This window comes from Oryza brachyantha, chromosome 5 (genome assembly GCF_000231095.2).
Source record: "Oryza brachyantha chromosome 5, ObraRS2, whole genome shotgun sequence".
Taxonomy (NCBI): Eukaryota; Viridiplantae; Streptophyta; class Magnoliopsida; order Poales; family Poaceae; genus Oryza; species Oryza brachyantha.
Window position 1 is genome coordinate 18,930,949 of NC_023167.2, and position 138,312 is coordinate 19,069,260.

The following is a 138,312-nucleotide window of genomic DNA, read 5'->3' on the forward strand; positions in this document are numbered from 1 at the left end:
TGATACCAAGTCGGTAACAACTGATACTCGGTTAGCACCAATTGATACTAGGGTGGTATCAATTGATACCAAGATGACTATTCCATACCTAAGAAGCCTTACGCTAGCTGTTATCATATTTGAGTATTGACCGCATCAGTTGTCATCGTCAATCATCGGTACCAATCAATATCTAATAGGTATCAGGTTTAATATTATTACATGTGTGACATGTATAAAATGTGTAGCTGCAGCGAGGAGACACATGCCTTTGTATACATCAGACCATTTGTTATGCCATGTTTAACAATGAAGTAAACACTATCCAGTGCTATGAATAAAATTAAACGTTGTGTTTCAGAGTTAAAGTCGATCACTCCGTATTTGAATTTGAATACATGTAGATATGTATATTAGATTATAGAAGAAACATAGAATCGTGTAAATTAGTTAAGAATAAATTGAGAAACATATTAATTAGTTGGCAATAAATAGATAATCAAGTTAATTAGTTAAAGTAGATATATGTACCCCTACTGTCTAATACGATACGTAGACGGAAATCGGAACCGATTAGAGGATACCATACGAGCGGATGGGAATGAGATCTCCTTATACAATATTTCTGTTTGTTTTATCCATAGCAAGGCGTGAACATTCAACTAGTAAATGGTATAAATTGGAAAATAATTTAAACTAATTTATTTTTAACAATAAATATTAAAATGTGCATGAATAAAAAAGACGGAAAACTGCAGGTTTTTTGGGCTGAACCTAGTCACCTGATTGCTGATGAGCTTTGGGTTCGTTTCATAACGCGGTGACGCGGCACTCGGGAAAACTTTGGCGGGCTAGAACGGATGCAGCCACAAGCTGGGCCGGAACGGCATTACCACGTAAGGCCCGAACGAGTCTATATTGGGCCGGGCCGTCAGTTCGGCGTTGATCCGGTCAAGGCCTGGGCCCACATGAAGATTGCTCGATATATATAGACATCGAGACCTGTGTGACTTTGTGTGGGTCATCACGTGTACCCGTGTTGTTTTATGCCCCGCATTAATTACAAACGTGATTGATGATTGTAATCTTCTCATTAATGTGGACAGGGATTCCTCCCGGTCTTGAAACGGCAGTACGGCACACCCTCTTTGCAATAGAGTCAATGCAGTATTTGTAGGCTTTCGTAAAGATTACAGCCAGTAGTAAATGAATTTACACATATGACCATAAAGTATATTGACAAATAGTGTATTTTAGGCAGTTAACATCTTATTGACACAGTTCATCGCAAATATATTACATAACAAATTAACATGCTACTCGTGTATCACACTATATGAGAAAGTATTTTATTCGTTAGCATGCTGACAGGAGTGGAGCTATAACAAAATATAGAATGGTGTCTCTCACTTACTTTTTAGTGGTTTGAACTGAGTTTATACTGCTATGGGCACCTGAGATTGGATTGAGAGAGATGCATATGTGGTAAACATATATCAACTATAACTAAAAGATTTTCTAGACCGGGTGCCTGGGAACCCCCGGAATACTACAACTATAGAAGAGACAAATGCTTTTAGTCGATTTCGAATACTAGCAGAGATGGAGCTTTATAAAATTTTGCAAGCCTAATATAAATAATTAAGTTGTAGATATGTTGTCTCATATAGCGACGCTAACAGTATTTAGATATGGGAGAGAACCAACAGTCTTAGAGGGGCCTCATCTCTGGGGGTTCTATATCTTTGTCTCTCATTTTAGGCTTGTCCTTGGGTTTTTTGAGTCAAGTTGTATGGGCCGATTGAATGCTATGCTAACATTAAGTCCATTCGAAAATGACATTACTATCTCATTGGGCGTAATAGGACAACAATGTTGTACATCTTTTCTGGTCTATTATTGTTAAAGATAAATATATGATCCAAATTACAGTATGTGATGTATCTGGATTGTATTATTAGTTTCCTAATAAGACTCTAGTCTTTTTTTTCCTTTAACACTCATAGAGTTTCCTAATAAGACTACTATTATTTCCTATTAGGACTCTAGTTTTTCTCTTTATATATCTCTTATAAGCTGCACGCGAAGGGTGCGATGGCCCGTTGTTATTCTCCTACGTTGTAATCATCACATCATAGTGGGTATTGTTGGCTGGCCCGTGATTTTTTCTGCAAGAGTTTCCGTGTTAAATCCATGTCTCCGATGTGCCTATGTTTTCCTAACAAATATGATCGCTCCTCCTCTTGAAGTGGCCACACCAATGATCCGTCGTCACCTAGTAGTTGAAAGAGTATATCAATGTCTAGAGGGGGGTGAATAGGCGATTTAAAAAATTAAGCCTAAAAAGCAGAAGCTGAGACTTTCGAAAGTTCCGGTCAGTGGCTTCAGAACTTCCGGCCTTCGGAAGTTCCGTTGATCTTCGGAACTTCCGATAGCACCAGATCTAGAACGAGAAAGGAGTAGATCTAGCCAACCAAAACTTAAATAAGCAAACCACCTCCAAGCTTTGCACAAACAGCAACTAGAGTATACGCGGCAACCAAAAGCAAAGCTTAAATAACAAGTTAGAGAGATTTCACCACAAGTGTAGACGGAGACTTTTTACCAAAGTTCCAATCCTTGAGGGGATTGTACTCTCCGTTGAGGAGCTCAAACTTGAGCCGGGTTCCACAACCCTTTCCTCGGGGTTGCACTCGTGCACTTCCCCTCACTCGAGGTATCTCTTACCTTTTGGAGGTGAGATCCAACCTTCACAAACCTTTTCCCGGCGCACCACAAGAGATTCGGTGTCTCGAGGAACGACGCCTAGCCGTCTAGGTGTCCTCAACCACCAAGAGTAACAAGGTAGCAAAAAGATCTTAGAATGAATCTAGTGCTCACGAAATTTCTCACAAAGTCAACGGCAATCACTCAAACCAACCAACTCTCTTACACACAAAATCCAAATCACTTAGATCCGTGGAGAGGCGGAAGTGAGAAAACAAGGCTCAAAGTGAATCTCGAGAAAAGCAAGCGAAGGGCATAGAGATGAACAAATGAAGCAGCAACCCTAGCTTGAGTGGTTGGGGGTATTTATACCCCCCTCTCAATTTCTGCCCATTGGAGGCAAAAGATTTCTTCTTCAGAACTTCCGAAGGTCTCCTTCGGAACTTTCGGTCAGTTCAAAATAGCAGCCCCCAGCACTTAGAAAATTCAAAGTCAACTGCGAAAAGTCAAGTCAATGGAAGTTCCGGTCAAGACCTTCGGAACTTCCGTGAATCTTACAGAACCGATTCTGACTCATTCGGAACTACCTTCGGAACTTCCGTGAATCTTACAAAACCGATTCTGGCCCCTTCGGAACTTCCGAAGGTCTCCTTCGGAATTTCCGTGAATCTTACAGAACCGATTCTAGCTCATTTGGAACTTTCGAAGGTCTCCTTCGGAACTTCCGTGAATCTTACAGAACCGATTCTGGCCCCTTCGGAACTTCCGAAGGAGACCTTCGGAAGTTCTGAAGAAGGAATCTTTTGCTAGAATCGGAAGTTCTGAAGAAGGAGACCTTCGGAAGTTCCGAAGGGGCTAGAATCGGTTTTGTAAGATTCATGGAAGTTCCGAAAGAGACATTCGGAAGTTCCGAATGAGCCAGAATCGGTTCTGATAGATTCACGGAAGTTCCGAAGGTCTTGACCGAAACTTCCGTTAAACATACAAAACCGATTCTGGCTCCTTTGGAACTTCCGAAGGTCTCCTTCGGAATTTCTGTGAATCTTAGAGAACTGATTTTGGCCCCTTCGGAACTTCCGTTAAACATATAGAACTGATTCTGACCCCTTCGGAAGTTTCGACAGTACCTTCGGAACTTCCGTAATTTCCAGCACAACTTCAAAAAGATAGCAAAAGATGTACTTCAAAAATATTTTCGAGCACCGGATTCATTCCTAGATTTCATTTGCACACCCCTCTTTATAGTACGGCATTCCTAGTTGACTCAAATTTAAAGTAAATACACGCGCCAACACGAATATACCGACTTTACTTCTCTTTTCACGTGGGCGGCACAACAACAACTTTTTCATGAGAACTATTTATACCTTCACATTCTCACACACGTCATTAGTCCTCATCATTTGATTGTCATTAATCACCAAAACAAATTAGGGGCCTAGATGCATTTTCAGTAGTTGTTTGGATCCAAGGATTTTTTTTTGTCCCCTGTCACATCGGATGTTTGGACATTAATTGAGAGTATTAAATATAAACTGACAACAAAACTAATCGCATAAATAAATGCTATTTCATTAGATAAATTTTTTAAGCCTAATTAATCCACGATTAGCAAATGTTTACTGTAGCATCACATTCGCTAATCATGGACTAATTAGGTTCAATAGATTCGTCACGCGAAATAGTCTCGAATATGAGGTGGGTTTTATTAATAGTATATATTTAATACTTCTAATTAGTGTCCAAATATTCGATGTGACAGGGACTTAAAAAAATCCCTGAGGATCCAAACACCCCCTAGTATATAGGACAAATCTACATGCCAAAACTAAGTCAAAGATTACGTGGAAACCATGTCTCCTCGATGTTCATACAACAAGGGTGAAGCCATTGCCAGCCTTGCCAAGCCAATTTAGCGTCGTCAATAAGTTAGTACCACCTCATCTCTGAACTGTGAGTCAACTTCACTCTTCCACCCACTCGTGACATATCTTCTTATTCCCAATACATAATTGTATTTGAAAAAAAAACAAAATGTTACCTTGTGTTTTCTTCAAATATTATCTAAGTAACTTCTTTATTGGATATTTGTTATTTCTGCTTTGGGGTCGAACATTGTAGTAGTAAGGAAAAACACTGTTTTGTTTAACCCATTACCTAAAATACAAGTAATCAAGTCATGGGATGGGCCACTTGGGAAATTCTGACATAGACTTGAAACGACATGTCTACGGATGAGTGAGGATCGACACATGAGTAATCCATGGCCGACTCTAGTCTAGTTTACTTGTTTTCACTAGAGTCAACCAAGGATTACCCCACGGGCCAACCAACCCCCATCATTAATTACACGCCAAGTTTGCAATAGGACCAATCTAGTTGATTTACAGGGTTTTGTAAATATTAAAATGAGTTTTAATGAAATTACACATATGATCATAAACATACCTGCAAATATATTACTACGTATTTTAGATAGCTAACCTCTTACGTGACAATTTATCGTTGCATATTATCGTTGCATATTTTTTAATAACAAATTAACATACTACTTATATATCACCCTATAGGAGAAAGCATTTATTCGTTAGCATGCTGTCATGAAACACCCCATGCTTCTATTCAATTGTAAAGACTGGTGGCTAAATAGGAGTTTGAAAATGTTATGGCAAGGCTAACAAAACCATTAAGTTATAGACATTTCGTCTCGCCCAACGATGATATACTATTTAGACATTGAGTTAGACCCATGAGTCTTTTACCTAATACATTGTTACTTAGCTTAATTATCTAATAGTTAGATGTACTATGCATAAAATTAATTTGTGTTGGACGGGGTATGACCTCCGACAACCCCTCTCATCTTCACCTTTAGTTTTGGGTTTATCTCAGAGGTCCGAGTCGAGTTTTATGGGTTGATTCAATACCAGACCAACATAAGCATTTTCGAAAATGACAAAACTTCATGATTAAGGCGTAAAAAACTACACCATTGTGCATTTCTATTGTCCGTTGTGACTGCTTCTTCCTTTGAAATAATGACATCACTTTGTTACATGACATAACCAAAGCTATGTGCCAAAATGGAGTCAAAGACCACATAGAAAGCACATATCCTCGACGACTGCAAGAGGACAGTGCCATCTCGTACTACGAGGATAGTGCTATCGCTGGCCTCGAGAAGCCAATTTAGCGTCATCAATAAGTTGGTCACATCACGTCTCTTATCAACGAGTCAACTACATTCACTTCAATTGTCTTACGTAATATCTTATTCTTTTCTAATAAATCCATATATTTGAGAAATCCAAATTCACCCTCTGGCTTCTTTAATATTATATAGGTAATCAAGTTAAAAATAAGATCAATTAAGTTGAGATCATGCAACTGTTTTGTATGATATATCATTCAATGTTTGCTTAGAACCCACATGACACTAGATCTTATCTGAATTATTTAAGGGTATATAGACGGACTGACTCGAGTTTCTTAGTAGCATTGCAGACTGACCTATGGCCCCATGTGCTCATGGACTCACATGTTAGCCTGCAATACCGAAGGGGCAAACCATTTTGTCCGAACTTTCTTTTATCTAGAGTTTTATACTTTATTTTTTATTATTTAGCTTTTTTACAATGTTACGTGTGCTACATATTATATTTTTTGTAGAATTTTATTGTACTTTTATTTAGTTTATTTATAATGTTATGCATATTGGACGTTGACGTCCAACACTTCGTTTCGTTATAGTAATAAATATATAGAATTATCTAAGGATAAATATATAAACGAAGGGTCAAATAGCATCTTCAACATCCAGGTGACCTATTAAAGCAATTTTCAATTTGTATATAAGTTACTGCTAAACACGGAATGATGAAAAAATAAAAAAGAGTAAAGCCCCATATTTATTCCTCCTCCACAATCCATCGATCCATCCATCAACCCCAGCTATATAAAGCTCGGCGAAACGGGGAGCGAGGGGAGGAAGGGTTTTGGAATTAGGCCGCCGTTGCGTGGGAGAGCGCAAAGTGGGAGCAGCCGAAACCGAAGCTAGCCGCCGCCGCGCCGCCGCCGCAGAGGCGCCCGGTCGCTCCCCGGGTTTCCAGGGGCTTCCCCGCGCGCGGAGGGTGGGGGAGGAGGAGGAGGAGGAGGAGGAGGAGGCGGGGGGATCTACGGCGGCGAGGATGACTGGCGGCGGCGCGGGTGGAGGGAAGGGGGCGGCGGCCGCGGGCCCCGTCCCGGCAGCGTCGAGGAAGCTGGTGCAGAGCCTGAAGGAGATCGTGAACCGCCCGGAGGCGGAGATCTACGCGGCGCTGCGGGACTGCGGCATGGACCCCGACGAGGCGGTCAGCCGCCTACTCTCCCAAGGTCGGGTCCCCCGTTTCCGCTCTCTTCGTCCCCGCCCCCACCCCCCTCGCCCGCGATTTCGCGCTTATCTCGCGGTCTCCGCACGGGTTCTTCCCTGGATGCGTCGGCGCCTGCAGCTCTCGTCGTCGTTAGGGTTCTAGAAGATTCTTACCGCCGCGTGCCCCTTTTCCGATTGGGATGATTCGTTACCTGGTCTCTGTCATGGCTGCGCTGTGAGCGTGCGGGCCACGGATGCGATGCTCCTATTAGTTTTTTTTTCTTCCGGAGCCTCCTGTCGATTTGACCATGATTTATCCGTTTATGACTTTAGCTTTGATAGATTTGGCCATCTGGTTGTCCTTTGGGCTCCTGCGAAACTTCTTCTCGTTGTACATTTATAGGGTTTCTGTTTAGGTTTCGTGCTAAATGTTAAAGCGTTTCCTATTCTGAACTAGCGGTTAGGTCGATGCTGCTGGTTATATCTAGGAACCCAGTCTCCTTTTGTTTCTTATCTTTTGGTTTTAGGAAATAGTTGAGATTATTGGGAGGAAAACAGATGAACTCCTGAAATTTGAAAGAGTGATTATCTATATCTTTCGCAGGAGTATGTAGGATGGAAGGAGTGGAACGAGTTCATGACTTGAGATTTGCCTTTTGGGCCAATTTACTGACCTTTCTAGTAAATATACAGCACGCTAAAGTTAGCTGCTGGACTGGGAAAGATGATTGTGGTAAATTTAGCTTGGCATATTGGCAGTAGCTGGGAAAGAGTGAAATCGTTAGATTGGGAGTGGAGGTGGACCCTCTGGCTTGGCATATTGGCTAAAAGCAGAAACGTTTAGTATTGCTGTTGCTTCCAAAATGGTTATTTACATTATACTTGTGAAATCAGGATGCGCTGTTTCTGCAGGGTTGTTGCTGAGTTTCTGTTCATACAGTATGTTAGGGGTTTTAGTGTATTCGCTTGGGCTCTTGTTGCTCTCTTCTGTGTTCTAATTTTTGCATTTTTTTAAAAAAATGTGTGCATCACGGATTGTTCTATTGAAACATTTTCATCATTAGATTTTAGGATGTGCTAACCTTACCAATGGACATGGGGCAAGTGTAACTCTATCATATGTATCTGATGAAACAGACTACTGTATGATATTTACTGATTTTACTGGTCCTATCAATGGGAGTAGGCAACTCAGGCCCACCTTTAGTTTGTTTATATGGTAGTGTTAGAACTTTATAACCTTTGGCTTCTGTATCTCTGTAGTAGCAAGTTTCTGAGATTTCAGTGATTTGTGATATTAGTCTTGGCCTCTACTATTTTATCCTTCAAACTGCATTCATTTTCTGTGATCTGGGAAGTTGAATAAAGATTAACTGCCATAGCTCAAAACAGTTGGCAGCTTATCTATTCCACATATGACTTCTCCACACTATTTTTCTTAGTTTGACTTATACAACTTTGTATGGATGGAATTGTATATTTGTGTTATAGCTTTTCTTAACAGAAGTCACTCTCCTTGACTCTTGCTGCTAAGTTTATGAGTGTACGGATGATAGTGGATAGGCCAGGAGTGGGTATTGTCAGCTGAATACCTCATTTGTGAAAATCATAATGCAGTTTCTGGAAACAGCATAGAGGTGTCATTTATCTTATTTGCTTGTTCAGAGTTTATATGCTGCACCATGACTACATATTAAATATCTTATTTGCTGTCATGCTAGTCAGGTGGTTGGGGGGGGGGGGGGGTGTGACTAACGCCTAAACTGATTCAGCGGCACCTTGGCGGCCATTTGATACAGAGTAATATGGATGGGAAGATGACGGAGAAGAGATGATAAGAGAGGGTAAGACATGGAAAGTGAGGAAGAAGAGAGTGAGAGGGGCACTAGGGAAACTGGAAGAGAGGAAGAGGAAGAACCAAGAGAGAGGAGAAAGGCAGCAGGCCAATCTTCCTGTCCACATTTGCTGCCCCCCCCCCCCACCGCCATGTCGTCTGTTGCTGTGTCACAGAGAGGGGGAGAAAGGCAGGAGTGAGCAAACAAAACCCTCTCTAATTATGGGTTTTTTATGGGCCAAGAGGGCATATACTACCATTAAATCAGAGCTGTCGGATTTCACTTTCTTTCGGAATCCTAATCTTTCCCATCGTATCGTTGTCTCCTCGATAGTCGACACTTCCGCACCCTTCCCCTCCTTCCTTGCCTCTTCCTCGTGATCTCCTTCTCTCCCACGAACTACTTACCTGCGCTCGATGCTCGCCTGCCTAACTTGTCGATTAGGGGCAAGTCGTGGTGGCTGCTCTCGTCCTGGTGCCAAATTGCTGCCGAGTCAGTGCCTAGAGCCGGGTTTTGGAGCACTGTTTGCTGTACACACTTGCACGTATTCTACATATGTTTGAGGCAAATTTGTGGTTGTTCTGTATGCAATACAAACACTCTTTTCTGAATTTCATCTCATATTATTATGCCAATTTTATCTTCGTCCCACATTCTTTTGTTATGTCTTTGTTGATAGTACCATCTGTTTTTTTTGTCGGTTTAAACTGTCTATATGTGGCAAGCAACCCAATGTAAACCGCTTATGTTTATTTTAGTTTGCTCTGCCAGTTATGTTAAAATTGATATTTTGTGTACCATTTTTTTCAGATACTTTTCAAGAGGTAAAGAGCAAGCGTGATAAGAAAAAAGAGGTGTGCCCTAATTGCATTATTCGCTTTATTTCATAACCAGCACTCAGCTTTGATTAGGTTGCCCAATACAATTCATTATCATCGCTACCCATGAAGAAGACATTTTGTTCATGTAACGATTTGCTTTTTGTCTGATTGATTCCTTGCGTATAAATTCAGCATATTGAACTAATCTTTTGGAGTTTTGGTTGTCATTTGAAAATCTCTAGCATTGATGAACTTACACCTATAGTTGTTGGCACTTACATAGGTCAAAGAGATTCCTGAGCCAAGATCTCGAGCGACAAGTAATGCTGCCAGTCGAGGTGTAAGAGGCGGTACAGATCGAGGTGGAAGGAACAGTTCTTTCCATTCGAGCTCCATTGGTAATAGGAAACAACACCGTTGTCTTCAATATACATTGGTTGTACTTCCTTGTGACCTTTTTTTGGTTCATTTTAATATTCAGACAATGTGGCTTCAAGGTCAATCTCGGGGCCTGGTATGACATCAATCAATCCCACTCAGAAGCAGACAGTTCCAAGGTAAAGAGAGCATATCCCTTTTGCTGCATAGTTTAAGAAAAGGATTTTATGCAAGCCTGTATCTTTTGAAGGCATAACATTTTTCTACCTGTCTTTTTCTCGGGAACCTTTGCCTTTTCGTAATATGCTCATTTTGCATTATTGTTGATTCTGCTGCTATATGTAGAATTCCATGCAAACTGAATGTTTTTTTTTTACAAAACAATTCTCTTGTTAGATGAATGTAACTCAGTAGTCCATATGTTTGTATAATTCTTCTGAGACCCTATCATTTGAATGCTGTTTTAGACTCAAATGAACAATATGGTATCTGGATGAATTTGGATGATGCATCACACATGACAGTTAATGCACAATAGAAATTTGATCTGATACAATGATGATTCATAATGTTTTTTTCACTCTTTGGGGGTATCTGTGCTCCTTTTTACATGTAGTTCCTCTGTAAACAAAAGTGTGGTTGCGGATGGACCATCAGTACCGCCACAATCGTCATCTGGGTTTCAGCACGGCTGGTCTGGGACACCAGGTCAGTTGTCAATGGCCGATATTGTGAAAATGGGCAGGCCTCAGGCAAAACAGTCTTCTAGCAAGCCTGCTGTTTCCGCAGACAAAGGATATGCTGGACAATACCCTTCTTTGCCCACTACCGTGAACCAGAACTTGAAACAATCTGCTACCACAGTTTTACCAACAGATCCTGACCAGGGGTTACATTCTGCTCAAGATTCTATTCATGTCAAGGATCACAATCTCTCAGCAGCTGTCAACAAGCAGACCTATGATAATGATTGGCTGCTTGTTGACAGACCTAAGGACGAGCCACAATCAGGAAATCAATCAGCCCTACCTGAGACATCAGGCGACCAGTCATTATATGAGTCATCACTACAGTCATCTACGCTGGTTGCTGGTGTGATTAACCCTCATGAAAATTCTCATTTTGATGAGAACAAACCAGCTGCAATCGCATCGGTAAATGCTTCCGAGAGACACTTGGAACATCATGGAGGCAATTCTGAATATAATGATGAGCTGCTTCAGGACTCGAGTACCTATCTACCGCAGAAGAATTCTCTTACAGAAGATGAAGGTGAGTGTAGATCTGAGTTTACAAACTATGTTTAGCTGTATTTCTTACCAATTACCATTTTGAAATCCAATGATATTTATTTGTAGTGTCCATATGATCTTTGGTGTTATAACTTGTTGCATTTGCTAGCATTGGAAAGGCAGCGTATCATTTATTAGTAAATACTTTTTGCTTATGTTGGCGTGAAATACAAATTACATCATGTAATTTTACATTACCAATTTCTAAGTTAATATGACAGGTTCATTTATCCCTGGTCATGTTGAATGCATCTCTGTTTCAATAGTTAGGCAGGTAGTCATGGCAACTGGCAAAGTAACCAATTTCACTGGACAAATTAGATCTATGTTAGTTGCTGCACCTTTTTAGCAGTAGACATTCCCCTACTGTCCAAGTAATATCTTCAGAGTTCAGGCGCCATGCTGTTAGATTTCTTTACGAATAGACAGTCATCTTGCACTAAGTTTTGTAACGCATGCTTGTCAGCAATGCATTACTATGTCATAGTTTTGTGTCCAGACATGCAGTTTATTGTGATTATGTTTTTACATCCTATGTTCCTTTTTGGTTGCTTTCTTTTCCTGGATGCTGTTGCATTCTGGCTTTGGCATGAGGGCATGACCTGCATGTGAATGCTAATTTCTCTTTACTGTTCTTGCAGTTGAGGATTCCAATGCTGATGTAGATTTAGCCACAGAAAACTTCCAGGGTCTAATCCTACATAACGAAGAGTTGGTTGCAACAAAATTAGCTGAAGATAACCCTGCAGTTATAATTCCTGATCACCTGCAAGTTACTGGCTCAGATTGTGTGACTTTGAGCTTTGGCAGTTTTGAATCTGGAGCGTTTTCTGGGCTTCTCCCTGTTCCATCAAGGATCCCTGATGATAACAATGTATTGCCTGTTCTAGAGGAATCTGTACCTATAGATCAAATTGATTCAAGGTTAATTTCATTCCTGCTGTCTTTATCCACGGCACATATTGCTTGTGACATGACTGGAATGACTTTTTTTTTTAATCTTGCAGAGATCAAGATTATTATGATAGTGGCACAGTTACTTCACCAGGAAATGAGAACCATGATGATTCTATTATAGGAAGTAACATGGAGAACCTTGATGTACCTTCTGTTTCACAGCCTGATGTCTTGAGACAAGAAGTGCTTGATCATGCTGGTCTTCAATATAACCTACCGTCTGATTCAAGTGCTGCATATGCAAATACTACACAGCCAAGCACAATGGATTCCTCACAAGGAAACGCTGCACACACCCTTTCCCACCTTTCAAATTTGCTGGTAATTGGCCACTTCTTCCTAAAATCTTCATTTTCATCTGTCAATATGTTTCTGAAAGAGAAATTGTTTCAAATTTGTTTTAGTTTTTTCCTTGAGAATCTTAAGGAGATTCAAGTATTTTGCTGGTTCGTTAGCTGGTAATCATTTAACTCTTCTTGGACTAGTATGATGTAATTTGTGATAGTTTATTAACAGTTTTTAAGTGGTTTTAGCCAAGCTAAGCTTGCTACAATAAGATATTTAGCAGTTTAACCTTGATATTAGACCCATTCTTTTTCTCATAATAACTCTTATCTCAAGATATCAACCGCAGATGTAAACCATTGCTTCATTCTGGAATTGTCTAGAACATTTGAATTGGCTATTTTTGGCTTCATTAGCTGGTCTTTCTATTCTTCTGCCTTCTGCTTGCATGTTTATTCAAATCAGCTAATTGTGCTCCTACGTAATTCTTACTGAACTTGTTTGTCCCCCAGCAAGCAAATTCATTACACAACAGCCTATTGGGGTCAAACATTGCACCTCTTCGGGACTTGGACTTCACTCTATCACCTTTGCTAGCAGCACAATCTATGGCTACAAAATATAACTCAGCTGCACCAACTACTACTGGACCAGCAATCTCCATGCAAGAGGTAATTTAATTACGCAAGCTCACTTTTTCATGGTGTTTTTTTCCCAGATTCATATTCAAAGAAGTATAACTTTAGGAAGAGAGAGGCCCCACATCCTTTATTTATTTTAAAGATGAATTACAAGGGCGTATGGTGCTGGAAGTTTTTGCCTATGCAGTTATCATTCAGCCACAAGTATATTCTCTAATTTTCTTAACATAAATATATGTTTCAGGCTCTGAAGCCTGGAGTTTTCTCGAACACTCAATCTACACAGAATCTTCCAAGTACTAGTGTACCAACAGGGCCTCCTCTTCCTCAGCAATTAGTCCATCCTTACTCTCAGCCAACTGTACCACTGGCGCCTTTTGCGAATATGATTGGGTATCCGTATTTAGCACAGAACTACCCTGCTGCTTACCTACCATCAGCTGCCTTCCAGCAAGCATACTCTAGTAATGGACCTTTCCACCAGTCTCCTGCTGCTGCTGTACCAGGAGGTGCCATGAAGTACAATATGAATGTGCTGCCGCAGCAATACAAGAACAACCTATCGGCTACAAGCTTACAACAGCAGCCTTCTTCAGTGATCTCTGGTTATGGAGGCTTTGGAAGCTCTAGTAATCTTCAAGGAAATTTCAATCTTAATCAGAATGCTGCCTCTGCATCAACAAATCTTGGGTTCGATGAAGCATTGAGCACACCATACAAAGATCCCAATCAATATATGGCCCTCCAGCAGGTAACAACCGCAAGCAATCCTTGTTTTCCTTCAGAAACTTGATATGCGATATATGTGATAATTCATGAATTACTTGTGATATTCCCTTCAGGGCGACAATTCTGCAATGTGGCTTCATGGTGCTGGTTCAAGAGCTACGTCAGCGGTTCCACCGAGCCACTTCTATGGCTTCCAGGGACAGAGCCAGCAGGGTGGCTTTCGTCAGGCGCAGCAACCGCAGCAGCACTCCCAATTCGGTGGCCATGGGTACCCAGCTTTCTACCACTCTCAAAGCGGTCTGACGCAGGAGCACCACCAGAACCCGGCCGAGGGAGGAGGCCTGAACGGTTTCCAGAGTGCCCAATCACAGCCGTCTCACCAGGGCTGGCAGCAGCACACCGGCTACTGAGTGCTGTAGTACCCTTGTTATAAGTGGGGGTTGCTAGCCGAGCATGGCGTGCGTGTATCCTGACCAGCTGCAGAGTCAAGCAGCTCGGAGTAGCTGAGCCTGTGCCTCGAGCGCTGATGATGGAGGGTCCACGCCATTCAACAACAGTTTCGAGAGTGTTTTTAACATGTTGCGTGTGTTCGTCAGACAGATGATTTATGCTTTGTTTTGATAGCTGAGTTATATGTGCCCAAGTGCAGTCTCTTCTTGTAACTCTCTTCTTGAGACCTAACAGGTGCCGTTCTGATTTCTAAGATCTAGCCGTCTTCTCGACCTTCTCGATGCTACTTTTCCTTTTTCTTTTTTCTTCTGAATTTCTGATGTCACAATTGAGTTGCTGTTACTGCAACGCATTCGGTACTGCTTCCGGTGGCTGCTGCTCGTCGGCCGTGTTGGCGATCACGAAGTGCAGAGCGCCGTTGGGCTCTCGCCGGAATGCCCACACGGCGACGTCGTCCATCACACGTATGCCGCGGTCGGCGAGTCTGGTGTTCTCTCTTTGCCGAATCACGGTGTGTCCATTCGAGCCCCTCTTGATCATATCCATGGCGACGGGGGCGGAACGGCTGACGACGACGTGCACGACGAGCCCCGGGGGTCCTTCTTGCCCGTCTTCCTCGGCTTCTTGCCTCCGTCGGGCTCCACCGGCTTCTGCTCTGGCGTCTCCTTCTGGCACTTCTCTTCAACTAGGTTCCCGGCCTTGCGCTCCTCGTCGGAGAGGAGCGGGCAGAGGTGGCGTATGACGGCGGCGCGCGGGAGGAGGAAGCGGCTCTGCTGCGTGTCGAGATCGGAAGCCTCCACTCACTTCCTGCAGATGAAGTGGAGCGGCAGGTCGTCGCGTAGGCCTAGCGCAGGGAGCAGCTCGCCGCGTATCCACGCCGGTGGCGGCTGGGGCGGGGCATCATCATCTCCCACTCCCCTGCGCGACGCAGCGTGCGCCGCCGCCCGTAGCGGGACGGCGTCGATGGGCTCCTGCGCCGCGCCGCGTCAATTCCTGACCTGCCCGTGCTCGCTTCACTCCTTTCCGCGCCGCCGGAGGGACGTGTTCTGCTTCCACAGCATTATTCGTCACGCTCGAGGCATCTGCAACGGCGCTGCGGCACGAGTTCGTCGTCGCCGGGGCTGACGGACGCCGGCGAGAGCGAGAAGAAACCGGGGTACCACTTCTTCCCTGAACCTTCTTGGCATCCTTTCGCACTCTTGTCCGCCTCATTTCCTTTTTCCCTATTCGAAAATCTGTCGCCGACTGCATTGGCTGTGCCGCTGTTAACAAGCGTCGGTAAGTTAATTTGCTAGTAGGTCTGTTTAATCTCTCTCCGTTAAATTACTTCCACGGTTCCACGGTTACAGCAATTTTATGCGGCCGCGGGAAATCAAGAAAATATAAATGAAATCGCTATCATCTTGTCGCGGTGAATTTTGACCGTGGCTACCAAAAGTAAAAACCCAAGAAGCAAATGCATTTGGTCGGAAGTTTATTTCCCCTCCTATATAATATCTCGACCACAAAATAAAAATCAGACATAAATGACTATCGATTATTAAAACCAACTCATTTTACCTTTCCGAATAGTTTTGACGGTGTTTTTTCTATCTCACGTGATACTTGCGTGATATGACAATAGATGATTTTGTTTAATGTAGCCCATAAAACCATAGGGTTTACATGTAAGTCATAGGGTTAATTAGATCCATACCATTATAAATTTATATATTTTAAAAAATATCATTACAATTCAACTAATTGTAAAAATGCCATTACAATTTTATGACTATTTAAAACACGCAATGCGTACTTTTTCAATGCACTTTTTAATTTTTTGGACTATATTGCCCTCCATACTGTTCACCGTACACTTCAGGATAATATTGTAAGTGCAAAGTGTAATTTGGTCAAAAAATTTCTAAATGCACTAAAAGGGTACGCAGTGACATTTTTAAATAGTTATGAAATTGTAATGATATCTTTCTAATTAGTCGAATAGTAATGATATATTTTAAAATAGACAGAATTATAATGACATAGATCTAATTAACCCTAAGTCATATGGACATGAAAAAACAAATAACCATAGAGGTCGCATGTTAATCATCTCCCATCCCTCTCCACCTCTCCCTATGTAGGTGATCGAGCTCATCAAGAGTTGCTGTCGTCTTGCCTCTTATTTCCCCAGCGAGCTTGTTGTTGTTGTCTCGCTAGGAGTTACGATGCTAAACACGCTCCCATCGTGGATCCTTCCCCATCTTCTTTTATAGAGTCTTGCGGCAAGCTCCTTGTTGAGGTGCTACCTTTCCTATAATGGATGTAGCACCCATGCGGAGCAGCGGATAGGTGATGAGAAACACAACTTTGTTTGATCTAAGAGAGGTAGGGTTGGGATAGGGTTTCATCGAACTTTTTTGCTGTCTATGGCTCTATTGTTAGGCCTTGGGCCTCACTGAGCCCCACCACTTAAGCTTGAGCTTCACCCTTAGTCATCGACAATGATGACCCTCTAACGCCGCTAAAGCAATAAGTGAAGGTGAGGAGAAAAGGGAGATAGAGGGTGAGATGATGTGTGTTTTTTTTATTTATCAACATGTGAGTATCGTATTTTTTTGAGGTAAAATTTTCATGTAAGCAAGTAGGTCAAGTCCATGGATCACTAACACCCTATATACAAAAGTCAAATCAACATACTATCGTAGGTATCATGTTGGATAAAACTATGATTTTAAACCATTAGCGGAGACAGTTGGGTAGACGGGGGAGACGATGCACATGCACCCAGTTTTATGGTTGATAGAGTTAATTTAAATCAGAGACTCATCTATATATAAGGGAAGCAAAATGGAATTCTTTCTAATGAGCTGCGCAGCACCCCCAAATCATCTGGCCCAATCTGTTGCTGGCCCATGAAGACGCAGACGCAGACATCCATGATAATCTTCGTTTCATTCAATCTGCCTCTGCCTTCACGAGGAATCGACGATCTGGTATAACTTTCAACTCGTACCGTACCTAGATCCGGCTTGATAATTGGGATGGATTTTTCTCTTCATTTCCTGCTTTGTAAACATCAAAACATTTCTTGCCACGTGACATTTCTTGCCACATGCTGATCGTGTTAGCCTTTTGGAACCACCACGAACGGATCCACCTAAAACTTAAGTTGCACGAAATCACCAACCACTTTGATCTTAAGAAATTAACCAAGATGATATGAAGGTCAAAACCAACTAGCGTAACAGAGCCCGGTGGATTTGGGATAAACACCGTCTCGCACGTGGAACATAAGATCTATGGAACAAACATACAAATAAATTTAGTCTCGTGGCGTGGAAAGATGGCTTGGTGGATCTTTAAGAGTTGTTTAAAATTGATTTTAAAACTGAATTTTGAGAATTAAATTAGAAAGCACATCTCCAACAGTTTATGATTTTATTCCCAATATTTATACATGTCTAAAATCAGTTCTCTCGTATCCTAGGTTTGAGACATATATATGTGTTTCCAAATTCCAATACACATTATTTAGTTTTGAGTTTATTTTGGAGAGAGTAACTTTTATGCCTAATTTTTTAAGATAGACCTAATACATAATTTTGGAAAGTAGGATTAGTATTTTCTTGGAGATGTTTTAACAACTCAAAATGATGGAGATGAACGAACTAGGAGTCTAGGAGTGTAACTAGGATAAATAGTACTAGCAAGCTTATATGTTCTTTTATAAATAGTTGAGAGTGATTTCCAAGCTTTGATCATTCTCTCTCTCTCTTTTTTCACAAATACTATGAGAGATACCACATCTAAAGTATATGACGTGTTAAATATAAACACAAAGCACTTACTCAATGTATTATAATTATTTCAGACAAATAGTGGTTAAAGTTATAACAGTGAAAGTCAATAGCGACATGTAGTCCACTGCCACGAGCTCTTTTGAAGTACATATCTAGGTCTTAAAACTTGTTAAAATATATTACCTCCGTTTTATATTGTAAGTCTTTTTAGCCTTGCCTAAATTCATTCATTGATGAATGTATATACTTTATATATGTGTCTAGATTCATTAACATCTATATGAATCTAGGTAATGCTAGAAAGATTTACATTGTGAAACGGAAGGAGTATCTTCTACGTTCCTGTACTCTCAAAATACATATGTAGATCCTACCACTTCCTAAAGTGTGTTATCATAGTCCCAAACTGACACGAACCTTCTAAAATCTCATGTATCATTGACATGCCATGTCAAATAGGCACTGAGATGGAATCATCGGTAACTCTACGTCAATTGACAACTGAGGGCTACTTACAAAATTTAATCATTTTTTTTCATTTTTCCTTCTTTTGTTTATTTTTCAATCTCCTCTCATTTTCCCTTTCTCCTTTATTTCCCCCCTTTTCTATTCTTTTACTCAACATAAAAAAGAAGTTCGAGATGGCATACTCCGTCAGCGCCATGTATGATTCTTGAGGGCTTGAGATGTCATATTAACAGGTTTTAGAACTTAGATGTGTATTTTAAGCATACGAGAACCTAGATGATACAAATGAATAAGTTTATAGATCCCAAACACTTTACACTTAATAATAAAACAGTGGGAGTAAATCATATTTCCTTCCCCACTTGAAGATGCCCCGAATTTTGCATTATCACCAGGACATTGGCGAAGAGCGCAGAGACAGAAATCGTTTAAGACGAAACTACACGTGTTCATTGTTCAGAATATCTCATTATTCAGTGCAAGGAACATCACTATCAGTTCTGTAAACTAAGATCTCATTCTTTTTCCCGTTTGTAACGCTAATTAAAGCCAGCCATTTAGCACTACCAGAAAGCTCCTCTTATCTTTGCCAAAAGTAATTAACCTGCAGTCACCTTCATCCACATTGCTGTTCCACTTTCGCTTCCCATCGGATGCATTGACAAAAAGAAGAAAAAAAATGCAATGGTGTGGAAAGAGTTTCTCACAGATGATAAGTTTCTCGACGACAAAAGATAGATAAACCAATGCCCAAGTAACAGTAACAGCCAGTAGCTTGTGTGCTTGACAATTGATAATTTGACATAATGCATAGGCTCTGTATGTGCCTGCAATAATCCTATAATTTGACATAATGCAGGTGCTCATCAGAGAAAACTTTTACCTTTCCAAACTTTACAAAGGGTTCATTGTTTGGCTGTCGTATAGAAAAACCAAACGACGTATTTATAACTAAAAAATAATTTATAAATAAAATTTATATATATATATGTTCTTAGCGATATAAAAACAATAACTAAAAGATAAACTCTAATGAAAAGTTATTAAAATAAACTTTAAATTTAAAGCTAAAAATTTAAATTTTGATTTATAGGTATAAAAAGACGAGAGCGCAAGAAAACACAGCGACAGCATGCAAGAGAGCACGTCCTTAAAGCAACTGTGAAGTTGACATTGTGCAATGGATTTATCTCTCTGATCCAGTCCTTCAAAACTGATGATTAACTTGGCAGTTTTGTCTTAGGATAATAAGCCGTGCATAGTTTTTGTATGCATATGGGACAAGTTCAGAGCAGCTAGAAGTGATTTTTTTTAGCAGCTACAAGTTGACTTCCTAATCACACTTTAATCACTCGTAACATTGTTAAGCTGGTGGCGTGCGTTGTTGCACAGTTTAACAAATCAATTTGCAGGGATCACTTCTAGGCTAGAACTATATATTCAGAGACAGCGAACCTAAAACTGCTATGATTAGTGGCGATTAATCTATCACAATTAGTGGATGGGATGCTTGCTTAGTTTGCTCTTCATTTGTCCCTGGGTTCACACCGCGACGGCCCATCAGATACGTGTGAGGACGACGACCTGGCGTTTTTGGCGTGCACGCGACGGGGTGCGCGTAGCGAGCGAGACCGAGGGGAAAGGCCTGGGTGGATCGCCCGCGCCGAGCCGCAACGCATCGCTTCGCGCACACGCAACCCCTACCCCCATCCTTTTCGTCGGCGGAGGGGGCTGTCGTCAGCTAAGTCCGTCGCTGCCTTCCCGGGCCCAGCCATGACGTGGGGCCCACATGTCAGCTATAGCAGTGAGCATTGGGCAAGTGTCATTTTGTGAATTAACATGTGTCAAGTGAGGAGATTCCACGAGGTGTCCATGCAAGCTAATATATGTACGTGTAGGTGTCACGCATCCAAATTCGTAGGAAAATGTTCACTTGCAAGTTCTTGCATGAGAGTAGCTTTCAAAGCTACTGGTTGTCTGGTTCTGATAAATTCAGTTTTTATGTTGGAGTGGCCTGTCTTTAAATCTTGCAACAAACAGACTTGGGTGGTGGTGCTTGAGATGACTTAGACTAAATGATTATCTAAATCTTTCATAGTTGTTTGCATGTATTAAACAACTGAATTAACTATTTAAAATTTTAATGTTAGAGATTTGATGTATCTTGTACTTTGGTGCTAATGTATCCCCAGTAATACAGCACACCCTATCGAGCACAGTTGTTGGATATCCTAATTATTTAAAAAACACATGATATATAGAGGTAGGGGATTGTTCTCGGATAAGAAAAGTTTGCTAGTCGAAACAATTCAACATAGCTAAAGAAGGAGGGATACCTCACAATATAAATACAAGAGCCTCTCGGGAGAGGGGATCAATTAAAAATACTTACACAAGCCACACTATATCAAGATGGAACAACTTTCTCAATAATCACTCACTTTAATCCTATCGACTTTGCCAACATTTAGTAGTAATGTAGGCTAGAATAGCAGTTAGCTTAGGTAGTCTCGTGGTACTCATCGACTGTATATAAAGCCAACACCAAGTTCGACGAATTGAAGCAATGTTATCAACCACTCACCAGTGAGCCTGAACATGTGTAAAAATTCCTATCTCCTTGTCAATACAAAATCTTGCATATCTTGGTACTGGCTAAATCCTGCGTTCAACGGCAAACATAAAAATCTTACCTGAAAATATTATACTACGAGCATTATTTTTTTTCATGAAATGGACAAGTTTGTGAAGTATACATGCAAAAATCCAAAAACCAAAATTGAAAACGAACAGGCCTTAATCATCAACGCAGCATGTTGTTTCTCAAAGGAAAAAAAAAGATTCTCTCTGTCTTTGTGCATGTTCTTCAGAAAAAATTTTTTGGTAGCTACTTTTGTCTAGACAGCTGAATTTTTTTTGAGTCGGCAATGTTTTGGGGTCAACGAATCAAAGCCTGAGGATCTAAAATGACGTTTTCCTCGTTATGTAGTGAGATAATCCAAACCATCTAACGCAAAGCACGTGGAAACACTCCAACTAACAGTCTATCCAACAAGTCGTACAAAAACCTCATAGTTTTATTAGGTCCATCAATTTTATTTGCGATGTACCGATAATGTCACTGTTTAATGTTTATAGATGTTTTGTTAATTTTAATTTTAAGATATATCGGCCCTTCCTAAAAAAATACTTGTAGAAAATATATGTGTACGTTCAAACAAGAGATGAGGGTCGATCTGTGTTATGGGCCATGGGTTTAAACTGCAAGATAATACTCCATCCATTCTATAATATATTATAGACTATGTTAGGTTTATACTATGACAAACCATTTTAATCTTGACAAAACTTATAGAAATTTGGAATAATATTTAGAACACCAAATTAGTTTTATTAAGTATACAATTATATATTTTTTATAAATTTACATAAACTTAAATATATTTGATTTAAAACAAATAAAAAATATTTTATATAATATGAAAACCAATGGAGTACTTCATTGTTTGATAGTATCCATAAATTTTATGGATAAGCATCCCATCCATCATGGCATCATGCAATGTGCCTGTATCAAATAAACAATTGATTGAGACGAATAAAAAAGAAGTTTATGAACAAGTGGATAATACCACAACCCTTCCCAAGCACCCAACTACACGCTTTGCCTGTGTTCGGCGGTGGTATGGATAGGTTAATTTATTCTGACATGAAAAACATTCTTGTATATGATAATTAGTTAATTATTAATTATTAAAAATATAAAATAAATTAATAAGATTTTTAAAACAACTTTCTCATAGAAAATTTTTATAAAAAAAAACACTATTTAGTAGTTTGAGAAATATATGCACGTAAAACGAGAAAGAATAAGTTAGGTAAGTAAGCGAGGACGGCGAACACGGCGTTAAACAAATATACTACACCGTATACATAATTGAGCATAATTTCCCTAAGACTGAATGTACCTGCAAAATGTATTAATGAAAGCGCATTACTTCAAAGCAAAGAAACCATCAGATTCCTATCCAGGTACAGAAAATACGCACAAAAATTAAATACAGAGCCACGTACGTACGTATACCCACCACCCCCACCAGTTTGGGCCACTTCGCCGTGTGCGCCTAGCATTTCCCCACCCTGCGCACCCCGATCCAACGGCCGCGCATCCGCAGCAGGAGGATCGGACGGCTGGAAGCCCGGGTGGGCCCCACCGCAGCTCGCTTTTATATGCACCACCGCCCGTAGTGCTCGTCACGTCGGTTGCTGCTGCTGCTCTCCTCTCTCGTCGCCTCCCGTTTTCCGGTGAGCTCTCGTGGACTCCGCTTGACTGGATTGGGTGGGTAGGTGTTGGGGGGGGGGGGGGGGGATTTTGTGGTGTTCGTGTGGGTTGTGCTGTGGATCTGCTCGTTTCTGTGTGTTTGAGGGTAATCTGGGGTTTTTTTGGAAGTGTTTTTGTTGTTTTTGAGCCGTTTTCGTCTGGTGAAACACCCTGGATTCGATTGTTTTGGGGTCGTTTTCATCGGATTTTGCCCAGTGTGGGATTCTGATCGGTGTTTTTCTGTTTATGTTTTGGTGTTGATTTTATCGGTTAGTGCATCGAGGTTTTCTGCAACTGCTTCTCCCAATTTTTGTAGTTTTTTTTTTCGATTTTTCCCTAACCCAGCCTCTTGAGTGCGTGAGATTACTAATCAATGTTTGTAAGTTTTTTTTTTGATCCCGTATCCTCAGTCGCGTGTTCTAGTGGTTTTGCCACTATATTTTTCCGATCTAACTGCTAGCGAAAAATTTCTCATCGCGTTGTATTTGTTTTTGGTTTTTCTCGCGATTTGCAGCAGATCGCAACCATGGGAACCCGCGGCGTGGCCTTGGTGCTCCTCGGAGCCGTGCTGCTCCAAGCCCTCCTCCCCGCGTCGGCGGCGGAGGGGTTGGTGCGGATTGCGCTGAAGAAGCGGCCGATCGACGAGAACAGCCGCGTCGCCGCGCAACTCTCCGGCGAGGAGGGGGCGCGCCGGCTGGGCCTCCGCGGTGCCAACTCCCTTGGCGGCGGTGGGAGTGAGGGCGACATCGTGGCGCTGAAGAACTACATGAACGCGCAGTACTTTGGTGAGATTGGAATCGGCACTCCGCCGCAGAAGTTCACCGTCATCTTCGACACTGGCAGCTCCAACCTCTGGGTGCCATCATCCAAGTGCTACTTCTCGGTACGTCCCTGTTTGATGCACTGGTCAAGGGAATTTCTCTTATAGTCTGGTTTCGATTGCGACTTGTGCTAAGGGTGGATTTTTCTTGGTGTCGATTGATGCAGATTGCGTGCTTCTTCCACTCTCGCTACAAGTCGGGACAGTCAAGCACTTACCAAAAGAACGGTCCGTGTCTACTACTTGAATGCACTGAAAACTTGCCTCTTTTTGTTATTTACTCTTCAGCCGGTGACATATCTCATATGTCATGTTCAAATTTAACCTTTTATAGCACAATTATATTTTAATTGAAATGATGCTAGATGATACATTTATTTGGATTTTGGTGAGAGCAAAAAAATGTCTTTTCTAAAAAGAAAAATCGGATTTAATTTAAAGGACGCGAAATGGTAGATGGTAGGATTTTGGTGCCAATCCAGTTTGTGAGCTCGAAGTTAAGAGGCCTTACCTAAGTTATTAAAAAATACTCCCAAAAAGAGAGATGCATATATGCATTAAAAACTTACTCTTCTGCTTGGCGGTTAACAATTTAGTCCTTCAAAATTTCATTCATTTATGATGATAGTGAAAATCATTTTGCATCACAGAGTAACAGTATTTATGATGAAAGGAAAATAATTCTGCAGTGGTCGCCAACATCAAACAAAATTTGTGGTTCACTGTAACCGTACATACTTATAAAAAGGATCTGATGTTGATGTCGTGCCCACGTGCTGTAGCTTGATATTAATACGGTGTACATTCAGGGTTGAGGAATATTTTTGACAGTTTACAATCGCTGTCTCTGTTGAGCGCACTATTAAGATGTACTGAACCTAGAAATCTAACTAGAAGGACACCTGAAAATTTGTTATATTAATTCTAGCCCTTGAAACTTTAGTGAAATGCCATTAAAACATTACCAACCTTAACTTTCCGTCATATGAAGTTAACATTTTTTTCATGGGAAGTGGTATGATCATGTATTCTTCTAGTATACTGTTCATTGATTTTCTTTTGATTTGATTTGATTGACTAATGTCTGTAAATTTTGCTACCCGTAAGGAAATTGTTTGTTTGACAGTGCTGTTTTCTGTTGTTTCTTCCTTTCAGGAAAACCAGCTGCCATTCAGTATGGCACTGGTTCAATTGCTGGTTTTTTCAGCGAGGACAGTGTTACCGTAGGCGATCTAGTTGTGAAAGATCAGGTGTGTTATATATCTTGGTTAACTTGCTGTTTGTCTTTGATCATATTATACCAGATATTCTAATATTGTTGCTTCACTGCTTTAGGAATTCATTGAAGCTACAAAGGAGCCAGGTCTTACTTTCATGGTTGCCAAATTCGATGGTATTCTTGGCCTTGGATTTCAGGAAATATCTGTTGGAGATGCAGTACCTGTGTGGTAAGACAACCTGGCTTAAGAGGCCTTGATTGTTTATTTCTCAGTGGTTCACACTGAACAGTAGAAGCTATTTTTCTGTATGTATGATATATCTGTAGTGGCGTGGCATCCTAGATATTGACCTTCTAAATAACACAATAAGCTACCTTCATTCTACTAAAGCTACATGCATCAAAATATTTGGCTGATTTGTTTCATATTTATGTTTTATGTTTTGTCACTAACTAGTTGGACATTTTGCCGCATTTATCATGATAATTAGATTTGGATTTTACTTATTAGATATCAGTATCTCATAAGAATATAAGATATCTACTTATTGAATACACTGCCTCATAAAATACGGATGTATAAATCACAGGTATAAGATGGTAGAGCAAGGTCTCGTCAGTGACCCTGTTTTCTCTTTCTGGTTCAACCGACATTCTGATGAAGGAGAGGGTGGTGAAATTGTGTTTGGAGGAATGGATCCTAGCCACTACAAGAGCAATCATACATATGTTCCAGTCACTCAGAAGGGATATTGGCAGGTTGGTCCTGTTTCTGCCTTATGTCTGTACTGTTTTGGATATTTGATGTAAAGTGTGCATTGACTTTGTGCAGTTTGAGATGGGTGATGTGTTGATTGGAGGAAAGACCACAGGTACTGACTCTCTTATTTGTTTTCCAGGTCTAATCTGTTTAAGTTAATATTAACCTTATTCATTGTCTCACCGTTGCTTTTATCAGGATTTTGTGCTAGCGGCTGTTCAGCTATAGCAGATTCTGGAACTTCATTGCTTGCTGGCCCCACAGTACGTTATATGGGCTTTTGTTTATATTTACGTAATTAATGATGGGCTACTTTTTCCAAAACAGTATATTGAATCTAGGAAATGCGAGATATCAGTTTTATTTACTTCCAAGCAATTGTTTTGATGAGCCTTGCTAAACCCAACACATACTTGTACGTTTTCTTATGAGCTGCAAAATTTGCACACCGAGCACCTATTAGGGTGCTTATTAATTGTGGTAATATAGTACTACAGTATATCTATGTGCAAGAATCTATGCTTGTGCCCTTTTTTTATTGATGTACAAAGCGAAAACAGTAACATTTTTCTCTTCTTGGATCACCTTTGGAAGCTTTTGGTCATGTTAGGAGTCCTTTGCCCTATCATGTCTTGTTTTGTGTATATATGTAGTGTTGTTAATGTAGCATGTACAATATGAGTGATTCCTGATAAACTATGCCACTGCTCAATCCATTGCTTTGTACATACTAAACAAGTAGAATATATATAAATAGGGGACACCAATTTGGTCTAATGTGTGCCTGCTTTCCATGCTCATCCTTACAATGTTCATATTTTCCTATTTGTTATTAATTTCCAAATTTTCAATGAGTGGTTGTAGTTCACAAGTTAATACAATCATTACAGGCCATAATCACTGAAATCAATGAGAAGATCGGTGCTACTGGGGTAGTCAGCCAAGAGTGCAAGACAGTTGTTTCTCAATATGGACAACAGATTCTAGATCTGTTGCTTGCAGAGGTTTGTAGATCACCTAAAAATTCTATTCTCTCCTTCGTATAATGGTTATTGTTGGTGCTTAGAAATTGAAGTTACTTGTTGTATTATGTTGCAGACACAACCAGCAAAAATCTGCTCCCAGGTTGGTCTGTGTACTTTTGATGGTACACATGGTGTTAGGTGAGGACTGCAAATCCTCTTTTAATTGTCAGAGCATGTATAATATGATATTTTTATTTTCACTGGGCTAACAGTTGTGATGTCCAGTGCTATTAATTGTGACTACTCTGATTTGAGGTATCTCTGTGGGCATTCTTTACATATTTTTTCCTTTTCCATGTGATATATGAACACAGTGCTGAAATTAAGAGTGTAGTGGATGATGAAGCTGGGAAATCAAATGGTCTCCACAGCGACGCCATGTGCAATGCCTGTGAGATGGCTGTTGTATGGATGCAGAACCAACTTGCACAAAACAAGACTCAGGATCGCATCCTGAATTACATTAACCAGGTGAGCTTAGTAACTTCTGCTACAAGGCCATTGTACTTGTAAGGGTGGTACTTTTGTGTTGCATAACTGTATCAATTTTGCAGCTCTGCGACAAGCTCCCAAGTCCCATGGGAGAATCATCTGTGGACTGTGGCAGCCTTGCATCCATGCCTGAAATTGCCTTCACCATTGGAGGCAAACAGTTTGCACTCAAACCAGAACAGGTGCGATGATTTCTTTATGTTTCCTCTTCTTTTCCTCCCTTCTGCCATCTAGATTACCTGACAATTTTAGCAACCCTCCAATCTGCACATCAAACTAGAGGACATGCTTTCCATCCCATCTAGTTTGTTTAGATATTATTTGCAACTCGCAATAGCTTAAGCATGCAACTATTATGTTGTTTTGGTTGCGCAGTATATTCTTAAGGTTGGTGAAGGACCTGCTGCCCAGTGCATCAGTGGATTCACAGCCATGGACATCCCTCCTCCTCGTGGTCCTCTCTGGTAAGCCACGCACTCCCAAACCCTTTGAATTAGCACTGAAAGAATCTCTGGTTTTCGCCCCTCTTGATCTTTGAGTTTCTGAATGACTGACTGCACACAACAATTGCAGGATCCTGGGTGATGTTTTCATGGGTGCCTACCATACCGTGTTTGACTACGGCAAGATGAGGGTTGGCTTCGCGAAGTCGGCCTAAAGGCGCCGTTACTTGCCTAATGACGAGGTGGACGCATACGCCGAGAGAAGACCTTAGCCTTTTTAACTTTGCATATTTTATCCGGCGATGTGTATATATATATATGCATGAACATGTTACGTTGTCCCAGGCCTGAGATGGCGCCCGTCGGTTTTAACTTGGCAAGAATGTCTCGGACCAGTACAGTGTTCGAATTCTCGGTACTGATCATGGATAGTTGTTAACATAATTCTCGTACTGATCAAGAATAGCTGTCGACTTGTGATAATATGTGCACTGTGTGTTGTGACTGAACTGCATGATGGTAATGTGCTAGTAAGTCTATGCATGTTCAATCTGATCCTATATTCCTATGGACTATGGTTTCAACTTGTGATGCCATCCCAGGATTTTTTTTTTCTTTTAACAAGAGAGGATGAGGCACTCCTCCCATTTCCATTGATCAGCAATGGCAGCCATAGTAGGTCTCCACACCATTCACATATTACAGAACACCTCTAGCAGCTTTCTTCATGGCTGCAAAACTTGAGACTTCGAAACATCTCGTTTTACTGTTCATCATCTTGTGACGTAACTGACGGCACAGATCCTCCTCTCTCATGGCAAACAGATGGGCTTCTTTAGGATTTTCAAAGGAAGTAGTTCAATTCCTCTATTTTTCCTCTGAAAATCCTTTGAACCGAATAGGATTTTTAAAGGAAATAGTTCAATTTCTCTATTTTCCCTTTGAAAATCCTTCGAACCGAATGGGATTTTCAAAGAAAATAGTTCAATCCCTCTATTTTCCCTTTAAAAATCCTTCGATCCGAATAGACCCTTAATTGAAAACTTTAATATGGATGCCAAGTAATGTTTTCATTTACAAAAAAACTTTGATATGGAAAGCCACTACATTCAAGTTCTCCATAATCTGATACTATAAGAGCGAGTTTAATACTATAGCCCATTGCTAGCTCCAATTAATCTATAGTCAATAGTCAGTTCATACAATATTTATCTATAAAACATTAATACATGATCCTACATGTCATACACACACCGCGTCTTGGAGCACGTGATATAGCTAACTATAAATTAGTAGTCTATTGTCTTCTCTCTCATCTCTTATCTCTTTAAAATATGTTTATAGCTGACTTATAGTTACTATTGTACCTGCTCTGATCCGATAGGCACCTTCATAGGTGTTTTTTTGGATTATTGGTTGGCTAAAAACCCACTACCCTTTGATATTTCCGTAATTACACACCTTGTCACCGCTTACTCCCAAAATAGTTTAAGGCATTCGAGAATCTAGTCATACAAACATAGTAATTTAGTCTATCCAATAATCTAATAAACAAACATATTAGAGTTTATTCTCCTTTAGCTTATTGTAATTCAGTTTATAGTAATCTAGCTTAATAATACAACTTACAGTAATCCTAAGCGAAAACAAACAGCACCTTAATTAATACACCGTTTGGCGTATTTTCCGCAACTGGGCAACCAGCGAACCTAAGGCCCTTAGGCGACTGAGCAGACGACTGACAAACCAAGCTGGTCATCGCTAACCGAAAATAGGCGACGAGGGCTATTTTCCTCCCGTTTTTCGGATCACGACTCGCTCGCGAACGCGAGTCGCAGCAGCGAGTTGACCATTTCGATCGACGACATGCCGGATCGACCATGCATAGAATTCTCTCTCCTCGCCGGAGAGAGAGTCCGGATCGCGTCTGGACTTTGGACTTGCTTGGACGCATGCCTGCCTCCCACGAGCTAGCGCTAGCTCCGTCCACCCATCCATGGCGGGGGCTCGCTGTCCCACCACCACCGTCTCTGGTCAACGGTCACCCAGCAGCTAGCAGTGCGCCCGGACGGAACGATGGACTCGATCGCTCAGATCGATCGGGGAAGACGTCGCGTCTCCACGTACCGCACGCCACGTGTACCCTCCGCGCCTCCTTATATACGCCCATCGACTCGGCCGGGGTGCCCTGGTCGTCTTCCTCCCTCCGTTCCTCTTCGTCGTCCGGTCGCTGATCCGCACGTACGTCGCCGGCGCGCGGTTGGGGTAGATGTTATGTGACCGAGTCCGGGAGGAGAATTTCAATGGAGTCGGTCTACTTGGGCGTGAAGAGGAAGAACGTCGTCGTGGGCGGCGGCGTCGACGGCCGCCGGGAGCTGCCGCCGTTGGTGCCTCCGTCGGCGGTGGCGGCGGCGGGGCTGGGGTATGGCGGGATGACGAAGGAGGGGGCGTATCAAGAGCGGAGGGCGGTGGTGGCCGGCGAGATGGACTTCTTCAAGACGGCCGAGAAGCGAGGGGAGAGGAAAGAGCCGCCGCCGCTGGCGCCGGCGGCAGGACACGCCGGGGCTTCGCCGGACGATCTCAACCTCAACCAGGACGACCTCACAATCAATGTATCTATCCATATTTCATATCAGTTTGATGCGTGATGGTTTGATCGATTAATTTCCATTGATGTGGTTGTGATCGATGTTTCTTCGTGTCGCAGATGGGATTGCATATTGGGCGGAGGAGGAACAGCGGCAGCGAGGAATCCACCGTCGACGACGGCGCATACTCCGACGAGGATTACCGGGAAGCCAAAGCTACGGTGAGGAACACTTGCAAATCAATTGAGATCTCTCTTTACAACATGGACGGTTAGTTTGATGTTTTCTCATAGTGTACACAGAGCCCTAAAGGTATTTTTTTTCAAAATAAATGTTAAATAAGAGTCGTTTTCGTTAATTGGTTCTTCTGTTTTTAATCGATGACGTGGTTGACTTTTTTAAAAATGATATTTAATTATTTATCATATTTATATATACTTTTATTGAATATTGTATTTTGTATGGTTTTTTTGTCTGGATTTGCTTTAATAATTTATGTATCTTGACCTTTTTTCCATACTATAAGAATTGCCTTAGCTTTTCCTTCACTGTACCCAATTAAAGCTCCTTGCTCACTATATTTTGTAGAAGAAACAACATGTACCATTGGATTCAACCTTAAGAGCATTTGTAACGGGCTTATCTAAATTTTATTATCCATATTTGAATGATAATCGAAAATAGATTCTCTATTCATGTCATATATCACTCCAACAGAACATTCATATTGCATAACCACACCCTCTCATGTTGATATTGCTCTCTCATCTTGTGATTAAATGTTGGGATATGGATAGATGAGAGAAAATATCCATACTTAAAGTTTCTAATAATGCTCTATTTTGGATAATGAGATATATGACTGCTTGAACCTTTTTTCTCCTCACATTATTTATTTTTAGGATAAATGATATGATAGATGATTTCTTGGTTTGCTCTAGTTGCCTATTCTTCTCAAATAGTAGGAAAGTTTTTCTGTTTTTCTGGGCCGCCCAAAGACTTAGAGCTAGAGTTTTCGCTTTTGGCTTTCCTTTCCTTTTATCTACGATTTTCTCATTTACACATGGAACTGTACTCTCCTAGCTATGTCTCACTCGAGTGAATAACTTTCGAGAGCATTCCATCACTTTTTCAACGACTTTCACTTCCTACACAATCAATGATACATATAAGTAAAACATGCTTAAAACACTTAATATAAATTAAATAATAATAAAAAATAATATGAATAGTCAAACATATACTTAAAAAAATTAATGGTATCGATTATAAAAAATTTGTGGTGAATAACTTATTTGTTTTTACCTAGAATTATAAAATCTAGATTATTAAGTCATATCCCCGTAAGCTAAATTATTATAATTTAGAGTAGAATAATCAATAATTTGTTCATTTTCTTGGATATATCACTGGAGGACTGGATTATTGAGTTTGAAGGCTTGAGTCTACAAGAGCAAGTTTAATAGTATAGGCAACTGTTGGCTCTAAATTATTTAGAGCTAACTTAATAGCTAATTCATACAATAGTCATATACTACATAATTAGTATCCGGTCCCACCTGTCATACACATATGTTTTGGAATACGTGCTGTAACTGAATGCAAATCTATAGTCCGCTACTCTTCTCTCTTCTCTCTTATCTCCTTAAAATATGATTATAGCCAGCTTATAGTCTACTATTTTACCTGCTCCTAAGAAACCGAAGGAAGCATCTGACCATAGTTTCCTTCTCATCGTATCAGCTTGCAATTACCAAATCTGAGCTTGGACGAGTCAGCGACGAGAATAAGCAGCTCAAGAACATGCTGAACAACATGAATACAAAGTACAACTCCCTCAAAATGCAGTTCGCATTAATGCAACAAAGGATTAACCAAAAATCCAGCCTCGTCCCTCCAATCCACCACGAGGTAATTAAGCACTAAGTGATTGCACGCGGCAACAATTGTTTTATTATTTAGATTCTTTTTATTCCGCAAAATATAACCTCTCAAAACTTATTCTTAGATCCAAACTTTTTAGCCGTGCTAAACAATAATTTAGCCAAATAACATTGTCAAGTTATGGACACTGTCACGGTATAATCAGTGGACGTGACATAGCATCTGTCGTACTACCTTCGTCTCATAATAACTTTATTTTTTAGTATTTTAATACGATGTTTTGATTCTTCGTCTTATTTAAAATTTTTACGATTAATATTTTTATTGTTATTATATGATAAAACATGAATAGTACTTTATGCGTGAATAATTTTTTTTAAGTTTTTTATAAATTTTTTAAATAAAATAAATGGTCAAACATTAGACACGGGAAAATAAAAAATGAAGTTATTATGGGACAGAAGTAGTACCAGTTTGGCCAAATCAATATTCAGATTTAAAATAATTTTTTAAGATGACAAGTTTTTAAAAATAAGAAGCAAAAATGTTCAAAATAGCTAAAAAGAACTCCATCGATGTGACTAATGGCAGCAGCTTGTTGATCCGGAGAAGGAGCAAGAGGGGAGCCAACAGCAGCAGCAGCAAATACCAAGGCAGTTCATCAGCCTCGGCTCCGCGGTGCTACAAGGCGACGTCGAGGCGCCCCACTCGGTCGGCGCCGGCAACCCCGACGCGGCGGTGCCGCCGGCGATGATGCCGTTGCCGCATTTCGACCACCACCACCACCACCCCATCCACGGGAGGGAGAGGGGTGGCAGCCCGGTGGAGGCCGACCACCACCACCGTCACCATCAGCAGGAGCAGCAGCCGCAGCAGTTGCCGCCGCAGAGCTGGCTTCCCGCCGACAGGGCGCCCAAATTCCTCCCCGGCAAGGGCCCTGAGCCCGTCGCGGAGGCCGCCACCATGCGCAAGGCACGCGTCTCCGTCCGAGCTCGCTCCGAGGCTCCCATGGTAAGTGCTCGATGCCTCGATCACGTTACGTTCAGCTAGCTCTAGGTTCTTCTGCGTGCATGGCTGTTTGTGGTGAGATGTCGAGATGATCGCTTGCAGATCAGCGATGGATGCCAGTGGAGGAAGTACGGACAGAAGATGGCCAAGGGGAACCCTTGCCCCCGCGCGTATTACCGGTGCACCATGGCCGCCGGCTGCCCGGTGCGCAAGCAGGTGCGTGCAGGATCGCCGGAGCACGAGCCCATTTTGCTGTGTCGTCGGCGGCAATGGCGTGTTGCTGATGTGGACGCATGCTGTCATGGGCGCAGGTTCAGAGATGCGCCGAGGACAGGACGGTGCTGATTACGACGTACGAGGGGCACCACAACCACCCGCTGCCGCCGGCGGCGATGGCGATGGCGTCGACCACGGCGGCGGCGGCGTCCATGCTGCTGTCCGGCACCATGCCGAGCGCGGACGGCAGCCTCATGGCGGGGTCCAACTTCCTGGCGCGCGCCGTGCTGCCGTGCTCGTCGACCGTCGCGACCATCTCGGCGTCGGCGCCGTTCCCGACCGTCACGCTCGACCTCACGCAGCAGGCCTCGCCGTCGTCGTCCACGCAGCCGCCGCGCCCGGAGCCCGCGCAGCTCCAGGCGGCGCTCGCGGAGGCCGCGCGGCCGGTGGCGCTGCCCCAGCTGTTCGGGCAGAAGCTCTACGACCAGTCCAAGCTCTCCGCCGTGCAGGCGGTGGCCGGAACCAAGGGGTCCGACGGCGGTGCGCTTGCCGACACCGTGAACGCCGCGACGGCCGCGATCGCGTCGGACCCCAACTTCACCGCGGTGCTCGCCGCGGCGCTAACGTCGTACATAGGCAGTAGCAGCGGCAGCGGCGGTGGCGGCGCCGGCGGGAGCAGCGGCACGGTGCAGCTGCCGTCGAGCGGCGGCGGCGATAGCTGTAGTAGAGACGACAAGGTAGGAGAGCAAAACAGCTAAACTTTTTTGGCTAGCTGCAGTTTTTGTTTGCTTGCTTCAAGTTTCGTTTGGTTTGCTCGTAGTTTAGTTTGATCAATTTTGTTTTGAGTTTTAGATTAGTTTGATCAATTTTGTTTTGAGTTTTAGATTAGTTTGATTCGGTTTTGAATTGTGCAGCCACACCAAGGCTGGGCTGAGAAATTTTGGTCTGTTCAATTGTTTTTTGGTGAATTTTAATTATGGAATCAATTTGGAGTAACAGTTTTGTTTTGAGAGCAAGTACCATAGCATGAGTTAGTAGGCTCCAAAATATGCCATGTCATCAAAATCCTACATGGAGGGGAGATAATTGGGAAGAGAGAGAAAAAAGACTCTTTATATGGCGTCGGGCACTAGCGCCCACTCCAACGTAGATTGCATGGAAATAGAAAATAACAATAAAGAAAATAAATTGTGTGGGTCCCATAGCATGTTCATAGATTAGATGCGGCTTCTCTTCTCTATCGATGCTTGGACCAAGGATAATTTATAGTTTGTTTGTAGCCAGCATAATGTATGAGCTGACTTTAATTTTACCGTTGTTGCTGACATGGAGAAGTTTTGAAACTGGTAGTTAGCTCTACTATTGATCTTGCTCGGACCATTCGCTTGCAATTTACAAGATATGATACACTTCTGAGTAGTGAGTACCAAGAACAAATAGATGTTGGTTGTTCAGGCCTTTTTTTAGAAAATTTACAAACATATCATTATAATTTTGTAAAGTTAAAGATATGTCATTGTATCTTAATGACATATGAGACTGTATGAGTCAATGACATGTGGATCATGATGACATATCTTTAATTTTATAAAGTTATAATGATATCCTTACAATTTAAAAAAAGGTTTTAGCTCATCGAGAGGTGGACATTCAGTCAAACCGAACAATTCGACATTGACCTTTGATATTCGAGTAAATTCGGGTCATCATGCACTCAAGGGTGCTCAGTTCTAGGAAAAAGAAAGAAAGACGGGGCACTTCAGCCTCATCATGACCAAAAATCATAACTAAAAGAATCACAAAAACTTCCAACCAATTTAGAGATGAAAAAGTCGCAAAGAAAAATCATCTGGCACAACTGCCGATCGAAGTGAAGGATGCCAACTGTCTGTATCTAGAGAAGATGACGGTTCTTAGGTCAGTTGGATAATAAATAGGATGTTATATAGATATTTTTGATGATGTGATAACTTATTAATAAAGACTGAGATAAAATGAGTTTTAAGCAAGTTCAATAGTATAGCCAACTACTAGCTCAAATTTATCTATAGTTAATCTAATAGCCAATTCATACAACAATTACCTATAAAGCATTAATACATGGTCTCACATATCATACACACACTGCGTCTTAAAGCCCGTGCTGCAGCTGACTACAAATTAGTAACTCACTACTCTTCTCTCTCATCTTTTATCTCTTTAAAATATGTTTATAGCCAGTTTATAGCCAGTTTATAGCCAGGCTATAAGCTGACTATATGCTTACGTGGAGGAGAGAGTGAATGGGAGAGAGTGTAAGCAGGCTGTTAGCTTGTAGCCAGCTTGGGCACAGGAACCAAGAAACTCTGTGAGAGTGACATGTGGGTCCTGCATTAATGATGAAGAGCTAACTAGTACATGGGTGGCTAAGAGAAGGCTATAAGACGCTTGTTGGCTATATTATTAGCCTTGCTCTTATGGAGATAAAACCTTATATACACAGTTAACTAGACAGCTTATGTCTTGCATGTAACCTAGAAAACAACAATACATAAAACTACGCATTGAGAAATGGATGTTTTATCCTAGTTTCAAACTTTTTAAGATGACATGTCACTCTACATAATTATGTCCATAAAACTTATATTGAGGATGCTCTTAGGCACCGACTAGATCTGGAGGCGTGACCACGCCACTGGCTTGAGCGGGGGAGGCATGGCTACTAGCCGCCATCACATCCAGAGAAGGTGGTGGTTTCTGGACGATGACTAGATCTAGAGAAGATACGCCACGGGTAAGCTGGAGTGGAGGAGGAGGTGTGACAACCCCGTGCGACCATAGGCTGCACCTAGAGAAGAAGACATTAGGAGGTGTGTTAACTAGAGAGGAGTAGTGAAGGATGAGGTGATGACGTTGGTGAATAGGTGGTTGGATATGTGAGGGTGAGAAGAGGAGAGTGAGAGATAGGTCTAGGTCTATTTTACCAGGCCAATTGGGCTTGCCTATTATAGGCTTAAAGCGAATTGACCAAACAAAATTTTATTATATTAATAAGTATAGCATATGAAATGTTCTTTCAGCCCCCGTCGAACAAACCGTTCGTATCAATTTGACTTTGAGAAATTCGTTGGCCGCACGCATTGCGAGGCGTGGAGTCAAATTTCGTGGTTTCGTTGTCCCGCACAGAGCATAATCACGTTTTGACATTTTAGTGGTCGCCGTTGAATCGGCAGAAGAACAATTGCTGATCTCGTCACGCTGCGACTTGTTCGGCTTGCAAACTCGTGCCATCACGAACGAACTGACCGTCCTGTAGAAAATTAAACAAGAACTGCTCAAGAACCAGGAATACTTAGGTGTGAGCAATGTTAGTCATCAGTTGAAGAAATTTTGCTAGTCAGTTGGCCCCGTTCATTTTGGGAAAATTAACCATTTGGCACTCTTATAAATGCAATTAATCCTATGTGTCTATGATATATGGGACCGATATGACATGTGAGTCTGGGAGTGGCAAAATATTAAGACCACTCATAAGAGTAGCAAATAGTTAAATGCCCCGTTCATTTTAGACGGCAGATGATGGTGAAGGATAGATTATTCAGACTTATGCAAAATATTGAAAATGGATTAAAAGTATTTTTTTAAAAAAATATAGAAAGATATATGAAAAACTGTGTTGTTTAAAATTTCGGGAACTGTGCCCTCGGTAATACAGCAGACTGGAGAAGCAGGGCAACTACAACCAGGCTTCCGAAACCGTGTATCGAGCTGTTATTGCCACCCGCCGGTAGGCGTGGTAATTGCGAAATCCGTGAAAACCACGACAAATTTATGTTCAAACAATTTGAATTTAAACTCCACATTTTTCATGGTTTTCTCGACAAAATCATGCTATTTCGGACGATTATCGTGCAGTTTTGGTAGAAAATTGTGGCCAGTTGAGTCCGAGGAAAGATAAAATAATCCTAAAATATTTAAAAAGATTATCAAAAATAGGAAATAACTACTATGGTACATGAAGGGCATATTAGTTGGTAAATAAAAAAGTTCGGCATGACCTTTGTTAAAAGTTTAACAGTCAAATAATTATAAATGATAATTCATAATTGAGCAATCAATATACAACAAAGTAAATATTTATAATTTATGCATGTACCATAATACAATACAAATAGTAGAAATATTATAGTGGCTAGTATATGCTATCAATTACTTCGAATTAACCTATTGATAATATTGCAAAATGATACATTCAACTTATTAGACATTAGATATTTGAACCAATCAATTTTCCCTTCAAAGAATTGCTTTGAAATGTCTATAATATATTTCTAGTACCAATATATAGATTCCACAAGAAATATTACACACAAATAAATTGACAAACTTCACATTTTATGATTTATAGTATTTCCCCCTCAAACATACTTTTATTTTCCTCATATTTAGTCAGCTTTGGCTTCCAATTTGATCATAGCAAACTTATTTTTCGTAAAATTTCATCACCAAACAGGTTTTACAAATCCATAGATACAACCACAAATTTTATGATTTTTTCACAATTATTTTTCAAATTTTTTGAATTAGATTAAAATTTGTATGAACCAAACTGCTGGTAACCACTATCGTGCCTCAGCGGTTCGGCGGTTACTGGCAGTTTTGGGAACCCTGTCCCCTGAGCACAAGAGGTTTGATCAAAGAATCATACCTACAAGCAGTGCTAGTTTGCCATATGAACTACTAACTGTTGGCTTTCAAACATCGAATGATACAGACTACAGCTATGCATTCTATTAGAATAAACCAGCTCCATGATACATCAAATGTACACCTATAATAGAGCGGCACACAAAATTTTGTGAGAGGACCTCAGTAACAGATGAACTAATTTGACCTTCACTCAACACCTCATTCATGCAATAAAATGAAACTAAGAGAAAAAAGGTAAACTATTCCTAGTTGTAACAGCCAGTAACAACAATCTCACAGTCATAGTGCTCGGATCTCCCCTCCATAACCATAGCGCTTCAAAAGAAGTTCATCCTGCCGCCAATTTTCCTTCACCTTGACCAATATCTGCCCAAGATATAAATATATTTGACATTAAGAATTGCTCAGAACAGAGCCACAAGGGAGATCAGAACTTCACAGCTACCAAACTACCAAACAAAGGAGGCACAGTTATCACCTCAAGATAAACCTTCTTTTGTAGGAAGTCCTCGATATCAAGCCTTGATGCTGTTGCCAACATCTTTATCGCTTTCCCATCCTGGAGTTACCAAACAAGTTACCGAAACATCTCACTTAAAACAATGAAACTATGATGAGTTTAAAAACCTCCTTCATTCTCCACAAAGATGCATCCCACGTTATGGCATTCTCCTTTGCAATACTCAACTTTAACTTAAAAAAGATGAACTTAAACTGATGCTACAACCACAATAATCCTGAAGTATTCAAGCACACACAGGTACTGTTTTGCTATTTTTTACCTTCCCAAGTATAATGCTTCTTTGTGATTCCTTCTCGACGAGTATCTCAACTTGGATAAAATCCTTGGCGGTAGGCCTGCTTTTGTAACTTACAACATTAACCTGTCATAAACAAAGTTGCCCATCAGACTGACAAGCTAGCAGAAGATGCCACACAAAACTGATAGGAGCAAGCACCCAAAGATACCTGACATGCATATGGAATTTCCTGCCGGTATTGAAGAAAAATCTTTTCCCTCACTATTTCCCCCACAAAAAATCTCTCAGGGTGTTCACTAGCTATGTCCTGAAACAAAAATAACATGAGCAAATATATCTGATATCTTGTATTATCAATATTTATTAGCCACAGCTAAACGTCAAAGCATACATGAGGGATATCAAGAGTAGCAGTAGATCATCTGAGGAACAAACATAACTGCACATGGCAAAGGCATGTATTGTAGTCACAATATGGTTTTCTGGTTTACATGAATAAAGATAAAATGGTCTCCGATACTAAGAAACTCTTGCAGAAATAGAATAGAACTCGTCATCATATGCACTGATACCTTCGGGTAGTAAGCAGGCCCAAGAGGGAGCTTTGACAATATCCACTCCTTGATATCATCCACTCCATGCCCAAATTTAGCACTTATAGGTATAACATCATCAGCATTAGTGAATTTCTGATACCACTGTGAAAAGAGTAGTCAGTAAATCAGGCCATGGAACTAGCGGAAAACACAAAAATCATTTCCCAGTTTTTGTATTAGAATTTACCTCAAGTCTCTTTGCAATTTCTCCTGTCTTTATGCGATCTTTCTTGTTTAGTACCAACAGTACTGGAAGTTCAGTATCCTTTTTTCCCACGCCTTCTTCCAGCATTTCATCAATCTATAAGTGCAAAGGTTAAAACACTCTGTAGATTGACAGAATCAAAGTAAATCATATTTTGCCTTCTTTTTCCATGTTGATAATACCTTTTCAGGCATTTTGCAAGCATCAACAACAACAAGAACACAATCTGCACTGCCAACAGCACTCCTAACATTCTTCATCATCATTGTGTCTAGCTTATGCATTTCCTTTTTAATAACACCAGGAGTGTCATAAAGTATTATCTGCAAACTAAATGATAACTCAGATTAGCAGAATAGCAGTGAGAAATTAACATTCCCCCATATCTTAGTCTAGAAGCCCAAAAGGAATATTAATTTGCATTGGATTGACTTCTATAAAAGCTTTAGAAACTAAAAGGTGATACCTGGTATTCTGGTTCAGAACATATACCAAGAATGCGGTGCCGTGTAGTCTGCGGTTTGTCGGTCACAATCGAAAGTTTCTGACCAACAATTTGGTTAATCAGGGTGCTCTTACCAACATTTGGTTTTCCCAATACAGCAACATAACCTGTGGCAACATGGCATGGCAATATTACAACAACATGACAATTATTCAGCCGCGTGATAGTTTCATTTGCAGATTATTATAAATAAAAAAACCATTCTTTCTGAAGAATGTTAAAAATATTTTGTAAAGAGGCATAGTACATTGCACAGAAGTCAGAAGCCTCACCGCTGCGGTGGTTGGCACAATGAGAGGTGCCTAGCTCCTCCGACTCGTACTCGTCGAGCAGACACAAGCTCCGGTCCGGCTTCTCGATGAGCTCCAGACGCGGCCTCGCCGTCACCGCTGCCGCTTCTTCTTCTTCTTCTTCCTCCTCCTCCTCCTCCACTGCTGAGTACGCCATACTCCCACCGGATACAACCCCAACCCTGCACTTAAGCGTCGAGGCGCGGGTGCAGATCTCTCGGGACGCACACGGAGGAAACGAACGCGGTGGCGGTGGAGCAGCTCTACGGGAGAGACAAGGCGGCGGCGCGGCGAGCCGGAGCGCGAGGCCTAGCTCCATGCCTCTGGTGGAAGCAGCTCGGGAGTGGCAGTGCGGCTTGCAGCCGGAGGGGATAAGAGTGAGACGACGACGACGAGGTCATCACGAGACGTCCTCTTCTCTTGGGCCGGCCCGAACCGAGAAGGCCCGGCCCAATAAAACCCACAGCCCGCGACAAAACGACCAAACCGCGCGAGCGAAGGCGAAGCCCCCAAAACCCTAGCTCCCTCCCTCGCTTCGCCCACAGCTGCGGGGGGCTCGTCGGAGGCGGCGGCGGCGGCCGCGAGCAATGGGGAAGACGAAGGGGAAGCAGCGGCAGGATAAGTTCTACCACCTCGCCAAGGAGCAGGGGTACCGGAGCCGCGCGGCCTTCAAGCTGCTCCAGCTCGACGCGCGGTTCCGCTTCCTCCCGACGGCGCGCGCCGTGCTCGACCTGTGCGCCGCTCCCGGGGGATGGGTCCAGGTGGCCGTCAACCACGCGCCCGTGGGGGCCTTCGTCGTCGGCGTCGACCTCGTGCCCATCCGCCCCATCCGCGGCGCGCACTCCCTCACGGAGGACATCACCACCACCAAGTGCCGCGCTGCCGTGCGGAGGCTCATGGACTCCAACGGCGTCGCCGCCTTCGACGTCGTGCTCCACGACGGGTCCCCCAACGTCGGCGGCGCGTGGGCGCAGGAAGCCACCGCGCAGTCGGCTCTCGTCATCGACGCCGTACGCCTCGCCACAATGTTCCTCGCCCCCAAGGGTGCCTTCATCACTAAGGTAATGATATATCCGCAAAACGCTCCTTTTAGGCGTAGCTGTTGCATTGTCGATTAGTGTGCTAGCTTACATTAGTAGAGTTGGGTATGATGTATTTATTTCTCACTGATTTTAAGACATAATACGTTCTATATATATGCGATAAAAGATGTTCTACAGGTTGTTCTGTGTGATAGGCTACTGCAGTTATTATTAGTTCCTGCATTTTATGCAAGCCCTGTAATGAACTGTTCCTTTTCGTCTGCAGGTTTTCAGGTCGCAGGATTACAATGCTATTATGTACTGTCTTAAACAGGTGCGAATTACCAACTTGTTTAATTACATTATTCTATTTCCGATTGTAGATTTGTAGTTTCTTGATGTATGAAATATATCCACATGCAGTTATTTGAGAAGGTCGAGGTCACTAAACCTACGGCTAGTCGTTCTACATCTGCTGAAATTTATATTATCTGTCTGAGATATAAAGCTCCTGCAAAGATTCAACCAGAGCTTCTGGATATAAAGCACTTGTTTAGTGTGGATCCAGATCCTAAAAAGGTTTGTTCAAACATTTATCCTACTTATATTTCTGGTTTCTCATCTTGTCTTGTGTTATCGTCCATGTGATGTTTCCAAGTTTGTGGCTTCTGCAGGTTCGGGATCCTCTCAAACCAGATAGACAGAAGAGGAACCGTGATGGGTATGCCATCCATATTACATCATCTCTTGAACTTTCTGACTGGCTTTGATTCTTTATGTTTTTCTGTCTTGACATGCACTTCAAGAATTCTTTTTTCTCGAATACGCAAGAGAACTGTGTATTATTGCATTACAGAGAACAAGTCAAATATTTACAACACATCCACACACCCAAACACACCGAACTAAAAGGAAACAAAAGCACCAGAAACAGATTTTGGCCTGATTTCCAATCTTCAGCCGTGAAAGCATTACTCTTGACCCTAACTACCAAAATCATATTTTTCTAAGGATTTGTGGCCTTAAATTTCCTCTTGTATGGATGCTCTATAGTTTGGTAGCAATATGGCATTTTGAATTTGTACATCCTACAATTTATGCAGGTATGAAGAAGGAAATACAACCCTGCGAAAAGTTGGTCTGGCTTCAGATTTTATATGGTCTGAGGCCCAAACGCCCCTAGAATTTCTTGGTTCTGTTAATGCAATTTCATTTGATGACCCAGCATCTCTTCCTATCAAGAACCATGAGCTTACTACAGATGAGGTGGTGAACTAATGCCTTTCCTCTGTATGCTCACTGATATATTGTCTTCTATCTTGATTAGTCATAATGATGACTGCCTGCTGTTTTCTGCGTGACAGATAAAAGCTCTTTGTGAGGATTTGTATGTACTGGACAAAAATAGCTTCAAGCATATCTTGAAGTAAGTCCCTTAGCACGTGAGGAGGATATGGTTGCTGTTGTATTTTATTGTGCAGCTCAATCGTATGATTTTAATGATTATATAAGTTGGGATATCCAGAGCTTAGTCTTGCCAATCTCATGAGATTTTATGCATGATTCCGATAGATGGCGGATACGCATAAGGAAAGCACTCTCATCGTCTCAAGTCACTCAAAAGTCTGATGATATTCCAGTGGAAGGCAATGTCAAGGATGACGACCAACTTCTACAGGAAATGGAAGAATTGACGAGTGTCATTGATAGAAAGAAGAAGAGAGAAAAGAAGCGTCAATCAAAGCGCCGTGCAAAGGTATGTCCATCTCGAGATATAAATTTAGCCATGTCCACAATCCACATGGGTTGTTAATTTGAGTATGTGCTAATACACCGGTCTGTTCTTTCCAGGATAAAGCACGCAAAGCAACAGGAATGCAAATAGATGCTACAGGAGACAATTACGGTGATCCTGATTTGTTTTCTATAAGTGCCATCAAGGTGTCATGCCGTTTCTGTAGTCATCCTGTCTCAATGTTCATCTGCATCTGGTTTTTGTGATATTGGAACAATACGCAACATTCATGTTCCTTTTTAGAGTTTTTTCTCTTTTACCAAGCCCTCCATGTGATAAATTTAGTATGCCTTTATTATTATTCAAAAACCGATGATTTTTATTTTTTATGTCATGCTTTCTCAAAGTTACTTCCCAGTATGGGTTATTTTATGCTTGTCTTATTGCCAGTAGCTTGTGCTTGCCTGCCTGGCATATTAGTGATAATGCTTACTTTTATGCTCTGCACCTTTCTTCTGTAGGGTGGAAAAGAACTTCAAGCTATTGAATCGGCTGAGCTTAATGTAGAAGATGACCTTGGAGATAGTGAGAATGAGGGTATTCAAACTCGTGAATCCTCTGATGAGGAAATGGATTCTGACAAAGAACAGGAGAGGTAAAATTTTGAAATAACAACCAGTAGAGCATACAATAAACTGGCCATAAGTTTGAAAAGGTTTTGTAATTTTACTGCAATCCCCAAATGTGTAACATACTTATCTTCCCGACCAGGTATGATGCCCAACTTGAGGAAATGCTTGATGAAGCTTACGAGCGTTATGTAACCAGAAAGGGCGGTGAAGTAAAACAAGAACGTAAGCGTGCAAAGCGAGTAAATCCTGATGCTGATGCGGAATTATTAGAGGTAATCTATGACATGTCACATGGATCTTGTATTAGAATAATGATTCTCTCTCTCTCTCACACACACACACACAACAAAGTATGCAAAGCGTGTGTATGTCTACCCTCTTGCATTTGATGTAGTTAATTATATGCCAATTGACACCCTGTCGTATATAACCAAACCGCATTGGTGGTAATAGATATTATTGTTATGGTCTGAACTTAACAGGGAGGGGAAGATGACGGTGATGATGTTGACATGGATCAAGGTTCTGATGAAGAACAAGCCAAAGAGACTAATCCCCTTCTATTATCCCTAGATGCAGAGAAGCCAACAAAAGAGCAGATAATGGAGCAGTGGTTCAGTCAGGATGTATTCACAGAAGCAGGAACAGGCGTGGCCGAGCAGAGTGATAGTGAAGATGAAAGAGAGCAGTTAACAAGGATTGCAAAAAAGAAGGTGGTTGCCGAAAAGAAGGAAAAGTCTGCTAAAGGAAAGCGCTTGCAACAGGATGATTTTGAGATTGTGCCAGCAGAACCAGTCCGAGCTGAAGATGACTCGTCTTCATCTTCTGATGAGTCAGATGATCCTGACGAGGACCTTGATGATAACACCAAAGCTGAAGTATTAGCCTATGCAAAGAAGATGTTGAGGAAGAAGCAGAGAGAGCAGATACTTGATGATGCTTACAACAAGCACATGTTTGACGACGAAGGTTTACCAAAATGGTTTGCTGAGGATGAGAAGAGGCATAACCAGCCTATGAAGCCTGTAACACGTGAGGAGGTAGCTGCCATGAAGGCTCAGTTCAAGGAGATTGATGCCCGGCCAGCCAAGAAGGTTGCGGAGGCTAAGGCTCGCAAGAAGCGTGTTGCGATGAAGAAGCTGGAAAAGGCGCGCCAAAAGGCAGATGCCATCGCAGATCAAAACGACATAAACGAGCAGTCGAAGAGGAAGATGATCGACCGGATCTACAAGAAGGCAATTCCGAAGAAACCCGAGAAGGAGTACGTTGTCGCGAAGAAGGGTGTTCAGGTGAGGGGTGGCAAAGGGAAGGTACTGGTGGATAAGCGGATGAAGAAGGACAAGAGGGCCAGCAAAGTGAAGGGTGGCAAAGGCAAGGGAGCCAAAGGCAAGGGGAAGAAGGGTGGTGGCCAGAGAGGAGCCACGCGAGGGAAAGCTGCGAGGAAATCACAAAACTGAGTAGCAATAGAGCATTTCTGATGGCCTGTCCCAGTCTGCTCAGCTCAGTAGCTCTACTGCTCAATTTTGTTTACTTACAACATACGCCGAAACGAATTGATATGTACGGAAATTTTTGCAACATGAGTTATCTTGTATTGATGGATTATATATTTTGTGTCGAAAGTTTTGTGATCCTTTCAACTTCACTGATAATCTGTTACACCCAAGTGTACCAGAGCAACCTGTGCATGCACTGCACTGCATCAGCGTCACTGCAGGGTTGGGGAATCAACAAATGCCGGGACGCGTTTCCTTTTCAAGGGAAAAGAAAGAGAGTCGCGAGCGCTTTGCCTTTGAATCCCAGTCCCGGGGCACGGCGATGCAGATTCCCATTCCTCTCCAAGTTGGCGCCGATCGATCAGAGCAGGCGAGGATCGAATCCGAATCCCAAGCTTTGCGCTGCAAAGATTTGGGATCCGGTCGGCGCAGCGACGGCCACTGAGCTGAATCCCAGGCTACTTGAGGATCAAGTGGCTGGCAGGAGTGACGGCTCACAGCTCACAGAATAATACTCCGATTAAAAAAAAGTGTTGTTATAGTTAAATCTTGCTCCACGATTTAAATAGTTTTAATATCATTTATGATACTATTTTTTATTTTTAATATCATTTAAAACGGATGAATTTCTACTACTCCATTTGTTTCAAAATAAATAACTTAGTTTGAGATAAATTAGAACTTAAGTAAAATGACATCCATGCCAATATTAATTACTTCATTGGTGATGGAAAGACATGCTAATATTACCTTGAACGGGTGTAATAATTGTGCATGTCCCCATTTACTATGGTTTCTTTCCTTTTAGTTTTTAAAGTAGTCGTTTATTTTGGAGCAAAGTTTTAGCCAAAAGTACTCGGTGATGATGATGCCTCAGGTGTTTGTTTAATTTGGGGCTAAAAGCATTGGCCAGTTACTGAAGATATCGTAATGCTGATTTAATACTTTGATAAGGAAGAAGTTGACCGTATATTTCAGGCTGGTGCATCTTCTGAAGTTTCAACGTCGGGCAAGGATCAAGAACCAAAACATCTCTATAGATCAAAAGCAGCTAGTACAGGATAATTTATTCTACACCAATATGCCATCTTTTATCTCCCTTTTCATATGAAGGCGGCACTGTAGTCAATCCAGAATCTGCAATTCTGTTTGATGCTAATAAACAAATACAGGCAGAATTCCCAGTTGAATTCTCTCTTTTTTTCCTTGGAAGATAGGTCAGTTGAATTACTTCAACCTTGAAGTTGATGCATGAGAGTGATAAGCACGGTTGGACCAACATAAGAGAGGCAAACAAGAACTCAAGACTGCAAATCCAAAATCTGCAGAAATTCTTCCAGAATGCATGAAAGAAGCTTGCACAGCATGTCGTCTCACTCACTAGCCGGCGCCCAGCACCTCCCAGAAAGCATTTGCTCGGATGGTTCAAAATATCAGAGGGAATCCTGCATCTTTTCGATGGCTTTATGCAGATATGATTCCCAGGGAGAGATCTCCGATGGCCCCGGTCCATGCTGCAGGAATCAAAGATGCTGCTTGCACTTGCTGCTCCAAATGGTCATTTGCATCCGATGGACCAGGATCCTACACGACAGTTCATCAGGAGAAATGGCAGAGGTTTAGACAAGTCAATCAGAGCCAAATCAGATCTTCATTACAGGAAAAAAAAAATACACCAATACGATGCGAATTCCATGACCCTACGAGCAACGGCAAGCCAGGAACAAGATGGCATGTCGTCAAATTACTTTCCAGGGTCATTGGAGATGGAAAAGATACACGCATTGATATATATTCCTACGGTCCCCAGGGGTATTTTCCGCTTCACTGGCTGCTTATCTTCCTTTGGAATATGTTCTTTGGATAGCAGTACAGTGGATGACTGGCCGGGATCCCGCGAAACGCGTCGATTGTAAAGAATGGATGTTCTTAGCCCACATCCTAACTATATTCTCCACGAATTATATGTCCAAATAATGCATCTAGAGCAATTTCCTCTTCTAATATACAAGAGCTTCTTATGAACCACAGATTATAAACATGGCATCATTTTGAGAGAGCTTTGTGAAGTGAATTCATAGACTACCAGCCAGCCTATCATATCAGATCGCTGGTATTTGAGATCCTTAAACAAAAAAAAAGAATAAAAAAAGAACAGTGAACAGGGGTTGGTTTGCGCACCTTTGCAGTTCTGACCTCTGAAGAAGCAGCACACCTTCGGCGCACCTTGCAGGGCATAGGCAAAGCCTATTGGTTGATGCTCACACGTTACGAGCTCTCTGCTCTGCAGCCTGCATCGATCAACCTGCACTGCACCGTGTCAGGCTGATGGCTGACACATCAGCCTTCACAGAGATGCTTCATTCGTGATGTCAGCAGCACCCATGGATTCCATGCTACCACGCCAGCATTTTGTATGAAATGACATAACCATGATTTAGGGGGTAGGGTTTGTCACTGAACGTAATGTTCAGAATCATATGAGGACAAGATGGCATGCATATTTTACACGGACCATAGAACAGATGCAGCACTGTAGTCCCCCATCTTCCAAGGCCATGGCAACAGCCTACAGGTGGTAGTGGCAACTACTAGGTCCAGGGGTGGTGCTCAGGAAGCCTTGGTTTGGCACATATTCTTCCAATCTTTCATGCATGCATGGGGCATGCCTGTAGCCCAGATCAAGCCAACTTCAGCTGCACAAAAGGTTAGGCTAAATTGTTTGCAGAAAGCTGTCACTGTGCACAAAACAAAAGTTAAATACTGGAATTAGGCTAAGCTAGCTAGGTAGGCATGTGTGCTTAATGCTGCCTGCTACTTAGAGGGGAGACAAGCAAGATATACAAGATCACTGAACGCTTCACAGGTTTCTACTTGGAGAGCAAGGCCAGCTACTTGCTTAGCAGGAAGGAATTCATGGCAAGGACGCATGTATCCAGAGCACTGTGTGTGGTCTCAGCAGCATGATAAATCAGATACGCGATAAATCTTGATGGATCCATAGATTCGTTGCCAGTTTACCTTGATGTTACAGTCCATTAGATTTTCTCGTTTTCATCTTTCTGACGCCGTTTTTGGTTCACCTTTGCTTCAGTGCTCCAGTTCGAGCTCGCATAGGACAAAACTGGAGAATGGAAGCTTGATCAGAAAACAAGCCATACATAGGAATTTATATCTCACTTTATCACTGGTAGATTCACCTTTACCTTCCATGAATATAAACATGCGGGCGCGTGCTCAGCACAAGGTATTGCTTTGTCTTCTTCTCAGAAAGTGTAAGCGCATTAGGCATTCACTATGCTAATGCTTGGGAGATAATTTGACAAAATGGCACATCCAAGCTATGTTGCTGTCGAAAGAGTCACTCCATGCGATGAGTGTATGCTGCAAAGTGATGTACAGTTGTTAGCTCTGGCTCTGCATGCCTCGATGGCTGGAACGCACGGATCTGATAGAAGTAGTTGCATGCAAAAACAAAACCATCGGCGTTTGTCAGTATAAGGATTCAGACATCGGGTGACCAGCTAAATGCCAGGTCAGCTCCTTCTCAGCTGAGTGACACATGCTGCAGCTCCAGAATATTTATAGAAGCTGTAATTTTTACAAGAAGCTCACTATTTTTTCAATCAAAGTTACCAGGCAACCGTTATCAACTAATGTAATGTAGATTTTCTATCACACGCTGTCTGTGTCCCTTTGCTCCAAAATCTGCGAACCTTATTCTCCTCGGCCATCTTTAATCCTCAACCATTATTCCAGAACAGCTTACAGCTCATACACACAACGGTACTCCAGGCCCCAGGCCCTATAAATAGCTGACCTTGCAGCACTGAATGAACAAACCATCAGAGCTTCTGAAAGAGAATAAAAACAACCAGCGCTAAGACACACCAGAAGTTCTTACCATTAGCACTGTGAGTAGTTCAGTGTCTTCCAAGATCACACCTGAAGATGTCTGGGTCTCGCAGCTCCTCCCCCAACTCAAACTCCAACTCCAACTCAAACTGGAGCCAGAAGGAGAACAAGATGTTCGAGGAGGCGCTCGCCTACTACGGCGAGGGCACACCCAACCGGTGGGACAAGGTGTCCAGCGCCATGGGAGGCAGCAAGTCGGCCGAGGAGGTGCGCTGCCACTACGAAGACCTCGTCGACGACGTCAACATGATCGAGTCCGGGCGTGTGCAGTACCCTAAGTACAAGACGCAGGGATTCTGGACCTGAGGTAAAAAAAGCCCATGCATGCCTAAGCTGCAAAAACATAAGATTCCTTGTTTCTAATAAGTTTTCAGAATTTTCAATTGAGTATAAGATTAGTGTCACTGATTATTTAAAACTTCCTAAATACAATGATGAAGAAAAGGCGATGTATATATGGCTGTTCTGTAGATGGTTTAACTTGAACAGACAACATGCATGGTTTAGTATTTTATATTGTTTCACCATGCATGACTGATATCATAAGCATTCTATGTGACAAACCGCTGTCATCCTGTCACTTAGACGTGACAAAGAGTAATTAATGAGTGTCTTTGTACTATGAGCCTACTATGACGCCCACTAATCACGTGGGATCTAATCCTAGAACTATCAGAATAATACCTTCCAAAAGAAATGCTTTGGTCTTAAGAGAGCACAGTCCATCACCTCGTGCTTCCAGCTTACAGCCGACAAGCATTTCTCATAGAGCCATAGTCCTTTATAAGTCACAGCTAAGTGCCAAAAGGTTAATCTCCTCATCTCCCATGCTTTTTGAGAGGGTGCTGGTGGGTATGCTTTGGGTGGGTTCTTGTTTTTGTTGTTTTGTTTTTCTTTTTGAGTTGGCAATTATGCATACGCAGTACTTTACAAATATAAAAAACAGCTGCTTGCAAGCTAGAGTTTGCAGTGAGATTAACATAAGTACATCTAAGAAGGTAAAAAGGGCAAAAGTACATGGTCCATTTTGCCAGCCTCTGTTGAGTTCCAAACTCTTTCCGTACCAATTAGCCTAACTTCATGTCTAGTTGAACAAAGCAACCAAAAAGAAAGAAAGAAAGAAAGGAGCAGGTCTGTCATATCAAGCATGCATAAACAATAGTGCACTGCATAAAGTTTGGAGCTTTGATAAACTTACAGTATTTTTTTTTTCCTTTCTCAGGATGAAGCATGGGAAGCCCCAATAGACAGTATGACAGAAGACGAAGTTGTATAAACTAGATCCCTAAGGCAGGCTTGTTCTAGGAGGAACCAAAGTAATCCAGCATTGGTTAGAGAATAAAGGAAGAAAGGTGTGTGTATGTATATAGTATTAGCTTATGAGCAAGATTAAGTCTCCATGCTGCTGTAGATTATCGTCTACATTCGTCAACTGCATGTATTCATTAACACCCTGAACTAAATCACTGTGATGTAAACTCATGTGTTTGTCCAAGTATAAAATGTTATGTTTGATTGTATTCTGTTGCCTTCAATAACAAAGTTATCTGGACGCTGTTCCATCTGAGGTTCTAAACTTTAGAAGGATGAAAAAACACAGAATCCTTGCCAACACTGCTCCCTTTTTAAAATGTCGTTCTCTAAAAAAGATAAGTCACTGAATTGTCTTCAAGAACCACAGAAAGAACCTAATGCCAGAATCATCTACATTTAAGCCCACCAATGCTCACTATTAAGAATCATTCGTTACTGAATGATAGAATCAATAACAGTAGATACAAATTCACAATACTCTAGATTGATTCTGAAACAAACATTTTCGAAAACATTATTTTCAAATTTCTGCTGACTGTAAATACAACTACTATAATGAGCGAACAAGGGTTTACATCCACTGACCTTTGAAGACAACGATATCACATATATTTCTGACCACAAAACTCTCATCTTGTTCACAAGTATCAGGACTTCAGGAGACGGCAATATCAACATCATTTATAATTTGTAACACAAAACTGGCTTTCTTAACAAATTATCAGGTCAGGATGCATTTCAACTATGTTGCTCATATCAAACAGAAGTTTCATTCAGTTCGAACTTATTCAGAATTTCAACTGCAACTTTGCAAGAACAATAGCGTGAGCATAGTCACACAGCATTACACTAATCCGGGTAGGATTTACCACGCTGTCATCTAAATTTGACAGCGTGGGGACAACAAAATAGAGACGACTATGACATAATACATGATAAATTACATACCTAGCTACTCGACAGCAATGGCATTGCCCTTTGCCTTTTTGGCTGCAGCGCCCTTGCTCTGCATGAGGCGCCACATGTACCACGCTCCGACCGACCGGTACGGCCTCCATCGCTCGCACAGCGCCGCCATCTCCTCCGGCTTGGGCAGAGCCGGCAGCTTGTACAGCTCCTGCACGCCCTTGCGCACGCCGAGGTCGCCGGATGGCAGCACATCGGGGCGGTGCAGCGAGAAGATCATGAACATGTGGACCGTCCACTCGCCGACGCCCTTCACCTTGGTGAGCTCCGCGAGGAGCGCCGCTTCGTCCATTGCGGCCACGGCGGAGTCGGAGAGCTCCCCGGCCGCGAACCTGCCGGCGAGGTCCTGGAGATAGGCCGCCTTGCGGGCAGAGACGCCAATGGCGCGGAGGTCGGCGGCGGAGAGGGCGAGCACCGAGGCGGGATTGACCACCGCAGCGTCGGTGCCAGCGGCGGCAGAGGGGAGGAGGGCGAGGAAGCGGGCGTAGATTGCGGCGGCGGCGGAGGGAGCGAGCTGCTGGTGGAGGATGGAGTGCGCGAGGGAGTGGAAGGCGGGGAGGGAAGGAGATGAGATGAAGGTGGGGGCGCTGGTGGAGGCGATTACCGCGGATAGGAGCGGGTCGGCGGAGTGGAGGTGGGAGAGCGCCGCCGCGAGCTCCCCCGGCGAGGACAGTGCCGGCAGCACGGGCGGGAGCGGCGATGGTACGGGTGTAGTGGCGAGAGGCTTCGCCTTGGCGGACGTGCTCTTGACGATTTTGCGGGAGCGGAAGGAGATCTTCCCGGTGGCGGTGGCCACCGCGCCGGCGGCGGAGGGGCGAGGCGTCGCCGCCGCTCTGGTCTTGACCATTGCGAAGGGTGGTTGGTGTTGGAGAGATGGCGTGGTGGACTTCTGGACCGTGGAGGGAAGCGGTTCGGCCGTTCTAGTTGGGTGGGCCTGGAGGCCCATTAATCTCTTAGGTCGGCCCATCTTCGCCTTGATGGGCCGTCTATAGGCCCATAAAAGGGCCTGTCTACATTTTGGCCCAACGCCCCACCCAACACTTGCTCAATCGTGAAGCACGGAGCACATCTGCTAACAAGTGAAACCATTAGCTTCCATTAGCGATTCTTGTTTTGCCTGTCAGCAAATCCACAGGTTATTCAGTTTATCAGTGAGAAAACACATTATTCACTACAAGATCAATATTCAGTTCCACTGTGATGCAGCTCTCTCCAATGTACCTGATCAGCTGGTGTTAGCCTTATACCCTGTTATAAATAATTTGTGATTTTTTTTTACATACACGTCTTAACGATTTAAAAATAAATTTTAAAAAATAAATTGCGATTAAAAGCCCTAAAATAAATTTTAAAATTATATTTTTCGCTTATAAACGTTTGTAAGCTAAGACGGCAAACGATGCGAGGCAGATATGCGATGCGATCCTCTGTCTTCACCTGGTTACACATGTAATGGAACTGAGATAGCATCGGAATTTTTTAATTTTTATTATTTCATTAGTACTTCAACTGCAACAACTTGAACATAGTATTCCTATTTGCTCGGTGCAGATCTGGCGACCCTTTCCTTCCTGCCATCTGTGATCCGTCGGTAGCTTCATGTTTCTTGTCTGCAGTTTCTTTCTTCCAGCTGGGTTCATGCCAGCATGCTTGCCAGTTGCCACGGAAAACCATGATGCCTGCAAGCAACTGGCCATTGGCCAACGACCACAAGGCAAGCACCATATATGTACAAACAGCCAGGGCCAATCTATTCAAAAATCAAATGGGACACCTTATTAAAATTATTAGTGTGCTTAATTTTTTTATTAATTATATATTAATAATACACTAAGTATTAAATTCGAGTAGGCTCAATATACTCTGTGTCCGCCCATAAAAACAGCGTACACATTTCTTATGAACCAAAAATTAAATATTCAACTTTAAATTTGAAGTTGATTTTAGGATATTTGACCAAAGTTTATTTTCAACGTTGGTTTTTAGATCGCTAAAAATATGTATATAAAAGTTTTATTTATAAATTATTTTTTTTCTCAAAAACTAAAATTTAAATATTCAACTTTAAATTTAAAGTTGATTTTAGGGTTTTTGACCAAAGTTTATTTTTGACGTTAGTTTTAAGATCATTAAGGATATGTATATAAAAGTTTGTCGTTTGATATATTTTTTTTTCACGGTCACCCCATATCGTGCATGGCATGTTTGTTTATTGGAAGTCGAGAAAACGAGAATGACATAGAAAGAAGATAATCTCTAAAAATGTATCTGTTCAAAGATTAGACAATTTTCATATTGGCTTAAACTATGAACTGATTGTTTGTCATATTTGCAAAAAAAATACTAACATAATTTTCTAAACTTATAGTAATAGTTAATTTAATTATTTATATCTCTAAGTAGCTATTATGACACTTAAAACAATTACTATAAAATCTGATAACTTATATAAACTAAAAAACTAATAATAGATAAATAGTTACTCCGTATATAAAATCAAATAATATAGAAATCTAAAAATCTAATGAGAAATAAAAGCCACTTTTGTGGATGTATACATGTGGCCGATCAGACGAATGGCAATTCAGCATGCATACAAAAAAGGCCCACACACAACAGTTTCAGCAAGGAAGAAACTACCCTGTTTCTACTTCAGTTCAGACAAAAATCAGATCAGACTCCTGTTAAGTATCACTGGCAGTGGGCCCCACCGGGGACCAGCGAAACTGGCCAGGCACCCTCCCCATTTCAACGGAAAAAAGTTTCCACTTTTCTTCTCCTCCATTTCTCCGGTTGAGCGGAGCAACCGAGCTTGGCAAGTAGGCGAGCGGGCGCGATGAACGGCGGCGGGAGCGGGAGCGGGAGCAGGCGAGGAGGGGCCGGAGGCGATGAGAGCGGCGGCGAGCAGGACGGTGGCCTGCGGAAGCCGTTGCTGCTGAACACGGGGAGCTGGTACAGGATGGGATCGCGGTCCAGCCTCGCCGCCTCCTCCATGGCCGCCATCCGGGAGTCCCACGTCTCGGCCTTCCTCTGCACGCTCATCGTCGCCCTCGGCCCCATCCAGTTCGGCTTCACCAGCGGCTTCTCCTCCCCCACCCAGGACGCCATCATCCGCGACCTCAAGCTCTCCATCTCCGAGGTCCGTTCAAGCTGCAATCTCTGTTCTTGCATGTTGCGTTCCTTTTTAGTAAAGTTTTAGTTTTTCGCTGCAGTTCTCGGCTTTCGGCTCGCTATCCAACGTCGGCGCGATGGTTGGGGCGATTGCCAGCGGGCAGATGGCTGAGTACATTGGCCGGAAAGGGGTGAGAAATTTTTGCTTCATTTAGTCCTTATCTGTTAGGCCAGTCTGTAGCGAGACGATGAACAATTGAGAGTCATCAATGTCATTCAGTCTGGGAGTAACCGGTAAAAATGCGTTCTTTTCGGTGTCACGGGCAATATGCAATTAAAGAAAAGTGAGTGAGATTCGAATTGCTGGTCATTTCCTGTCAAGAGAAACCTGTGAAAATGTGGACCCCCAAACTTTCAGGTTTAGTTAGCTATACTATTGGGATTTGACCTTAATGGCTTAAATTTGTTTAGAGAAAAGGCTCATTGAGCCCTGCTTTTACTGAAAGCAAATGAATTAATGGCTTAATTTCGAAGTTATTGAGTTGTGTTTGTCATTGATAATTTGATATATCGATAAGAAATGTTGGTATGACAGAACATGTGTAGATGATGTTCTTATGACAAATTTTCCGTTCATACTTTAGAATCAGGAACTACAGTGAAGCTCTGTTCTTTTACTCTAATGGTCTTGCTCATTGAATTTCCAGTCATTGATGATAGCGGCAGTTCCTAACATCATTGGTTGGCTTGCCATCTCCTTTGCAAAAGTATGTGTAACATGTTTTTCAAGCTTATTTTTCTCTATTTTCTGTTTCCGATAAGTTTCGTGATTGCTGATCTTTGCTTTTCAGGACGCGTCATTTCTGTACATGGGACGTTTGCTTGAAGGTTTTGGTGTTGGTGTAATATCATACACGGTACAAACTTCATTGCATGTTTCTTTCCTGCGTAGAGTGTTGTATTGCTTTACTGCAAAATGATGAAATATTGCAAATAGATTGAGGTGCCATTACAATGAGGCAGAACGATCTATTGCAAATGAGAAGTTGTTATTTTTCTGTTGTCAGAAGAACCTTGGATTAGTTAGTAGCTACATGACTGAAACCTTGACATGTGAATCCTATGGTACCAGGTGCCAGTCTACATTGCAGAGATATCTCATCAGAACACAAGAGGAGCACTTGGCTCCGTGAACCAGGTGTGCTTATAATCAGAAGCATCTTATCTTTTGTGAGGGAATTTAGGCCTGTTTATGTTGGACTCACTATGCATTTGTTTGTTATGTAGTTGTCTGTTACCATTGGTATCTTGTTGGCCTATTTGCTAGGCATGTTTGTTCCTTGGAGGCTGCTAGCAGTGATAGGTAATGCAACTTGATATCTGATGTCTGAATGTTTTTTATTTAAAGATATATAATAAATAATAACTATTTTATAATTTGTTTCTGACAGTTTTCATTTAGCTTTTGCTATTCAGTTCAAGGATTAGTAGCAGCAGACAGTATGTTGGAAAATATGTTTAGCATTTAACAGATATCCTAGGAAAATACTATCAGTTCAGATCCTACACGATATATAGCATACACTATAGAATTGACTAGTACCTTTTGGATTTATTATTTATTGTAATTTGTATGTGCCTTATATGTCTAGACCCCAGAATCTAGTTCAAATATCTGAATTTACATGCTTGTAGGAAGCATCCCATGTACATTGTTAATACCTGGTCTATTCTTCATTCCAGAATCTCCACGGTGGCTGGTATGTTGTACACTTAAGTTAGATACTGTATCACAATTCTGAAATCTGTGATAAACAGTCTCCCACACCTATATGCAGGCAAAAATGAAAATGATGGATGATTTCGAGGCTTCTCTACAAGTTTTGAGGGGGTTTGAGACTGACATTACTGCAGAAGTCAATGATATAAAGGCAGGCAATTTTATTTCTCTTGATTAACTGACTGCAGATCATTTTCGGATTTTTGTGTGATTTCATCTTAGCAAGATTTTCTCTAACACTCAACACTTCGGAGATATATATTTCATTCATCTGGAATATTAACTTCGGTTCATATCCCTGTTATGCAGAGGGCAGTAGCATCAGCAAACAAAAGGACCACAATCAGTTTTAAAGAGTTGAACCAAAAGAAATACCGCACTCCCTTACTAGTAATTTACATTCACTTTTTGGTTCTTTTTATACCAAAATCTTTAACCATGTTTTGTAATGGTAACTATGCTTTATGTTGACAGATAGGAACTGGCCTTCTTGTACTTCAAAATCTAAGTGGAATAAACGGTATTCTGTTTTATGCAAGTAGAATATTCAGGGATGCAGGTAAGTTGCTTCTATATCTTATAGATCCTTAGTATGCCAGTGACATTTTAGTCAATTTTAGCTTGTAATTTTAACATGCAAAGATTTCAGGGTTTACAAACAGTGACTTGGCCACATGCGCCCTAGGAGCAATTCAGGTATGCAATTAGGAGGATCATCTTCTCGTCTCTATAACTTATAGTAAGTTTCTGACAGAAATCATTGGATTTGATTAGGTTCTTGCAACTGGAGTTACAACATGGTTACTAGACAGAGCTGGTCGACGGATACTCCTAATTGTAAATTCCTCTTCCCATTGAAATCACCTTTTTGTTAGTTGTCTGTAACAATAATATAGTAGATAACTTAAATTTACAGATCTCTACTGCTGGGATGACTCTAAGCCTTCTTGCAGTTGCTGTTGTATTTTTTCTCGAGGTATATTCAAATTTTTGTAGCATACTGTTGTGATTAAAAAAAACCATATGTTGCAGGCTCCTTTTGCCGGGTTGGCTTGAAGGGCTGATGGATGTCGCAGGCTCTTCAATAGCCTACATTATCACATCGACTCTTCCCCTCTTCCACAAGTTTCACTCATTATTCTCTTTTTTTAATCTGTTCCAGGGTAATACTTCACATGATTCCCACTCGTACTATATCTTAAGTATGATCTCCTTGGTTGCTCTTGTGGTATGTCTGTCAGTTAAACAATTTCTTTTGAATATTTGCTCCAAACTTCTTCCAGAAAATTTACCTTGATCACTTACTTCAGGCTTATATCATCACATTTTCCTTTGGTATGGGTGCCATTCCATGGGTTATGATGTCTGAGGTATAGTGTCTAGCCTACATATCTGGCATTTTGGTGCAAACATCTGAGTTCTACAACACAGGCGTCAACTTAAGCAGTCTAAATATTTCAATTCAATTGTTTGTTTTAGATCCTTCCGGTTAGCATCAAGAGTCTTGGGGGAAGTTTTGCAACACTTGCCAACATGCTTACATCCTGGGCAATAACAATGACAGCAAATTTGTTACTCAGCTGGAGTGCTGGAGGTTTGTACTTCTTAACTCCTCTCTTAGCGAGAATATAATTCTGAAATTATTTATCTGACGAAATTTACCATTTTATTTGAATTTCAACAGGGACCTTTTTGTCCTACATGATTGTGAGTGCTTTCACTCTCGTGTTTGTCATCCTTTGGGTGCCAGAGACGAAGGGAAGAACCCTGGAGGAGATACAGTTTTCGTTTCGCTGAGTTTTGTGTTTCTCGTTGCATCCTGTGGTTACTCCAGTTGAGTATAAGGAAAGGATTTACAGATTTACTTGTACAATCAGGAACCTTGGATTTTCTTTTACCAAGAAATTACTGGTTGAAGGCCAATAATTTTTTTTTCTGTTTATCTTTTGTATATTCCTGTGCAATATTAATTCAGTTATGTCCAGCTGGCTTGTAAATGCTAGTGTAGTGGCTCAAATCAAATTGCTCTCTTCTTGTGTCCACATTACTGCTATTTGAATCCCTACTGCTTTGAAGATATTTTTCAATATTTCTACTTATTTGGCAGTTATCACCTTCGTCAGAAATTTAGAGTTCAGAGGCATTTACAAGATGCAGATTTCTTCCCTTTTTTCAGTTGAGAAACAGGTTAATCAATTCTGTTTAACAAAACACTTCATTTATTTTTACCATACTTTCTGTAGGAATTCCTAGATCAAACAGACATCAGCTTTCTGCAAGTTAGAGGTGAATGATTCCCCCATTAAAGAAGTGCATATGTTGTTACTGGCTATATCTCTGTCATTGCATGAAACAGATTTATGCCTTTTTGGCCGGTGATGCATCCCTATCATATCAAAGCTGCGAATAGGAATGTTGCCATGATCTGCACATGTCTCTTGGCAGTTTATCTGGCAAACTGAACATGCTTCTTTGTTTCAGCAGGGAGCATCATGATATTATAGTGTCCACGAGAAGCACGGCAGCCAGATCACCCCAGAAAATGCTGCCCGTGTGACGTGGCTTTGAGCAAGCAAGTAGTCAGCTACTTCCTACTTGACCACGAGGTTGGCACTTGGCACCGGACACACCATCGTATTCCCCCACTAGACTACGGTTTCTGTACTATCCAATTCCAATTATACATCTGAATTTTTGTTTATGGAATTTTGTTCGATTACGCGTAATGGCGGATCCAGGTTGCAAACAATGAGGGGATGTTTATCTTCACCTCCCCCCCCCCCCCCCCCCACACTCTCCTATCTTTCATGGGTATCCAGGGCTAGATCTCTCGCAATAATCCCCACGCTAGATCCATCCCTAATTCTACAAAATAAGAACATCTAAGAGAATAATTAAATGACTTTTTTTACCAAATTGTAACAATTATATTAAAAAATAATCTTCAAACGACTACTCATATGACTTTGCCATGACATATGAATGACTAGATTTGTTTGAGTTTCTAAATTTTGGATATTTGTAACTATCAATTAGGATTTGAAGAGTGATAATGGAGAGTCCGTTGATGTGCGCTTTAGGTTTGGTATAGAATTTTTCACACAAATGACTAAATTGATATTTAGAAAGACAAATTTTTACTATGCTCTTAAAGATGCGAGCGTAACATATTCACCCAGCTAAAAATGATAGATTTGGCACTGGTATTTATATGACTAATTATTTTTTTCATTATTGATGATATATTCGATGATAGTAATTAACCAAATATTAGTAGTGACTCTGTCAATATTAAGATATATCGGCTCATTTTTTACATGTGTGTTTATAGGGTTGATTACACGCCTATAAACATATTTGTGGTCTGTTTCAAAAATTTCGTTGGATTTCCAAAGGAGGGGGTGGTCCGTTTCAAAAATATTGCTGAATTTACCCCGGGGGGGGGGGGGGGGGGGGCGTGATGACGCCCCTTTCGCGGGTCACCGTCCATTCGGTAAATGCTTTGATTGTCGTCGCGATCTTATCCAGCTATCTCCTGAAAATGATGACGGGGATAATCCTAATGAGGAGGAGCACAAGAAATTAAAAACATCATACGTCGTTGTCTGGACATGCTGTGCACACTACTACGAGCACGAGAACATTTACATTTAATACCTTTTCTCTTCGTGCATATACGATTACCTTTTCTAGTATATAATAAAATAAATAAAATAAAATGAGCGGTGAATATTTAAATAATCTCCAGTTCACCACCCTTAGAAATAACATTTAATAATTTCTTATACTATACTATCTTATCTAGTCCTATCCACATTAGCTACAATAGCGGCGGCGAAAAAAAATAAATTGCCATTTTCCCCTAAGCTCGGACTAAGCGAAAATTCAATTCCCTCTAACAGTGTATGACAGGTGGGGCCACGTCCAGCCGGTCAAGAGGGGAGACAGGTAAACAGACGGACAGGCGACCTCACCCCACTCTCTCCCGATTACAACGGCAAACGAGAGGGGTCGCGTCTCCTCCTCCTCCTCCTCCTCCTCCTCCGAGATCCTCTCTCTCTCTCCTCTCGCCTCGCGCCTCGAGAATCCAACCACCTTGCCGGCGGCGAGGTCCCGGTCGAGGGGGGCACGTATACGAGCGGCGCGCGTGCGTCGGTCGGGCGGTCGGGCGGCGCGATGAATAGGGGCGGCGGAGGTGGCGACGAGAGCGGCAGCGACCATGACATCGGCGGCGGGATGCGGAAGCCGCTGCTGATGCACACGGGGAGCTGGTACAGGATGGGGTCGAGGCAGGGCAGCCTCACCGGGGCCGGGACCTCCTCCATGGCCATGCTGCGGGAGTCCCACGTCTCGGCCTTCCTCTGCACGCTCATCGTCGCGCTCGGCCCCATCCAGTTCGGCTTCACGGGAGGGTTCTCCTCCCCGACCCAGGACGCCATCATCCGCGACCTCAACCTCTCCCTCTCCGAGGTGCGTGCCCGTGCTCCTGCGCCCATATGCGCTCCGCCCCCCCCCCCCCCCCCCCTCCTCGCTTTTGCGCTTCATTGTGCCTCTAATCTGGACGATGTGCTGCAGTTCTCGGTGTTCGGCTCGCTGTCCAACGTCGGCGCCATGGTCGGAGCCATCGCCAGCGGCCAGATGGCCGAGTACATTGGGCGCAAAGGGGTGAGAAATTTTTTGCTTCTTTTGGTACTCATGCAGTTTTTAGCTGCGCTTTCGTTGGGTGACCAGTCTCTATCTCGAGGATAATTTTGGTTTGTCAAAGTCACTGTACTGTGATAGTTATTTTGTAGTTAATGAAAAATAAATACATTCTATAAGGTATAATACAAATATTTCGAAAAACGGATTGGAGGTTTCGAAAATCAAATGCTGATCATGTGTTGTCAATTGCCTATCGAGTTAAGTAGGATAGTTGCATTGGGGCTTGACTTCTGTGGCTGTTGCCTGTTCACGAGTTTACTAGTTGGCTAGTTGCGTGCTTCTGTTTCTAGTCGCTATGGCACTAAAGAAATTGGTAGGCAAAAACGTACGGATGATGTATTTTCCTTCATGTTTGGGCGTGTTTTGCAGTAGGTAGTTATACTTGTGGTTCAGAGTGTGGAGAAGTGGGTGGCTATCATTTGGCTGTTATTTGCAAACAAAAAATAAACTGTGAATAAAATTTTTATATACATGTTCTTAGCGATACAAAACTGAAAAATAAACTATGATAAAAGACCCCAAAATCAAATCCAAATTTAATGTTGAAAGTTTAAATTTTGGCTTATAAGCATAAGTAGAATCGAAAAGAGGAGACTGGTAATTTGTTCTGTCTTATTTTGTTAACATGATTGCCATAGTCAATTGTACTCATTGGTCTACTCTTTTATGCTAATGGGTTTGCTAACTGATTTTTTCCAGTCATTGATGATTGCTGCAATTCCAAACATCATTGGTTGGCTTGCCATCTCCTTTGCAAAAGTATGACTTACATGGGTTCAGAACCTTACTTTCATCGCCTTGCTACTTTATATAATGCAAGCTAATAATTGCTTTATAGGACTCGTCCTTTTTATACATGGGACGGTTACTCGAGGGGTTCGGTGTTGGTGTCATCTCTTATACAGTATGTACGAAAAAACTCCTGCCTGAATTTTATGTATATAGAATGTTAATGCACAGAAATTTTGAGTACTTATTTTGTCAGTGTTCAGGGAAGGAAATAAAGGAGAAAGAACAACTGAAATGTCGATATTTTGGAGGAAAAACTCTCCATTGCCAGCTATTTACAAGACTGACTCTTTATCTGTGAATTATGTCATTACAGGTGCCAGTATACATAGCAGAAATATCACCTCAAAACATGAGAGGAGCTCTTGGCTCTGTGAATCAAGTAATATAATCCTTTTGTAACACAAAGGCAGTTGTTTTTTCTATATTTAAGGCATAATTTGTCTTGCTTATTTCAAGGCCCTTATGTGATTGCTTATTACACAGTTATCTGTAACCATTGGCATATTGTTGGCATATTTGCTTGGCATGTTTGTTCCTTGGAGACTGCTTGCAGTGATAGGTAATTTGATTAATGTGATTTTTTTCCTTGTATCCTTTTGCTGCCCGCTTACCAATATTACAGTTCACAAGTTCCGTGACAGCAAATAGTATGCTGGCAAACATAGCTAGAATCCCACAGAATTGTGTGCATATTTTCGTTAAACTCATAGATGAAATGTTTGTCATTTTCAATAACCAGTGTACATCCTTTTCACAAGTAAACTATACATGCTTTACTAATATTTTGGATGTTATATATGTCTATTAGAACTTGAATGTTTTCTTATTCAAATCTCTGTGTAGGGATCTTGCCTTGCACTGTGTTGATACCTGGCCTATTCTTCATCCCAGAATCTCCAAGATGGCTGGTATGTATATGAAAAAACTCGATATATAATTGCATCATCTGAATTTTTATTTACGGCCATCTTTTGGTCTCTATAATGTCTAGGCAAAGATGAACATGATGGAGGATTTTGAGACTTCTTTACAAGTTCTGAGGGGATTTGAAACTGACATCACATCAGAAGTGAATGATATAAAGGTAAGCACTTGTTATAACATTGGGAACATTGATATATGCACCATAAGCTTCTGGATATAACAACATCGTTTTTATGCAGAGAGCAGTAGCATCAGCAAACAAAAGGACAACAATCCGTTTTCAAGAGTTAAACCAGAAGAAATACCGCACACCCCTAATAGTAAAACTCCTTAATTTTTTTGGTTTACTCTGTACCACATTTAACAACTAAAATATATAATTGGTACTTTGCTTTTAACTATGGCAGTTAGGAATTGGCCTACTTGTACTGCAACAGCTAAGTGGAATCAACGGAATATTGTTTTATGCAGGTAGCATCTTCAAAGCTGCAGGTAAGTTGTGTGGTATTTCCTATTTTGCAAGTAAACCTTTTTATTACTCCCTCCGTTTCAGGTTATAAGATGTTTTGGTTTTCCTTAAATTCATCTATTAACCAACGTATATGTTATATATATGTGTGTGTATCCAGATTCATTAGTATCCATATGAATCTAAGGAAATCCAAAACATCTTATAACCTGAAATGGAGGTAATACATTCGTTAGGGCTTTAGGCATAGTAAGTTGTAGGCATGACATTTTGGATATTACCAACCTAAGCTAGAACAGTAGACTATTTGCTGAATTACCAGCAGTATAATCATTTGTTCATCAAACTTCAGTCTAGAAGGAATAGCATACTAGATTTCAAAGTACTAAAATTGGGACAGCTGACCTGATACTGATAGGATCTCTAATAGGTTATACCCAGCTGTAATTTCCTTCATCTCTCTGTTTATAGTGATCTTGTAGTCAATTTAGCTTATATTTAACGCATAAAATTTCTTCAGGTCTCACAAACAGTGACATGGCTACATGTGCACTTGGTGCTATTCAGGTGTGCAACTATAAAACTTCGTGTCTCTATGCAATCTATATTAAGTTTCTCATGGCATTTGTCATCAGGTTCTTGCTACTGGAGTTACAACCTGGTTATTAGACCGAGCTGGCCGACGAATCCTCCTCATCGTAATTTTCTCTTCCCCTGAAAGTACTGCGCAACATGCTAGTTGTCTGCACTCTGTGACCATAACGTAGTTCTCACTTTAACTTCTAGATCTCTTCTATTGGGATGACTCTGAGCCTCCTTGCAGTTGCTGTTGTATTTTTCTTAAAGGTATATTCAGATTCTCCGTGGCATATGGTTCTGATAAATGGAGAAGATAACAATTCATTTACTGTACCATATGCAATAGTCTACAATTGCTTATGAATGTTGCAATATACCACAGGCTTCCTATGTCAATCCACTTAATAGTTACCTACTGTTACTGCTTTATTTATTTCAGGATAGTGTTTCACAAGATTCTCATATGTACTACAACTTAAGTATGATCTCCTTGGTTGCTCTTGTGGTATGTCCCTCAGATTTCTTTCTTTGAAAATGTGCATCACATTCACAAATATGGAATCTGCGCCAGAAATACTAACTCGTACACCTCATTTAGGCTTATGTAGTTGCCTTCTCCTTCGGTATGGGTGCCATTCCATGGATCATAATGTCAGAGGTATAGCTTCATGGCTCATAATCATATGCTCTTGGGATGTAATTGAAGAGCATTCACGTGGCTATGTTTTTTGGAGAATCTATCAGATGGTCTGAACACCCACCTCCAACCTTTGTGCATTTTCAGATTCTCCCGGTTAGTATCAAGAGTCTTGCAGGAAGCTTTGCGACACTTGCCAACTGGCTTACATCGTTTGCAATAACAATGACAGCGAACTTAATGCTTAGTTGGAGTGCTGGAGGTACATCTAATCATATAATCACTCTTTCCTAGACTAGGACTGTTCTTTAATGTTGAGCGAAACTAGTAGAATTCTAAACATCCTCAACCTGATGCTCATCATATCTGTTTGAATATCAACAGGGACATTTTTGTCCTACATGATCGTGAGTGCTTTCACCCTTGTGTTCGTCATCCTTGGGGTGCCAGAGACAAAGGGAAGAACTCTTGAAGAGATACAATGGTCGTTCCGCTGAGCTCTGTGGTCTGTAAAATACTTGTTATTTTGCAAGCACAAAGGCAAGGATTGATTTGCACATTTGCAAATGTTTTTTTTTTCCAAGTCAAGTATACCAGGCAAAAGCAAATTATTCATTCTGTTCATATTCTTGTACAATATTGTTACACGAATTCCAATTCGACTAGCGAAGTCTTATGCAGTGACTCTCGTCCTAATCGCTGTACTATTATTTTTTTATATTCTTGAGCGCTGGATGACCAATGTAAAATTTATTACATTCTCAGGCATTCTTCAAGCCTGCCTGCAAAGAATCTTATGCACCTGTATTTTCCAGATGGAACTATCGAGCTGTATTTATTTTAACACCATTTTACCTGACTGCCTCTGCAAAGCAATTGCTAAATGATTGTATTAATGCCACCATTGAGTAACAAGCATGTACTATTTCTGAACGCTCACAGGTGCCATTTTGGTTATTACTCACTTTGTTTCATGTTATCATAGATTTATTATGAACAAATGATATGTTTGATATGCACATTCAGGTTTATTAGTACATCTTAACCTCAAATGAAGATAATAGTTTCTATTGTATCATGTCTGTTAATGTTCAATCTAGAGCCAATAATGCCCTTGAATTTTATTATTTACAGGACTATATACCCTGGCTGACTGGCTGTAAGTTGAATTTTATTAATGAATGCAGTTGTCGGTAAAGTTAGAAAGCCTGGGCCTGGGGTTACTTGGTACCCGGGTTATTACTTGTCATAGGTATTCGGCACTCTCTCATCTCCGCTTATTCTTTCTAATTTAGTGGACTATTTTTTATTGGCAATAGAACTTTAAATCAACAGTCGAGATTATTCTACTGATGTTAATACTGCTAATAGAATAATATCAGTAGAGAGCACTATAATCAAACACTCAAACTTGATGCACTTAATACTTGTTTTTTTTAAAATTTTATTACGTGATATTGGGATGAGCTTGGGTTAGCTCATTGCAATTTAGAGTTGACTCTAATTAAACTTGATAAACAAAATTGCAACTTAGTTGAACTAGAGATGACCGAGGTTTACCCGTTTGTCGACCCATGTCTATCCCTAACCCGATTCATAAGAAAACAATGTTCCGTTTCTCCTCTGAGAAGTCTGAAATCTCTGAATAGCCTGTGCTGAATTCGTCCAAACAAGCTAAATAACCTCTGCTGAGTCAGTAGTATTTTCAAGTCATGGATCGATAGCAAGTTGGTAACTGGTACAAGTGGTCCTGAGTACATCAGAATATAAACACACTGATCTGATCTACTACATATGGATGCTTAACATTGTCAGAGCATTTACATGTCAAAGGTTCCTAGTCCTGTGTCTCCCTAGTTTCAGCTGGCCTTAACATGCTCCATGTCTTCTACTGATAAGTACTGCTTTGGACAAGCATCTTCTTCACTTGTAACAGTAGAAATGTTCCTGCATTGAAAGGAAGGTCTCCGACGAACTTCAGTGATCAGTCAGCTCGGCCTAGGCGGGCCTCCCATCGCGAGAACTGGGCCCAATCAAGTTTGGACATCTCGGTCCAATCCATGGTAGGCCAATCAATATTATGTTGTTCATTTTCCCCTGGTCCAGAACAAGATTATGGTTTGGAATTGCGATACCACATGGCATTTTAACCATATTTTAAATTGGGTCCGTCTAGTGATCAAATGTTTGAAAATTTTAATTCTATTAATCAAATCTGGTCACTGTCGTTAGATGATAATTTGAAGATATACACGCAAGTCAAAAATCTCATACACGTTCTTCTCCTAGCCTCCGAATACATGCATTGCACGTATATTTAACAAAAGAATAAAAAATCAAACGTTTGATCAATAGCAAAAAGTGTTTTAAATAATCTAGAACTCAAATCGGATCCTGTAGGCCTCGGAGCAAAAGAGAACCCTCATGTGGGTCCCAAAATATATACGCACAGCACAGCCGTTTGAATGATTGATGGATGGTACTATCTCACAGCTCAAAAGTGCATATATCTCTCCACACACATATATATCCATTGGCCTTTTGGATGAAACGATGAGCGATGATTAGTGCACAGTGGAAAGTACTGTTAGTTAAATCACAAAAGAAATATAAAGAACAAATTGGCACGCGAGCTATAGGAATTATGCTGCTGCTGGTAACTAATGCTGGGGCTTAGCTTAATTAATCTCAAGTCCAAGCTAAGCTTTGCTTGATCGATCTCATTGCTTAACCGACTAAACTGATCAAAAATTAGTCTAGGTTTCTAGCTAGCTACAGTAGCTAATAGTATTGGAACAGGCCGGGCCGCTCGCCGACGGCGAACGCCGGCGAGGAGGGCATCATGTTGAGCCGCCACGACAGGCAGGGCCCGTCGTCCGCCGCGTCGACGATGTCGCCGAACATTGCGTAGGACGCCGACTTCGCCGCGGCGGCCTGGCCGTAGCATCCCCACTGCGGCGACGGCGCCGGCGGCTGCCGCGGGTAGCAGTACGCGTACCCGGCCCCGGTGTCCAGCGGCGGCGCCGGCGCCACCGCCGCCGCCGCGCGCCTCTCCTCCTTCTTGTACCGGATCCCGCACGCGTTGCACAGCGACTGCAATGGAAGCAAACCCAGAGGAATATTCATGCGGCGAGACGCGTCAGTTTCGTAGCGCTTGTATTTGCACGGACAGATTAATGGTGGTTGCACGGCGTGCGCACGTACCTTGGGTCCTCTTGGCCCATTCCGCCAGAGCGGCGTCGACGTCGTGTCGCAGTTGGCGCACCGGCGAGGCAGGCGGCCGGCGGGGGCCTCCTTGCAGGAAGCCGCGCCGGCGCCGCCGCCGTCCTGCTTGCCGCCGGAGCGCGCCGACGGCAGCCCGCCGCCCACCGGCGGTGTCGTCGTCGCGTGGGCGTACGCGCCCGCCTCCGCGCGCCGCGTGGACGGCGTCCCGAGCGACAGCGTGCAGTCCACCGCCCCGCCGCCGCCGCCATACGGCGACAGCCGCCGGCTCTCCTCCTCCGCCGCGGCGGCGCCGCACTGCCGGTAGTAGTACTGTCCCCCCGCCACGGGGAACAGCAGCGAGAATGCCGACGCGGCGGCGGCGGCGCCACCGCACCCGCCGCCGCAGCTGCCGTACAGCATCCCGCACGTGCACGGCGCCAGCTCCTGCAGCATCTCAACCTCCCCCACCTACAACCACAAGCTACTACAGTCTCGAGCTGCAGTACAGGCTGGCTAGCTAGCAATGGCCGCCGGTGTGGATCGCTCGCCGGCGGCACGCACGCATCGATCGAGGCGGGCGGCCGGTGTCGGTTCTTGGTAGGATCGCGGGCGGTGGCGTCGTGGCTCACATGTGACTGAGCGGCAACTTATTATAGCGAGGATTCGGTTGGCGTTTTGCGGCGGGTGGTCGACGAGATTTTGGTCCCGGGGGCGCGCCGGCGCGGGGAGCGATGCGATGGCATGTCTGTGTGGGTGGCGGTGTGCGTGTGCGTGTCTTGACGTAACGCATGCATTGCAGAGGACGTGGACGTGGTCAAGGGAGGCGGTCAAAAGAGACGGCACGTGAAACGGGGAACAGTCTCCCACGCAGCTCGCTCTCCCCCGGGGATGTTTAATCATATTCTTTTGATTGTCTTTTCTTTTTTCTCCTTTGGATTATTTATCGGCTTTTCCACGTGCTTTAAGCTGTTAAATACTAGACCGTTTGTTTTATTCAAAAATTTAGAAAAAATAATAAGTCATGTTTAAAGTTCTTTTGATAATAAAGTACGTCACAAGCAAAATAAATGATATTTCTATAATTTTTTAATAGGACAAATGATCAAATATTACAAGTAAAAAAGTCAAACATTTTACATTACGAAAGAAAGCAAGTAGTATCTTAAAAAATATATAAAATTGATTATTTCATATTTATAGATTTATAATTATATGTAAATTATTTTTAATATTTATCTTATCAAATAACTATTAAAAAATTAGATAATCTTTTATTTTTATTTTGAAGACAACAACATAACACGGCCGTGGGTCGTTAGCTACCAACGCTAGCAGAGCAGTATCTGCGTGCGTGTGTGCAGTAGAATCGCACTTCCCCGATCACGAGGCGCACGGCACAGTCCGATCTGTTCCTCCTCCTCCTGTTCTGGATCCGTGGATGGATCCATGTGGGCTGCGATCCACCATCCGTCACCCGCAGAGCAAGCAGTTGTCATGTCATATCTCCCATCATGTGAAGGAGGAGAGGAGGAAAATAACTATAGATCCATATTTGCACTTCATTTTTATTCAGAAACATATGCATCAATACAAATGAAAAAAATAAATTTCAATATATTTATCCTATATTTTTTAAGTCCAATACATGTAAATCCTTACACTATCAAACTCTAAAGTAATATTATTTCAAAAATAAAGTTTTTGATACGACTTGAGGGGAGCTAAAATGAAATCTTTATGAGACAGATGTATTATTATGTTTATATCATCGCTGCTCATATTAGTCTATTTAGATTTCACATTAACAAAACTGTATCTAAAACAATGGTGTTTTTAACCGAGGGATCAAAAGCGAATGATTTCACGAGTGAAGATGCTAAAACGGTTTCATGGGTGAGGACCAAACTTTGAACCAACGTAGTTGATCGAGCTACGGACTTTTCTCGAAATTATACTCACTTTGTTCCAACACTAACCGATTACTAGCGTACCAATACACATTTAGTGGGGAGAAGGAATGTTCAATATGCCCTTTATTGATATGTAGGGGCAAGTAATATTGGTGGGTGAATAGATAAGGGGTATTTATCAGATAAATTTTCTCGTTGTATGGACTATGGTCTATGGATAGATAACAATATAGGTATTCATGACAAAATTAAATTCTAAGAGTTAATTTTTTGGACAATGTATTAAGTTAAGGCAAACGATTATCTTGCGGTCGACTGACTAATTAAGACGTATATATGAAATATTTAATGTGGTATAAATTTTAATGTTGTAAAAATAGTTATATTTTAAAACAGAGAGATGATCTTACCTTCTTCTTTTTTTCACTTTTATACGAGCTTAATTTGCTCGTATGGACAGTATTTTAACTTGTACCATCAATCCTATGTTTGCTCGTCGGTTATGTCATGTCTGGAATCGATCATTCGCTGGAACGACGGGGAACGGATAAAAAAGATCGATCTGCTCGCAAGTCTTGCACTGCACTGCACAGCGGATATATATTCTCAAAACGTCACGTCCTCACTTTTCTTTGCAGAAATGAAAAGCATGTCGCAACGCTCGGCTACATCAACCACAAAAATCGAATCCAGCAAGCCGCAAACTTGTATTTAGCAAGCAGCAACACGAGAAAGCAAGAGCCCGGCCAGCCAGCCGAGATGAAGAAGAAAGAAAAAGAAGAAATGATCAAAAGAAGGAAAAGGGGTTAAAGAGCTAGTGGTGTGGCACAGCCAGTATGTATACCAACGCTACTATCCATGCAGGATAAAAACTCAAGAAAAGGCGTGGAGATATAATTGCATGGAGATGTGGAATGGATGGATGGATCATTGAGTTGAGTTGGCCACGCCAATGATGAGATCTCCTCTAGCCCGTTCACAAAAGCCCCGGCAAACCGGCACACGGTCAATCGACTCGAACTAGCTACATATTCTTCTTCCCTTTCTCGATCTCTCTTTGCTTCTATAATCACATCTTTTGATAATAGAGTACTAGTGTACTACTGTCCCATTCCAAGAGTACTTTCCCATTCCAAGAGTACTTTATGTTTGGCTTATGTTATTTGTTTTTTTTTTATTTTTTTAAGATATTAGTGTTTTGGGTTTTTGATAAAAATAAGAGACAAATGCATTGTATTTTAAAAGATAAGGGATAAATGTATTGGTTTTTGAAAATGTGAAGAGCGTACTAGATTAAAGCTTTATATACCTACTCCCTCCGTCCCTAAACAAATCTACTTTTCAGCTTTTAGATATAGTGTTTAACTCTTCGACTTATTAAAAAAATTACGATTAATAATTTTATTTTTATTAGATAATAAAACATAAATAGTATTTTATGTGTGACTATTTTTTAAAAAATTTCTTGAAAATTTTTTAAATAAAACGGATGGTCAAATGCTCGACATAAAAACCGAAAGTTGGTTTTTTTGGGACGGAGGGAGTATATGTGAGATGGACTAAAAATAAAATATTTTTGGATGGGGAACGGGGGAGTAGATTAAAACAGTAGTAGCTGCTTGTCAGTTGCAAATTCTGTGTAAATTTGAACCGAATGCTTTAGTGGTTATTTGGTTGCTAACCATATTCTTTTATAGTTTATCTCTGAAATTGTATAAGTTTGACCAATTAAGTAGATACTAGCATTTTGCTGCCGTCACGGTTTCTCTTCTAACATAGTATTAGGTTCCACGTATCAATAACTTAAAAAATAAATGTGTATACTCTATTGGTCTTGCTAAGGTTTGGGAAAGAATTTTATAAAGCAAGTTTTAGAAAACCTTTTTTAATAAATATTGTCTAATAATTTAGAAAACATGCTCCCAAATGAAAAGAATATTTCTCCCTTCTTTTACTGCCACAATACCGTGTTTAAAGTTTTATTATTATACTCATATACCTATAGCATGTGGATCCAAAATTCATATATTATATAGATACATAGAGTAACTATTAAGTTAATTATCACATCTAAAATAGCAAATCTTCCTAGCTGACGGATCATCGGATGGATCACGAAACTCTTTCATCTAATAACCCTTTATACCAAGTCGGTAATTTTGTTAATATGATATCATATTTAATATGTATGATATATTTTATAAATATGTCTTAGACTGGTCTAACGGCACGCAGAGAAAGCCAAAGGGTATGGGAGTGGAGCCCATCATTCCATTTGCTGTGCAGGCTAGGCTAGCTCATCATCAGTGCCGACACGACTGCACCTGCGCCTGCGTGTTGCATGCATGCGGTGCATTGCATTGCATGGCCCCCATGCGTCTGCCATGTAGTCTCACACACACACACGCACGTACACGCCTGCAGGCCAGGCCCGGCCCAGCCCAGCCAGCCAGGCGTTCGATTAATGCTCGCTCGTGCGAGTGACAGATCATAGTACTCCTACTGTACTGTGCTACTACTGTTGCAATCCAGATTAATTGACCGCTATAGCAGCCATATCTAGGCTTATATATATCCGATTTAAAGAATTTGCTCTCATCTCAGAAATATAAGTATTTTATATGACTATGATATAAATATTTGTGTATAGATTTCTTTTATTTTAATCATTTTAACGATTCCAGTGTTTAAGAAAGGAAAAGTAATCAATTCAGAAATTAATCATTGAAATGACTAAAGTGCAATATGTTAACATATTTTTAGTTTATGCTTAACTTAACAATCTAGAAATACTTATATTTAAAACGAAGGTAGTATACAGGAATTTGCTGAAATTCAAATTCTATAAGAATCTATATAATGTTTTGAAAAAAAAAGGTCGGAGTTTCTCAAATCTTACCAGATTTACGAGGAATGGCGTAATGCTTGGCTGGAGGTTAATTAACAATAGCGATCTAATCTACTGGAAATTTTGCTATGAGTTTTCCTATGGTCTATTTAAACTACTATATTTTTATTTCATAATCTTCTGTTTTACGATTCCATTCCTATCGGCTCTCGTTGTTTTGCTTATTACAAGAAAAGACAAAACATCCTATTAACAGCTGAAAAATATTTGGTAAATAAAATTTTTTTATATATGTGTCTATAAAGATTCAAAAGTAAATGTTATAAAATAAAACATGATAAAAACAATAAACTACTCTAAAATTAGGTTCTAAATTTCATGTTTTAGCTTATAAAAAAATATAAGTAGAAGTGAAACAGTGGAAGTTTTTACTAATCCTTTGTTTTTCGGTCCTACGTTTCAAATCATTCCTGACTGACTGTTTGCAGATCAAAACTGCTAAAGCGCTCGCAACATTCCACCAAATCTATGTTTCTCTGCTAACTTCTGCTGAAAATAAAAGAAACCATATGAGTACCTCCTTCAGTTTTTAAACTATGATCATTGACTTTTAGACTTTTAGATATATGTTTAATCCTTTGTATTATTAAATTTTTTTGATAGAAATATTTAAAAAATACAAGTCATAATTAAAATATATGTAATAACGAAACAAATTACAATGAAATGTATTCATCACGTAACTTTTTAATAGCATGAATGATTGAATGAGCGTCATCTATTAAGGCCGTGTTCCACACGTTTAATTTATTCTAAGTTTCTTCATAGACTTTTGTGCTTATATTTCTCGAACCGCTCAATTATTTTTCTTTTAAAAATACTTATATATATAGAAAGCTAATCATCATATTTAACAAACAAAATAACAACTTAGAAATATTTATTTTTATTATCTATATCATTAAATAGCGATCAAAAGTTTTAAAAAACCTTTACACTATCTTTCATCTTAGAAAACAGAGCCAGAACTAGAGGGGTATGTTACATCAAACGTTTGACTGGATGTCAAAAGGGGTTTTCGGCCACGAATGAAAAAACGAATTTCACGATTGACGTGGAAACTACGAGACGAATTTTTTGAGTCTAATTAATCCGTCATTAGCGCATGTGGGTTACTGTAGCACTTATGGCTAATCACGTACTAATTAGGCTCAAAAGATTCGGCTCACGATTTCTCACGTAACTGTGTAATTAGTTTTTTATTTTATTTATATTTAATACTCTATTTAGATGTCTAAAGATTCGATGTGATATTTTTGGAGGAAAATTTTTGGAACTAAACAGCCTCTAGATTTAAGGAGAGATGCATGATTAATTATTGGGCGTGTACAAGTGCAGTTCTGCATGCATGCATGCATGATGCAAACACGTACGTACGCCTGGCGTGATTTGTCGTGTGGCCTGTTTATTTATCAGCTGGGCAATGCTCTACATGTATGACAAGGGCGAGGGTGGTGTTCAGGGATTGTGTGCCTCGTGCTCCGTGCGGATGAATCTTGAGTAAACAAAGCGATTAAAAGTTTGTGGCACATGCGTCGCTGCAGGCTGCATATATGCAGCTGCAGCACCTAGCATGCATATTGATCTATCTCCATTTCTGAATGCACAATAGCGAGTACAGCAAAAACAACCTATAAGAGCATCTTCAAGAAACTATTTATCCTCACTCTCTAAATCCTAGCAAGAGAAGGATGACAAGAGGGTCCCACCTATATGAGACTCATGGATAGTAATTGTGTTAGTCGAGAAATAAGTTGTTAGATTTGGCTATTGAGACTCAAATTTAGCTATTTAAATGACATGGCAAGTGAAATAACCACTCTCTTGGAAAACATTTTTTTATGCAAAATTGTTAAATTTAAGTATGACAAGTGAGATAACCATTCTCTTGGAGATGCTCTAAGAGTTGTCTAACTTAGATTTTCTTTGAGTTGGAGAATATAAAGAGAGGAGTCGAATATATAGTTGCGTCACATGTTTTTAAAAATCTTGTGAGAGAATATAGTAGACTAGAATTCTAATATATATATATACACACAATTAACTATTGTTATTAAATTGACTATAGATGATATAATAATTTTAGAGCCCAGTAGCCAATTTTTTTTTTTGGAAGCCCAGTAGCCAGTTGGAGTACTGAACCTGCTCTAAGTCGGAATGGTGTTGTGTGGAGTGGGCTATGCAGCCAATCCACCCGAGGAGATCGTCGTTCAAAAAGTTGTCCCGACACGGCCAGAGTTAAGCCTAGAGATTGGTGGCCTCATGTCCTTTAGTTTTTCATGACTGGTGAGAGAGATACTACTAAAGCAAAGACAGAGGGAGAAGAGCTCTAGCACAAGAGGGCAGGTATCTTTTGGAATTTGCAAGCTTTTTTCTTCTCGCTTCTCTAAGTTTGAACCATTCATTGCTCGATCGGCAGTTCAGCGCCGGTACTACTCGATCCGTCCTAAAAGTATAAATAATATTCATTCCCTATTATTAAAAGACAGGATACCCCAATACACATAATAATATAGTGTCAAATGAGAAGGGCATCAGTGATATTCCTTATTATTAATAATCATGCTTACAATTACTTTACTAATAAATCAAATCATAACAAAATAATTTATAATTGTTTAATTTTTTTAATAAAATAAATGATTAAACATAGATCTAAAAATAAATTACGTTAGTTAAAAAAAGAAGAGTATGTTGTTTGTTTTTTTAAAAAAAACATAAAAGATAACCGGACGGCTCGCTTCTCTGTCTTCAGCAATGGTTGTGTCCACATCACCTGGATTTGCATGCGCGGCGCAAAAAAAATGTACTCTCTCCGTTTCAAAATACACAATCTTTCATTTTTAGCTATAATGTTTAACGTTTCGTATTATTAAAAAATCTATAATTAATTTTTTTGTTAGATGATAAATTATAAATACTATTTTATGTGTGACATTTTTTTTAATTTCTTAAAAAAAATTTAAATAAGACGGATGGTCACACCGATAGTCAAAAGTTTGCGGGAGGGAGTATGTGCGTTGTACATGTACATGCCCTTAAAGCAAGTTCAATAGTATAACCAACTGTTGGCTCTAAATTATCTATAGCCAATTTAATAATCAATCCATACCATAGTATATACTACACAATTAATATCCGGTCTTATATGTCATACACACATGTGTCTTGTAGTCCGTGCTACAGCTGGCTACAAATTAGTAGCCCGCTGTCATTCTCTCCTTTCTTATTTTCTTAAAATATGCTTATAGCTAACTTACAGCCTGCTATTTTACATGCTCTTAGCAAAACATTGGTCTCGATCGAAGTACACATCTGTGTCCGCTAGAACGTACGCGCCATCATATCCAACCCAGCCCAGCCCAGCCCATGCCGGGCTTTGCTTTGGCGGTAGGCGGGCCCACGAGACATGACCCATCATCATCCGTGGTCCAACTCCCGCGCCTTTTGAAACTCCCGCTTCTGGGGCCCACAGCCCGGCCCGACCTGACCCTCGGGCTTCGACGTTGACCGCCCAGCCGCTTTTGTCCCCCCTGCCTTTTGACGCGAAATCGCTCGAGTTTCGAAATTTGTCGAAAGTGAAAGTCCATCCGAAAAGCCCCGGTTTCACATCTCGTGCTGAAACAAATTTGGCCCAGTAATTTGTTGGGCCGATTTTAGTTGCAGATATGCTTTTCTAGACCATTTTTAACCAGCCCGGGACACTTGGTAAGACCAGCCTGCCAAGATGGCCTAGCCCATGGCAGCCTGGGCGTCATAGCCCAGTAGAGATCACTCACAACTACTATTACTATTCCAAAATACAATCATTTTTTTAGATTTATGTACCGATTCTAATGATTCCAAAGACAACTATTTGAGTGAATATAAGAAATTTAAATTTTAACCATTAAGGTGACAAATATGGTTTTTTTTCTTTACGTTAACATCATATACTTATATTTTGAGGCATTTAACTACGTGCCACTGCATATTATTGAGTCTAATAATTTGTTATCCTCTATGTCTATAATACATGGGTACATAACAGACATGTCATACACATATATGTTAATTCTCATATTGAAGAGCGGAAATTTATTAAATATACCTTATATTTTAGAACCGAAGAAATATTCAACCTTCGCCGTCCAGACCGAGACACTGAAAGTAACGGCGAAGGCAGAGTTCATTTCAGGACGTTACAGTGTCCCTATTCCTGCCTTTTGGCTCTGCTCTCCTCGTTCTTCAATTCCTCCCCTCAACAACACCGATGTTGCTTTCGCTATTGGTTGTCGTTTTCTTCAACATCCGTTGCAATCAGCAAAGGATTCAACTGGTCGTGATATTTGTCACGGAACCTGGATGCCATTGGTCGCTTCCATGGTTTTCACCCATGCATGTTAGTAGTTTCTTTGACTCCAGATGCATGCATTGTTGATTAGTGCTGTGTAATTTTGTTTATCCTTTGATGAACAATCATCAGACAGTGCGTTGTCAACAGACTGATTAGGTAATTACCATCAAGAACAGCATAATTTGACAGGGCCACCGGCATTATCTCGGTATATGATGTGACCAAATACAAGGAACATGATGAGCATGATAATTCGCTGGATCTTGGTTTCACTAGTTAAGAAACAGAATAACACATGCGTGCAGAAGATCATTGCAAAAGTGAGATGACTGTCGCACATGGATGCATGATGCAGGAGGGTGCACTGTCCAATCTGATTATCTGAATGCAATTTTTTTTTCATCATCCAGATTCTGGTTAACAACGAGAACTGCGTTTTGAATGGCTGACCAATCTCTGTATGGAATTATGGTCTATAAATAACCTGTCTGGCTGTCTCCCCAAAAAAGTGTGCAAATAATAATCTGTATAGTGACAGAATACCTAGAGCTAATTTCATTTGATCTATAAAAGCAATTAATATTCATCATTTTGTACCATACACGTTACTATGATGGTATCATGGTAGTTCAAGTAGAATAGACATCTCAAATCATCATTCACTCCTTCGGTACGACAACCGATTAAGAGATGAATGCATGAACAAACCGTCCTGTCAGGCCCAAACCGCTTCACCCTCTAGTTAATTTTTTTTAATCACTCTAGTCCACTTTGCTCCTCTTTTGGGTGATGGCACTAAACCGTTTGATTGAATTCCAGCTAAAAAAAAATCTAGGAACGAGAGCCCTGTCAAACAGACACTTGTTATGTGGTCTATATTTTCATCAAACATTCAGTAAACTCGCAGAGCATGGCTCTCTTGAACAAAAGACAAAAAGGAACATATCAGGGAAAGAAAAGGAACTGCTTGATTCCTGAAATTTTTGTCACCGAGACATGAGGAAATTCTTTGTTATGTACTACGTCAAACCGTTGCTACATGCAAAGTTTTTCAGCACATACAAAGCACAAGTGGCCTTCGTTATCGAAATTCAGTTGGTATACCAGCGCACTCTTGGCTTACGAAAGTTAGAAGCCCATGGAAGAAAGGAAAACTTTGACCAGCTTGATCATCACATAAAAAGAAAAGGAGATAATCCACCCTTAGCTGGGATGTGTCATGAGGTGGACAGTGATGTCAGATAGAACAAGATGTGAACTGAAAACGAAACAAATTCAGCAGTAGCATTCATATACCAAACTCCATTTCAAAATGTAGACCGTATTTTATTTCGTTAGTCCAGCGGTTCAAGAAATTGTTACTTTATTAGAACATAAATTTTATGACAAAAATAATATAATTAGATTTGTATTCAAAATTGCTTTATCACAATTATCCTTTGTGTCATATAAATGACATATTAACAGAGTAAACTTTGGTCAAATTTTTGTCCTAACAAAACAAAATTCGTGTTATATTTTAAAATGGATGGAGTATATCATCGCCCTTAGTTGCATAGTATCTCATGAAGTAGTTAATGTCAATTGTCAGCTACAAGAAATGGACGGCATTTGTGAAAACTTCAGGATCACATCCAGCTAAAAACCATCAGTACATCAAGGCCAGTGAATGATAATAGCTAAGCAAAAGGAAACCTCCAATTGAAGAGGACAAATACACACCGCATCGATCCGTTCATCATAGGTTGGCAGGATCAAAACACCCTTGCCACTAACATCAATCCCATGTGACAAAAAAGAAAGAAAAAAAAGAAGGAATAAAGAAGAAAAGAAAAACAAAATTCAACCTTTTCCTCTGGACCACTATGGCAGTATCTAGGAGTAGTAAATGACAATTGGAAGCAATGGCTAAAGAGACAACAAGTTGTACACATAATACAACAATAGGAAGAAGGCTACCAATGACCTCGTCAGCGCTCTGCTGCTACTCTGTAAAACTTACCTGATGATCCATGAAGTACAGACCAGTGATCCAATGATGAAGGTGGACAGTCGCAGAGCAGAGTTGCATCAAGGCTGGAGATTCTTCCAATGCAAATCATGCCCTATAAAGGCAGTGCAATTATGTCACTCACTAATCAACCATGCTGAGGATTTCTGGTTTTGATCCGTGCTGAAAACTTTTGAGTTTGTTTGTTATTGCTGGGCGTTGTGTGTCGGGAAGCCGTCGACGAGCTCCACCGGGTAGCGGTCAATGCAATCCTCCCAGGGGCTCTGCGGTGACGGCTTGACGTTGCGGAGAGCGTGCCAGACCGCGCTGTTGCACTTGAACCCGCTGCCGAACGCGATCTGCCAGATGCGGTGGCCGCGGCGGACGCGGCCCTTGGCCTCCATGTAGGCGAGCTCGTACCAGATGGAGCTGCTCGACGTGTTGCCGAAGCGATGGAGCGTCATCCGGGACGCCTCGACGTGGACCGGCTGCAGCTGGAGGTTCTTCTCCAGCTCGTCGATCACGGCGCGGCCCCCGGCGTGGATGCAGAAGTGCTCGAACGCGAGCTTGAAGTCCGGGATGTAGGGCTTGATCTTGGCGTTGAACAGCTTCTTCGCCACGAGCGTGGCGAAGAAGAGGAGCTGCTCGCTGACGGGGAGGACCAGCGGGCCCAGCGTGGTGATGTTCGTCTTGAGCGCGCCGCCGGCGATGGCCATGAGGTCCTTGGACAGCGACACGCCGGTCTTTCCCTCGTCGTCCTGCTGCTGGTACACGCAGTTGAACGCCTTGTTGTCCGCGCCCCTGTGCGTGCGCACGACGTGCTTGAGGGCGTACTTGGCGCGGCGGCGGTCGGAGCCGCGGTTGGAGAGCAGCACCGCCGCGCCGCCGACGCGGAACAGGCAGTTGGGGATCAGCATCGACTTGCGGTTGCCGAAGTACCAATTCTGGGTGATGTTCTCCGTGCTCACCACCACGGCGTAGGTGTTGCGGTGCACCTGCAGCATGTCGCGCGCGAGGTCAACGGCGATCACGCCGGCGCTGCAGCCCATCCCGCCGAGGTTAAAGCTCTTGATGTTCCCCCTCAGCTTGTACTTGTTCACGATCATGGCGGAGAGGGACGGCGTGGGGTTGAACAGGCTGCAATTGACGACGAGGACGCCGACGTCCTTGGGCTTGACGCCGGTGGCCTTGAACAGATTGTCGAGCGCGCCGAACATGACGGACTCCGCCTCGGCGCGGGCATTCGCCATGGTGGGTACCGGCGGGATGAGGTGCATGGCCTCGGGGACGTACGTCTCCTCGCTGAGGCCAGACCGCTCCAGGATCTTGCGCTGGAACTCGAGGCAATCTTCGGAGAATCCGCACAGCTTGGAGTGGTGGAGGAACTCTTCGAAGCGGACCTTGAGGTTGTCGGGCGGCTTGTAGCAGGCGAAGTCGACGAGGTAGACCGGGCGGGGGCGGGTGAGCACGTAGACAGTGGCGCCGAAGACGAGGACGGCGGAGAGGACGAGGACGGAGACGAGGTTGTACTGGAGGTGGAGCCAGAGCTGGCGGAGATCGTCGGGGTCGGTGCGGCCGGCCTCGAGGATGATGACGGCCATGAGAGGGAGCAGCAGGAGCGTGAGGAGGTGGGTGATGAGGTAGTGGTACCCCAGCTTCACGTACTTGAGGTTCACGCTCTGGAGGAAGTCCGGCAGCCGCCGGTGGCTCGGCGTAGCCGCCGCCGCCGCCGCCGCCGCATCCGGCCCCGCCGCCGGCGGCGCGGCCGCCTCCGGTGGTGCGGCGCCTCCGTTCATGGCTCGCCTAGATCTGGCGGAGGAATCAGCCAGCGAGTCAAAGGTGTGGTTCTCGTCCGATGGCGCGTGGACTGCGTTGGTGGAATGGAATGGAATGGATTTTTTTGCCTTGGGGGAAGAGGCGCCTCACAGCGGCTTGTGTATCCGTCGGGGCGGTGATGATTGGGGGGACGAGATGGCGAGGATGCGGCGGAGGAGGTGGAGATGCAACGGAGGCGGCTCCGCCGGCGGCGGCGGCGGAGGCGGTGGTTTGGCCCTTGGGAGGAGGAAGTGGAGGCGCTTTGGGGTGTGGATTTAACGGGGAGGTGGGCTCGTAATTTTTGTTATACTTCGCAGGAAACCCCTCGTATTGTTGGAGTATTAGGCCGCGGGGTTTCTCTTTTGCGGAACACCCCCTCTACTACTGGGGTATTAGAGGCCGCTGGGTTTTGCATAAGATTGATTTAGGAATTAGGATTACTCTTTGAGATTCGTGCATGCTTTCTAAACCCTAACCCTAATTTTCTTCCTCTCTGACTCCATGTTGGCGCTGATGTTCACCTCCTCCTAATAATTCACTGGTGTAAAAACTGTCATCCTACGAGCTATTTGTCCATCGCACCCAAAAAAAAATATAGTATATATGATGAGGTTAACGGAGGACACAATTTCTTGGAAATACCTAAGAGGTTGTTTGTCCCAGAAAGACCATCGTGATGCATTTTCTAAAAATTACATCACATTCATCGATGATATTTTCTAAGTACTCATTTATCAATGATATTTGTTAGATTTTCTCTTTTAAATTTCGTTTGTCTTTCAAACCGAAGAATAGGTGCATTAGTTTGAAAGTAGCTAAAACCAAGATTGTCATATCCACTCCCTCTATCCATAAATAATGTATGCCTAGGAGAAATACAATGAAGGAAAACAATTAACATATTAACTCCCTGTTTATTCTTTAAAAATATTGGTACGAACGAGTGCCATCATTTTACTGCTTGGTCATTCACTACTAAACAAATCCGTAACCATAGTCTATTGATGTACTGCTCCCTAAAATATAACAAAATTTAGCGATTAAAATTTGTTCTAGTAATTTATCTATCTTAACCAATAAATCATTGTGTATTTAATTTATCCACTTACCCTCTCTAATGTCAACCAACCACGACCTCTCGATTTGACATAACTCTTGAAATTCTTATATTATACTAGCATGGAAGACAAAATTTTGATAAATGTGTTTTTCCACGTCTTGAAATAAAGACTCGTATTTCACTTATGATTATAAACCAAAATTCAAGTACTAAAACTTAAATTTAGAGTTAAATTTAGAGCATTTTTCATCGTGATAATTTTCCAGTCTTTAGCTATAGATTGCTAAGGCTAAGGTCAGGTATAGAAATGTTATTTTACATATAGATTATGTAATTCCAACGAAGCAGCAACGAGGCTGAAACAGTTGAGCTGAGATTCCTTCACAAAAGGAACCAAAAGATACAAGCTCAAAAATCGCAGACAGGATGAGATGCTGAACAGAAATCTCTGTTCTCACCAGGACGTGCCGAAAAGAAAGGCACCAGAGCGATTAGCGAAAGGAAAAAAATAAATAAATAAATAAACACATAAGGCCGTGAAGAAAGCAAACTCCCCCAGGCATCCGGTTCCGTGCAGCGCAGCCTGGCCCCACATGCCAGCGCCCTCACGCCTTCCCCTCCAGGAGACGAATACGGTGCTGGAGCGGCCGACATGTGGGCCCCCCACACGGCGAGACGGGCTTGTCGCCATCGGATTCCACGGCTCCCGTTGGCCGTGGCGCGGCCGATCCATCCAGCCGCCAACGGCGGAGATGCGTGCCAAGGAGGCAAGGAGGGTGGCGATCGACGGACGAGGCGCGGTTTGTGCTTTTTTTTTTTTTTTTTTTTTGCGCAGTAGGAGACAAATGGCAACGAGGTCGTCCTGGTAATAACACCAGCAACAGCGGGATCGCGACACAGGGGCGTGGCGAATTTGCTGCTCCCTCTTTTCTACGAAAGTCTTTTCTTCCTTTCCTAGAGTTAAGATTTAAGGTTTGCTTTAGCCTAATAAAAAATTCATTTCTGATAGTTGAATTTAACGGTGCATATACTACCTCAGTTAGATCTAAGGGTAAAAAATGATTTGTTTGTTGGAACGAAGTAAATCTCGTAAGATTTATATTTATTCATAAAGGATGTAGGAATAATAGGGCACATACATCTTCTTATATAGTTCATGTTTTTTTGTCATATGAATCACCGTGGTACATTTATGGACTAAGGATTATAGTTAGTTTCTCAAACCCAAACAGCGGATTTCATACGTAATTTTCTAAATAAAAGATCATTATATATTTTTTGTAAAGTATTTTTTAAATTTTGTATTAGTTAACTTAGTTTCCATAACTTTTAAATAACTGTCACAAAATTAAAAAAAATCTTATTAGAAAACAGAAAACAACAACACCGTAGGTCCGTATTGGTCTTGCACTTGAAACAACTGGATGTTGCTAAAATTTTTAAGGAAATGTAGGTGCAAAGCACAGATAACATTGTGCGTAGTAGGCACTAAATAGTTCTCGCCACATGATGGATATGTACACCTCATTGTGCGTGTATGGGTGAAGAGTAAATTAAAGACGTGCCATTCTCATCCTTTCAAAGGAAAAGGGGAAGCTTCCGTTGGAGTATACGTTTAGGAAAACACTGCTCAACCAACCTACCTACCGAGTCTTCTAAACACTCTAATTTAATCATGGTTTGGTTTAAGATTTGTACCAGAGATCATGAATGGAAATGTGTTATGTCTACGTCTTTAGCACTTACTCTGTTAGGAGGAATTTTAGCACATAGGAATAAAAGAATGAAGAATATGAATGCATGCTCCCATTAATTTGTAGGAATTTTCTTGAGAAATTTGGTTAGATGAACAACCTCATATTTTCACTTCTACTTATGATTATAATCTAAAATTTAAATTTTGAAACTTAAATTTATGGTTAATTTTGGAATTTTTTATCTATGTTTCAGTATTGACTTTTAGATGGCTAAAAACACATATAATAATTTTATCCATATATTATTTTTTATTTGTAAATATACCGTTTGGTTTTTTTCCATGAATAAACCAAAAGACAGCCCCCGAAAATCTTCATATATTATACGAAAGAAAATGTTCTCAATGTTTTTTCTATACTTCATTTCAAATTCTCTGTTCCCCTCCTAACCAAATACTCCAAACATTTGCAAATATTTGACGTAGGCTAGTTCAACAAACAAAAAAAGGTGGAAGGGAATAGGTCCTTATCACTATTCATAAGCCGAGTACTCATCAGCCATGGGTATGAGCTGTACGACTACACCCCCATTGGCCCATTTTGTATCACTGTCAACCTCTGTTATGTTCATGCATACGGAGTATATATTAATTTGAGGTAAATCGGTTCAAGGAGGGTGTACCTGCTGGCCGGTGGCTTCATTCTCGCTTTTAAGTTGGTAAAAGCTTAAATATAAAAGGGTTAATCATACATAATTATTACACTGTAACGTATTATTAAGAAGTTGGCCCACAAAATAGACCATTAATTATAGCACCACTGTTTTATTCTCTGGCCAAAAATTAATTTTTCAACCTTAAATTTAAAATAGATTTTATGTTTTTTATCGAAGTTTGTTTTCTATATTATCTTTAGAACGCCAAAATACATGTATACAAATTTTTTGTTTACAAAATATTTTTTATCTCTAAATATATTGTTTAACTTTTTAAAAAATAAACAATACAGTCACCCCTTAGTCTAGCCAGGGACGTCTGGACGGCGTCGCGGATTTGGAGGTTTCACGGAGAAGACAAAAGTCGCTGCATCCGTCCAAGCGTCCTGACCCATGTTTGTCGAGTAGACCTTGCAGGTTACCGGTGGTCACTACTCACTGCAAAGAAAAGAAAATTCAGACTTTGGCGATCCGGTTCAGTTCGACGACTCGACAAAACGAAACGGAAAAGTTCAAGTTTCCCATGGTCAGTCAATTGGTCATGCACGTCCGATCTTTCTAGGGAGATGAGCTAGCCGAAGCTGCTGTATTATCTTGAGGAATCGTCCAAACCAAACAGGCGACCAGATGAGCAGCTGGGAGGAGGAGTCGGTGAGAGTAGGCCAACTAGCTGTAACCATTTTAGTCACTGAACTTAAAAGGGTATGAAAATTCTGTGACAGTTGCTCGTCTGAACCGAGTCAGCAAATGTGGATTTAACCACTGGGAGCAACCACTAACCAACCGGAACAACTTTCACCTAAACCATCTTCTACGAACGAAAGAACACAGTGTTAGGTCGCGCTCTTTTGTCGATAAAGAAAATCATTCATTGATATATGATAAAATATTATTTGATTGATTTTTATAATATAACATTGGAATTAACCGTTCTCAAGTACAAAATCAAAATCCACTCAAAAAAAATATAATATATTGATGTTTTGATATGTATAAAAACTTCTTCGAAAAAACACACTGTTTAACCATTAGAAACGCAGACACATCGATACAGAGAAAATTAAAAACACAGTTCGCCAGCGACGGAAAGTTTGCAAATTTAATTCCTCGTCCTTCCCCTTGTTGGTACTACAAGAAAGGGACGTGGCCAACGTAGCGAGCAGCTGAGCATGTAGGGAGGGACCTACCTGCGCCGGTGTCCATTTCGATCAGAAAACAGCAGGTTAGTTACGGGAATGTTCTTCGATCTAATCACATTCACATTCGGTTGGTCACCGTGCGGGCGCGCGTTTCATCCGAGGATTTTTCCCTCATACACGTGCGTACCCTAAAATTCTAAGCGTGCGGTAGAGATACGCACGCGTATGTATGCGTGTGTCGTGGTGTGTTTGCGTGCGTCCGGTGGTATCCTTAAAAAAATCACATTCACATTCATGATGTGATTAATTAATTTTGATCAGCGGTGCTCTTTGATGATGCTGTTTCTATCTCTTCGAGTCATCACTGCCACGCTATTCTTTTAGGCACACCTATTAGTCAATCGGTTAAAAAAGCTTAATCCATCGATCGAATTTTTAAAATTAAAAAATAGCAAAGGAAATCAAATAAAGTTGCATGTGAACAACCACAAATTTTAAAGCAAATCTAATAAAAAATTGATTTATAGATTACAAGTTTTCGAGCGATTGATAAGAATTTGATAGGGGTTGATTAGAAGCATGTGCGGTGACCAACCAAACCAAACCTATTCAGATACTTTCCGTTGATTCCTGCAGAGGTCAACTCAACTACTACAAGCGAGATCATGTGCAGTTGCTATTGCAATTACACTGCAAGCAATCCGAGCCATTTTCATATACACGATCATAATATATAAAAAAAATATATGTTGCTACACTAAAATCTGGTGCTACAATGAATCATCAATCTGAACCGTAGATTTTTTATCGAATGGTACTAGTACAACTGCTTAAGTTGCAGTACTGCGTCGGATCTTAATCCCAACTGCTACTACGTAGTAGCTTATTCTGGATAAGCATTACTGTGGCACTAGTATACAGGACGAAAACTGTTTTCTGTCAGGAAATGAATGTATCAGTCTGTGAGGCTTCATGACCAATCAGGATTCAGCATTACAGGCTACTATCAACACCATCTCAAATGAACTTTATCTTTAACTTCTCTTATTTATTCCACAAATACCTTATTTTAAGAAATTAATATATTATATTTTGGTATAGTATGAAACAAATACACCGAGATTTGAAAAGGTAGAAAATAAATGTATTGGTTTTTTTCAAAATATGAACGGGTTCTAATTTTTATAGCTTTGTATGGCATATGTAAGTTAGACTATTTTTTTTTTTTTTAGATGGAGGAGGAACATTCTCGATTACAAGCAAGTACGGTCTGTTTGTGAGTGTAGCGGTGAAGGAAGCTGACGGGTGACCAGAAGTTGGTAGCTTTGACAGACTGTACTGAATCCGGTGCAATTCGAGACCATGTTCATGACACAAAAATTCCGGCCTGGCATTTTCAGAAGATTCGCTGGACCAGTTTGAGATCATGTGAGACAATCAGGTTGGCATAATGCAATGTGTTTCTAGTAAAGGAATAGCAATTTACGGCATTTTTTATTTGTAAAAAGAAATAGACAACCCAGAGGAATTCAATCATATTAAAAGTGGAATCGTATTATCCTTAGGAATGTACGTAGAGGTATTATATTTTTTAGCATAAAATTTGGTATAATTTATCAAAATTTTAAGTATAAATGTTGGTACATAATACATATAGTTTACTTTCTTAAGAATTATAAAATTGCTAGGTAAAAAATGTTTATATATAGTCATATGAATCAAATGATTGAACAATATGATTTTCTTTGAAATTTATATTAAATGAGCAAAAATATACTATTTTGAGGGGCGATAACCCCGTGGGTTCTACCTCATCTGGTTTTCTTCCCTGGTAGGACTCTAAATTTCTCTGTTTTTTCCCGTACATCAATCTTGGAACTTTCCTTTTTTTATTTCTATAGGACTTCAGTAAAGTAGACATTCTATTCTCTTTGTTTTTTCTATGTGTTCTCGCACTCCTGTAAAAGTTAACTAATTTTCTTAGAGATTTGATTTTTTGACGCAAGATTGAGGTTTGATTATTTGACATCCCGGTACATTGTTAGTGACTTAGATGGTCTCATATATCATACTTATGGGTGTTAACATAAATAATTGGCCAACAAAGAAAGTGTCAAAACATCAAATTTATCTATGTTTCTTTAAAAAAAAACCTCGTAATACAGACCTGTTAAAAAACTGGGGCGGAGTTTTCTAAACACCTTGATAATTACTACTACTAATCACCCATCGGCTAAAGAAAACATCCCATTGTGTTATGTAGGTGACCCTAGTGGCTTTCTCCTCTAGCACTGCCCATGCAAAAAGGTGTGCACCCTTTTACTGTTTCAGGACTTTCAGAAATACTGTGTCACTCCTTTGGTAACAGAAGCAAGCAGGAGGAGCAACTTAACTCAATTAGAGCGGTACCATAGCAGGCTATAAGCTAACTATAAATATATTTAAAAAAGATAAGAGGAAAAGAAGAAATGTGGACTACTAATTTGTAGCCAGCTGTACACGGACTCCTAAATAAAATATGTGTATGATATATGGGACCATGTACTGAGGTTTTGTAGGTGACTATTGTATGAATTAGCTATTAGATTGACTATAGATGAATTGGAGCTAATAGTTGGCTATAGTGTTAAACTTGCTCTTATACTCCAAACTGAAGAAATACCCAAAAACTGAAGAAACACCAAAAAAAAAAAAATTGTATGGCTGTAAGCTTTCATCATTGTATGAGTGCTTTTGGACCCACCGTCTCTCCTCACTCCAGATGAACAGGTTAATTGAGATGACAAGATAGCTTTTGAAAGAACAAGATAATGATCTTTTTGAAAGGTAAGGTAAATTGAGTACAACTCCTCCAGACAGTTTTTCCAATTTACTACTAGTCCTATTTGGGACTTTTTTTTTCTAGGAGTGCAAGGTTTTGGAACTGCCCCCAGTTACCAGCAGCAGCAGGCATCCAGGCATGTGCAAAAAGATTCAAGCCTACTTCTTGGAGACAATGCATCATCGATTTTGCGAAGGCATGGCGTCTCACCCTGCAAGTGCTACATGGCGTTGCCCTCTAAAATAAAGTAACTTTAGGTGTAGATGCAACTTGGAACATGAGCTGTTCTTGTTGGATACATAAAAAAAAAAGTTTGAGGCCCCTCATCAAACGGAAGGACAGAAGGTCATGCAATCTTCAGTTGAATATATTATCGCTAAACATTTCAGCTACATGTGGAGCCTTATTAAGCAAAAAAATGCTTACTTGCATGGACACATGAGTAGGTTCTACATCATGATCTTTACTGAAAACTAGAGACGAGCATATCAGAATGGCCATACAATTGGTCAAATCTTCAGGCTCAAGAACGTTCAGTACATAAGTTAGCCCACTGCCCACACCAGCTTTGATTATTATTTTTTTGGCAGAACATCAGCTGGGCAACCTTGTATAGTTGCATTGGATCATTCTCATCGTAGAACATTGCAGAGTACGACTCACATCTCTTTTCCTTGTTATGGCAGCATCCAATCAGTGTGAAAGTAAGTGCAGCAAAGCTTCAGAAATGGATGAATCGATTCTGAAACCGACGTTCCACCAAAACCTATACAACACAGTTAGTACTAAATATGTTATAGCCGTGCATCATGATGCATGGTGCATGCTAATTGGTTGGCCGGAGATCGAGACGATTAGGCCAACAAGGCAACAAGTAACACATCAGGAAGATTTTCAGCGAACTGTCAGACGTAACTGCAAAATGGTGTGATCATCATATCTGGAGCATGCATCCGACTGACTGATTTTGACAGATCCGTTAAACGTCGTAAATTTTTAGCTTCAAAATCGCTAACCATGTACTACTACTACTTCTTGTTGAATAATCCAAGGCCTCTGGAACGCAGCAATGTCAACTATACAAATTCATGTCCTGTCCTGGATGGATTGGGTATTGCTGACGATACGATAGATAGAAGAAATGTCAAGAGGGTCACGGATGTACGTGTCACTTTAATTATCTTAATCTAGATCGTGCACTTTGACCAGATTGACACTGCCTTTCCCAAGAACTTTCGTGAGCAGAAGAACCAGTCGCTACGAACTCGTTTCTGTCTTTTGATACTGGAGAATCCCAGAAGCTGCTTGACTCTATAAATTTGTTACTGTAGCCACGGATTCTAGCTCGGCGTCGTTCTTGCAAGAATCATCCGGCGGAATTTATTATCTCATCTAACCTTTCAATTATTAACTTTATAACAGTTAATCCAACCATTCATAACATAAATAACTATCACAAATCGAATAGTATAGAAACTCCAAAATTTATAAAAGACGCCGCCTAGAACATATGTAAAGAACACACTAGGAAATGAAATGGACAGGATGACTACGATGTCATGGACGTGATGAAGTCGAGAGTGACAGAGCAGGTGTAGCCTTTCTGCTACGACATGTACAACGGGAATATACTCTCCTTTGGTTTTTTTTTTTAAGGACAGTGGCTCTGTTGTTTTGTGGATAAAAAGGCGATACGAAAGATTATCTGATTTTTTATAGCAATTTAATAGTATAATTAATAGAATTAATTACTACAAAGTTAAAATTTATTTTAGAAATATGAGATAATGAGACTTTGTATCATTCTTTTTATAAAATACACTAAAACTTATTGAAACGAACGCAAGTTACGCAACCAGTATACGAGTGATATGATACAATTTACAGCAGAAACGGAGAGCCTAAAGCTGCCTCGAAGTGAGGCCCAGGCCCAGTTTCCAATTCAGAAAAAAATCACGGTCCAATAGAAGCCCATCTATCCGTTGCACGCTAAACACGGCGAACCGCCTTACTCCCGTCGGACCAAGCCCATCCACCCACGTGGGCTCCACGTGTCGCCTCTCCTTAGGCCCACGAAGGCGCGCGATCAACTTGCGGCGTATATACGTTTCCCCTCTTCTATCTCTCGCCGTCTCTGCATCGGCGCCACGACACGTAGCGGAGAGAGAGAGAGAGAGATCGGCGACGACGACGACGATGCTGCGCGCGGCGGGGAAGCGTCTCCTCGGCGTTGGGATCCGACCGGGGCCCGGCGGTGGAGAGGCGGCGGCGGCGGCGGCCTTCGCCGTGAGAGGGAGGGGGTACCACGAACGGGTGGTGGACCACTACGACAACCCGCGGAACGTGGGGACGTTCGACAAGGACGACCCCGACGTCGGCACGGGGCTCGTCGGCGCGCCGGCGTGCGGCGACGTCATGAAGCTGCAGATCCGCGTCGACGAAGGGTCCGGTAGGATTGTGGACGCCTGCTTCAAGACATTCGGGTGCGGTTCCGCCATCGCCTCGTCCTCTGTCGGTGGGTAAAACCTAAATCCCGTCTGCTTTGGTAACTGGTATGCAGTGATATCTGATTGTTTATAATCTGGTTGTACGACTGATGGAATGGAAGTGACTGTTGCCATACTTGAATGTGGTGATGGAATTTGTAGATTGTGCCAAGTTATTGGAGGTTTTGCTGGCGTTAACGTGATATATTATGGTTCCATTTCATTCAAATTCTAAAATTTGCGGAGTCATTCCCCCTAGTTCAAAAATACAATACGCATGGGTTCATGCGCTCCTACAGTTGCACATTCGACTTATAGTAGAGGGCTGAAAATGAATTCGACTTTTTTTTTTGTGATGCTGATTGACAGAAACTTCCATTTCCATTACTAGTATTTGTAACACCTGATTACTTTTTGGATACGGTTCATATCACTTGCTGGAGTAGCTTGGAACCTGGGAAGACAACAGAGAAGAGTTGGGGTGGGATGAGATGCTTAGTTTTGTATGGTCTCTAGTTTCTAGTGTCTTCTAGGTTTGATTTTGAGTAGAGTTTGAGACCTAGTTCTGGGTGTCTTTTGGTACCTGTCTATTTCAGCATCTAAGTTTGGCTTGAACCTTGTTGTAAGCTGGAATCCCCAGCAAAAATACATGTTTTTTATTTGCTTTCAGTAAAAGCTGGGCTCCCTCGAGCCTTCTATCAAAAAAAAAAAATCACTTGCCACAAGTTGATTCCAGGTTCAACCACTTCAATGACTGCTCTTGCTTAGTGAAGGGACTTTCAATTATATAATGTTAAGAATTGAGTTTTAGTGATATGCATCTTTCTATTGACAACTGCAAATATTTATTTGTACATTCTTCAATAAATTCGCAACTTGTAATTGGAACTTGGTTGACCTTTTGTTCGCACGTATCTTTAGTAGCTACTCGCCATTATGTGGATGTGCCATCCATTATGTAGCCAATCTTTGCTGTCGCGATAGCATGTTGCCTTTGTCCTCAACAGTGTAAAAGGAGAACAGTCTGACACAGTTGATGTGCATTTGTTTTAAGGGCATACAAAAATATTAATCAGTGTTTTGCATGGAGTGTCGATCAGTTTAATACTCCAGATCTAAGATACAATTTGCTTTGGTTTATAAGTCTCTTTTTTTTTAATCTTGTTTATAAGTCTCTTTTAAGTATGATATCTGTGCTTATGAAGTTACAGAGTTGTATGTCTATTACCTGACTCTTTCTGGACTTCATAGATACAGTTACTACTATCTTGCATGGTTTTTACTTGATATCAACAATTTGCCTATATTACAATTGATGGTTTTTACTTGATATCACCGTTACAATTTGCCTGTATTACAGTTGAGGTTACAAAGTTTGGCTATCTAATTTATTTTTTTATTTCAGCTAGTGAGTGGGTGAAGGGAAAGCAAATGGAGGATGCAACAGCAATCAAGAACAGGTGCTCTTGCTGATCTAATGCCCTTGCTGATGACTTAAAGTGGATTGCACACTTCGCGTTGTCTTTGTTTTCTTCTTGATCTAGTTTTTGCATTCCATGTAGCAATAAATGATGCTTTCTCTTTTAGTTTTCAGTAATAACCAATAAGATTCATTAGTTGCATGTGAGATACACTAACATGTCCTCTTATATATAATTGCCTCAGGATATATGGGCTTGATTTTTTGCAACATGGGTGGTAGACTAGCATATGATATTTTCTGGTATTATTTTGCATGATGATATCTATTGGCATTTATAGCTTTGAGTTAAGTGCCTGATTGCTGGTTTTTTTTTTCTTGGACGCATAATGCCTTGACTCTTCATAATGACTATCATGCTGTTGAGTCTGCAAATGCATGGAAATGTGAAATTCATGTTAGCTGATGTCTTAGCTTTGTGTGTGTGTGTGTGTAAATGTCACAAAACCCTAGGTTTTGTGGGCATTCCTAACGCAAAGTCTTGGTTTTGCAATTTTGTTTAAAAAACGCATGGTTTTGGGGAAAACGTTTTGTAAAATCCAAACATACTCTTATATCATCCAATTGGCAATGGTACTTAGGCATACTATATCCGTTTCATATTATAAGACTTTCTAGATTTGTATAGATTCATCCATGTATCCACGTATATAGTTTGCATATGTGCCTAGGTTTAAGATCAGAAAGTCTTATAATGTGGAACGGATGGAAGTCACATTTTATGCATAAAGGCCGTAGTCACCTTCTCAATGGATGTAGAATGTGTGCTTAAAAACACCATATGTCACTAAACTCTGGAGTATATGGGGTTCTGTGAAATCTTTTGCCCCAAAAAACTCATGTATTGCGCCTGCGGCTAGCATTTCCTTAGCACAAGCTTTATTGTGCTCATTGAATTTCTGTTTATCATATATTGTTTTTCAGTGAGATAGCGAAACATCTATCGCTCCCACCTGTAAAGCTCCACTGCAGCATGCTCGCTGAGGATGCAATCAAGGCTGCGGTGAAGGATTATGAAGCGAAGAAAATGAAGCTGGATAAAAGGGGCGAGTAGGGATCCTAGAGAGGAAACAGGGGATGGTTCAGTAGCATAGCATGTACATAGAAAAGTGCGATGGTGTTTATATGCCACGGAAATAAACGCATGAATCGTTTGTACCTTGTACTATTAGGCAAAGGAGGCCTCTGGCAGGTGGTGATCCACACAGACGTCTTAGGCTGTGTGTTTGTGTTCACTCAGGTTCTGTACATATAAAAGGTGCTTGATACTGACGATACTGGAACTCACAACTAGTCAGGCTGTCAGGACTGCCTTGTTCTACCACCTTGTGTGTATGCTCTTTAACCTGGATGCTTGTACGATTAAGGTCATGTTTAGTTCCTACAAATTTTTGTGTTCATCCGTTATATTAAATTTGTGTTCATCCGTTATATGAATCGTGTTTATCCGTTATATTGAATCGGCGGACACATGTATTAAATATAGTTAAAGATAATAATTGCATAGTTCGAAATAAATCTGTGAGACGAACTTTTTTTTCTAATTAGGACGAACTTTTTTTCCTAATTAGGTCATTAGCCATGGTAGCACGAGTGTTAATGATGAATTAATTAGGTTTAAAATATTTATCTCGTGGTTATCTGACACATCAATTAGTTATCAAAATAGTCATTTGAAAACATTCGGTATGATATTTAATTCAAAAAATTTCAGGAACTAAAAGCCAATTCAAAAAGACATGTAGAGAACCAGCTAGAAACGAAGACATGAAACGCGTGTCATACTTTCAATTTCATTCCGTACCATCTACGGTTACCAACGGAAAGCTAAAGCTAATGGGTTTGGCATAATGAGGCTTCCAGCATTCAGCCGCTGCTCACACAGCTAGATTTTTGCTTCCAGCAGTCAGCCGCTGCTCAGACCAGCTAGATTTTTTCCCCTTTAATTGTTGCCTTCTAAAACATCCTTTTCGGTACTGTTGCATTTGGAATGCAGCAAGCATCTGAAGAAAGGAAACAATGTGGTACTGACGTTGCCCCTCTTCAAACAGGAACGTGGCCACGTGGACTTGTTTGTGGGAGTTTGGCACCGTAGGACATGCTTTCATTAACTAAGATTAGCGTACAACTTAAGATACATACGAACACATACCATAATGTATGCACACACGCGTATGCATCTCTACCGCATTTAGAATTTTAGCTTACGCACGCGTACGAAGGAAACTCTTACCAGACATACGAGCTACGATCCCATGATCAAACTCGCGCGGGTTGCTCGATGCGCCCGCGCACCACCGGAGCTACCGCTCGGTTCTCAACTAAGATTAACTTGATAAAGGACATTGATTGCTTGCAGAATGAAACATGAGGCTCTCTGGCGTTATCATGCGTTACACAAAAGCTTTTAGATATGTTGCAGCTTTGCAAACCTTGTCCAAGCGACGTTAATTTAAGGAACAGATCAATATATCAATCCATGCTCATCGATCAATTTTCATTTAAAATTACTCATTTTATTTCTATAAATATTTTACCCCATTGCTCTCCCTCATGTATTAAGGACTAAGGAGCATAGTATTTTCTATTTAACATTAATCTGCAAATCAATCTGAAATATTTATAATTTAAAACACGGACAGTAGATCTTAAGCCACTTTAGTTGCACGTAATACGGTGGTATTATTTTTGAAGATGCTAATTAAAGGGACTTATCTTATTTTTTCTATTTTGCTTATAACAAAATTTAAATCTTGAACCTTAAATGGAGTTGATTTTAGAGTTTTTATTTTTTAAAAAACTTAACTTTTAAATCACTAAAAATAAGAACATATATATAAAAAATGATATTTATAAAGTATTCCCTCCGTTTCACAATGTAAGACTTTCTAGTATTGTGTAGATTCATATTGATACTAAAAAATCTAGACATATATATAAATTATATACATTCATCAATTGATGAATTTTCTCAAAGCTAAAAAATCTTACGATATGAAACGGAGGTAGTATTTATGTTTGTAAATATACCACCTATCTTTTTTTCTTAAGAAAAACAACAATGCTCCTTAAAAGTTGCAAGGCCAAACGAGAGAGAGCGAAAGCCATCGACGTCTCGAGCGAGCTCAAAGGTCACGTTGATTCGCGCTGCCCGGCAGCAACGATCGACACGTCACCATGCCAACGGCCAACCCCCGTAGCCGTTTCGGGAGCTCCAGGCGAGCGGCTTTCCGAGTTAGGCCGGCGCGCCGAAGTTGTCATCGTCATCGTCGGCTAGCTCGCGTCACGTCGTGCCAGCCCAGCCCTGCCCTGCATGCTTGGTCGACGATCTAGTAGGTTATATATGCGTCGCGCCGTGCGGCGAGAGGTCGATCGATCGATCGTCGACTACGCCGTCGTCATCCGCGCGCTGGTGAGCGAGCTGCCGAACTCGCGTCGGCAATGGACATGTGGGCCGGAGCCATGGAGTACACGGTGGACGGGAGTGGCGACGGCGGCGAGCAGCAGGAGGCGGCGGCCGTGCGTAAGGGGCCATGGACGATGGAGGAGGATCTCAGCCTCGCCAACTACATCGCCGCCAACGGCGACGGCGCGTGGAACGCCCTCGCCCGCGCCGCCGGTACGTACACCCTGCAGCACATATGCTCAGCTCATTCTTGCATTGTAATCGCTCGATCGTTTGGCAGCCATGGTTCATCTGATCAGAGTGTGATTTATGCAGGGCTTAGCCGCACCGGGAAGAGCTGCCGGCTCCGGTGGCTGAACTACCTGCGGCCCGACGTGCGGCGCGGCAACATCACGCCGGAGGAGCACACGCTCATCGTCGAGCTGCAGGCCAGATGGGGCAACAGGTAATCTACATTACGAACTCGATCGATACCAAAACAACGAACGATTAATTAAGCATGTGACTAATCATCGATCGATCGATCGATCACGCTTGGATTCTTCAGATGGTCCAAGATCGCAAGGCACCTTCCTGGCCGGACAGACAACGAGATCAAGAACTTCTGGAGAACCAAGATACAGAAGAAGCACAGGAGAAGAACGTACGGGATCCACGCGACGACGAGCGAGAGCATCAGGCCTGCAGCTGCTGGGTACCTGACCGCGGTGGCCGAGGACCAGGGCAGCAGTAGCATCTCCGGCCGGACCACCGTCGTCGTCACGCAGGAGTACGGCATTGCGGCGCCGCAGCTCGGCAGCCTGAGCTTGGACCACCCGGCGAGCTACCCGAGCGCGATCCATGGTGGAGAAGGTGCTGATGCGGGTGGCGACATCGTCGTCTCCGAGGAGTTCTTGGCAGCGTCGAACGACAATTTCTGGGTCCTCGAGGATTTGTGGCCCACGGTGCAGTCTCTCCACGGCGATTGATACAAGAACTGTGCGAGTGATGAATTCTTCAAACGAAATGTATAAACCGAGATGTGATTATATTCTTGTGGCGAACACAAAGATGATACAAATGTCTCTCGATTGAGGTGTAAAACCAAAAATGAGGAAGAAAAATTTGGGAATCCTAGTATCTAGTTCGTGTGATTGTGTGTCAGGCCGGCTAGGCGATTGACACCTTGGCGCCGACCTCCTCGAGCTGCTTCTTGGCGTCCTCGGCTTCGTCCTTGCTCACGGCCTCCTTGACCTTCTTGGGGAGCCCCTCGATGAGGTCCTTGGCCTCCTTCAGCGCCAGGCTCGTCAGCGCGCGCACCACCTTGATGGTCGCGATGCGGGCGCTGCTCGGCACCTCCTCGATCACCACGTCGAACTCCGTCTTCTCGGCGGCCGCCGCCGCGTCCTCGCCGCCGCCCGCGGCGCCGGCGGCGCCTGGCGCGGCGACCACCGCGGCGGGGGAGAACGCGGCCGCAGACACGCCGAGACGCTCCTGGAGGTGGTCCACGAGGCCCCGTGCCTCCTCCAGGGTGAGCCCCGCGATGGCGTCCCCGAGCTCGAGCACCTTGGGGGATGCCGTGGAGTTGCAGGCGACGGAGTGGTGGCGGCGGCCGCCGCGGCTGGGGAACCGCACCGCCGTGGGGACGTAGGAGGCGGTGCGGACGTGGAAGAGGGGTAGGGCGGAGGAGACGGCGGTGGAAGCCATGGCCATGGCGAGCTCGCGGGTTCTTGGACGGTGCGCTCTGCTCTGCGACGCGGAGGAGAAAGAGGCGCGCGGGATAAGATAAGGAGCTCGAGTGCTATGGGTCAGCGGCCACGCCACCTTCGTTTCACGGCCGTTGGATCTGAGATGGACGGTCGCCAGTAACCCAGAAAACTTTGCTCAAAGCTGACGTGGAATTCTGTGGCACTTCCTCTGCCACGGCCTAATGATAGTGATTACCAAGCGATCCTTGTTTCTTCTGCTCACGATTCATGCAAAATAAAAATCCTCTCTCCCTCTAAATATAAGTATTTCTTTTTAAATTTTATACTACTTTATCTATTCCATATTATAAGATTTTTTAGATTTATCTAAATTCATCCATGCATCAACGTATATGTTTTGTATATATGGCTAGATTTATTACCACTCAAGGCAATAACAGAAAGTCTTATACTACGAAACGCAGAGAGTTTAATATAATTATTATTTCGATCCAGTCAATCAAATGGTTAAAAGTAAAATCTAGTAAATTTAAAAAGAACCACTAAAATGAAATTTTTAACATTTTCTAAACCTATACTAACTAAACTAGAAATAATTATATTTTAAAACCGACATGTTATCATATTAGCGGTCAGAGACAACTTTAATATGTCAGGCATAGCAAAAATCCATTCTTTGTGCTGCTGCTGTGCACAAAGTGTCAGGATCCTTAGCCTTACATGGCCAAAAGGGGAATTTTGTGAAGTAGCAGCAAGTTAGTTCCAATCCTCTCCTTCCACACTAACCCCAGACTTTAAGCTCACTCCAAGCATATTTACCCAAGCACACCACGTGATACAGTATTAAGTAGCCTCCAAATTGTTCTTGGCTCTCTCTGCACAACCAAACGGATGGTCACAAGAAGGTAAGCAGCAGCACGACGTCGATCGATGTCTTCTTCGTCGGCGACGCCTTTGCTGGCCGGCGCGCACCCAATGCGGCCGCGGCAGGACACGTCGGCGGCGGCCGGGGCCGGAGGAGGCGGTGGCGCCGGCGGCGGGTCGTACACGCCGGTGTTCATCGTGCTGGGCGTGATCGCGGCGCTGCTGGTGATCTCCTGCATCGTCGGGCAGGTCTGCACCAAGAAGCACCTGCGGCCGCGCCGGCGCAGGGACCGCGTCGCCTACTACGACGACGACATGATGGAGGGCGGCGGCTTCCCCCACGGCCACGCGCCCCCCGGCGCCATTGCCAAGATGGAGGCCGCCGCGCCGTCGCCGACGTCGATCGAGGCACCCGCGCCGGCGGCGGCGGCGGCGGCCAGCGGCGCTGTCGCGGTCACCGTCTCGGCCTCGGCTCACCAGACGACGGCGTGATCTTTAGAGTTCACCATGTGCAGATGCACCTGCGCGCACGGCGTAGTGTGGATTGCTCCAATATTGCTTGTCACAACTCGTTCGATCTTAGGTAGTCGTGTAACTATCATGTGAAAAAAAATCTTCGTCTCAGCAGCTGTAAAGTGGTGATTAGATCGTGAATACTGCACATGAATCGGATCCTAATTTGATTAGAGATTCTGATGGTGAAACCATGTCTGAATTCGTCTGAACTACACGGAGGCCAGACATTTGGCGACTGCGAAAAGGGCTCCAATTCTCCAATTTCCACACAACCCTAAGTCCCTAACACACAATGCAAGCTTCTTTCTTACTTCATATCATATAAAGGCTACATAATTTACAAAAATATAAAAAAGTCAAGTTTCTTTGGTAATTAATCAAATCTTAGTAAAATAATTAATAATTATATATTTTTTCTAAATAAAATAAATGGTTAAACGTAGATTAAAAGATCAAAGTGTTAAATAAAAAATAAAAGTTAACATTGTGAAATAAAACGAAAGGAAGGAGTACGACAAATCAAATTTTAGCGATGAATCTTGACGTACATGTCTGGTACTAGTTTATTGTCAGTTGTTTCTTTGGACGAAGAGAATACTCATCGTTGTCACATCCATCCTGGTCAAAACTGCAGAGCAGCAGAAGCGGAGATTATTCGCACGGCCTAGTATAATTAACGGACAGGACACAGATTAGGTTAGGAGGTGTTTGGATTGAGAAATTTTTTAGAAGAAGTGTCACGTTAAATATTTGACCGGACGTCGGTCGAGGTTTTCGGATATGAATGAAAAAACGAATTTCACAGCTAAGCTGGAAACCGCGAGACAAATCTTTTGAACCTAATTAATTTGTCATTAGCATATGTTAGTTACTGTATCATGTATGGCTAATCATGGACTAATTAAGCACACACATCTGACAGCGCCACACCTGGATCTGGTTCTGACCGATCTGGTCGGTTGGGCAACGCAAATACTCGTGTAAACTAATCATCTTTGCTTACCTGCACTGATTGCAAAAATATCATCAGATCAAAGCTGGTGGAAGCTAGTTGCATCATCAGAGAGAGATTTTTTCTCTGAGATATTCCTGACCCGGCCCCAACACCATGCATGCATTTGCACGAACACAACTACGAGCCGTTGTAACAAAAAGAAACTCTCTTCGCCTCTCTCTCCACTGAATTCGGGCTCTCTTCTTCCCGTTGCGCTCTTGAATGGCGGAGGCGTCGTCTCCGCCTCCGGCAGGGCTACACGGATCGGAGCTGAAACTGAAGCTGAAGCTGAAGGTGCTGTTCAGTTCCGTTCTCTGACGGCAGCTACGTTGATGGATCAGAAAACCACAGTTAAAATGATCTCCAACTGCAAGTAAGCACACCACCAAACTACTCTTCCTCGATCCTTCGTCTCAACGTCTGTCTGTTCCACTTGATTTGAGGGCTTGAGGCATCTCGAAATGTGACGGAATTCTGAATGTATGGCGACAATGCAGCTAGCTCGTTTACTGATTTTTTTTTGAGAAATTGTTTACTGAATTTTGAAGATGACATTTGTGTTTGTTTATTTAAGCCTGAAAATCTGCAATTTCATTTCCTTATTCTTTCCCCTGCGAAAACCATGCATGACATCACTTGCGGCGTGGGGCAGAAATGCAGGAATTGCTAGCTAGCTTTTGCCCATATGCCTTGACATGTGTGATCAATGGATAGACAGATAGTGTACAGAATAGCCGCTTCCTAACTTGATTGCTATATGTACACGGCTTACATGTATTCAGCATATACTCCTCGTAGTCGTAGATGTTATCTGTTGCTAGCTTATGTAAAAGATTGGTAGCTATCTAGCACACATATTTCGATCAGCAATAGTAATTACAATTTTGAAACAGGCAAAGGCACCATCTAGGCCTAGTATGCATACATACTATGTACTCCTTGATAGTTAAGGTGTGGAATGACCATAAACGGATAAACCTAGCTTCTCTCAATGAAATTAACATACTACCTCCATTTCATATTGTAAAATTTTTTAGCCTTATCTAAATTCATCAATTGATAAATGTATGTAATTTATATATATGTCTAGATTCATTAGTATCCATATGAATCTAGGCAAGACTAAAAAGTTTTACGTCATGAAACAGATGGAGTACTAATTAATTGTTTGTTGCTTGATTCCACTTGGCCATACCCCATACTGCTATACACTTAAGGTACTTTTTCTGTTAAAATCTATCAATGCGGCAGCTGAAAATGTTTCCATTTTCCGGACAGCTTTTACATCGATTTTTGCGCACATATTCATTGTTTTCTTAGCTAGCTTTATATATACAAGATTTGGTATAACACAATGTGCACGCAGAGACAGGCATCTCGTAGCAGAAGAGACGATAATTAACCATCAGATTCGGTCCACTCCCGACATGTTCAACACATGCACGGATGCACTGATGCACCACATCTTCCTCTCCAGCCATTTTTCTAGGCAGACATCTTGTTTATCATTGATCCAATACTGACATGCAAGAAGAAAATCATTGCTTGCACAGTTGCTCTTGTCCTTGTCCAACACATCTGATGATCTGATAAACGTACTTGTTCCAAAGCCTCCCTGCAATCTCTGAATCTGATGATCACACTCAGGCCCCATACTCACACAGTTACACACAACACAACACAAACTCACTCTCTCTCTCTCTCTCTCTCTCTCTCTGAATGAGCTCTCACGTCAGTACAGAGGGTAATGCATGGATGCATGTGAGGCAGTGGGTCCTGGAAGAACAAGAGGAATCAGACAGCGGATCGAGAGATGTTGGCAGCTACAGTCCCAGCTGTACCAGAGTCTCTGAATACTGACGTGTTGGCACAGTGGCTAGATTAAAAACGCACGGCCACTTTGCTCCGAAATGGCGCCCTGCACGGCCTTTTAACTCGGGCACCCAGCCCCTGCATTTGCCCTAGCTAAAATGCCCTGCCCAAAAGGCGTAGCCGCGACCAAAAGCGCCAAGCTTGCAGTTTTCGAGCACTGTAGCTAGCTGTCCTCGCCCAAGTTAGAGAGATCACCAATGTGTCCAATGGCAATGTCATCGGCATGGCCTCTCTCTGGTTGCGTTCGAAGTTGACTATGTCAGCATGGCTAATCATTGATACATGATTAATTGAGTATTAATTTTTATAAACTTGAAAAATGGATTAATCTGATTTTTTTAAATAACTTTCATATAAAACTTTTTTCTAAATAATACACCGTTTAACCGCTTGGAAAGCGTGCGCGCGGAAAAAGAGGAAAAGTGTCGCTGGTTCGTCGGTTTCTAACGAGGCCTCTGAATTCCAACTTACTACTGCTGCTGCTGCAGTAGTGCAGCCGAGTAAATTCAGTTTCGCCCTTTGCTTTTGAAGCTTTGATCTGCTGCTGCAACCTGCAATAGCACAGCAGCAGCAGCAATGGAGCAATGGCCGGGCCGGCGACGGACGCCCAAAACCGAGAAACATCAAACATCTCTCGCGTGGCATTTATAACTGTTGCTGTGTTTGTGGCTTTGCGATGCGAGACTGTGCAAGATGTGGGCTCGTTTACTGACAGTAACAACGACGCTTTACCTGCCCCCGTTCTGACGGACTGGACGCCAGCAGCGCATGCGTTTTACGTACTGCGACGTGTAGCTCTCCCACCCGAACCCTACCTACAAAAACGCTAGCGAGCGAGCGATCGAACTCGCCGTGTCACGTCGCGATCGTTTCCTCGCTCTCGAGATCGCCGGCCGGTTCAGTTCAGTGTGGTGTGGTGTGCCACAGCTACGAGCTCACTCATCACGCCTTCTTTTTCCACGATGAGCAGGGCCATGCAGCTGCAGCGGCGGCGCGAGGCGGCGGCCGGCGGCGGTGCAGCGGGTGTGGTGCCCGCGCGGCGCCGGTTCGACGATGATGGTGAGGAGGAGGAGGAGCCCACGACGGCGGGGGGCGACGGGTGCAGGTGCCGGTCGTGCGCGGCGGTGATGCTCGCGGACTGCATCGCGCTGGGGTGCTGCCCCTGCGCGGTGGTCAGCATGCTGAGCCTGGCGCTCGTCAAGGCCCCGCTCGTCGTCGGCCGTCGCTGCGTCGGCCGGCTCAGGAGCCGGAGGCGGACGCTGCTGCACAAGAAGCGCGTCAGCGACGCTGCTGGCGAGACGAAGGCGATCGCGAAGGCGGAGGCCGACGCCGTCGTGGCCGACGACGACGCCGCCACCGCATCCCCCGCCGAGGCGGCGGGTGCGGCCGGCGACGGAGACGGAGACGGAGACCTGGCGTGGCTGGAGGAGATGTACCAGATGGGACACTGGGGCTTTGGCCGCGTGTCCATCTCCGGGAAAACCCCGTGAGAAGCGCGCCTCGCCTCGCCGGACCGGATCGGATCAGCTGCGCGCATGGCGGCCGGCGGCTGCATGCCCGGCGCGGCGCCGGCGGCGCGGGAACGGGTCAACTCGAAGGTGCAACGCAGTGCACCGGTGGGGTGGCGCCACCACTGCTCCGTTTGATGTTTCTCCAGTTGTTTTGTGCACGATCTCTTGAATTTGTCCCGGCGCGCGCGAGGGCACCACCCGTGTGGCCGCCGTGTGCCGCGCGTGCACGGGAAACCGTGCTGCAGCTTTCCGCGCGCACGAATCTCCATGTAAAACTTTTTTCCCCAACGGAAGCAGTTTCGCAAGTACTGTACTGATGGGCCCGCGCGTACCTGGCATGCATTTTTGTTGTAGGCTGTAGTGCTTGCAAGTGATGGGCCCTCTATTTCGACTAGGCCCACGACTAAATCCATCAGGTTCTTGTCGAGTAGGAAAGAGCCGAAAAGTACATCCAAGACAAGATTCAGCCCAATCACAAGACAGATGCACAGCTTGGCCCATTAAGAGCTTTATCAACATAAGGCCTTTAATTTTACGATAAGCTCACGTCATGTGAGTTGAGTAATGGTGTATTCCCTCTGTTTCATAATAAGTATTTATAATATTTAAATATTTATCTTATTTAAAAAATTATAAAAATATCATTTATTTTGATTGTGACTTACTTTATTATCAAAAGAATTTTAAGCATCATTTGTCATTTTTTATATTTATACTAAATTTTTGAATAAGAAAAATGGTCAAATGTTGCAACAAAAAAAAATCAAATATCTTATACTACTATTATGAAACGAAGGTAGTATGTACTATACTGCACAGTACATCACAGGTGCTTTTCTTTGGTTACCCATGGCGTGCATATTGAGTAAAACATACTTTACTTAGAACGGAGCAGATTACCCGGGCGACATGCCGTCAATCACACGCCATACATACATACATACATACTGATCAAACATCACAAGCATCCCAAGACAACCTAAACACAACCAGAGCTGCTAGTTTTTTTTCTCCTTTTTTGTGTTGTTTCACTCTCGTCTTTTGCTTCTAGAACTAACTCAACTACACAAGAAGGTATTATGATCTCGGCGGTAGGTAATCCCATTTGGAGCTCAAGCAAGCAACAAGTAGAACAGATAGACACACAACAAAAGGAAGGGAAAAAAAGAAAGCTGGCAAGAGACACCAGAAAACGTTGAGAAAAGCACATGGGACAATCCATTCCGTTCCATTCCACTGGGATTCCTTCTCCTTGTTGCTGCTGTCCAGCTCTGCATTCTATTCCCTTCCATTTGCTTGCCAGCCTTTTCCCTCTCTCAGATGGCAAGCGCCTGCCACGTGTCGCGTGGCCCCCACCTTGTCCCACGTGGCCCACCCCACCAACCGACCAACCAGCTCCGCTTCCATCACTGACGAGGGGATCGGGAGGAGGTGGGGCCCACCTGTCGGTGAGATTTTGGGCCGTACCGGCCGTCACTTGTTGCTCGCGACGCGCAACCCGCCCGCCCACCTCACGCACGCGCGCCCCTCCGCCTTCCTTTATCCGCCGCCCCCCGCCCCGGCCAGCTCGCGCCACAGAAGCTCCACCACCGCGACACGCCACGCCATGGCGGACAGCGACGGGGTCGCCGCTGCCCGCGACGACGATTATTCTGCTGCGGAATCTGATGAGGACTTCACCTTTGCGGCGGCGGCGGCCGTCGTCCCGTGTATGGTTGGAGGCGGAGGCGTCTTCGACAGCGGCCGCATCGGCGCTGTGTACCCGGTGTTTGGTCGCCCGCGGTCGCCTCCTGCGCGGGAGGAGGAGGAGGCTGAGACGGCTACTGTGCGGGTGCCACTGGGGCAGCTTCTGCTGGAGGAGAGGGCGTCGGCGTCGGCGGCGGCGCCGTCGGGGAAGCAGCCCGACGACGATGGCGATCTTGATGGCGTTCCCGCGGAGACGTACTGCCTGTGGTCACCCGGTTCCCCCGCGGCGGCGGTTTCGCCGGCGAGGTGCCAGAAGAGCGGCTCGACTGGGTCGGTCATCCGGTGGCGGCAGCGGCTCATCGGGCGGAGCCACAGCGACGGCAAGGAGAAGTTCGTGTTCTTGAACTCGACCTCCGACCGTAGTAAAGGGAGGACGACGAGCGGCGATGGTGGTGGCGGCCATGGCGGCTGGAGATATTACGGGCGAGGAGGAGGCAGCGGAGGCGCCGGCGTCGGCAATGGCGGCGGGCGGAGGTCATCGTTCCTCCCGTACAAGCAGGACCTCGTCGGCTTGTTCGCCAACGCCGGCGCGTTCCGCCGGAGCTACCACCCGTTCTAACGTATTGTAGCGTCTTCCTTAATTACATCTTTTTTTCATGGTGTGACTGCGGATTACGGTGTGTTAGAACTAAAGAATGCGTGATAGATTTGTAGCAGAAAATATTTCTGCATAATTTTTTTTATACGTGAGTAGCCATGTATATATAGCGTGGATTCTGTATTGTTTTGATAATTCCTATCAGTAGTTTTTGTATTGTTTTGATGATTCCTATCAGTAGTTTTTTAAGCATCGAATTCAGAAACGCGAAACGTTATTCTGCCAGCCGAAATTTGAATTAATTCGAATCCAGCTCTGAACATTGGAACTCCAAGCAATTTGTTTAACAACATTTCGAAGAATCCTAACACATCATCATCACACCAAACAAGGGAGAGAGAGCATCGGTTACCTGTGGTTGCGGCGTACTTGCCGTATGTTAGCGCATCTTGTCTGGAAGCCTGAAGACTCCATCAGATCAGACGTTGCCAATACAACGACACCAGCATTAGTAGTTACTAGTACACACAGAACACAGGACACAATCGCTGTCAAAAGCTTCAGTATCTATCTCACCACTCACCAACCGGATCCTTCTTGTCTCCTTTTCCAATTAAGCACTGCACTTTGGATTAGTGGACACAAAATAACCCCGTTCGTTGCGTCTACGTGGTACTGTACTCTCCTGTCGTCATAGGTGACACATAAAACGTGGTTCTTTTGCCTCTTTGATTAGTAAATACTACCTCCGTTTTATATATAAGATTTTCTAGTTTTGTCTAAATTCATCAATTGATGAATGTATATAATTTATATATATGATTAGATTCATTAGCATCCATATGAATCTAGGCAATGTTAGAAAGTCTTACATTGTGAAACGAAGAGAATATCACGTAATTAATCCCGTTATCTATAGTCGTCAATTGCTGGCCCCCTTTGTCGCTGGGCTATTGGAATCATTGTTAATACAGGCGCAGCAACGCCCTTCGTTCTCAGAGACTGCTATACAAAAGCTCTTGATTTGTATTGAGATGAGGCGTTAATCCTGACCGATGATCACAACATTAGACAGCTCACAACCGGATGTGATTGTATTGTACCATACATGTGCGTCTGTCAGCGAAGTGGCGTATATTGCCTCTGTTTCATATCCGTAAGTTAGGAATTTGCCTTTTCTAAAATCAGAGAATAAACGAGCAGACCTGTGATGGATTGATAACGGGCCTGTCTAGTAGTGGTAATGGGCTCAATCATTTTGTCTAGAAAATTTAAGGGCCGAATTTAAAACAGGTTGAAAATAAAATTATATAGAATTTTAAGCTAAAATATTTTTAAAATTAAATAGGGTTGTAAAAGAAACTACAGACCTTATCTATTCCCATCCCTATGTCTTTGTCAGGTTGTGGCCCAAGAGGCAGCCCACATGGAAGCGCCCGTTCGAATCGCCGTTCAGTTTCGTTGTCCCGCTTTGCAGAGGTTAGAGCACATCATTCCGTCCAGATGATGTGCAGCAGCCGGTTTAGTTTTCGCCATATGCTACTAAGACTTCATGAATCTACACATCATATAAACAATATAGATAATCAATAGAGAAATATAGTTATAAAAGACTTAGTGGTTGTAGTGAGCTAAGTGGCACATCAAAGTCCTAAGTTTAAATCTTCATAGGAGATGCATATATTCGGTTGGACGTGTAGTCAAAATGTTTTATAATAATATGAAAAAGAGAGAGTTTGGTTGGATGTATAGTCAAAATATCTTATATTATAAATCAGACAAGGACAGATCGATGGTAAGAGCCCCTTATCGAAGAGAATATAGCAATTTGCCAAACTGAGCAGATTAATTGGCAGCACGAATCGAGGTGGTTCGTCCTGAGCAATGGCTTCACGGAAAATATGCAAAAATTGCGTCGAAAAACGAGACAATTCAACCTAACAAAGCCACTAGATTGAGACACCAAACAACAGTCAGCAGGACACAAATTCGTCGACATCGCCGTAAAAAAAAAAAATAGCACGATCTGCACGGAGGAGCAACCACGTGTGAGATCGATAGCTCGATCGATCGGACGATCGGTACGTACCTAAGTTAGGGTTAGGGGACGCCCAGCCGTGGCGGAGGGAGGGTGACCGAGATGGAACGCTTCAAATTCTCCGACCAAATCCCGCGAAATGCCCTAGCTTCGAGCACAGATGCTGAACACCACAACCGGTTACAGATCAACGTCTCCAGCTTCACCGGCCGAAAATTCCCCCATCTCACCTCCAACCGCCGCGCCGCACCGTGCTCCGGCGAAGAGCGCCGCGGCTGCGGGATTTTTTTCGGACGCTTCTATGGGACGCGAGAGATGAGACGGAGACCCGATGGGAGTGGAGAAAACTGACGACATGCCAGAAGTGGACGCTGCCACCAGAAGCAGACCAGGTTAAGCTCAACGACGAAACGGCCCAACCAAAGCTGCCCAAGCGATTCGTGCCCAACGGAACGCTTATGTGGGCTTGGGCCCCAATTCCAAAAGCCCACGCATCTCCACGACCGACGCACTGCGCCACGTCTGCATGCCTCCACGTCGACGCCGAGTCCAACCTATCGCAGGTAGCACCGTACAAGTTACAACTGCAATGCGGGAAATGGTTCTGAACTATCGAGTGGCATTTTCTCATCCATTAGATGTGATATAAATAGTTATTAAAAAATTAAATTTTTATAACTATAGATTAATATTAAATATATAAATCTAAACATACAAGTTCAATTATAACTTCTTTATCCATAACAAATATAACTATGAGTATATTTATACTATTTATAGCTTAATTTGTTGTTTTTTTTATAAATTATAGAAGTTATGTTTGAACTTATATGTGTTTAGAGCAAGTTCAATAGTATAGTCAACTATTAGTTCCAATTCATCTATAGTCAATCTAATAGCCAATTCATATAATAGTTATCTACAAAATATCAATATATGGTCCCACATGTCATACACATATTTTGTCTTAAAGTCCACGTGCAGTGAGCTACAAATTAGTAGCTCACATTCCTTCTTTACTCTATTATCTCTTTAAAATATGCTTATAGCTGCGGCTTATAGCCTACTATTGTACCTGCTCTTACTGATATACCTCATATTAGTCTATCTTTGTATTTTTTTAATATCTACTGTATGGATATCTCACCGATAGTTTAAAATCCACTTCCACGTGCAATCGCATCCGTTGCGACCCGTCAAATATCGTGATCAGCGGTCAAGATTAATGCCCCATCATCTCGATACAAATCAAAAAGGCTTTGCCGCACGGTGAGGATGAATGGCGTTGTCGCGGCCGCTGCGCCGTGTCGCGCTTGGTTGTATATAAGGAGAGCCATGGCTGGAGACACGGAGGAGGAAGCCACACACACACGAGCCATGGGACGGGAGGACATGCCGCACGGCACAAGCTGAAGTCGTCGCCGTCGTCGGATCAGCGATCGATGGAGCTGAACGCGATCGCCGCCGGCAGCAGCACCATGCGGGCCGTGGCCGACGACGACGGCTTCACCTTCGCCGAGGTCCCGCCTCTGGCTGTGCCTGGAGCCGCCCGCTGCATAGGTCCGCCGCTGTACCCGATCTTCGGCCGACCGAGGTCGCCGCCGCCGCCGCCTGAGCCGGAGACGGTGGAGGGTGCGTCGCGTTTGCCGCTGTGGCGGTTCCTGATGCTGGACCAGGGGCAACCGCCGACGCAGCCAGCGGACGACGGACTCGACCTCGACCTCGACGGGGAGCCGGCGGAGCCGACGTACCTGTACTGCCCGTTGTGCCCCGCGTTGCCGGTGGCGACGGCGGCGGCCTCCCCGGCGCGGTGCCGGAAGAGCGGCTCCACGGGGTCGTCTCTCCTCCGGTGGCGCCAGTGGTCCATCGGCCGGAGCCACAGCGACGGCAAGGAGAGGTTCGTGTTCTTGAACGCGGCCTCCCCCTCCGGCTCCGAGCCCAAGGGGAGAGGCGGCGGCGGCCATGACGGTGCCCTGAGCTACTACGCGAACGGCGGCGGCAGCAGCAGGGGAGGCGGTCGCCGGAGGACGTTCCTCCCCTACAAGCAGGACCTCGTCGGGATCTTCGCCAACGCCACCGCGTTCCGCCGGAGCTACCACCCGTTCTGAGAATCCGACGTGGCGTTTCTTGCTGTGCATGCGTGTCGCTCCATGGATTTTTCCTTCTCTGCAGGTTAAGTTCAGTGCTTGCCACGATAATCCGTGTGCAGGTTCAGTTAAAATTCGTTTGCTGCGTGTGGCTGATAAGTTTGGCTGCATGCTTTTGATTTGTTTGTCTCTCTGGTATTTAATTTGAGTGTAAAAGTTCGTTTCAAAAAGATAAATTGAGTGTAAAAGTTCGCTTCAAAAAGATAAATTGAGTGTAACAGAGCTTGCATAAGTATATTTATATACACAGTTTTTTATATGTTCATGCAGGGCTACTGTATACGTTCGAAGTTCAAACATGGTCATAAAAGTGTTTCAAAATTTTCCTCCAGGCACGATATTTTCCATGATCATAAATCTCGGTTACCTGAATCAACAATTGGATCACCATGTTCGTTTTGATTCAGCAAATTGAATCACTTGAACGACTGGGATTGGTCGACTGACCCTTAATTAGACACTGCCTATTGTCCACAAGCTTACTTTCTTGTTGGTAGCATAAAGAAGTTAGTCATGTGTTTACTCTTTCTTGACACTAACATGTGTAGGTAACATAGCCTACTTATCGAGTATGTTTTGGTCGTGTTTTTCTTATACTAGAGATAAAAAGATTATTTGTTTTTTTAACTATTTAATGATATAAATGATAAAATTAATTATTGCAAAGTAAAAAAAATGTAAGATGATAAAATTCTATAAAAACTCTTTGTTTTTTTTATAAAAAATACACTATTTAACCGTTCGAAAAGCACGTGTGCAAAAGCCGAGCAATAATGCGGTGAAAATAAAGTAGTTGTGGTAGTGAAGATAGATTACTTCTGTTGCTAATTAACCAGCATGGCATAGTTGTAACTGACTAATTAGCTACGTCATTAATGTATAATCAACACGCACAGTGCAGATGCAAACCTTGGGACGAAATTAATTAAAGTACAGATGCAACCCACAAACGAAACTAATTAAAGTACAGGTGCAACCTTCAAACGAAACAGTTCATGATCTTTAATCTCTCCAACCTTCTTCCGGTCACGACGTACTAGATACTGAACAAACTCTATGACCGTGCAGGCTGCACCAGAGATTCGTCATTTCAACCATATGATACAAAGGAAGGGTCATTTTCCAGATATCAGCTTCAATCACCAACTCTCCTTTTCCAAGCTTTACTCCTAATTCGCTCTTAAAAACATTACCATTGATTTTTATACTGGTGCAATTATGCAATCCGGTCATCTGCGCGAATATGCTATCACACACCCTCCCTAATTAATATTTTTCATGAAAGTTAACACAAAAATATTGCATATTAGCTATGTTAGTTACTCCCTCCAGTGAGAAAATGGCGTTAAAACAACCGAGTTCAGTTCTTCTTGTGTTAAATAAATTTGATTGGAAAGAGTACCACATATAAATAGGTTTTTATATTATATTCGAGAAAGTATCACTGGATACCAAAATTTACGTTTAAAATTTTAGTATCGTGAGATATTATCTGGATGTAGTGATGTACTAATTTTTATATGATAATCTTTAGTAGTTTCCTAATGATGGTAAAATTACTCATATAAATATTCATTATCTAACTTTTTGTCTAGTAAAAAATATATATGCATTTTAGTAGCAACAGAGCACACATATATATTTTTGGTGCAGCAGGCAAGCTTAGCAATCTCTAAGAAATAATGCAGTGCTGATTTGGCATGTTGTCTCGTCTAATTTAATTATCAGCCCTTCGAGATGAAAGCTAAACACCAAGGGTCTGACACTCTTGACACAAACACGACTACCTAACCCAAAGTTCCAAAACAGAAAAAAAAAAGCGAACTACAACTACACGATTCGGTTAATCCATTCCTTTCGTTACTAGTGACATCCATTAAAAACCAGGCCGAGATTTAGACGACTAGCCAGTTTAGTGTCCACGTTCGTGGCGTGGTAACCTCGTCAATCTTAAGATATAGTTGATAACTTGATACAGTGTGTGATTGTAGAGGTGAGTGTGTGTTATAAGCATTTGTATACTTGTATATGTATTCTGTTCCATAAAAAATAGACTAGATTGGTGTTATAGATTTATTTCCTTCTTCCAATAATGATCGACGTATAACCATTTGCACCAAGAAAAGAATCGAAGGCAATCCATTCTCTCTTTGGTGGCTGCCTGCATGCACACATCACACGAAGCTGGAAAGATGCAATTCCAAATGAAGACTCATGTAATCAATGGACGGTTACAGGCATGCAGATGATGATTATTAATTAGGGGCTGCAAATATGCCGTTGGTTTTTTTCTAAATTATAAGGATGCGCTCGAATAATAATTTTAGTGGTATTTTTATAATTTTCTAATGACGGCTTTGCAATAACGTCTCAAACAGTGATAAATTTGTAATTGTCCATATTAATTAATGTCCCGTGTGGTGCAGCGGGAAATTTAGAAATATATTATAAAAATCGTGTACTTATAATGTCTAAATAATATTGTGAGTTCCGTAGCACCTGAAGAAGAATTGCAATGGATGAATATGAACCAACATGAGAGATCCGAAGGCTACTATTTCTAGGTAATGTAACTTAATGCATCATTGCGAAGAAAATGAGAGATGAGAAGTGTACTGTTTCTAAGTAATATGGCTTAATGTATGTCAAATGCTATAGCAACAACTACACTAAGTTGGTCCTAAATACACATAAATAAGAATGATTGAGATCAAAGCATGGGATATCTAAAGTCTATTATTTCTGCATGATGTGACTCAATGCATGCTAAGCTTTTAATAACAACTATATATGATATATAGATTCATGGAAAAAACAAAATGATATTGAAAACAAATAGAATCATGGAGTGACACGTTGCTATGAAAGAAAAAAAACAAGAAGTTATACTTACTACAATTTTGGACGAAGGGAGTATTGCATTTTGTAATAAATTTTGGTCAAAAGTAAAGAGATTTAATTTAGAACAGATAAAGCGACATGAAACAGAGGAATCACACTTGTTAATAATTACAATGATACAATTTAAATTTTGTAAAATTATGTAAATTAGACCATCGTGCTTAAAATCCTGCATACGGCAGTAGCTCGGTCCTACACTCCTGCTCCTTCCCGTGCTTATCTCTTGTCGATCGTCTCTGTTAGCCATCTCTCTCCGTCTGTCGGACCACGTTTGATTAGCAACCAAGCCTCCAATTAATCAATCAATCAATGAATCAACTCAACCGGTGGGTGATAATCGCGCTGAGCGGCCGATGCGAAGCCGACGCACTTGTATTTTCGCTTATGCTCGTATTTATAAACCAAATTTTAAATCATCAATTTTAGAAGTTTTTTATTATAGTTATTTTTTAACCTTAACTTTTTAGAATGCTAAACACACATATATATATATATATTTTAAAAAACTATTTTATTTATAAATATGCCGTTCTGGTTATCGTGAAATAAACAAAAAAAAATACGCACCATAGCTAACAGCGTTGAATGCGAAGTGGACTCTGCACGCGACAGCCGGGGCCAAGGGGGCGGCTTGACCGATCGACCTGCTCCCTGCTCACTCGTCAGCGCCCAGGCCTGTCGTCGCATCATCTCTCGCCCGCGGCAAAGCAACGGGGTACGGCCGCGATGAGAAGTTACATACTATCTAAATTTATTTATTGATAAATACATATAATTTATATATTTTTAGATTTATTAGTATTTATATTAGTATTTATATGAATCTAATCAATACTTAAAAAAAAACTTACGTCGTAAAACGGAGAGTACTACGCGGGAATATCAATCAGGACGTCCTACTGCTAGGTGCTAGCTACTCTGGTTTGCTGATTACATCCTACCTCTACCTCTGCTGCACTTAAAGATGCAATTAAGATGTTAATGTATTCTTTGATTAAGTCAGATATGATCCATCCATCACAACTTGAATTGGGAATGTGACGGTTTACTTACCTTGCAGCCCCAGAGCCCTGAACTGATCGATGGACCTGACGCCTGTCTTGAGCACCAAGATTACTCTCGTATACTACTGCTGCCTTCATCTTAAAATAAAAATATTTTAAGGTTATTTAGCTAACAAAAGTGATTTATATGATAAGTAGTAACCTGAATAATATCATTATATTTTAGCACTAGATTCAAATATCTGGAATGCATGATTGTAGATAGACGCATTTTAGACCGACGTGAGTACTTAAAAATCTTAGGATTTTCCTTTCCAGATCCTCGTACTGGCAATTATTTATATATTCTCTGTTATAAATTATAACTTAATCATGTAATGCTGTCCTTAAGTAGTACCTGGATCGTTCTATTACATGATTATTATTTTGTTGCTGGGTGTTGTGCGTTTCCTTATAAAAACATTGCATCCTTTTCAGCTGTTGCTTACAGATCTTTTGAAGCTTCTGGTGCAAAATCCTTCGGAGAGGTGTGATCATGAAGGCAAACTATCTTCAGAGACTTTTCTGATGGTTACGCATTTACAGAAACATCTTAGTCAGTCCTGTCTCTCTGCAACTGTATGGATCCCCCAAATCCACGACAGCGTCGCGTGTGGTTGACAGTGTGCTGTATTATAACATCACCAACATACCCATCACATTAATCTCCATGCTACTGCAGAGTACAACATGTATTTGGATGACACCAACTTCTCTAACAAAACCTGCATGCATTCCATGGTCAAAAAGGATTTTAGGCGATACGTGAGATCAACACGACCATCAACCTGCAGGTTCATAGATGGCCCAGTGATGAATGCAGTTGTAAATACAGTAGGCCATCTTCAGTAGACTTACGAACCAGGAGGGGCTTCCGTACAGTCTCTGCTGTGCATGGTCCTCACCAAAATACAGGAAAACTGATACATCATGGATGACACATCTCTAACGAAGAGGTTACACGGTTACACCGGAAGCATGAATGACACAAGGAAATAAAACCAATTTGGATTTTCTTTTTGCCATGAAAATTTACAAGCATGAATTATGTACAGTGAAATTCCGTGGTAGGCGAAAATGCTAATGGCTTGTATATTTCCATTTTTCTGCACCTATGTGAACATACAGACAGTACAATGGAGCCTATGGAGGTAGCTTACTATGATTCATCTGGCTTTGGTTCAAGAGTCACGGGGATCTTCTCCTTGTGATCTCCACGCAATACTTCCACGGTCACCTATAACACAACATACACAAGTATCCGAGCGTCTGAGCCATTAACAATCACAAAAATTTCTTCATTGCAAACACATGAAAGCTGAAAGCTTACCGTTTCTCCAACTTTACATTGATCCAAAATCCGATACAGGTCGCTTCCATTTGTTACCTTTGTTCCATTCACAGAAGTAATTATGTCCCCTAGGATAAGCCTACCATATGAATCCCGCTTGGTTGATTGCAGACCCTAGCAAACAACATAAGATGTGTAAGTTTTAGCCGCACTAGTCATTTTCTAAAGCAAATAGCTGCGCTAGTCTTGTACAACAGGAACACATTCAGAGATAATACTGTGCCTATATTACAGAAGGGACAAAAAGGAATTGTTATATCAAACAGTTCTCACATAATGTTAGCCTTTTTGTTAAATGAATGATCACTATTATATCTGTTTCAGCTGTCCTTATTTCTAGTGACAATTGAAAACACACAAGAGAGCATTGATCAACATAGCCCATGGTGTTGTGGAGTAATAACGTAGGTGCCTATATTACGTTGGTAAGTACTTTCAAAAAGAGTCCTGGTAAGTAATACACCAGTAAGCCGAAACTGACATATGATCTGAATATGTCTAGTGCAAGAACAGCAGTGCTTTTAAGCCCATACAATTTACAGGAAACATGCAAAAAAGTTCTATGGACAATACCGCTTTTCCAGCTGGTCCACTTGGAGGAGCATCCAAGACAAGCACTCCACTTAGTCCAAGCTGCTCTACAGATTGATCTGGGGCAAATTTTATCCCCAGAATAGGTCTTGTTACTTTTCCAAATTTTATAAGCTGATCCACAATACCACCAACCTGAATATGTTCAAAAGAGGTGTTGAAAATAATAGAATCGAAAATAATTTTTTTTAAAAAAATATGAAACTAGTTGTGTATTTATGTCAAGTGGCATACCGTATCAACTGGAATGGAAAAGCCAACACCAGATGATGCTCCTGAAGGCGAGTATATAGCAGTGTTTACACCTATCAAGTTTCCTGAGCTATCAAGAAGTGGGCCACCGCTGTTACCAGGATTGATAGCAGCATCAGTTTGTATCACATCCTGTATAGGACGCCCCGTTGCAGCTGAGCTGATTTCTCTACGCAGTCCACTGCAGCAAAGGGTTCAACAGGGGAAAAAGGAAGAAATATATTGGTCTATTGCATCATGAATCAGCAAAAAACAAATCAGTTTACTTAAACAACATTATACCTGATAACTCCTGTTGTAAGAGTGTGGTCAAGACCAAACTGCATAAACATAGACACACAATGTTAATGCTGATAGTAATCAGTAAATTAATGCAAGTATAATAGAAAATAACTACCAGAAACCTCGCCCAAAATATCACCAATGCATGCCATACAGGCATAAGATCTTTTTGGTATATTTGTTGTTTTCACAATGAATTATTGTATTGTTTTTTTTCTACAATAGTCTCTAGCATATGTTGTAGGAAGAAGTCCACTTTGGTCCATCAACAATGGTCTTAGTCCAAGTTTGGTCCCTCAACTATAAAACTGTCTGCATTTCATCCCAAGGTCCAAATCGGAGTGGTTTTCAGTGACATGGCTCCTACATGGAGTCCATGTGGCTGAATAGTGATAAGATCAACATATCAATCAATAATAAACAACAACAAAGTAAAGCTGAAATGAAGAAAATACTACAACCTACATCTCAATCTTGTTTTCTATTTATCTTTACTAGGATGCCCCACATGGTGCCACGTCATAAAAAACCACTCCGGTTTAGGTCAAGGGATGAAATACGGACGGTTTCAAGAGTTGAGAGACCAACAATAACCAGTTTCGTAGTAGAGGGGCCAGAGGTGGATTTTTTTCCTATATTATATTTTCTTTACTATAGCAGACTATTCATGAACTGCTAGGGTGACTTCTTTGTTTCAGCTCTGATCAGAAATGTAGGTTGAATTATGGAAATACATTGATCGGGGATACGCATCTCAAGTAAGAAAACACTGACAGGTTTATTTTAGAGTATGCTAGGATAATTTTATTTAAACTATATGTCAGTTCTCATGAATGGATAACCTAACCAAACAGTTGGGGTAAGAACCACTCACCGGGTTCCCTATGGCAAATACTTTCTGACCGACCAGTAAGTCTGCTGACACACCAACTGGTATAGGTCTTAATTTCTCCGTTGGTGCTTTAATACGCAAAACAGCAACATCCTTGTCTTGGTCAAATCCAACAACTTGAGCTTCATACACTGACTGATCAGCAAGTGTGACCCTGCATAAAACTAGTAGCGGTAACTTCACTTCGCCATGATACCATTGGAGGCTATTATGTCATAACAATTCATCCAAATGGTAGAATCATTGTGCACTACTGCAAAACTGCATGCATTGCATCACAGTAAGCTGGCAATATTGCATGTACCGCAATGTCTTTGGTGGATGTTTAGTTCTATAAGCAACACTGCATTTTCAGTAAGTTCACACCTGTGGCATTACCAGGACAGTGCACCCAGCACACTAACAATATAAAAAATGCAGTTTAGCAGAAACAAAAGCACATGTAGCATCGTCGGATTCAAGGATGAATTATTGTGCACTAAAACTAAATTATAGTTCAAGTACAAAATGAAAATGATATGAAAATAATAATCATTTCAAAGCTTCAAAACAAAATCCTATTAACAACCATAACTAATCTATATCATAGGACCTCTGAACATATTGAACTAGGAATAAGGTGGCAATTGGGTAATGGGTCAGTAGCAGGAAATCTTTATAGTTCACTGAACTGTTATTTGAGTCCCTAGTAGCCATCCATTTGCGGTGCTTCAACTCCTTCCACCCTGTCTATTCTTGAAATTCTTCAGCAGTTTACATTCCCATTCTAATCATCATTCATCAAGCACCATAAAATCTACTCGAATCAGAATTGAGAACTATGATTCGAATTTTGATTATTATCTTCTTTTCTTTTTTTTAAAAAAAGGCAAGAGCAACCTGCCATTTGAACAAACCTGAGGTCTGACGCGCCACGGATGACATGGAAATTGGTGACTATGTGGCCGCTTTTGTCCCAGACGAACCCCGACCCGGACCCCTGTGGCACCTCGAGCACGTCCAGCGTGAAGGCATCCTGCCTACAGCAACCCCGAATCGCATCAGGAATTCAGGACACGCAGCCGCAGGCTGACAAGGACGAACCGATTTCTACCTCACGGCGAGGTTGGTAATGTAGACGACGGATGGCGTGTTCTCCTGGAAGAGGCGCACTGTGGCGAGCTCGTCGGCCTGCAGCTTCCGCGGCGTGGCGACGACGAACGCGGAGGCCGCTCCCGCGTCGCCGAGGATCAGCGCGGCCGAGGCGAGGGCGACGATGAGGGAGCCCGAGGCGGACGACAGGATCCGGCCGGCCTCGTCGGGGAGCAGGTCACGGAGCCGCCGCGGCCACGGCCACGGAAAAGGCGAAGGGAGAGCGAGGGAACGGGAGGAGGAGGAGGAGGAGGAGGGCCCGGGCCCCGGCGACGACCTGGCGGCGGCGCACGCGATGTGTTTGAGGGAATGGCGCGGGCGGGGCGGGGGAGACGGGGAGAGGAAGCATGCGGCGGCGGCGGCGGAGGAAGAGGCGGAGGTGGAGGCGGCGGCGGCCATTGGAAGGGTTGGAATCAGTGGAGGGGGAGCAGCCGCCGCATGTGTGGATGATATGCCGCGCGCTACTGTCATGGTCGCGCGTTCGGTTTCGGCTTCTTCGCCTTGGTTCGGGTTGCTTCTTTTTTCTCGTGGTCCACCCATGGATCGTAGATTCATGGATGACTCGAGATTGTTCGAGTTTGAATTTTGGATGGAATTCAGCAGATGATCTGAATTTGATCGCGGTTCGCAGCGCTGTTTTCACATATCGCAGCGTGCTGCGTATGCCTAGTTTTTTTTTAGAAAATATAATTTACTCTGGTCTTTACTCTAAATAGAGTAAAGAAGCTATAACTATATCGTTAGAAAGGTCTTGAATCGAAATATCATGTCTTATTTGGTTAAAATCAAGGAAATACCCGCTGCACCAATTCAACGACAGTGATAAAGTTCCATCCATAGTTGATGATAAACTACGTAATTATTGTTTATGAAGAGTCTTTTCTAGACAAAAACAATAAGTCTTTTAGAAGTAGAAACATCTACCCTACCCTATAGTACACCAACTCGTTTTACTCATCATCATTATCATTATGTGACATATATGACGGTACCTATGTTGACATATATGACGGTATAAAACATAGGTAAGCGGTTCAACGATCTACATCTTTCTTCCTTATGGCAGTTAAATGATTACATTTAACATAAACCTTTAATATAGAAAGTCGATAACATATTATGGAAGGAGCACTAATTAAGAATTTTCCTTCTTAGATCTTATATATTTAATTATTTTTATGTAAGGATCACTAATTTATGATGGATAATATTTGATATACTATTTCTATATTAGGAGAGTTTCTATACATAAGACAAACTATTTCACCGAATCACCGAAGATTGGCAGATTACATTGTTGTCTACATTATTCTTAACCACAATGAGTGTTGGTAGGCAGCTGGCGCAGTAGCACTCCTATGGCTAACAACACATTAATGTCGTCCGTAGCAGATATGTATGTTGGCAGATGTCTGTTGCAATGCCACTTTCACAGTTGATCTGTAGCAGTAGCACATGTTTTATGATATTTTTGTTTCATTCATTAATTTTATATTAAAAATGTTGCTTGATTAGAGTGTTTTTCTGTGGTGTGCACATACTGTGGTTACATTATCGTTTGAAGGTGAGTAATAATAAGATGGTATAATTATGTTGATTGTGAAGAGAATAACACCAGATATGCAAATAAGTTCAAATGTTTGGTTTATATATGATTACATTTAAAATATCTTATTTACATTATTACATTAGACCGTAGCGTTAGCACGGGTATATTGCTAGTAAAAGAATAAGGGACATTTAGTAACTCCAAAACAAGTCTTCACAAGAGAAGCTCCAACCAAGGGTGAAATCAATAACAATGTAAGGTTGAAATTTATTAGAAACAATACTTTGGTTTTTCCAATTTGAAATAAAACTTTTCTGCTGAGAAGACTATCGCACAATTTTCGAAATCAAATTTGTTCAACTTTTGAGTTCAATCAAATAGCTTTCAAATTGGTCAAACACAGGAAAAAAGGAGAAAAAACCTTGCCCATATGACCATATGGCCCACTCTATCGTAAAGAAAGCCCAACACAATGGGGGGTGTTTGTTTGACTTTTTCATGAAAAAATGAAACGACATATTACAACCGAAAAATAATTTATAAATAATTTTTTTATATATGTATTCTTAGCTATCTAAAAGCTAAGTCTGGAGAATAAAATTTAGTGAAAAAAAAAATCCAAAAATCGAATTCAAATTTTTGCATATAAACATAAGTAGAAGCAAAAAAAAAAGTGAACAATTACTGTACATGCGAGTGGATCTTACGTGGCATACTTTCGTTTGCCTTACAAACTAAGCTGAACAAATAGGGCTTGACACTCCAACGAGGTGTATTCATATTAAGAGAAGGTGAAAAATAAATACAAGGTGCACTGTGCTGGAGCCAAGAGAATTACAAGATGGGGAAGGGGAAAACGGGACACTGGACTACAAGCGGCGGTAAGATGATGCCTTTAGAAACATAGGTCATATTATTAACACAATCGCTCCTTGTTGATAGGGCATAAGGGTCGAAAGCCCTTGTGCACCACTGATGCACCAAAGCAAAATTTGCTCTGGGATACAATTAACTAGTCAGTTTATTGGTGTGTCCTTGTTGAACAACTTGTTATTGCACTCTTTGCAGATTTTCCATGACACCAGAGTTATTAAGAACTTGACGCCACATTGGAGCTCTTTGGGTGTTGTCTTGACTGCGATGGTCCAAAATTCATTGTCGAGGTTCAGTCGTCGTCTAGTCTGAGGTTTGGGCATCTTACCCTGCTTAGTATGTTATTCCAAATCCGTCATATTACATGGCATTCCTTGAAAAGTTGTTTTGCAGTTTCAAGGTTCCGGAAGCAAAGCTGTCAAAAGTATTCATTTGGCCATTGGCGTTGTTGCAACTGATCTGTGTTCCAGATGCGGTTATGTTGTAGAAGCTAGGCGGAGAATTTGCATTTTGTTGGTGACTAGTTCTTCCACACACGCACACACACGCATACGCACAAGCACATAGCATAATTGGATGGTATCAATCCGATGAGTTGCATTTGGAATGTTGATCTTGTTGTATACTCTACAGAGGCATCAAAATAGTACCTCCAGTATGTCCAATGTCAAAACTATAGTGAGGAATATCATCTACGAGAACTCTGAGCTCAGGAATTGTTTTCAGGAGAGCATAGGTACACACCTAAAAGCATATGCAAGAGTTGATTTCATGGAATTATTGCTAGAATTGAACTTGATTCTTCTTATGAGTAACATGCAGAACATGGCAGCCTTCCATAACATTTGCTACAAGTTACTAATTCTCCATTTGAAGTAAGGTAGTATTTAAATAAACCATACAAAACATTTACATAACTACATTGCATCATAAACCACATCACATCTGTGGCTTGAAGTTTTCATAAGCCTAAAACTAAAGACACACATATAGGCTTGCACATATTGTCATATAATCTCTGGGGAACATGCAAATTTTATTTGCTAGCTCAAAGTATACGGCCTTGGTTAATTATTTGCCTAGAGCAAGACCTTATGATGTACATATTTTTATTTTCTATAGACACTAAAGCAAGGAACATAAATTTTCAGGTTGTGCATATTAACATTCCTATATATTTTCAGTGCACTGTACATCAGGATTATTCAGGAACATATATTTCTTACATTCTTTTGTAATTTGTAGACACGGAAATGTAAGTAATCAAAATGCACATGCCAATTTATGTATTATTTTTTCTATCTGAATTTGGAGGGGAAAGGTAGCATCTGTCCACTTCGAGGTTTGTACGTAAATTTGGAGCTTCTTTGCTTGGCAAAAAATAAAAAAATATTCTTAGGAATTTGACTGATTCTTCTGATATATGTTCAGAAGAGGGAACTAAAGAAGAAAGATTTACAGGAAGAAACCGACAGCTAATTGAGCATTGTGATTAATAAGCTTACCACAAAAAGGGTATGTCGGTCATGGACAATCTCGTCGATAATAGTGTTAGACATCATAGCTGGATCTAGATCCCGATAACAAGCTCCAACTCTGCTCTATATAAAGATAACCGAGTAAGGCCAAGAAACAAGAAGCCAAGAATGCCTGTTACATTGAAGAACATAAACATAGAGATATGAGAGAAAGAAAAATCAAGAACTCTAGAAAGAAGAGAGGGGTGGGGGAGAAGAACGACGGCTACAAAATTTCTCTAGATGAAGAGAAATGAGATAGGCAAAAGAAGCAAGAGGCTCATTCTATTGAAGAACAGAAACAAATAAACACGAGAGGATGTAAAGATCAAGAACTCAAGCAAGAAGAGGGAGGAGAAGAACAGAAAGAGCATACCTAGAGAGGTTGCAGAATCTCTTTCCTCCATCGGTCGAAACAACAATAGTGGTGGTCAGAGAAGACATAACAGAGCGGCGCAGCGACAATGGTGGTCGGAGATTGGAGAAGATGAGGGGCAAAGCTACTCGCGCGCGCGAAGAGAGAGAGAGCGTGCGTCTTCAAAAAGAAGAGAGACATAGTAGATGAAGAAGAACTCCATTTGGTCCAATATCTTTGGTTTCCACAACAAGGCATCTCAAATGGGCCGGGCTCAGCTAAGCCACAGATACGGCCCATTCGGCAACCGACGCTACCAACGAGAGCACAGGCAGTAGGCACCAACTCGGTCGCCAGCGACAGCAGTGACCGGCGAGGCGACGGTGTAAGAAATTGATCTCTCCATGCGGTCCAAGATTTTAGGGATCTGACACCGCACCCTTGGACGGCGGCGTAAGCAGACAATTCTTATAGTCAAACAATTCGAGTAACATCCTATCACTTCAAAATTGCAGCAGCGCAGGACGACGAGGAGGGCGGTACGAGAGTTAGACCATGAATTGTGTTATCACTTCATAATTGTGTAATCGCTTGATAGATCAAAAACTCACACCTACTTGGAGCAATTTGTGTGGCAAGGTACATGCGCGCACGTGTGTGGATTAGAGTCTCCCATCAATTCCATTTGATTGATGGAGTAGCGGCGGAAGCGGACTCGCACTGACATCTCTGGATTTTTCCCGCGCGCGTCCTGTGGCTCCGTCCTCTGAGTCCGAGACGAAGAAAAAGAAGACCCGGTAATGTACGCACTATTGGAACTAATTACTTCATAGAATTGGTTAGGAGCAAGGGAATAGAGGAGTTGATTTGCTTTGTTTATTACTAAAGAGGGAAGCTTGGGTGTATATGGTTAACTAGCTCTCATTCACTTTGATGTGCAAGAGTACATCCCCTTCAGTCACCCTTGAGTGGCTATTTATAGGCCACCATCCAACATATTGAATAGCTAGATTAGATTACTCTACAATTAGTTAGATTGTTCTAGACCTTGTCTTTTAAGCATGCTACATATTATACTTTTCTAGATATTTTCATAGTTTTCTAACTATTAACTAATCCTTGCTTCATGCTTAGCCAAGCATGAGTTAACTAGAAGTTTCAAAAAATAAACTAGCTTCTCAACTATGCATGAGTGATCTAGAGGCTTCAAAAGATGTATTAGCCTCTTAGTTATTCATAACTCATGAGTTAGCTAGAACCTTATAGAAATGCTTTAGCCTCTTAGTCATTCATATGTTATCAAAAGGATTTAAGAAAATGAATTAGTTTCAACACGTACACTCGGTGTCTGAACCCGATTTGTATCCGGACGATGCCAGTTAAAAGATGTGGCACCGCCGCACTGGTGAGGAGCCGAGGACATCAATCGCAACATGGCGGCGATTTGCGCGGAGATAATCCCCGTAAAGTCGAGGACTCGAGACGTGGTGGGAGATCTTGCTCAGGGCACCTGTTAGAATATATCTCTATTATCATGTAAACGTGTGTGCTCAGGATAATGATTGGCCGGCAGATTAGCTAAGGTTGTTATGTATTCAGGTATCTAGGTTTCGGCTAATCTATCTACAGCACACGCATATATATGTATTTGCCTCCTCGCCGTTTAGTGCGACTAATCAACACGCATCACCGCACCGCCGGTGTTAACCCTAGATTAGAAATCTTTTATGGTATCAGAGCCATCGACATAGATTGCCATGGCTTCGTCTTCCTCTTCCAACTCCGCCAGCAATCCCCTCTTCGGCGTCCACATCTCCGAGAAGCTGACCAAGCAAAATCATGTCGTCTGGTCGGCGGAAGTTTTGGCGACCGTTCGAGGAGCACGGCTGGAGGGCTATCTCACCGGCGTGAAGGTGGCGCCGGCTGCTCAAATTGAGCAGAAAGAAGAAGAAAAGATCAAGCTGGTGGAAAATCCAACATACGAGGAGTGGTTTGCAGCCGATCAGCAGGTTCTCGGCTTCCTCCTTTCCTCGTTGTCGCGAGACATTCTCAATCAAGTGGCGGGATCAAGATCCTCGGCACAAGCATGGCGCGCGATCAGTGAGATGTTCTCATCTCAATCTCATGCTCGCACTCTCAACGTGCGCCTCGTCCTCCAAACTACAAGCAAAGGTACCATGTCTGTTTCTGAGTACTTTGGGCAGGGTTCGCGTTACCGCGGTTACCATAACCGTGCCCTCCGCCGAGGCACGGTTTCGGTAAGCCGCGGTAACCGAGTTTAAATTTAAGGAGAATTTAAAAAAAATGAGGAAATTTAATGAAAAAATATATGTTGTATATGTTGATATACTATGTAGTTTTGTCAAAGAAATTAATGAAAAAAAATTATTCCCGGTATAATTAAAAATCATAAACGAGTATTTCGGGAAACAAAATTAAAAAATAGCCTATTGCAAGTAATATTTTATAGGAATATGGTCAAGAATATATTGTGTTGAGTCATTATTAATTTACACTAGACACTTGGTTACATAATGTTGAAATACAAATATACAATGATGGATATATGAAAAAAATATATATAGAGAAAAATTATACGTGCATCTAGTACATACATAATAGTTTTATTTGTAATAATGAGTAGTAGGTATAGTTGTGACGCAATAATCAAAATGAAGTTGTCGTTATTTGTTATTGGAGTGAATTATTTGGTGAAGGGTGATACGTCGGTGTATGTTTGTATGTTGCAATATCAAGAATTTAGAAAATGTCATGTGAAATTTTCTTGTTTTCCCTATAATATATCATATTATCATAAATATAGTCACAAAATATTTTCCTAATTTTCATGTATTTTTTTAGATTTTTTAAAGTTTTTTTATTTGACATCACATCCGCAGTCTTCTCGCGGTAACCGCGGTTTTGGCTACAAAAACCGCGCGGTAAGCCGCGGTAACCGCTGTTCTCATGTGTTGTGCCAGCAAGTAGTTACCGCGGTTTTCGCGTCTTACCGCGCGGTAACCGCGGCAAACCGCGTGGTAAGCCGCGAAAACCGCACGAGTTTAAATTTAAAGTTTTTTGGATTCAAATTCATCACGGTTTTTGTGGTTTTTACGATTACCGTGCAGGATCCGCGGGAGCGCGGTACCGTGGTTTTGACGGCTTGCACGGTAAGGGGAACCCTGACTTTGGGAAGATGAAAACTTATGGAGACGAGGTTGCTGCTACTGGTAAACCTCTAGATGAGGAAGAGTTGATTGCATATATTGTGAATGGCCTAGATGGTGACTATGATCCTTTTGTTTCGTCGCTTGGGATGAGGGTAGAACCCATCTCAATAACCGAGCTATATGCTCAACTGTTGAATTTTGAGAATAGGCTGAAACTGCGACAAGGTGGTGCTTCCGCAAATGCAGCAAATCGTGCCAATGGAGGTCGCAAAACTTTTGCACCTCGCGGTGGCAGCGTCAGCATCCTTTCCGACGGACGTGGCCGTGGAGATGGCAGTGGTGGTCGTGGGCGCGGCACTGCTGAAGCAGGCCGTGGGCGCGGTGGTGGTCAGCAGCAGCACACTGACACTCGCCCGGTCTGGCAAGTTTGCTATAAAAGGGGTCATGTTGCTGCAGATTGTTGGCACCGATTTGATACAAACTATGTGCCTGATGAAAGACATGTCGCTGCTGCTGCCTACGCCTATGGTGTCGACGCAAATTGGTATTTAGACACAGGGGCAACTGATCATCTCACAAGTGAGCTAGACAAGCTGACCACCCGTGAGAAGTACAAGGGAACCGATCAGATACACGTCGCAAATGGTGCAGGTATAAAAATTAAACATATTGGTCATTTCTTGATTCATATCCCTAATCGTACTTTGTATCTTAAGAATGTACTTCATGTTTCTCAAGCTTCAAAAAATCTTGTTTCTGCAGCTAGGCTTGCTGAGGATAATTATGCTTTTATTGAGATTCACTCAATATTTTTTTTGTTAAGAATCGGACCACGAAGAGAACGATTATTAAGGGGTGGCGTCATAAGGGTCTTTACCCTCTGCCTGCAGCCACAAATAAGCAAGCCTACAGTGTTGCACCCTCCTTCACAAGGTGGCACAGCCGTCTCGGTCATCCCTCTACTCCTATTGTTGCAAGAGTCATTAGCCAAAATAAATTACCCTGTCTTTCTAAGTTTAGAGATGAGTCAGTTTATGATGCTTGTCAAAAGGCTAAAAGCCACCAGTTACCTTATTCAAAGTCTTCTAGTGTGTTAGAACATCCTTTAGATCTTGTGTTTTCAGATGTTTGGGGTCCTGCTCCTGATTCTATGGGCAGAAAGAACTATTATGTGAGTTTTGTTGATGATGATTATAGCAAATTTACTTGGGTCTACCTCATTAAGCACAAGTCTATCGTCTTTGAAAGGTTCCATGAATTCCAAGCTCTAGTAGAAATATTGCTTGGTCGAAAAATAATTGGTATGCAAACCGATTGGGGAGGAGAATATGAAAAACTCCATTCCTTCTTCGAGAAAATAGGATATCACATCATGTGTCCTGCCCTCACATTAACCAACAAAATGGCTCCGCTAAACGCAAGCATCGCCATATAGTTGAAGTTGGGCTATCCCTCCTTGCACAAGCATCTATGCTACTGAAATTTTGGGACGAAGCGTTCCTTACTGCATCCTATGTTATTAATAGAACTCCTAGCAAGGTGATCAATTTTGAAACTCCCCTAGAGCGTTTGTTCCATCAAAAACCCAATTACAAATTCCTTCGCGTTTTTGGGTGCGCTTGTTGGCCCAATCTCCGTCCCTACAATAACCATAAGCTCCAGTTTCGATAAAACAATGTGCCTTTCTTGGTTATAGCCACCTTCACAAAGGATTTAAATGCCTTGACATCTCCACTGGCCGGATATATATCTCTCGTGATGTTATATTTGATGAAAATGTTTTCCCGTTTGCTAATTTACATCCCAATGTCGGTGCTCGCCTTCGCTCCGAAATTTCTCTGTTGCCCACTTCTCTTGTTCCGTATAGTACTGATCAAGGGGGAGAACAAGGTACTGATAATATGTTTAATGATAATGTGCCATCTGAATCTGACGATTTTTCTGAAGAACACGCAACAGACACAGGAAGTGAGGCTGATGATGTTGATGCTGGGACAAATGATGGGGTGGCTGCAGCAAATATGCAGGAAAATGGTGACTCAACGCTGGGATTGGAGCAGCAGCCAACAGAGGAACACCAACCCACCGAGCAGGCAGAAGACACCTCGGGAACAGACACTGTTGTGTCTCCCGTCCAGTCGCCAGGGAGACCAGGACACGTCGAACAACAGCTGGCCTCCCCAGGACACGTGTCGACGTCTGCGTTCATGGATCATCTCCAGCTCTCAGCGGCAGATGGGACAAATAGTGCTGGTGCAAGTAATGATGCCGACACCGGTATTGCTACACACTATGATGTAAATGATGTGATAAATATGACGGGCTCTAATTCTGCTGCTGCGACGCGACCAAAAACACGGTTGCAGAGGGGTATTAGAAAAGAAAAGGTATATACAGAGGGTTAAAATAGGGATGCTACTCCGCAACAGGTGAACCACAGTCTTTAAACGAAGCTTTCACTAACAAAAATTGGAAAGATGCTATGAATACAGAGTATTTGGTGTTAATAAGGAATAATACCTGGCACCTAGTTCCACATCAACCAGTAAAGAATGTGATTGATTGTAAATAGGTCTATAAAGTAAAGAGAAAAGCGGATGGCACCCTCGACAGATATAAGGCCATGTTGGTTGCAAAGAGCTTCAAACAAAGGTATGGAATTGATTATGAAAATACATTTAGCCCTGCTGTCAAAGCAGTAACTATTAGAGTTGTCATTTTCATTGCTGTTTCTACAGGTTGGAGTCTTAGACAACTAGATGTACAAAATGCTTTTCTTCATGGATACTTTGAAGAAGTGTTGTATATGAGACTGCCCCCAGGATATGAGGATCCTAAGTTACCAAACTACATATGTAAACTTGATAAGGCTTTGTATGGTCTGAAACAGGCACCAAGGACATGGTACTTGAGGTTGAGTACGAAATTACAAGAACTTGGCTTCAAGGCTTCAAAGGCTGACACGTCTTTGTTCTTTTATAATAAAGGTGATGTTACTATCTTTGTCCTGATCTATGTGGATGACATAATTATTACCAGTTCTATATCCAGTGCCACTACAACATTATTGAAGGACCTCGCTAAGGATTTTGCCTTAAAGGATCTGAGAGAATTACATTTCTTTCTAGGGATCAAAGTAAGCAGGACAAATCAAGGTATAATATTGACACAAGAAAAATATGCTAGAGACATACTTAAAAGAATTGGAATGCAAAATTGTAAACCAGTAAATACCCCATTATTGGTGTCAGAGATACTTTCTGCGAATGAAGGTACAACTTTCGGTGCGAATGATGCAACACAATATAGGAGTATAGTAGGGGCCTTACAATATCTAACTTTGACAAGACCTGATATTGCATATTCAGTAAATAAGGTATGTCAGTTCTTACATGCTCCTACTATAACATATTGGACAGTGGTCAAGAGGATCTTGAGGTATATCAAGCATACCTCAAGATGTTTAGAAATACATAAGTCTCCTTCCTTGCTTGTCAATGGTTTTACTGATATAGACTGGGCAGGATGTTTAGACGACAGGAGATCAACAGGAGGTTTTGCAGTATACCTCGGTTCTAACCTCATGTCATGGAGTGCAAGGAAGCAAGCAATGATGTCTTAAGATCTAGTACTGAAGCAGAGTACAAAGCTTTGGCTAATGTTACAGCCGAAATCATGTGGATTCAAACATTGTTGTAAGAATTGGGTATAAAAGCACCTCGAGCTGCTAAAGTTTGGTATGATAACATTGGGGCTAAACATCTCTCGGCTAATCTCGTGTTTCATGCTCGTACTAAGTATATAGAAGTGGATTACTCCTTTGTTCGAAAAAGAGTAACTAGAAAGTTACTCAACATTGAGTATATCTTGTCAAAGGATTAAATAGCAGATGGTTTTACGAAGCCCTAGGCCGTGAAACAATTTGAATGGTTTAGAAGCAATCTCAACCTCAAGAGTTCAGATCGAGGGGGAGTGTTAGAATATATTTCTATTATCATGTAAACGTGCGTGCTCAGGATAATGATTGGCCGGTAGATTAGCTAAGGTTGTTATGTATTCATGTATCTAGGTTTCGGCTAATATATCTACAGCACACGCATATATATGTATTTGCCCTCGCCGTTTAGTGCGACTAATCAACACGCATCACCGCACCGCCGGTGTTAACCCTAGATTAGAAATCTTTTAGCACCAACCAAGGCCGTCGCCCGGTCATGCTGCGTGTCAACGCAGTGGCGCGACATCGTCAGGGACCCCTCCTTCCGGAAGCTCCACCATGACCGGCACGCCACGCCACGCGAGGGCGACGACGACGCCCCCGACGCGCTGGTCGTCGCCACGGACGACGCCGATGGGGAAAGCGTCTCTGTTAGCGAAAACACCAATCGAACACCTTGCGCACGGACTGCAGCTGTCCGGCACGGCAAATGACAAGCACAGGCTTCTGACGAAACTGAAGAACTGGACGCAAGAAAAAACAACAGCAAGAAGTTTCAGAGAATGGGCGAACTCGAGGACGATTGCGGAACAATTTTCTAGGGTTTATATTCAACTGAATGCATAAACTTACCAGAGAATTAACGAGCTACCTGCTACTTAAACTCTAGTAAACAGAAAAGGAATCCTAGGCCTAAAATCGTGCCATCCCACGACTCGGTTTCTCCCGGATCCATGCAGATGCAGAATGCAGATACTTGCGCCCGAAGTTGCCGCCATCTCCCTCAACTTTGCAGCATCTTCGAGCATGCATAACAAACCTCCTAGCCGTTGGATAACGACTTGGATGCAGTGGGGCCACAGCTGAAATAACAGCAACAGTCTCCACCGTCTTCCCGGCCGCACTGGTCTCTTCGGCGTCGACGGCGCGGCAGGCGCCCCTGCGTCGGGTGGACAACGGCAGCGGCTACTGCCTCGCCAGCGTCTGCAACGGCTTCCTCTGCTTCGCCTCCTACTACCGCACGGCCAGGGTCATCGTGTGCAACCCCGTCACCGGCGACAAGCTGGCGCTCCCGAAGGCGCCTCCCCTCGGACCCAATCAACTTCATTCGTTCACGTTCGCGTTGGGCTTCAGCCCGACCACCGGCGAGTACAAGTTGTTCCGCTTCGCCGACCGCGTGATGCACGTGTACACGCTAGGCGCCGGCGGCGAAGCCGGCGGGTGGCGCCGGCACCCGCTCCCGTACCCATGCCGCCTGGAAGAGAGAACGCCGCCCGTTCTCGTAGGTGGCAAGCTATGCTTGGTGACCGCCGGCCCGTCGCCGCACCGCCACCCAGCCGACATCGTCACACCCGGCCCGGTGCTGGTGGTCGACGTCGCGACCGAGGAGCACTGCACTTACAGCCCGCCGGATTATGGGAATCCGTGGGCTGACCCGGCGGTGAGCGCCTTCGAGCTGCACGACCGGCTATGCCTGGCCATCAGGACCGAGATATTGATCCAGTTCTGGGCCATGCCTGTTGAAGACGACGACGACGACCTACCATGGCAGCTGCTCTACAGGCTCAAAGTCGACAAGGATGACATCCAAGGAGGAGTAGCCGCCATGAGTTCTTGGCTCGACGGGAAGACCCACACACTGTGCTACAGAGTGGGCAACAGCTTGTACCGCAGGTACGTCGGCATGACCACGATGATGGCAGCATAGCCGGCGACACGGCGTCATTCTCTGACAGAGCTCATGTCATGGGACGACAAGATCAGCCTCCCGGCGACTCCGCCGTCGTCGCCGGACTGCACGTGGGGCATCTACACGGGGTACCGCCCCAACCTGCTCTCGCCTCTCACCTTCGCATCCCGGCAACATGGCGACGACGACCAAGACGACAAGTCCAAGTCTGGTCGGTTCGTCCGTAGCTTACTGCGTTCGCTGCGATACCAGAAATCACCGAAACGCCGCCTGTCTCCGACGTCAACCGGCTGCACCAACGCTAAGAGAATTTGCTCCAGAAATCCGTGCAGATGCTAACGTAAACCGATAGTTGATATCAGCGAATGTATTGATGTACTGACATTTCCTTCAGCATGTTCCTATATTGAATATTAACAAACTAAGCATGAGTATTTCAATTGAGAATTAGCATAAAGGAATGCATTAATGTTGATCCTGATATAAGAAAAAAAAGGTAACAAAATATTTCCAATAAGTACTTTACAAATTTGTTTAAGGGAATTGAATGTCATAAATTTACTTACAAGTGTACAATACAAGTTTAAAATTAATTAAAATTCATGGTTATATATTATTTAGACCTTATTCGATTAGTTGGGATTTAATCCCCAAGAGGAATCTATCACGGGGGGATTGAGTGAACCCCTCCTGTGTCACCCAATCCCTGTGAGGTTTGAATCCTCAACTTTTCTATAATCCCTTCTATAAAAATATCTGTTCGTTTTGGCATAGATTTATAGAAAATAGCATATTGGGATTTTACACATTATCCCATAAGATAACGAGATTTTTTTTACACCACCGATGGATAGGATTAATTCCTCGGGCAAGACAATGGAAAAAAACATAGGATAAGCCGGGCTAAAATCCCGACTAGGCTTAACAGAATAACGATTTTTCTGTGGGCCAGGATTTATTCCGTGGGGGAGAAATCCATGGGGTTGTGGCCCAATCCTGCCCAATCTTCCTTCAACCGAACAAGGCCTAAGAGAGTTTTTTTTTTCTCTCTTCACATAAGTTATTTTTTTACATACGTATGTGACTTAGATTGACTTAGATTGGGAATTCTTTTGGGGTTTGGATATGCCATTGTTTCCTATACGACATAACCAAGTTGGCACACACACGAGGAAGATGCTATATAAAATTATACAGAAATGTTACAAAAGCGTTATAAACTTGGAACGGTATAGACTGATGACCAGATATCAAACCTGATACCGTTGTGTAGTCTCCTCAAAATTACATCCTTTTGGCCCAATTACAACGAGCATGGCCCATGTAAAATTGCGGCCCATTTTATAGGCGAAATGGGAGAAGAAACAGGGCGAGGGAGAAAAGGGTAAGGAAACCAGCGATTCAGGGAGGCCTCAGCGACCATGTCGATGGCTCCGTCGAGCTCGCTCCGTGCCCTTGTCGCCCTCTCCCCTATCCTCCCCTCCGGTTCCTCCTCTCCCTCTGCTCGCCCAGGGCTCCTTGGAGTGGCGGCACCGTTGGCGTACGCGCAGGCGCGGCGGCGGAGGGGGCCGTCGGTCGTGGCGCGGGCGGCGGCGGCGCCGTCGGACGCGGAGTGGCTGGAGCGGCTGCCGGAGAAGAAGAAGCCGCTGTACACGCACAGCCTGCCGTGCATCGAGGCGTGGCTGCGCAGCATCGGGTTCACCCAGACCCGCGAGGACCGCGCCGTATGGGTCGCCGAGATGCCGCTCTGGCACGCGCGCCTCAGCCTCGACGTCACTGACCTCCACATCAGGTAGCCTATTCTTGCAGCCTCGCAGTAACTTCTCCCGTAGATTTTGTTCTTGAGTCTGACCACCCGTAGGCTGTACTCTCTGAAACCTGGGGTTACACTGCGCAATGCGTGCTCGTTTGGGCTTCAATTCTTGCTCACAATTTTACAATTTTGTCACCAAATCGCTCCTGCAACATGGTTTCTCACTCTAAATTATGTGGTGCGGGTGGATGAGTTCATCGAATGAATGGACATGTCTACTGAATATTCACTGTGGATGTTTCATGGCCGCCCTTTGTAGTCTTGTAGATGCACCGAGCAGATTGTTCAGCTAGTGCTGCAATTTCTTCATAGCAGTCTGCCTATTGACAGTCTTGTTATATTAATGCTCCCTACACTTGCAGAACATTCCTAGTTTTGTTAAGGGATATGAAAAAGACCGAACGTCATATTTGCATATAAAAATAATTTATAAATAAAACATTTTATAAATATATTATTAGCGATGTAAAATAATAAACCACGATAAAAAACTCTAAAATCTACTCCAAATTCAAGATTGAAAATTTAAATTTTTACTTATAAATATAAATAGAAACGAAAAGATGAAGCCGTTTGACTCCTGGTCCACGACTGAACTTTTGACAGTTTGCTCTTCGAACTCTGTTCATGTGTTCCCCGAGGACCCTGACAGAATCCTCAAACTACCTATAGAACACTGGAGCATACCAACGATGATTCAGTTTCTGTTCCTCACTAACTAATCAGTTATTCATCAAGATTCAGTTACTGACCCTGTTATCATATCACGAATAATCAGGTACTTGAAGACCGGCCCTGGAAATCTTGAGAAGGATGTGGAGAGAAGATTCAGCTATGCCCTGAGCAGAGAAGACATCGAGAACGCAATACTTGCGGGGCCTTAATCTCATGATTCCAGTCAGGGGCTCGAAATTTGGAGTTCGTGCACGATCTTAATCACATCGACTGATCGACAGCGCAGTAGTGCGTGTTTTCATCTAGTACAAGACTGGCAGAGGAAAGCACTGCATTGCTGCAAAGGTCGTTCAGCGTCCATCAGGAAGGAGATCTGCTTGGTTCGTTACTGGTTCTCTTCAATCATTTGTACAAGAGCAAGTGGATCATGTATCACAATTTCGTAGAGTATGTAATAAACTAATAATTCGATGTTCTTGAGGATGAGATGCCACCACTCACATGTTACCAGCTGCAATTTTGGCAGTTTATTTGAGCTGCAACTCTTTGCCTCTTTGCAAACAGCAAGAGCACCATATGGCTTTTGTTCTCTGCCTCTAATTCCATACTGGATGTCTGGATTACTGGGTTGGTTTCGGATGCTGCGCTTGCACAAGCAGCGTTTTCTAGTTGCTAATGTGTTCCATTTTACACATCGCAGCGCACTGTCGTGTTGTTTCATCGAGGATGAACGTGCCATGAGTGAGTGGATGCATCTGTGTGCAGCTGATTAACCGTACCAGGGTCCAGGTCTGATCATTATAGATGAAATCAGCCATTAACAAAAGTTTTTTTAAAAAAGAACACTCTTATCATCAGGCGCAACCTGACCAAAGAGTAGCCCACGGGTGCAGAAGGAAACAAGGGAAACGTTAACGGGAAGACTGACGAGGCATGAACTGGTGAAGCCATGCTACTGTAGTGTTCTATTCCAACACGTATGCTTCTGCAACAAGACAACTAGGATTAAATACAAACGAAATGATTATTAATGATAGAAAATAACCTATAACTAATATATATATATATATATATATATATGTTTTTAGAGCACTAAGAAAGCAAAAGCTACGAAATAAAATACGATAAAAATTCCAAAATTTAACTTATAACTTAATGCCTTGTTTAGTTCCAAAAACATTTCTCAAAACATTACATCGAATCTATGAATACCTAAATGAAACATTAAATATACATGAACATTAAAACTAATTACACAGTTATGGGAGAAATCGTGATATGAATCTTTTGAGCATAATTAGTAAATGATTAGCCTAATTAGTTTAATTAACCAACATGTACTAATGACGAATTAATTAGACTCAAAAAGTCTGTTTTGCGGTTTCCAGACGGAATCTAAAATTTATTTTATAATTAAACTACGTTTAATACTTTAAATATGACCGTACGCATCGATATTACCTCTGCTAAAATTTTTTGGACTGAAAGCAGCCTAAGAGTAGATACAATAGCAGGCTATAAGCCTGCTATAAGTATATTTTAAGAAATTAGAGATGAGAGAGAAAGACAGCGGGCTACTAATTTGTAGCCAGCTACAGCACACCTATGTGAATGACAAGTCGAACCAAATATTAGTATGTAGTCTATGCTATTATATAAATTAACTATTAAGTCAGTTAGGGTAAACAGTTGGCTATACAACTGAACTTCCAACCCAATAACCACGCGTGGGATCACGCACCCGGCTCCCAGTCCAAGTCAGGTCAGGATCCAAAGATAAGCTAGCTAGGTCCCCTGAGCTGGCACCTAGTCATTGATCGCCTCCACACCGGCACGGGCCCACACCCCAGACTGTTCCGGGCGACGTGGCTCCAATCGCGTCCTGCCTGCTGCGTAGGCGCACATGGCCAACGACGTGGCAAAATTGACGCACATGTTTTCAACTTTTTTATTTTTCCTCCCATCTCTCTCATTTACTACTATTATCATCGCCAGGCTAAGAGCGGTGGCCCCACCCGTGGGGTCCACCGAGCCTACGGCACGCATAGGCGGTGGGAGAAAGCGTCTGCCTTTTCCTCTCCCTGGAAAAGCATTTGCTGCATTCTTAAATAAGTTGTTTTTAAATAATCATCATATATTTATATTGCACTTGATAAAACAAAAAATGTTAAAATTATATAGAGTACAGATATCGTATACGATTTGATAAAGTGGGTTGTATTATGCTAAACATTACCGGTGATTGTTTGTTTTTTTATAAAATCAAACTAAATTACGAATAAAACTTTGTATACGTAATTTTAGTGATCTAATTTTAGCGATTTAAATTTTAACTGAAAAAGATGGGTTTTTTGTACTTTGGTATGGGCAGGTATTTTGGAGAGTGGAAAATCTATTTTATATATATATATATATATATATATATATAAAGCAATAGAAAAAAGTCTTAACGTTGTTTTCACGGGCTAGAAATTCTAAGATTAATTAAAGAAAATAGGAGAAAAAATAATTAAAAAAAAGCTCAATCGGAGAAAACAGAGTCCGATCAATAGGAGAAAACAAAGAGTCCATGAAGGAGAAAAAAAGGTCCTAACGTCACGGTATTGAGACGTGGTTTCGAGTCCATGCAGGAGAAAATAAAGATATCATATATATCTATAAAGAAAAGATTTTTTTTAATCGGACAACTATAGGAGGAAAATAAATACGTACAAATAAATCTCGATTAAAAATTTTAAAATAATTGATATCAAGGGAAGAGTCTATCTATAAATACGATTTAGAAAGATCTAAAATTTTAGTTAAAAATTAGTAAAATTAATAGAAAAGATCAGTACATAAATACAATTTAGAAATATATAAAATTTAAATTATAAATTAAACATTTTATAGAGAAGAGTTTACGTACAAGTACAGTCCATGTAAATGGGTTCCATGTAAAACATAATTTTTAAAAAATAAAGTCGAAGTTATTTTATACTAGTTGAAGTTATTTTGGAGTTAGGATTGCTTATTTTATTCCGGTGGGTGTGGGCCCACCTGGGATGCGGCCACCACGTCACCCACATGACTGGGATGCAAAGCTGGCGGTGGAGGGACACGCGTAGCCCGGCGAGAAGGTCGACACGTGAGCGGATGGTATACGCGATTCCGGGGTAGGGTGGGGGTGACGAGGAATAAACAAATGGACCCCTCCCCACTCATGCCGTGGCCCAGTGCACCCTCCACTTGCCGCCTCGTCCATCACCAACCTCAATTCCAAATCGCACCCAGAGAATGTACACAGCCAGCTCCCCAGGGCGCAACCTATTTGCCTACCTACTTGAGAACGAGCACGCACGTTTATCACGAAATTATGCCGAACTGGAGATTGTACCCGATGCATATCATGCGTTAGCATGTTGGCATCTCAATTATTTCCTAGGTGGGTGCAATCTTAGTCGTCCAATTAATCATATTATTATTGATCTTACTTTTATTATAAAATATAAATTTTCATAAATTGTTTACATAGAGTTAAAAAGAAAAGAATATGATAGCATGATAGACAAGGGTAGAACGAGAAGAATCTTACCTAAAAAATGATTGATGGGATAATTAGTTCAATAACTAATATCATAAATGTTCCTACTATGGTACAATATTTAAATAATTCTTACATCCTCATTGTTACATTGAAATCAAGCATAAATAAAATGATTTATGAATAATTAAAAGATGATTTATTGGTAAACCTTTTACACACATAACCGTAGGCATCAAAAAAAATGGAAAATATATTAGGATAGAAAAAACACAAATTAGCTCCAATTTTAAGTTTTAAAAATCAAAATTTTACTAAAAAATAAGTATTGTGAACCGATAGAGACGTTACGTTTTAGGACAAATGAAGCATAAAGGGTGAGGTGCAAAAATAAAGTAAAAGTACTGGTACGTTTAGCAATCGGCTGGGAAGGGCACCCCGAGTGGCCTAGTCCTTATCATGGACACGTGTCTCGTGACGTGGCTCCAGCCTTTGGCGCCCCACGTTCCTCCTCTCCTCTTCCCTTCCGCGCCTCTCTCCTCCCTCGCTGCGGCAGCATTGGGAGATCAATCTGCTTTCGCGTTCTCTCCTCCCTCTCCTCTTCTCCGCCGTCTCGCTTCCTAGCACGCGCGCGGCGAGCTCGTCCTCTCCTTCCCGCGAGCACGTCCAAGCGGCTAGCGTCCTCTCCTGTGCGGCGGCGGCGGCGGCGGCGGCGTACTCTCGTTCGGAGGGGCGATGCGGGTGGCCTCCTTCCGCGGCCTCCGTCTCTGCTAGAACCAAGCTGAAGGTATCTATCTGTTCTTCTCTCGAAGACCTCCCCCTCTCCTCTTTGCCTTTGCCCCACTACTTCGATCATGAGCCGCCGGCGTCGGCGTAGATGGGAGGTCCATGCTCAGCTTGGATCGATTGATTTCTGATCTCTCTCTGATTATTTATTAATCACTCTACTTTTATGTCGGATTTCGGCGATTGTGTTCTAAATTTCAGTTCGTATCGATTGGGTGTGACTGAATATCTATCTAACTGGTGAAGCAGTCTCGTGTTGAATTTACCCTGCCATGTTCCAGGACGAATGATAAACAAATGAAACGAAAAGTAATTTGACCTCGCATTAAAAAAGTGCTCCCCAATGTAGGAAAACGAAAAGGTGGGGATGAAAACAAAGAAACTGCTGCTTTTATTGGTTGCCTAGTTCTAAACTTCTAAAATCATACTTCACATGCCACCTTTTGGTCGCATCCTATGCTTTTTTATGTTAGGAATTTGCATCACATGAAAGGATTTATAATTTTTTGAGATAATTTGACAGAAGTTCGT

At 42.2% G+C, this 138,312-nt stretch overlaps 19 protein-coding genes, 1 long non-coding RNA gene, 1 other non-coding gene and 1 pseudogene across 28 annotated transcripts in view; 14 read left to right on the plus strand and 8 right to left on the minus strand.

Moving 5' to 3' along the window:
• Positions 1–6,640: 6,640 nt before the first annotated feature.
• LOC102700994 lies at positions 6,641–14,707 on the plus strand. The gene is made up of 10 exons (XM_006654737.3): positions 6,641–7,056; positions 9,679–9,722; positions 9,973–10,087; positions 10,171–10,246; positions 10,684–11,339; positions 12,001–12,283; positions 12,367–12,637; positions 13,114–13,272; positions 13,487–13,993; positions 14,085–14,707. The coding sequence occupies exons 1-10, from the start codon at positions 6,873–6,875 to the stop codon at positions 14,379–14,381; spliced, it is 2,592 nt and encodes an 863-aa protein (XP_006654800.2). The 5' UTR covers positions 6,641–6,872; the 3' UTR covers positions 14,382–14,707.
• A 3-nt stretch (positions 14,708–14,710) lies between these two features.
• Positions 14,711–17,358, minus strand: LOC121054492 (annotated as a pseudogene).
• A 5,563-nt stretch (positions 17,359–22,921) lies between these two features.
• On the plus strand, positions 22,922–28,306 carry LOC102701267 (aspartic proteinase oryzasin-1). Of its 3 annotated transcripts, none has more exons than XM_015837577.1 (14): positions 22,922–22,976; positions 23,510–23,875; positions 23,980–24,040; positions 24,968–25,062; positions 25,148–25,260; positions 25,622–25,790; positions 25,864–25,903; positions 25,990–26,054; positions 26,682–26,795; positions 26,890–26,954; positions 27,131–27,287; positions 27,371–27,490; positions 27,684–27,772; positions 27,882–28,306. In XM_015837577.1, exons 2-14 carry the CDS (start codon positions 23,519–23,521, stop codon positions 27,964–27,966), a joined length of 1,530 nt encoding a protein of 509 aa, XP_015693063.1. In that variant the 5' UTR covers positions 22,922–22,976; positions 23,510–23,518; the 3' UTR covers positions 27,967–28,306. The 3 variants fall into 3 exon arrangements, with proteins under 3 accessions (XP_015693063.1, XP_006654801.2, XP_040380642.1); XM_006654738.2 differs by lacking the exon at positions 22,922–22,976 and adding an exon at positions 23,351–23,371 and having other exon boundaries at positions 23,507–23,875; XM_040524708.1 differs by lacking the exon at positions 22,922–22,976 and adding an exon at positions 23,351–23,371.
• A 1,647-nt stretch (positions 28,307–29,953) lies between these two features.
• Positions 29,954–34,443, plus strand: LOC102709371 (WRKY transcription factor 42-like). 4 transcript variants are annotated; one of them, XM_040524304.1, is made up of 6 exons: positions 29,954–30,363; positions 30,459–30,560; positions 32,083–32,250; positions 32,815–33,234; positions 33,334–33,447; positions 33,543–34,443. In XM_040524304.1, the coding sequence occupies exons 1-6, from the start codon at positions 30,055–30,057 to the stop codon at positions 34,203–34,205; spliced, it is 1,776 nt and encodes a 591-aa protein (XP_040380238.1). In that variant the 5' UTR covers positions 29,954–30,054; the 3' UTR covers positions 34,206–34,443. The 4 variants fall into 4 exon arrangements, with proteins under 4 accessions (XP_040380238.1, XP_040380239.1, XP_040380240.1 ...); XM_040524305.1 differs by having other exon boundaries at positions 32,818–33,234; XM_040524306.1 differs by lacking the exon at positions 32,083–32,250.
• Positions 34,444–36,495: 2,052 nt separating this feature from the next.
• LOC102709651 (GTPase ERA-like, chloroplastic) lies at positions 36,496–40,847 on the minus strand. 2 transcript variants are annotated; one of them, XM_015837316.2, is made up of 10 exons: positions 40,476–40,847; positions 40,165–40,310; positions 39,881–40,021; positions 39,681–39,794; positions 39,470–39,595; positions 39,106–39,204; positions 38,919–39,020; positions 38,615–38,695; positions 38,414–38,502; positions 36,496–36,736 (listed from the first exon to the last, which is right to left on the minus strand). In XM_015837316.2, the coding sequence occupies exons 1-9, from the start codon at positions 40,810–40,812 to the stop codon at positions 38,416–38,418; spliced, it is 1,233 nt and encodes a 410-aa protein (XP_015692802.1). In that variant the 5' UTR covers positions 40,813–40,847; the 3' UTR covers positions 36,496–36,736; positions 38,414–38,415. The 2 variants fall into 2 exon arrangements, with proteins under 2 accessions (XP_015692802.1, XP_006655597.2); XM_006655534.3 differs by lacking the exon at positions 36,496–36,736 and having other exon boundaries at positions 38,196–38,502.
• A 166-nt stretch (positions 40,848–41,013) lies between these two features.
• On the plus strand, positions 41,014–45,530 carry LOC102709932 (pre-rRNA 2'-O-ribose RNA methyltransferase). Its single transcript, XM_040524176.1, has 11 exons — positions 41,014–41,554; positions 41,802–41,849; positions 41,939–42,094; positions 42,190–42,236; positions 42,619–42,781; positions 42,880–42,941; positions 43,088–43,271; positions 43,367–43,456; positions 43,772–43,905; positions 44,022–44,154; positions 44,365–45,530. The coding sequence occupies exons 1-11, from the start codon at positions 41,081–41,083 to the stop codon at positions 45,337–45,339; spliced, it is 2,466 nt and encodes an 821-aa protein (XP_040380110.1). The 5' UTR covers positions 41,014–41,080; the 3' UTR covers positions 45,340–45,530.
• A 2,246-nt stretch (positions 45,531–47,776) lies between these two features.
• Positions 47,777–48,864, minus strand: LOC121054451. The gene is made up of 3 exons (XR_005811882.1): positions 48,585–48,864; positions 48,400–48,502; positions 47,777–48,074 (listed from the first exon to the last, which is right to left on the minus strand). It is a non-coding gene; the product is annotated as an uncharacterized LOC121054451 (long non-coding RNA).
• Positions 48,865–51,144: 2,280 nt separating this feature from the next.
• LOC102701823 (DNA-3-methyladenine glycosylase 1-like) lies at positions 51,145–52,422 on the minus strand. Its single transcript, XM_006654740.3, has one exon. The coding sequence runs from the start codon at positions 52,418–52,420 to the stop codon at positions 51,560–51,562; it is 861 nt and encodes a 286-aa protein (XP_006654803.2). The 5' UTR covers positions 52,421–52,422; the 3' UTR covers positions 51,145–51,559.
• A 1,949-nt stretch (positions 52,423–54,371) lies between these two features.
• On the plus strand, positions 54,372–58,559 carry LOC102702098 (sugar transporter ERD6-like 4). The gene is made up of 17 exons (XM_006654741.3): positions 54,372–54,712; positions 54,786–54,875; positions 55,392–55,451; positions 55,536–55,601; positions 55,817–55,882; positions 55,972–56,047; positions 56,380–56,444; positions 56,523–56,615; positions 56,774–56,854; positions 56,939–57,023; positions 57,114–57,160; positions 57,239–57,301; positions 57,381–57,440; positions 57,627–57,692; positions 57,775–57,834; positions 57,944–58,058; positions 58,149–58,559. Exons 1-17 carry the CDS (start codon positions 54,410–54,412, stop codon positions 58,259–58,261), a joined length of 1,509 nt encoding a protein of 502 aa, XP_006654804.1. The 5' UTR covers positions 54,372–54,409; the 3' UTR covers positions 58,262–58,559.
• A 1,903-nt stretch (positions 58,560–60,462) lies between these two features.
• Positions 60,463–65,506, plus strand: LOC102710210 (sugar transporter ERD6-like 6). Its single transcript, XM_006655536.3, has 17 exons — positions 60,463–60,934; positions 61,040–61,129; positions 61,868–61,927; positions 62,007–62,072; positions 62,274–62,339; positions 62,444–62,519; positions 62,804–62,868; positions 62,952–63,044; positions 63,124–63,204; positions 63,292–63,376; positions 63,874–63,920; positions 63,989–64,051; positions 64,140–64,199; positions 64,372–64,437; positions 64,531–64,590; positions 64,717–64,831; positions 64,954–65,506. The coding sequence occupies exons 1-17, from the start codon at positions 60,641–60,643 to the stop codon at positions 65,064–65,066; spliced, it is 1,500 nt and encodes a 499-aa protein (XP_006655599.2). The 5' UTR covers positions 60,463–60,640; the 3' UTR covers positions 65,067–65,506.
• A 1,620-nt stretch (positions 65,507–67,126) lies between these two features.
• LOC121054566 (GATA transcription factor 15-like) lies at positions 67,127–68,303 on the minus strand. Its single transcript, XM_040524683.1, has 2 exons — positions 67,774–68,303; positions 67,127–67,662 (listed from the first exon to the last, which is right to left on the minus strand). Exons 1-2 carry the CDS (start codon positions 68,224–68,226, stop codon positions 67,351–67,353), a joined length of 765 nt encoding a protein of 254 aa, XP_040380617.1. The 5' UTR covers positions 68,227–68,303; the 3' UTR covers positions 67,127–67,350.
• Positions 68,304–78,593: 10,290 nt separating this feature from the next.
• On the minus strand, positions 78,594–80,963 carry LOC102710499 (3-ketoacyl-CoA synthase 4-like). The gene has a single exon (XM_006655537.3). The coding sequence runs from the start codon at positions 80,711–80,713 to the stop codon at positions 79,124–79,126; it is 1,590 nt and encodes a 529-aa protein (XP_006655600.2). The 5' UTR covers positions 80,714–80,963; the 3' UTR covers positions 78,594–79,123.
• A 9,323-nt stretch (positions 80,964–90,286) lies between these two features.
• On the plus strand, positions 90,287–93,454 carry LOC121054446 (iron-sulfur cluster assembly protein 1-like). Its single transcript, XM_040524152.1, has 3 exons — positions 90,287–90,679; positions 92,056–92,110; positions 93,055–93,454. Exons 1-3 carry the CDS (start codon positions 90,361–90,363, stop codon positions 93,182–93,184), a joined length of 504 nt encoding a protein of 167 aa, XP_040380086.1. The 5' UTR covers positions 90,287–90,360; the 3' UTR covers positions 93,185–93,454.
• Positions 93,455–95,518: 2,064 nt separating this feature from the next.
• LOC102710789 (MYB-like transcription factor EOBII) lies at positions 95,519–96,527 on the plus strand. The gene is made up of 3 exons (XM_006655538.3): positions 95,519–95,749; positions 95,852–95,981; positions 96,084–96,527. Exons 1-3 carry the CDS (start codon positions 95,572–95,574, stop codon positions 96,502–96,504), a joined length of 729 nt encoding a protein of 242 aa, XP_006655601.2. The 5' UTR covers positions 95,519–95,571; the 3' UTR covers positions 96,505–96,527.
• Positions 96,528–96,542: 15 nt separating this feature from the next.
• On the minus strand, positions 96,543–97,286 carry LOC102702659 (50S ribosomal protein L12, chloroplastic-like). The gene has a single exon (XM_040524193.1). It carries the CDS (start codon positions 97,226–97,228, stop codon positions 96,686–96,688), a length of 543 nt encoding a protein of 180 aa, XP_040380127.1. The 5' UTR covers positions 97,229–97,286; the 3' UTR covers positions 96,543–96,685.
• A 5,146-nt stretch (positions 97,287–102,432) lies between these two features.
• Positions 102,433–102,960, plus strand: LOC121054493. Its single transcript, XM_040524400.1, has one exon. It carries the CDS (start codon positions 102,433–102,435, stop codon positions 102,958–102,960), a length of 528 nt encoding a protein of 175 aa, XP_040380334.1.
• Positions 102,961–104,528: 1,568 nt separating this feature from the next.
• On the plus strand, positions 104,529–105,460 carry LOC102711071 (putative cryptochrome DASH, mitochondrial). Its single transcript, XM_006655539.3, has one exon. The coding sequence runs from the start codon at positions 104,588–104,590 to the stop codon at positions 105,284–105,286; it is 699 nt and encodes a 232-aa protein (XP_006655602.1). The 5' UTR covers positions 104,529–104,587; the 3' UTR covers positions 105,287–105,460.
• Positions 105,461–108,633: 3,173 nt separating this feature from the next.
• Positions 108,634–109,781, plus strand: LOC102702940. The gene has a single exon (XM_040524348.1). It carries the CDS (start codon positions 108,746–108,748, stop codon positions 109,409–109,411), a length of 666 nt encoding a protein of 221 aa, XP_040380282.1. The 5' UTR covers positions 108,634–108,745; the 3' UTR covers positions 109,412–109,781.
• A 4,611-nt stretch (positions 109,782–114,392) lies between these two features.
• Positions 114,393–118,387, minus strand: LOC102711352 (protease Do-like 1, chloroplastic). Its single transcript, XM_006655540.2, has 8 exons — positions 117,856–118,387; positions 117,659–117,781; positions 116,745–116,916; positions 115,871–115,908; positions 115,571–115,769; positions 115,319–115,471; positions 114,725–114,859; positions 114,393–114,631 (listed from the first exon to the last, which is right to left on the minus strand). The coding sequence occupies exons 1-8, from the start codon at positions 118,362–118,364 to the stop codon at positions 114,554–114,556; spliced, it is 1,407 nt and encodes a 468-aa protein (XP_006655603.2). The 5' UTR covers positions 118,365–118,387; the 3' UTR covers positions 114,393–114,553.
• A 7,035-nt stretch (positions 118,388–125,422) lies between these two features.
• On the plus strand, positions 125,423–125,561 carry LOC121054580. The gene has a single exon (XR_005811968.1). It is a non-coding gene; the product is annotated as a small nucleolar RNA Z247 (small nucleolar RNA).
• Positions 125,562–132,355: 6,794 nt separating this feature from the next.
• On the plus strand, positions 132,356–134,094 carry LOC121054466. Its single transcript, XM_040524298.1, has 2 exons — positions 132,356–132,776; positions 133,576–134,094. The coding sequence occupies exons 1-2, from the start codon at positions 132,406–132,408 to the stop codon at positions 133,679–133,681; spliced, it is 477 nt and encodes a 158-aa protein (XP_040380232.1). The 5' UTR covers positions 132,356–132,405; the 3' UTR covers positions 133,682–134,094.
• A 3,445-nt stretch (positions 134,095–137,539) lies between these two features.
• The window catches only part of LOC102703493 (common plant regulatory factor 1-like), a 4,589-nt gene continuing 3,816 nt past the window's right edge, over positions 137,540–138,312 (plus strand). For both annotated transcript variants that reach the window (XM_006654744.3, XM_015837821.2), the window contains exon 1: positions 137,540–137,782. The gene's annotated coding sequence lies outside the window, so the exon portion shown is untranslated. The remainder of the gene's footprint in view (positions 137,783–138,312) is intronic.

Excerpts from the sequence above, each read along its gene's own strand:
- LOC102710789 (XM_006655538.3), top strand. The coding sequence starts at position 95,572 with ATGGACATGTGGGCCGGAGCCATGGAGTACACGGTGGACGGGAGTGGC. Across the intron at positions 95,750-95,851 it reads CGCCCTCGCCCGCGCCGCCG|GGCTTAGCCGCACCGGGAAG; the intron begins GTACGTACACCC and ends TGATTTATGCAG. Across the intron at positions 95,982-96,083 it reads CAGGCCAGATGGGGCAACAG|ATGGTCCAAGATCGCAAGGC; the intron begins GTAATCTACATT and ends TGGATTCTTCAG.
- LOC102700994 (XM_006654737.3), top strand. The coding sequence starts at position 6,873 with ATGACTGGCGGCGGCGCGGGTGGAGGGAAGGGGGCGGCGGCCGCGGGC. Across the intron at positions 9,723-9,972 it reads AGCGTGATAAGAAAAAAGAG|GTCAAAGAGATTCCTGAGCC; the intron begins GTGTGCCCTAAT and ends GCACTTACATAG. Across the intron at positions 13,994-14,084 it reads AATATATGGCCCTCCAGCAG|GGCGACAATTCTGCAATGTG; the intron begins GTAACAACCGCA and ends TATTCCCTTCAG.
- LOC102702659 (XM_040524193.1), bottom strand. The coding sequence starts at position 97,228 with ATGGCCATGGCTTCCACCGCCGTCTCCTCCGCCCTACCCCTCTTCCAC.
- LOC102709371 (XM_040524304.1), top strand. The coding sequence starts at position 30,055 with ATGGAGTCGGTCTACTTGGGCGTGAAGAGGAAGAACGTCGTCGTGGGC. Across the intron at positions 30,561-32,082 it reads ACCGGGAAGCCAAAGCTACG|CTTGCAATTACCAAATCTGA; the intron begins GTGAGGAACACT and ends TCATCGTATCAG. Across the intron at positions 32,251-32,814 it reads TCCCTCCAATCCACCACGAG|CAGCTTGTTGATCCGGAGAA; the intron begins GTAATTAAGCAC and ends GACTAATGGCAG.
- LOC102711071 (XM_006655539.3), top strand. The coding sequence starts at position 104,588 with ATGGCGGACAGCGACGGGGTCGCCGCTGCCCGCGACGACGATTATTCT.
- LOC102701823 (XM_006654740.3), bottom strand. The coding sequence starts at position 52,420 with ATGGTCAAGACCAGAGCGGCGGCGACGCCTCGCCCCTCCGCCGCCGGC.
- LOC102711352 (XM_006655540.2), bottom strand. The coding sequence starts at position 118,364 with ATGACAGTAGCGCGCGGCATATCATCCACACATGCGGCGGCTGCTCCC. Across the intron at positions 115,770-115,870 it reads CTTACAACAGGAGTTATCAG|TGGACTGCGTAGAGAAATCA; the intron begins GTATAATGTTGT and ends CCTTTGCTGCAG. Across the intron at positions 114,860-115,318 it reads GTGGACCAGCTGGAAAAGCG|GGTCTGCAATCAACCAAGCG; the intron begins GTATTGTCCATA and ends GTTGTTTGCTAG.
- LOC102710210 (XM_006655536.3), top strand. The coding sequence starts at position 60,641 with ATGAATAGGGGCGGCGGAGGTGGCGACGAGAGCGGCAGCGACCATGAC. Across the intron at positions 60,935-61,039 it reads TCAACCTCTCCCTCTCCGAG|TTCTCGGTGTTCGGCTCGCT; the intron begins GTGCGTGCCCGT and ends GATGTGCTGCAG. Across the intron at positions 63,921-63,988 it reads GTGCACTTGGTGCTATTCAG|GTTCTTGCTACTGGAGTTAC; the intron begins GTGTGCAACTAT and ends ATTTGTCATCAG.
- LOC102709651 (XM_015837316.2), bottom strand. The coding sequence starts at position 40,812 with ATGGAGCTAGGCCTCGCGCTCCGGCTCGCCGCGCCGCCGCCTTGTCTC. Across the intron at positions 40,022-40,164 it reads GTTCTGAACCAGAATACCAG|ATAATACTTTATGACACTCC; the intron begins GTATCACCTTTT and ends TTTAGTTTGCAG. Across the intron at positions 38,503-38,614 it reads AAAAGAAGGTTTATCTTGAG|ATATTGGTCAAGGTGAAGGA; the intron begins GTGATAACTGTG and ends TATCTTGGGCAG.
- LOC121054446 (XM_040524152.1), top strand. The coding sequence starts at position 90,361 with ATGCTGCGCGCGGCGGGGAAGCGTCTCCTCGGCGTTGGGATCCGACCG. Across the intron at positions 90,680-92,055 it reads CATCGCCTCGTCCTCTGTCG|CTAGTGAGTGGGTGAAGGGA; the intron begins GTGGGTAAAACC and ends TTTTTATTTCAG. Across the intron at positions 92,111-93,054 it reads GCAACAGCAATCAAGAACAG|TGAGATAGCGAAACATCTAT; the intron begins GTGCTCTTGCTG and ends ATTGTTTTTCAG.
- LOC121054466 (XM_040524298.1), top strand. The coding sequence starts at position 132,406 with ATGTCGATGGCTCCGTCGAGCTCGCTCCGTGCCCTTGTCGCCCTCTCC. Across the intron at positions 132,777-133,575 it reads GTCACTGACCTCCACATCAG|GTACTTGAAGACCGGCCCTG; the intron begins GTAGCCTATTCT and ends ACGAATAATCAG.
- LOC121054493 (XM_040524400.1), top strand. The coding sequence starts at position 102,433 with ATGAGCAGGGCCATGCAGCTGCAGCGGCGGCGCGAGGCGGCGGCCGGC.
- LOC121054566 (XM_040524683.1), bottom strand. The coding sequence starts at position 68,226 with ATGCTGCAGGAGCTGGCGCCGTGCACGTGCGGGATGCTGTACGGCAGC. Across the intron at positions 67,663-67,773 it reads ATGGGCCAAGAGGACCCAAG|TCGCTGTGCAACGCGTGCGG; the intron begins GTACGTGCGCAC and ends CTTCCATTGCAG.
- LOC102702940 (XM_040524348.1), top strand. The coding sequence starts at position 108,746 with ATGGAGCTGAACGCGATCGCCGCCGGCAGCAGCACCATGCGGGCCGTG.
- LOC102709932 (XM_040524176.1), top strand. The coding sequence starts at position 41,081 with ATGGGGAAGACGAAGGGGAAGCAGCGGCAGGATAAGTTCTACCACCTC. Across the intron at positions 43,906-44,021 it reads TCTGACAAAGAACAGGAGAG|GTATGATGCCCAACTTGAGG; the intron begins GTAAAATTTTGA and ends CTTCCCGACCAG. Across the intron at positions 44,155-44,364 it reads CTGATGCGGAATTATTAGAG|GGAGGGGAAGATGACGGTGA; the intron begins GTAATCTATGAC and ends TGAACTTAACAG.
- LOC102710499 (XM_006655537.3), bottom strand. The coding sequence starts at position 80,713 with ATGAACGGAGGCGCCGCACCACCGGAGGCGGCCGCGCCGCCGGCGGCG.
- LOC102702098 (XM_006654741.3), top strand. The coding sequence starts at position 54,410 with ATGAACGGCGGCGGGAGCGGGAGCGGGAGCAGGCGAGGAGGGGCCGGA. Across the intron at positions 57,161-57,238 it reads GCGCCCTAGGAGCAATTCAG|GTTCTTGCAACTGGAGTTAC; the intron begins GTATGCAATTAG and ends GGATTTGATTAG. Across the intron at positions 57,441-57,626 it reads CTGTTGTATTTTTTCTCGAG|GGTAATACTTCACATGATTC; the intron begins GTATATTCAAAT and ends AATCTGTTCCAG.
- LOC102701267 (XM_006654738.2), top strand. Across the intron at positions 25,261-25,621 it reads GGAGATGCAGTACCTGTGTG|GTATAAGATGGTAGAGCAAG; the intron begins GTAAGACAACCT and ends TATAAATCACAG. Across the intron at positions 27,773-27,881 it reads CCTCCTCGTGGTCCTCTCTG|GATCCTGGGTGATGTTTTCA; the intron begins GTAAGCCACGCA and ends CAACAATTGCAG.